The sequence below is a fragment of the Hemicordylus capensis genome, chromosome 3 (assembly GCF_027244095.1).
Source record: "Hemicordylus capensis ecotype Gifberg chromosome 3, rHemCap1.1.pri, whole genome shotgun sequence".
NCBI classification, from domain to species: Eukaryota; Metazoa; Chordata; class Lepidosauria; order Squamata; family Cordylidae; genus Hemicordylus; species Hemicordylus capensis.
This window is the reverse complement of record NC_069659.1, coordinates 135,533,936-135,678,114: the sequence shown is the minus strand read 5'-3', so window position 1 is coordinate 135,678,114 and position 144,179 is coordinate 135,533,936. Positions and strand designations below refer to the sequence as shown.

At 42.9% G+C, this 144,179-nt stretch overlaps 1 long non-coding RNA gene and 1 pseudogene across 1 annotated transcript; one reads left to right on the top strand and one right to left on the bottom strand.

The window, feature by feature from the left end:
• Positions 1 to 31,669: 31,669 nt before the first annotated feature.
• Positions 31,670 to 103,355, bottom strand: LOC128351490 (uncharacterized). Its single transcript, XR_008319799.1, has 3 exons — positions 103,016 to 103,355; positions 36,972 to 37,046; positions 31,670 to 31,786 (listed from the first exon to the last, which is right to left on the bottom strand). It is a non-coding gene; the product is annotated as an uncharacterized LOC128351490 (long non-coding RNA).
• Positions 103,356 to 117,901: 14,546 nt separating this feature from the next.
• Positions 117,902 to 130,108, top strand: LOC128350513 (uncharacterized; annotated as a pseudogene).
• The last annotated feature ends 14,071 nt before the right edge of the window (positions 130,109 to 144,179 follow it).

Sequence of the window (144,179 nt, the reverse complement as noted above, 5' to 3'; positions counted from 1 at the left end):
TTTGGGGGATGGAGGCTAAAGAACTGAGTCAGATAAAAGTGACAAGAGATGATGTTCTAAACTGTCTGGAAAAACTAAAAACTAGCAAATCACCAGGTCTGGATGGCATCCATCCAAGAGTCCTCAAAGAACTCAAATATGGAATTGCCAACCTCCTTGCTAAAACATATAACTTATCCCTCCAATCAGGCTCTGTACCAGAGGACTGGAAAGTAGCAAATGTAACACTGATTTTCAAAAAGGGATCCAGGGGCAATCCCTGAAATTACAGGCCAGTTAGCTTAACGTCCATTCCAGGCAAATTGATAGAAAGCATCCTCAAGGATAAAATTGTAAAGCACATAGAAGAACAGGCCCTGCTGGGAGAGAACCAGCATGGCTTCTGCAAAGGTAAATCTTGCCTCATAAGCCTTTTGGAGTTATTTGAGAGTGTAAACAAGTGTGTGGATCAAGGTGATCCAGTTGTCATAGTATACCTTGACTTCCAAAAAGCTTTCGACAAAGTTCCTCATCAAAGACTCCTGAGAATACTCAATCCATGTGTGGATTGCTAACTGGTTGAAGGACAGGAAACAGAGGTTAGGTATAAATGGAGAGTTTATCCTCTCACATATCACTAGAATCAGGGGTCATCCTATGAAATTGATTGCCAGGAATTTAGGACCAACAACGGAGGTACTTTTTCATACAACGCATAATCAACTTGTGGAATTCTCTGCCACAAGATGTGGTGACAGCAAACAACCTGGATGGCTTGAAGGGGGTTTAGATAACTTCACGGAGAAGAGGTCTATCAATGGCTACTAGTCAGAGGGCTATAGGCCACCTCTAGCCTCAAAGGCAGGATGCCTCTGAGTACCAGTTGCAGGGGAGTAACAGCAGGAGAGAGGGTATGCCCTGAACTCCTGCCTGGAGGCTTCCAGTGGCATCTATTGTGCCACTGTGTGAAACAGGATGCTGGACTAGATGGGCCTTTGGCCTGATCCAGCAGGGCTGTTCTTATGTTCTTATCCCCTCTGGGGGGGTTCACAGAGGTTGAGGGGCGGCCTGCAGAGGTTCCCCTTGCCCCACCAGCCTCAGTTTTTGCAAAAACCACCTGGTTCAGGTGTTCTTTGGCCTGTTCTGAGCCTTTCCCCATTTGCAGTGGCTGTTTTGGAAGCCGCTGCACGCGTGCAGTGGGCCCCTGCATAGCCAGGTCATTACCCAGGCCATGCAAAGGCCTATTGCGCATGCACGGTAGCCTCCAAAATGTCCACCACAAGGTGGGAAGACTTGGAATGGGCGAAGAATGCCAGAACTGGGCAGTTTTTGCCAAAATGGAGGCCGGGGGGGGGGCCTCCGCAGACTCCCCCGTGGCCTTTTAAAAAAGATTAAAAGTCTTTTTAATGTAAAAAGGCTTGCAAACTCCCCCAAACTGAACTGGAGGATTCGATGAGGGAGCAATACTAAACTGGTCCGATTTTGGTCTGGTTCTGACTCGAACCAAACCCGGCCAGCCAGTTTTGTGCACATCCCTAGACAAAAACAATGGGATCTTTTGAAATTCCACGGAAGTTCCCTAGCCAAGAAAGAAGGTTGGTTGGAATGTCCCTTTAGGACATGTTTTGGGCTTTATCTGTCCCTGGATACTTCAGCCACTGTGCTCCCTTTGGTGTCCAGTGCTACTCACTTGGTTACCACCTTGTTGAGTCACCTGTTACTTTGATGCTGCAGCAAACACTTGCTATAGCACTTAGCTGTGTTTTGCTCTAAAGGCCACCTTTGCTTCCTGGCCCCAGGTAAGTTCCCTTGCCAGATCCGATCTGCCCATCCCTCCTCACCAACACCTGGAGCTGGTTTCATGAGAACAGACACCCTTTGGATCCATCCCTGCTGTCTAAATCTTTTGATTCATCGCTGCTTACTGCTCGCCGGTCCACCCCCGAGGAAAGAGGTCCGTTGCTCGCTCACGAGCCATGAGGGTCCATCCATTACTGAAGGAAGAAATGAGGTTTCATGATAACTGCTGCACCCCAATCTGGGCCCTCTCTGTCCCTGTCACTTCTCTCCTAAATCCAAGAGCCTGTTTCTCTGAGTATCCTTTCTCTGACCAGCTCAGAAGCTACTTTAATTTGGACATTAAGCTAAAATTCCTCTTAGCAGCAGTATGGTTAATCTTGTAACATATTTTTGGTTATACTGTTGCTTTTAGTGACTCTCCTATTCCATTGTACCCCTTATCCCCAATAAAATCTTCTCTGTTTTTGAGCATCTCTTTCTCAGCCAGTCATTTTCCTATAATCAACATTTTGCATTAAATTTATTCTGACGTGGAACTGCTCCACTCTGAGCTAATTTCCCCACACAAAGCCCGAATGCAATTTTTGGGGTGTTTACCAATCACCCTGGGACAGTTCCATTAACAATATGCATGTATGTCCCATCCACCAGAGCCATCTGCCACAAACCTTTATGCACCCACAACCTACATGAACTAAACCTTGGTGATATCTATATTATACGTGGAAAGGAATATTTGGAAATTTGAATTTTTCAAATATTCTTCATGTGCAACACAGGAGAGTTGTTAAGAGAATATATCTGTCATTAAGTAATTCTCACCTGTCATATTTTTGGCAGTAAAATTCGAATTTGTATTTCTTCAGGGCACAAAGCTGTTTCTCTGCTGTACCTATAGAACTTTCATTTGCAAATCTAAATGGTTAAAGCTCAATTTGCAAACCAACAGAAGGATAATTAGCAGCTATTAGCACCAGTGAATGACTGGTGCAGCTCACTATCCCCCTAAACCTCATTCCTCACTCACTCCTGTGCATGTTGGTTTCCTCATTCTAATTTCCCCTTATCATTACCCTAAGTGTACCATTTTGTGCACCTATGACAAAAGTAATATTTGATGTATCAAATGGTCTTTACTGTACAACACAATACAAGGTGAATTACATGTAACTAAAATGAAGTAGGAAGATGTTTGGAGAAATTAGATTAATCTATGCACCCAAATTTTGAACAGAAAAACAACAAAAGAAGGTGATTGCAAAAGGACAGGAAATGCAGAAATAAGATAGGAACTATAACTATTCGAATGAATACTGTAGGTGTTATACAAATTTTGATAGTTGGGGGAGGAGTTGGCAAACCTAGGGAGGTTTGGGAAAGTGGGGAAGAACTGCTTGCAGCCCCCCACCCCCACCCCCCATCTGTTACATCAGGGATTCTCAAATTTGGGTCCTCAGATGTTGCTGTGCTACAACTCCCAGCCATGGCAGAAGGCCATTGTGGCAGGGGATTATGGGAATTGTCATCCAGCAACATCTAGAGGCCCAAATTTGAAGACCCCATCCTACATAATACACTCCCGGGGCTAGATTTAGGTTTGTAAATCCAGGTTTGTTAATCACACTAAACAAAAATACAGTGGGACATAATTGGGGATTGCTAAAAAAGTGATGTCTGGATCCCCCCACCGAGAAAAACATAAATACATTTTTAAAAGGAGGATTCTATAAGCAATTAATTTGTTTATCTTCTATGAATGATTTGCCATCCCTGAAAATCAGTGTAGACCTTCTCTTGCATCTCATAGATTAGAAGTTTTAATAAGGATAAATTCTTTCTCTTACTTTTGAATATTGCTAGCTAGTGTATGACTAGAGGAATCAGGAGAGCCTCAGAGACACCTGACTGGTAAACAAGGATAAGCTTTATGTCATATTATTGACCTTTCCATCACAGCAAAATGGTGGATGTGCAATATAGCCTAATACCTGTCTGCTATTGAACTCTGGTCTTTAAAACGATTTCTGGGAGAGCTTTTCTTGCTATTTGTGAAGTTAGAGCAAGCAGCTTCCTCGGGGATGGGGTGTGGGGTGGAATGGAGCTATTTGAAAAAGTTGACAGCCTGGTGTAACACTGTGTCAGGCAAGGCAAAAGGTAGACTATATAGAAGACGACTGAAATGCTGACTGGATGGCACCGGTTGCATCATAAGCAAATAAACCCCTGGACATGATTGATGGCTGGGGAAATGGCTACAACTGCATTAGGCCTCTGTGATATACTCAGGGAAATGCTGCATTTTCTGCAGACATTTTTGGCATTTAGCATGTTTCTGTACTAATGTATATCCTAAATGATTTTACACAGACATCCATTTTAAAAAAAAATCCTAGTCATTAATTCACTGCTTTTTATGCTATGGTTAACTTTGGATTTCAAACATTTTTGTACCTGGGTGGGTCCAGAGACACATCCTGACACAGATGTGGGGCAGAGACTGGTAGACTCTGGTGCAGAGTTTGCTTCTGTGCCTGGTGCTGCAGCTATAAGTTCTAATGTGGGATGAAGGAGTTCCACAGAGAGGTAGCTGTAAGGAGAACCCTCACAACTTACCACATTTCTCTGCCCAATCTACTCTAGCGCGACATTTTAAGCTCACTTGGTACATGCTGCTTACTTCCGTTCAAAAATGGCAGTTTCTTGCAACCTGGTCCAACATCTATCAACAAAAAGTTCTGGCAACTGGTTCAGATGTTTAAAAACATGCCTCCATTTTGCTGGCTGGTTGACATCCCCATTCTACAGATTTCTTTCCCCCAATTATCATCTGATATGCAGATTATTTATTTTGTGTCTTTCAATGAATAGGCTTGAGTTCCCCACACCCAAAAAGGGTTTCAACGTAGATTGTGCAAGCTTTTCAAAACAATCAATTTAATATTCATCCATTCATTTTTAAAATGTTCCTACCCAATGTCCAGCACATTGTTGCTTGAGAGGGCTTCCAATAAAAACAATAAAAAGCAAACAAAAATATAACAAGCCAAGCACAAACATAACAGTCAAAGTGGAGGCTATAATTGGTTACACTGGAAAACTGATTAATGAGTTTAAAATGCCTCTAGGATTTTCAACTCTTTTTAAAATTCATGAGAGTGGGAGGATGGTGAAGTTCTTCTGGGAGGACATTCCGGGGGGGTGGGGGGAAGACTACTGAAATGGATCTGTCAATGGTCCATACCCATTGGATCTGTGTCAGTAGCAGGGCAGAGCACAAGACCTGTGAGGAAAAACAAAGGATCTTGGCAGCTTCACAAGGGTGAATGCCATCTGACAGATACCATGGTCCCAGGCCATGTATGCTTTGAAGGTCAAAACCACCACATTGAATCTGGCCCAGGAACAAACGAAAAACCAATGACGCTGCCAAAGGACAAGTTGTGACCAGCACCTACAAGCATCCTTGTGGAAGTGTTCTGAACCAGTCCACTCACCCATTCACCCCTGCTCCCCTGAAAAGAGTGTTTTGTTGATCACAGAGACTGCTGCAAACAGGTCAATGGTCATGTGATGCTTCCTTCCCCACCCCGCTTTAAGCTGCAATGGAGATGTCTCACTTTGTGGATGGGGAGAGCGAAGGTGCTAGGCTTCTTCAGCTGTAATTGGTCATAGGCAGGCCAGGAAGTGAGGACCTGGCTACTTTTGTTCTGTTTGGTTTCTTCCTAATCACGCCATTTATTCTCCCAGCCTTCCGGAAGGTATTGCATAAGTCATAAAAGGTTGCTTCCCCCCTTCAAATCTGGAGATTACTGGTTAGCTAAAAATATGCCCTAGAAACTTGGGAAGCAGAAGGAGTTACAAAAAGACTAGGAAAAATGTTCTTGGAGTTTTGCTCATCCTTATCTTGTACACACACACACACACACACACACACACACACATACACACACAGCCTGTCTTAGCTGAGCTATGCTGTGGTAGGTGTCACCTGCCACTCATCAACAGAGGCACTCTTACCCTTGGACTTTGGGGCCTAAGTCCAGGGCCTTCACAGCCCCCGGGGGGGCAGATCCTCTTTAGTCTGTCTTGGGTGGTGTGGTCACCTGGACGAGCATGATAACGCTTAATTTGCAGGGGAGGGGGGAAAGGCCTCCAAAGGCCTTTAGGTCCAGGCTCCAAAATTACCTAGGTAATTACTCATCAATGTAGAAGCTCTTGGCGCAGTTGGGAAGGGGCCTAAAATGGCCATGAGGTTTTGCCTAAAATGATATTTTGAGCAAATATAGAGGGCCGTGCTGGTGAAAAACATCAGAGAATTCTCAACGGGGCTCTCTGGACTGTTATTCCCTTTCCTGAGTCTGAGAAATTGATAGATAGGAAGTGTCCAAGGTCCATTTCTTCACAGCCTCTCCAGCTTGTCTGGTACAGAGATTAACCTGGACATCTTGATTATGTTGGAAATGAGGCATTTTTAATACATTGGTAAGTACTTTGTACTTACTTTGTACTTACTCATTTATAATACATTGGTAAGTACTTTGTACTTACTCATTTAATACAAATGAGGCATTTGTACTTACTTTGTACTTACTCATTTTTAATACGTTGGTAAGTACTTTGTACTTACTTTGTGCTTTCTCATTTAATACAAATGAGGCATTTTTAATACATTGGTAAGTACTTTGTATAATATGCAGATTACACTGCCCAGATTTAAAATATGGCAACCCTAGTAGTGGGGTTTCATTTAAAATAAGTTTCATTTAAGCAGCAGGGCACTTCAAACAATATCCCTGCTAAATGCCCCATGTACTTAAAGGCTGGCGGGGGGGAGTGCATGCCAAGAACTCACATTTTTAAAAATAGTATTTGGACTGTCTGGAGAGCACAGTTCAGATCCTCCCCCCACCCCCCAAAAAATAAATTGATAAAAGAACATGCCAGGAGGGTTTCAGGACATCCAGGGGAAAAAACTGTCAGGATGTGAGCACTTCTGGCACGTCCTCCTTTTGATAGCAAGGGCTGGATCGGGTTGCAGGAAATATCATTCAAGCCAGCCCAGAGTTTACCTCTGTGTGTTATTCTAAGGCAGCAGTAGGCAACCTTGGCTGTCCAGCTGTAGTTGAACTACAACTCCCATCATCCCCAGCCACAATGAGGATTATGGGAGTTGTAGTTCAACAGCATCTGGACAGCCAAGGTTGAGAGCCCCTACTCTGAAATGCTTAATCTGTACAACAGACAAACAGGCTGGGGGCGGGGGCAGGGAAATCAGGTTAAATTATGGTATTCTATTTCTAGTTACAGTCAGTCACAAAGGTCCTAGATGCAAGACAAATGACTGCTTTTGGCCCTCATAACTGAAAATGACCAAGGTGATTTGGGCCTGTTGAGATTTATAGAGCATTTGTTTACAGTGTGAGGTTTTATATGCTACAGTTTTAGGCTGGCGTGGTTTTTTATGACTGGTTTTCAAATGGCAGAAAATAGGCTTCTGCAACAGAAGAGCTGCCTGCCTTCTTATCATCATTGTGGTAGCAGGTGCCAGTCTAATAATCCATGCTCCTATAGACGAAATCTACTTTTTATACCCTATAGAAGTGGTAAATAATATTGGGACAAAATGAGTTAGGATACTTAGGATTCACTGTAGCAAAGAGAATCAGAACAACAAAGGCACTCTCACTGATGAAATTGGAAATGTTTTTTTTTAATTAACACTTCTAATTAGAATTTAACATCTCACTAGCTTCGTATGGGATTTTTCGCTTCCTTAACCTCACGGAAACCTATCTATTGGTTCTAAATAGGCAGTCACTTACCATGCACCACTTGAGGATTTCAATTAATCCCAAATCCTCTAACTTTGGTGTTTGAACTTGCATTTGTCTCTGCAGGCCATTCCCCCTCCTCACTCCCCAGTTTCATTCCTTTTAAGATCGGGCTCAAAAAAAGTTTCCTCCCCCCCCCCCTTTTCTTCTCTTTTCTCCCCTTTTTTGAAGAAGGTCTCTATTTTTTTCTCTCTGGGAAAATGGCACAGCAATGCAGCATACACCGTTAAATAATATGTTTTGCTTAATTTATCGCCTGCCAAACCATAGAGTCATTGTACCCAGGTGACCTCAAGTTAAACTAAAGTCTTATCTACAAGCAGGAAATCGTTCTGAGGCAGATTAGCTAGGGGTGGGAGGGTGGGGGGAGAAACAAAATAAGTGCACAGCTTTAAAACAAAATCAGCATGTTTTCTTACATCTGTATTTTATCAATTAAAAAGTGCATTTGGTTGAAGGCTTCTTACATCCAGAAATATCTTAACATATTGCTCTAGCATGGCTGTGTGGGTAAGCATTACCCCACAAGCTAGGTTGCCGGGTTGTACCATGATAATGCACGTCAGAAACAGCACAGAGGCTTAGGCAGGCTATGAAACACTTCACCTAGGCAACAGACTCAGACGCTGCAGCCACTAGCTATACTGGGGCAAACCTAAATGCCTAGTATGTGGTAGTAAGGAGTTCAAATTCAGCTGATTTTTAGCTGAATTCACCCCTGCTAACTGGGCAAAGAGGCAGCTTGGTGATTCTCTTTATTTAGCAGGGGGAGAGTAACTGGCCCTATCCACCCCCAGCACAGTACTTCTAGTGACTGTTGCTGGTGTGTGTCTTATGTTGGGGACAGGGAGCCATCTTATTTATTTGTTATTTCTCTTTGTAAACCGCCCTGAGCTATTTTTGGAAGAGCAGTGTAGAAAAACAAACAAACAAATAATATAGAACAGAAGTGTAGATTACTCCCACTTGTCCTACAAGATGCTACTATAGCTGTAGCAATGGGGAGAATCACACTTAAGTTCCTCTTGTACAAACTTTATGATTGCTACAGCCAATAAATAATGTATTATACATAACTGAATGATACTTGAAAGGTTTTCTTCTAACATAGAATGCCTATGCCCTAGGATTTCACCAGAGACTAAGTTCATTCACACAACAGAGTGGGTGGGTGCTTCACTCACCTTCCCCACAGACGATTGACACAATGTTGCTGGGAGCACTGTCCGCATTCCCACACGATCCATCTCTGGAGTGCTGGAATGACATGTCCCATCCTCCAGGTATCCCACAATGCACCGTGTGCGGAGCGCGATACATTCAGGGATTCCCCCAGGGGACAGGTGCTCTAGGCGCTTGTCTCTGTGCCTTCTCAAGCTGAAAGCAGCTTGAGTAGATGCATGAGCAGGAAGCTTGGGTTCCCTGACAAATATATGGGCTAAAAAGCTGGGCTAGGTGGTAATGCCCTGCCAGGATCAGGCCCAATCCTGGTTTTATTTACAGATAAAGAGCAGGCACAGGACCCCCCATCAGAATCAGATCCCCAGCATGTAGAAAGCAGGGAAGTTTAATCCTTTCTCCACTTACCCATTGTAAATCATGCCCATGAAGATGTTATCAGCCCTGAGAGTAAAGCTTCTATGCGTACATATTAGCTGTTTTAGGAACATGATGATCAGCAGGACCACAGTGCAAAGAGAAAGGCTTAAATACCTCCTGCTCACATGTTGTGGTCATAATTAACTTTTCATTGGGCTTTTCTAATGACTGCTATTTCACATTTTTGAAAAAAACAATAATGCAGCAACATTTGCTGTAATATAAAGATCAATCCTAAGAGGTGTAAAATAGAGTTCTGACTTTACATAACAGAAAGTGAATGCTATAATGTGTTTGATACTTTGCATATTAGGGATGTGCATGGAACAGGATTTGTGTTCCATTCCAAGCTAGGAATGGAAGGCAGATGCCCAGAATGTTCCATTGGAACAATTGTTCCGATGAAATAAGTTAAGAATGTTTCGAGCATTCCGAGCTGTTCCGAGCACCATTTTGGATGTGTTCTTTTTTTCCTGACTCGTTTAGTCACTGGCTTCCAATTGGCTTGAGATCTCCTTGCTTCTTGTTTGGTTTGTTATCATACAAATCAAGCCAATTGGAAGCCAGAGACAAAACCAGTCAACAAAGGAAAAACAGACCTCCAAAATGGCACTCAGAACACTCAAAATGTTTTGACTCAGAACGGAGTTGTTCTGTTCCAAGCTCAAAACAGGCCATTCATTAGAAGGGCATTCTATTTTTTATCTTGAAACACTCAAAACAGCCCTTTAGGGTTGGAACATTTCGAAACATTCTGCACATCCCTATTGCAAATGTTGGTGAAATCTTCAAATAATAATAACTTTTGCTCCATCTAAACAGCAGTGAGTAAATTTTGTTCAGGATTAATTATCATATTTAGAGAAATTTAAATAATTTTCATCAACACTTGACCTTGCAGATTTTTTAAAAAACTAGAAGAATGTGATTTGCATCACTTGCTTTAATCATCTGAAAGTATTAGCTCTGAGGTACTACTACCTGCTGTCTAAGTGTGACACATGGCGGGAGAATGGGGAAACGGGTGTGTTTATCTGGTTAAACTAGATAGCATTTGGGTACTTCCAGCTGGAGATGGGTGAATCCCATCCCCCATTCGTGTCATACATATTTTAAGTAAAATAAATAACTTTATTTATAAATAAATAACTTGAACTTTTGCAACTGGCAACTGAACCTTTGCAATATTTTCAGATGATGCATTACCCTCCCCTCCCCCGCCCCCCCCCCAAAAAAAACTGGGGTGGGGGGAGGACTAAGAGAAATGCAGTACTTGGGATTGTGGACTTTGTATGTTCCATCCAGCATCTGAAGATGGCTTTTTCAGGCTTTTGTCTTGAGGAATAAAAAGGCTATACTTGATAATTTAAAATTAAACTCTTCACAGTTTGCTTGAATAGGTATTGATGAACCATGGGCTTCATCAATGGTTGGTTATAATTCAAATAAAACTGACCTCTGAGTAGTATATTTTTGCAAACATAAGTGGAAAATATTTCCAGTAGATGATCAGCATATGGACTGCCATCCCAATCTTCAAGTTGGAATTTATTTACAAAAATTATTTACAATTCTTGGAAGGTTGAGGCCTATCTAGGCCTATCTAGTCCAGTGTCCTATATCCCACAGTGGCCCACCATATACCTCTGAGAAGCCCACAGGCAAGAGGTGAGGGCACATCCTCTCTCCTGCATCTGCTCCCCTGCAACTGCTATTCAGGGTTCCTTGCCTCTGAGGCTAAGGGTGGCTCATAGCAACCAAACTAGCAAGCACTGATAGACCTGTCACCATGAATTTGTTCAAGCCCTTGTTAAAGCCATCCAAGCTAGTAGGCATCACCACATCTTGTGGCAGAGAATTCCATAGATTAATTATACACTGTATGAACAAGTATTTCCTTTTGTCAGTTCTAAATTTCAGGGCCATTTATGGAAAGGCCCCTTGTTCCAGTGTTGTGGGAGAGGGAGAAAAATCTCTTTGTTCACTCTTTCTACTCCACGCATAATTTTATGCACCTCTATCATGTCCTCCCATAGTTGCCTCTTTTCCAAGAAGCCCTAGATGCTGTAGCCTTGCCTCATAAGGAAGCTGCTCCAGGCCCCTGATGATCATCTCGGTTGTGTGCTTCTCCACCTTTTCCAGTTCTGCAATGTCCTTCTTACGATATGGTGAACAGAACTGTATGCAGTATTCCAAATGTGGCCACACCATAGATTTGTATAACAGTATTATAACATTAGTATTTTTATTTTCAATCCCCTTCCTAATAATCTTTAGTATAGTATTTGCCTTTTTCCCTGCTGCTGTATACTGAGTCAACACTTTCAACTAGCTGTCTACGACGACCCCAAGATCTCTCTCCTGTTCAGTCACCGACAGCTCAGACCCCATCAGTGTAAATATGAAGTTGGGGTTTTATTGTCCCAATATGCATCCCTGTACATTTGCTTACATTGGATGGCATTTGCCATTTGCCACCCACTTTGGAGAGATCCCTTTCACATCACAATCTGTTTTGTATTTCACTCCCCTATATCATTTATTGTCATCTGCACATTTGACCACTTCATTGCTTACCCCAATTTCTAGGTCATTTATGAATAACTGATCCCAATAAAATCCCTGGGGGAACCCCCACTTCTTATTTCCCTCCATTGTGAAAACTGTCCATTTATTCCTACCCTCTGTTTCCTGTCCTTCAACCAGTTACCAATCCACAATTGAACCTGTCCCCTTATCCCATGACTGCTAAGTTTACTCAAGAGCCTTTGAATATAGTTAAATATAGGTCATGGAATATAGTTGTCACAGAATGCATTTGGAAAGGAAAATACACTGCAGATATTTGATATACATGCAATAAAGTCCCTAAATGACATAGACCAGATATTTATGGATATGAATGATATTTCCCCTAAAATACGTAGTCACTGCAGATAGTTTGTGATATGCATTATTCGGCAAAGCTGAAATGCCTAGAAATATTCAAAATACTGCAGGCAGTTTCTGCTGAACACACACATTCACACACTCACAGTGTGGACAACAGACAGGATTTCCAGTGGATCTCTCCTTCCATTGATTCCCTCCCTCATAGCTCATTATCTATTACTGCAAAACTGAATGGTTTGTATAAATAATCTAAATATACACAAGTTTACAAATCCAGGCATTGCATTTTTAGTGAATAATTTGAAGGGGCAACTTTACATACAACATCATCATCACTGTGCTGGAAAAAAGAGCTGGTTCCAGGCATAGAAGGAACTGGCTCCTTTAGGAAGTCCTGGGTAAGGTGCCTTCTGGTGGGCCCCTCTTATATTGCCTTCCCAAAAGAGTGGGCCTTGGAAGGATTAATGAGCAGCAGAGAGCAGCGGCAGGGGCACTCCTTGAAGAACCATGGGTGAGCCCTATCAGGGCCTGCTTAGTGACTTATGGTGTTTGGTGGATTATTCTTGAACACAGTTCAAATAGCAAGAGCTACAATTATACAGCTATGATTTAACAAGATAGGAAAATGTCTCTGGATCCCTGAGGGAGGGTGGCATTGATTGTATGAGAGTTCACTCTTAGTTCTCCCTCTCCCACCTCTCTAACTCACAGGCATCCTGTTATATTGTGATCAGAGGACTCATCTTGGCTTCAAAGGAGACAAGTTGTTTCCAGGAGGGGAAGGGGGGGGAGAAGTGTTAGGCAGCATCCTTCCCTCCTCTGCTCTGCTCCTGACTAGCTGATGCTCGGGCTTAGTCCAACCACAAGGAGTCAGTGGTGCTTCCTGACACACCTCCCGCTCCCCACTTCCCTTCTAATGCTGAGACAGAGCTGAAAAGATCTTCAATTGAAGGCGAACATGGAAAACTGGTGTCTATGTGTGTGTGTGTGTCTGTCTGTCTGTTCACACGCACTCATGCATGCGCACACACATGAGAGAGAAAGAAATACAATGTGAACTGGCAAATAAGAAGAATTGTGGAGGTTGTATGAATATATGAGAGGATTGCAGTAGGTATAAATGTTCTGAGCCAGAGGGATGCACAAGTGTGTGTGTGTGTGTGTGTGTGTGAGAGAGAGAGAGAGAGAGAGAGAGAGAGAGAGAGAGAGAGAGAGAGAGAGAGAGAATGTGAGCATGGGGAGTGTGCAAAAATATTTGCATAGAGGGAGAAAACGGGCGTTCCCAGAATGCTTTGTTTTTCACCATGTTCCCCTGCTAGCTGGGCAAAGAGGCACTTTTTAACATGTTGATTCTCTTTATTTAGCAGGGAGACAATAACTGGCCCTGACAATCCCCAGCACAGCACATCCAGTGACTGTTGCTGGTGTTTGTCTTATGTTTCTTTTTAGATTGTGAGCCCCTTGGGGACAGGGAGCCATCTTATTTATTTATTTATTATTTCTCCATGTAAAGTGCTTTGGAAACTTTTGTTGAAAAGTGGTATATAAATATTTGTTGTTGTTGTTGTCGTCGTCATCCCTATCATTCTTCTGCAGCAAAGACATGGGGATGGTGATAAAGTGGGACTAAGGAGCCATCTTCACTTCTTGTCTCCGGTGAGATTCTAACCTTGCTATGCCTCTGAGGATCTACTTGGGTTAAGACTGGGAATCTGGGAACTTGCATACAGCTGAGCTGCCCCCATTTGTCAGCCAGCTGAACTACCTCAGCTTTGCCAGATTATAGTGCCTGACACCAGATCATTTCAGGATAGAAAAGGTGTAAAGGCTTCCTGTCTGGTCTCAGGTTTTCTGCTTCAGTTTCAAGATCTCCCTGGTCTCAGTGTATAGTGTTTTCTGATCTTGGTTTCTCCTTGTCTTGATCCCTGACTTGGCTCTGACTTTTGGCCTGTCTTCCACTCCTGGTTCCTTTTGTCCCCTTGGTTTTGACCCTTGGCTTTGATAGTGTCTCCCTGATTGTGGTTCTTCATTGACCCCCTTGTTCCAGGTCCTCTGCTGGGCTCTCCTGGTCTCGACCTCAGGCTCCAATCTATCCTCTAGTGGCTACACATAACCCAGTGCTGCTGACATTAAGCACTTTTTAAAAGTATGACCCATCAAAGGAACAGAAGATGTACAAGAAGAATATGTGGTGAAATTAGCCCTAGAGGCCAAAATGGATTAGAATGGGATTCACAAAATTCTTCTGACAAACCAAAAAAGCATCTTTACACACAAAGCATGGTTAGCTTATGGGATTCACTACTCAATATGTGAGGGTTAATAATTTAGATAGCTTTAAAAAATAATTAGACAAATTAATGTAAAATGTACCTGTCAATTACTATTACAATAGTTCCATGTTTTGAACTACGATGATTTGAAGTAATATGCCTCTGAATATGATATACTGGTAATGGATACCAGGAGGAGATATGTGGTGTTCAAGCCCTGCCTGTGGACTCCCAAGAGTCCTGGCCACTTATGGAATCATAATTTGGTCTGCTCTATCAAGGCTCTTAAGCCACCTAATGGTGCAGCAGGGAAATGACTTGCCTAGCAAGCAAGAGGTTGCTGGTTCAAAGCCCCATTGGTATGTTTCCCAGACTATGGGAAACATTTATATTGGGTAACAGTGTCATCTATATCGGGTAGCAGTGATATCTATATTGGGCAGCAGTGATATAGGAAGATGCTGAAAGGCATCATCTCATACTGCACAAGAGATGGCAGTGGTAAACCCCTCCTACCAAAGAAAAACCACAGGGCTCTGTGGTCACCAGGAGTCAACACCGACTTGACGGCACACTTTAAGAGCCTTGATAAAGGTAATCAGTGACTCTGCATTCAGATTAGTGGCATTTATGGGAGGTGACAGAGGTGCTCATTGTGGGGGATCGGAATTTAAGGGATGAGTTAGATCATCCTGTACTGGATGGGGTTACACTCCCCCAGAAGGAACAGTTACGCAGCTTGGGAGTGCTCTTGGATCCAGGCCTCACCCTGGTATCTGAGGTGGAGACTATGGCCAGGAGCGCTTTCTATCAACTTCGGCTGATTCGACAGCTGCATCCATTCCTTGAAGAGAACGATCTCAAAACAGTGGTGCATCAGCTGGTAACCTCCAGGCTTGACTACTGCAATGCGCTCTACGTGGGGCTGCCTTTGTACATAGTCCGGAAACTTCAGTTAGTCCAAAATGCGGCAGCCACATTGGTCTCTGGGGTAACCTAGAGAGACCATATTATGCCTGTCTTAAAACAGCTGCACTGGCTGCCAATATGTTTCCGGGCGAAATACAAAGTGCTGGTTATTACCTTTAAAGCCCTGAATGGCTTGGGTCCAGGTTACCTTAGAGAGCGCCTTCTTCGGTATGATCCCCATCGCTCGTTGAGGTCATCTGGAGAGGTCCGTCTCCAGTTGCCACCAGTACGTCTGGTGGCGACCCAGAACCGGGCCTTTTCTGCAGCTGCTCCTGGTCTATGGAATGCACTCCCTGCAGATATCCGCAGTTTAGGCTCGCTGTCGGCCTTTAAGAGAGCCCTAAAAATTTATTTGTTTGGCCTGGCCTTCCAAGGCTTGTAAAGTGTTGTTTTTTTAAAAGTATTTAAATTGGTTTTAAATAGTTTTAATCATTTTTGGATTGTTTTTATATTGTTTTAGCATTAATTGTGGGTTTTATGTCTTTTTAAAAGTTATTGTACACTCCCCAGAGCCTCTGGATGGGGCGGTTTATAAATGATAATAATAATAATAATAATAATAATAATAATAATAATAATAATAAGAAGAAGAAGAAGAAGAAGAAGAAGAAGAAGAAGAAGAAGAGGCACTAAGAACAAATGCAATAAGAGCAAAAGTCGAAAAATCCACCACAAACAGCAAGTGCCGCCTTGTAAAGAAGCAGATGAAACCGTGGACCACCTAATCAGCTGTTGTAAAAAGATCACACAGACTGACTACAAACAAAGGCATGACAAAGTAGCAGGGATGATACACTGGAACATCTGCAAAAAATACTAGCTACATGTAGCCAAGAATTTGTGGGACCATAAAATTGAAAAAGTTGAAGAGAATGAAGATGTAAAAATATTATGGGACTTCCAACTACAAACAGACAAACATCTGCCACACAATACACCAGATATAACTGTAGTCGAGAAGAAAGGAAAACAAGTCAAAATAATCGACATAGCAATAGGGGATAGCAGAATAGAAGAAAAAGAAATAGAAAAAACCACCAAATACCAAGATCTACAAATTGAAATTGAAAGGCTGTGGCAGAAAAAGACCAAAATAACCCCAGTGGTAATTGGTGCCCTGGGTGCAGTTCCAAAAGACCTTGAAGAGCACCTCAACACCATAGGGGCCACAGAAATCATCATCAGCCAATTACAAAAAGCAACTTTACTGGGAGCAGCCTATATTCTGCGGCGATATCTATAACAATTGGCAATAAAATTCTGGCATCCCAGGTCCTTGGAAAGGACTCGATGTCTGGATAAAACAAACCAGTCAATGACACCTGTCTGACTGTGTAAACAAGAAATTAATAATAATAATAATAATAATAATTATTATTATTATTATTAATTATAATTTTTTCACTGATCATCAGAAATGTTTATTGCTAGTCAAAAACATAGTTGCATTTATATTAGATTAAATCAATTCAGTTGAAACAGCACCAGACTCAGTTGTGTATGGATCACTACCTATATCTCCCTTTTCATCCATGCTATAAAATATAGACAGACATCTATATGCACCAGGTATGTGTCAAAAAGAATGCAAGATCACCTTTTTAATGCTTGCGGAGTGGAGCCAGAATTAGACCTATCTCATGAGGCTCAGTGGTCTAGTTTGCCTGAGGTTGTAACTCTGGAGAAGAACCATTTGCTGCAGTTCTGCTTAACAGGTGATTTACAGAACAGCAGTTTTCTCAATGACTTTACTTAAACACCCAGGGCAAAATAATGTTTATCGCACACAGTGATGCATAATAGCAGAGGTTGACTAAGCTGTAATTGTGTCACAAAAAACTCTCACCAATCTATCAGACCTTAGTGCTGAGACTTGAATGTCCACTGTGCATACTAAAATAATATTTATAGGATACTCTTTAAAAGCTAGCTCAAAGAATGGCTGTGCATGAAGGGGAAAAAACCACCACTGCATTTTGTGTGGCTATTAACTCCTCAACAACAATTTGATTACACTTTTTACTTTGTATGACGGTGGGGAGAGACTGTAAGCAGCTATTGCAACAAGTATGTAGGCAGCAATTCCAAGTCTTTGTGGAAGTCTCTTTTAACCATAGCTAAGTGTAAACTGGGCCCCTTTCACAGGGACTTAGATGTACACAGAGGTTATACAGCTTGTGGGAGAGGCCACATTCATGAGGTGGCTCAGTTTGAAAGCAGCTCTTGAGAAGACAAGGCTCAAGGGGAGGCAGCAAATCTTTGTTTTCTTAAAGAAGTAAGCAAGCAAGCACTATAGCAAGCAAGCAAATAAATAAACAAACAAACAAGAAAACAAGGGGGAAAGGACAAGGTAGGTTTGCTAGGGCTAGTCTTTTCTAGGCTTTAATTTCTGACTGGCCAGGGGTTTGTTTTTGACAGGGCAGTTTCAGTTGTGCATAGAGAGACAGTGGGTGGGGATTAGCTGCTTGTTGGAGGGGCCACATTCCTGCATTGGCTCAGTTTAGAAGCAGCTCTTGAGAAGACAAGGCTCAAGGGGAGGCAGCAAATCTTTGTTTTCTTAAAGAAGTAAGCAAGCAAGCACTATAGCAAGCAAGCAAATAAACAAACAAACAAACAAGAAAACAAGGGGGAAAGGACAAGGTAGGTTTGTTAGGGCTAGTCTTTTCTAGGCTTTAATTTCTGACTGGCCAGGGGTTTGTTTTTGACAGGGCAGTTTCAGTTGTGCATAGAGAGACAGTGGGTGGGGATTAGCTGCTTGTTGGAGGGGCCACATTCCTGCATTGGCTCAGTTTAGAAGCAGCTCTTGAGAAGGCAAGGCTCAGACCAGGGGAACCTTGTACTCAGAGCTTTGCAAACAGGAGTTTGCTAACATATCAAAGGAGTTCTGCATGCAGTTTAGTGAAGAAGTGTGCGGGGAGGCACATAAGCCCTTTTATCACAAAGGAGACACCCAGCATGAGGAGATGGTGAGTACTACCCCACTTTTGTAATTTTCTTGGAGGACAGAGCTTAAAACTTTTAATTAGCTGACAACTGCAGCTAAGATCTAGCTTTCAAGTAAACAAGCTCTATATATTCTAAATAGCCAATCAAACCAGTTATGAAGGTAGAATGCCCGCAGGAGAGGGGGTACTTCCCAGTGTATTGCATGGAATGTTGCATGCATGACTATCTGCCTGAGGGGGCAAAAGTTGTGGGTATGTGCTCAATGAAAATAGCTCCTGGCTCTTCCTTGGGTGATGTGCCGATATCCTCTCTCAGATGATACTCCTCTGGGGGTTGGGGGCCTCCTAGTAGTGAGCGATTTGATCATTAGGGGCATAGAGAGATGGGTTTGTGACCCACATGTAGACTTGTCTGCCTGGTGTGAAGGTTGTGGATGTTGCACAGCATCCAGATAGGCTGTTAGGCAGTTCTGGGGAGGGGTCAGCTGTCGTGGTGCACATCAGTACCAACAATGCTTGGAAATGCAGTTGGGAGGTCCTGGAAGCCATATTTAGGCTGCTAGTAGCATGTTGAAGTCCAGGACCCTCAGGGTAGTGTTCTCTGAAGGGCTACCTTTTCCATGCGCAGGTTCAGTGAGAGAGGCATTGCTGAGGGGTCTCAATGTGTGGATGAGATGGTGGTGCTGGGAGAAGGGGTTTAGATTTGTTAGGCACTGGGAAACATTTTGGGGCAAGAAAAGCCTGCACAAGAGAGATGGGCTCCACTTGAGCCAAGATGGAACAAGAGTACTTGCACTTAAAATAAAAAGGTCACAGTGCAGTTTTTAAAAATGATGCCTGGAGTGATTTCCAATGGGAACTGGGAGGTATCTGGTTCAGCAAGCAAAATCCTCTAACGTGCAAGGAAAGGTACAAACATTTCAGATAAACCAGAAGGGGACAGAGTATAACAAGGATGAGAGCAGATGGAAACACATTACAGCTGGTCAAAAGAGTCAAATGACAGTAAGGGAGATAGCACATGCCAATGCCAAGTAAGAGACCAGGTTTATATACCAATGCCAGAAGCCTCCAAGCTAAGATGGGTGAGCTGGAGTTCTTGGTTACTAATGAAAACATCGATATTGTGGGCATAACAGAAACCTGGTGGAACAGTGAGAACCAGTGGACAGTGTTATTCCTGGATACAAACGCTACAGAAAGGACAGGGAGGGAAGGATTGGGGGTGGAGTAGCTCTTTATATTAAAGAAAGGCTAGATTCCAACAAGCTAGAAAACCTAGGAGGACCAGAGTCCTCCACAGAATCATTATGGGTGAAAATACAAAGACTGGAAGGAAATGTGTTCCTAGGGACATGCTGTCACTCAAAATGCTGAGAGTGACATGGAGTTGGAGAAGCAAATGAGAGAGGCATCAAAGAGAGACAGAGGTGTAATAATGGGTGACTTCAATTGTCCTCACATAGACTGAGCAAACTGATGTTCGGGTACTGACAGGCCAAATTTCTAAACATGCTAAACAACTGCACCTCAGAACAGTTGGTCACAGAACCAAACAGAGAGAAGGCAACCTTGGACTTAATCTTGACTGGTGCCCAGGACCTGGTGTGAGATGTCAGAGTTGGAGAACCATTGGGGAACAGTGACCATAGTGTGATCCACTTCAGCTTATATGTGAATGGAGAATCGCCAAGGAAGCCAATCACAGATGCATTGGACTTCAGAAGGGGAAACGTCTCAAAAATGAGGGGACTGGTATAAAGGAAGCTGAAAGGGATAGTCAGGAGGAACAAATCACTCCAGAAAGCATGGACCTTATTTAAAACCAAAACACTAGAAGTACAGTTGGAATGTATACCAAGAAGGAGGAAAGGTACCACCAAGTTCAGGAGGATGTCAGAATGGCTAACAAGTTGAGTCAGGGAACCTATAAAAGGGGAAAATACTTTCTTCAGAAAATTGAAAGCCTGCCCAAACAAAGAGAACAGAAAGGAACACAAACTCTGGCAAAGGAAATGCCAGGAGACAATGGGATGTAAAAAGAGAGTTTGAGGAGCATATAGCTAGAAGTGTCAAGGGGGATAACAAAAATCTATCTATCTATCTATCTATCTATCTATCTATCTATCTATCTATCTATCTATCTAATTTGTACACCGCCCCAAACTTTCGTCTCTGGGTGGTTAACAATAGCATAAAAACAGTTAAAAACATATACAAAAACATAAAACAATTTAACAATCTAAAAATAAACCAAAGATTAAAACTTAAGCATTTTTAAAAGCTGAGAAAGCTTGGGTAAAGAGGTGGATTTTCAAGTGCTTTTAAAAAAATGTCAAAGATGGGGAGAATCGTATCTCAGTAGGGAGTGTATTCCATAGTCTTGGGGCAGCAACCGAGAAGGCTGTCCCTGTGTGGCCACCAGCCAAGCTGGTGGCAACTGGAGATGGACCTCTCCAGATGACCTCTATGGGTGGTGGGGCTCATAATAAAGAAGACATTCTCTTAAATACCCAGGACCCAAGCTGTTTAGGGCTTTATAAGTTATAACTAGCACTTTATGTTTTGCCCGGAAACCTATTGGCAGCGAGTGTAGCACTATCAGCAAAGGAGTGATATGGTCTCTCCGAGATGACCCAGAGACCAACCTGGCTGCCGCATTCTGTACCAACTGAAGTTTCTGGACTACATACAAAGGCAGCCCCACATAGAACACATTACAAAAGTCAAGTCTGGAGGTTACCAACATATGTACCACTGTTTTGAGGTCGCTCATCTCAAGAAATGGACCAATCTGGCGTATCAGCCAAAGCTAATAGAAAGACCCTCTGGCCACCGCGTCAACCTGAGATACCAGGGAGAGGTGTGGATCCAGAAGTACTCCCAGACTATGAACCTGTTCCTTTTGGGGAAATGTGACCCCATCAGCAGTTCAAAATCATCTCTGGAGTTCTGACCCCGCACAATAAGTACCTCCATCTTATCTGGATACAGTCTCAGTTTATTCTCCCTCATCCAGCCCATTAGTGCTTCCAGGCAGGCATTTTGGGAGGTTATGCCATCTCCTGAAGAAGTTGACATGGAGAAGTAGATCTGGGTGTCATCAGCATACTGATAATACCCCGTGCCAAATCCCCTGATGATCTCTCCCAGTGGTTTCATGTAGATGTTAAAGAGCACTGGAGATAGTATGGAGCCCTGAGGGACACCATACTTAAGCTCAGATTTCAAAGAACAATAATCTTCAATTGACACCATCTGGAATCTGTCTGAAAGGTAGGAGTGGAACCACTGTAGAACAGTTCCTCCCACCCCCAATACTCTCAGTCATTCCAGAAGGTTACTATGGTCGATAGTATCGAAAGCCGCTGAGAGGTCCAAAAGGCCCAATAGAGTCACACTTCCTCTGTCAATTCCCAATTGGAGATCATCCATCAGGCCGACCAAGGCAGTCTCCATCCTGTAACCCATCTGAAAGCCAGTTTGAAATGGTTCTAGATAATGTTTTCCCCAAGACTGCCTGGAGTTGAGAGGCCACCACCCTCTCATTTACCTTGCCCAGCCATGGGAGGTTGGAGACAGGCCTATAGTTGCTCAACTCCGAGGGGTCTAATGCAGGCTTCTTGAGAAGAGGTCTAATAATTGCCTCCTTAAGACAAAGAGGCATCCTGCCCTCCTTCAGAGAAACATTTAATTTATGATTTCTACCAGGCCTCCTACAACAGCCTCCCTGCTAGACAGAACAAGCCATGTTGGACAAGAGAGGAGAGCTGGTCTTGTGGTAGCAAGCATGACTTGTCCCTTTAGCCAAGCTGGGTCTGTCCTGGTTGCATTTGAATGGGAGACTCCATGTGAGCACTATCAGATCTTACCCTTAGGGGATGAAGCCGCTCTGGGAGGAGCAGAAGGTTTCAAATTCCCTCCCTGGCTTCTCCAAGATAGGCCTGAGAGAGTTTCCTGCCTGCAACCTTGGAGAAGCCACTGCCAGTCTGTGAAGACAATACTGAGCTAGATAGACCAATGGTCTGACTCAATATATGGCAGCTTCCTATGTTCCTATGTTCTTATGTTCCTGTGGGTCAAGAGAACAAGTGGTAGGCCTCACTGTTCCAAGAAGCTTGTACACATCCTCAGGAGTCACAAACCGAAACCGATGCAGTAAAACCACATAAGAGGAATTGCTGGGCACCTCCAATTCAGACATAGAATTAATTGTGGAGTCTCCATCTAAGCTGGCCCAAATCCGAGAAATTTTATCTGCAAAAAAATATTTAAACACATCACAGTGGGTAGGTGATGGCTCCAAATTCTGATTCAAGGCAGGGGGCGCATACTAACCCCCTCACAACCCTGAATAACTCTGCTGGACATGAACTCACAGATACAATACGGGCAGAAAAGAACTGCCTCTTTGCCGCACATATTGCCTGAGCATAGATCTTTAAATGTGTTCTATGTCGTAATCTGTCGGATTCAAGTCGAGTCTTTCTCCACTTACGCTCCAGTCGCCTACCTTGCTGATTCTGCAGCCATAGATCTTCCATATACCAAGGGGCCAGTTCTGAAGTGGGTCAGAGGGGACACTTAGGAGCAATTGTGTCTACTGCCCTGGTGAGCATGTTGTTCCAGTTCTCCACCAAGGCATCAACAGGATCACCAGCAAAGCCAACATTAAATCCCTCCAAGGCTTCTTGGAATTCTATAAGGTCTTTGGGCGGACCATTCTAATGGTCCCCCCCACCCCGCCTATTATATATCAGATGCAGAAAACTTGCCAGGGCGCAAGTTAGACCCTTAGATGATAAGAGTGTGAAAGGGATTATTAAGGATGATAAGGAGATTGCAGAGAAGCTGAATGAGTTCTTTGCATCTGTCTGAAAGGCAGAGGATACTAACGATATTTCTGCTCCAGAACTGAACTTCTCAGGCTTGGAGGCTGAAGAACTGGACCATGTGAGACTATAAGAACATAAGAACAGCCCTGCTGGATCAGGCACAAGGCCTATCTATTTCAGCATCCTGTTTCACACAGTGGCTCTCCAGATGCCAGTTTGAGGTGATGAGAGAGGATGTTCTAAACTGTCTTGAAAAACTAAAAATTAACTAATTGTCAGGGCCAGATGGCATCCATCCAAGCATGCTGAAGGAACTCAGATGTGAAATTGCTGATCTCCTAGCAAAAATATGTAACTTGTCCCTACAATCAGGCTCTGTACCAGAAGACTGGAAAGTAGCTAATGTAACTCAGTTTTTCAAAAAGGGATACAGGGGAATCTGGGAAACTTCAGGCTGCTTAGCTTAACATCTGTGCCAGGTAAATTGATGGAAAGCATACATAAGGACAGAATTGTTAAACATATAGAAGAACAGGCCTTGCTGAAGGAGAACCAGCATGGCTTCTGCAAGGGCAAGTTGCCTCACTAACCTTTTGGACTTCTTTGTGTCAACAGGCATGTGGATAAAGGTGATCCAGTTGACAGAGTATACTTGGACTTCTAAAAAGTTGCTGTTGATGACTGAGGGCCTAATCTGGAGGGATTAAATAGTATTACTTGTTATATGCCCTGAACAGCTCGGCTCAGGTGAGGTAAAGAAAGGAAAATTATGCATTTCCCTACCCTGTTAAACTGGCACATTCAGGGAAAGTTAATTTTATTTGTTGTACAACAATTTTATTTGTTGTACCCTTTTGGAGCACCAGTCCTTTAAGGAAAGGAAAGAGACTGTAGTCCTCTTCAGATGTTTTAACTTCCCCCCACTGTAGCTGTGTACAGTGGGGTGAAGGGAGAGGAAGTCCTGCCCCACTGCGTCACTCACATGCATGCCCTGATGTTCATGGTTATGAAGGGGTTTGTCTGAAGAGGACAGAGCCTTTTCTGTGATGGCAAGACAATCGAGCCAGTGTATACCGGTTTCTGCAGGAATGTACATGTTTTTGTGTGAATGACCGTACATGTGTTCATTTTCAAAGTGAATCTGGGTCCAGGCCCTTTCAAATACAGATGGGACTACAGTTAATTCATTTAACATTGCACATAAATAACTGTACATCCATACACACCTGTATGTGCATATACTGTATACAGATTGCACATGTGTTGAACATAACATGTGAATGGGGCTATAGTGAAGGTAAATAACCAGTATAAATACACACATTCTTTCTAGTACCATTTTTGAAAGTTGTTTAAAACAAAACAAAACACCAAAGCTCCAGTTGGTGATTATGAAATCCTACATCTTAATTTGATACAAACTGAATTTGGAGAATGAAGTTTGCCAAACATATCTACATCAATTTCATATACATGCAAACTTCTCACAGTAACCCAGAATTTCAGAAGATTAATTCCACAAATAAAACCAAGCTTAGCAAACACACATATGTGCTAAGAAAACAGAGTCCAGACGCCTTAACACTTGCAATGTTATAACACTTGCAAATACAGAAGACAAAATTGAAATTTCACAACAAAAGCTCACAAGAGCGTTGCTTTTGATACTATAGAAAGATCTGTTGGTCATATGGATACTGTTGAGACAGAATATGAAGTATGGTTCAAATCGATGTTGCAATATGGCCTTTTGTTATATTAGTTCATCAACTGACGTTTACACAATCCACTAGATTTAGCACTTGTAAGTCCCCTGGTTTTCAGTGGAAGATTTAAGCATATGCTTATACTCCATTGAAATAAATGGAGTTCAAAGATGTTCCAGTTTGGCAGAATTCAGTGGGGCTGGATTGGATTGTGCTCATTGTTCTGTTTGTGAGGCCTGTGAGACTTGTGCTCCTAGAAACTGAAAACAATTCACCAGCTACATATGACAGCTTGACAGGTGGTTGGCATGCATACACAAGCTGTCCTTCATTTTTACTCTCTCAGGAGACAGTAAACTGGGTGGGTTTATCACATATCTGATGGGTTAGCATACATGGCCATTGGGTTGCAGTTAGTGTGGTGGGTCTCAAATTGTGTAGACATGCAGGAGACTAAGCACAAAAAAGTGGATTTGAAAGTTGGTCTAGAGAGTTGCCAAATTATATCCAATGGCAGTTTATGAAACCTGGTTAAATACCAAATTTTATCCACTGTGCACAGTATAATGTAGAGCGGAGCTTATGTAGATATCTGGCACGATAACATGGCAGCTATAGAGCTGACAATGCAGTTTTTAAAAGTGGAATTAAAAAGGGATTTTAGGTTCTTCCAATGAGAAACAGGAGAAACCAGAGGAGTTTCTGTAAGCCAAGTGTACATTCTCAGGAGGTTTCTGTGACTGATTTCATCAGGTTTGGCTAAATGAATCAATATGAAGCACTGGGGCTGATCTGCCCTTGCAACAGAATCACGTGAGCAGCTCACATCACTCTTATCTTATTTAAATATTTAGATATGCTTGTTTGTTACACATCTTTATGTGAGTGGCAAGTAGGGGGGGATCCCTTTGAGGTTCCAGCCCCTTATGTCTAATAGAATATACAATAAATTAACATGCACTGTTGAATCACATGGAGATTTGCAGTTTCAGTACCAGTTTGGCTGGAGCTTTTGAGCTGAGTGCCCCGAGGTACTTGATGTCATATGAGCAGTCTGTCCATCTTTAGCAAGACACAACAGTTCGCTGTGTTCTTGGCCAGACCTTTTGAAGCAGAGGCGCCTGTCATCAGTTTTAGACAGTTTATATAGAGTTACAGCTCCTCTTTGGACCATTTCTCCCCATTTGAAAAATTGCCACTGCGATCTCCCCAGCCTGCCAAGTTGGCAGACTCTATTATGAAATCTGGAGATGAGCCAGGAATCACTACAGCATTCCGAACCACTGATCTGAGTCAGCCATCAACTTGATTCAGCACTCACGCTCGTATTGACAGAAAAACTTCCTGCTAATATTTTGGAATTGGGCAAGATTTCTTGGACTTTTTTTTTTTAGGAATTAGATTCTATCAAGCAAGAGAGCATTCTGAAGAACATCAATGTATATATATATATAGTACTATCTAGATTATTCAAAGGAATTGAAAGATATGATTCCACCCCTACTATTGCTGCTTGTAACCTTTTTATCAAATCACAGTTCTTTTCATGGGAAATAACTTTTGTCTTTCCCATGAATGGAAATACGACTTTTGTCTCCAATTTTGACAGTGAGATACATACTATATAATCCTGTCCTTCAGGTCAATAGGAGCTATCTCATAAATTCTGAATCAGAATCAATGAGATAAATGAGTTTGTATGTATGTATGTATCTTTGTTTGTTTGTTTGTTTGTTTATTCGATTTCTAAACTGCCCTTCCAAAAATGGCTCAGGGCAGTTTACACAGAGAAATAATGAATAAATAAAATGGATCCCTGTCCCCAAAGGGCTCACAATCTAAAAGAACCATAAGACAGACACCAGCAACGGTCACTGGAAGGGACTGTGCTGAGGGTGGATAGGGCCAGTTACTCTCTCCCTGCTAAATAAAGCAAATCACCACGTTAAAAGGTGCCTTTTTGCCAAGTTAGCAGGGGTACAGGTTTACTTCCGGTTGGTACTGATTTGACACAGGAGGAAGTGGAAAGTGATACCATGTGGTAGTTCACACATCTCAAGAAAGGGGTGTGCCAGAGCATCATAAGAACATAAAAACATAAGAACAGCCCTGCTGGATCAGGCCCAAAGCCCATCTAGTCCAGCATCCTGTTTTGCACAGTGGCCCACCAGATGCCGCTGGAAGCCACAGACAGGAGTTGAGGACATGCCCTCTCTCCTGCTGTTACTCCCCTGCAACTGGTACTCAGAGGCATTCTGCCTTTGAGGCTGGAGGTGGCCTTTAGCCCTCCAACTAGTAGCCGATGATAGATCTTTCCTCCATGAAGTTATCCAAGTGTCAAGTGTCGAGTCTTGACTGCTGGGCAGGCCCTAGGTAGGTCATCCATCATGGGTCCAGCCCAGAGCTACAATGGGATATGGGTGCCCTAGGGCATTTGGGTATGTTACCAAAAAGAATAATACTGATGCCAACTGTCCCTGCTGGACAACCAGGCAACCATGAAGGAACAAATTAGCACCCCATGCACTGGGCAAGTACTTTCAAACCAAAGGTGCTATTTCAAGGTTCAGTAGGATGAAATATAAATTGTGTCATGGGAGGCACCAAGGTTAAATGGCATTCTCTTAGATATTGTTATGTGCTCCTAGCTTCTCTAAGTGGTGCAAAGTTCCACCCACATTTCTGAGTGCTAAGAGGTTCCAGGTCAGATTTACGTGGGATTGGATGAAAGAGCACTGTAGAGTTGTGCTTAACTTTTATATCTTAAAAAATATTCCAAAACCACAAGTAAGTGGAGATAATCCTAAAAGGTAGCAGGGCTGCTACTCCGTATCTAATCCTCGCAAAGAGCTTCTGCACCCATGACAAGCCTTCAGTGGCTTGAAATTTGTCCAAAGTGGAAATTCTTGATTTCATGGTTCCTCCCAAAGAAAAATATTGGAAGATTTTCTCAGATCAAATATTGGAAGATTTTCTCAGTTTCTCTATATCAGGGCCAAACAACTTCAGCCCTCCAGCTGTTTTTGAATGGTAACTTGCATCATCGCTGATGATTGGCCACCATGGCTGGGGATGATGGCAGGTGTAGTCCAATGACAGCGGGAGGGCCAAAGTTGTGCAGCTCTGCTCTGCATCCTTTAACCAATGCACTGCTCACTCTTGGCCTTTGTGCCAGTTCTTTCCAGAACTGCTGTTCCTTCAAGCACGCATGCACCATAGGATGTGCCATGGGAGCAAGTGGGGACAATTACTCCATGAAACAACTCACTCACTCCCCCAGCCCCCCACCCCCGCTACCTGTGATTGCTGGATTGCTTTCCTTCCTAAACTAAAGGCACTTCTTACATATTTAGAGTGCTATTCTTTGTTCTTATCAATAAATAAATATAATAGGCATCAATATACATGAAGGAGAGTTCCCCCAAAGGATCACTTTTATTTATGTTTAGGATGGGAACATTAATGTGAAATACACTGTTATTTTCCTTTCTGAAATTTGAATGAGGATTGCTCCCTTCCTGCCCCAGAAATATACATTGCTCCTTCTGTACCACTCCAGTATTTTTTCTGGTGCTGCCATCAGCATGTGCACATACACACCCACCCATACATACACACCCACCTCTCTTTTGGACTGGTCAATTTCCCCAAGCTCTGATGTGTAAGTACTTAATTCAAACTCATGGGAGAGAGTCCCAACTAATTCCTTAACATTTGTTCTGATTGAGGATAATTCAAACAAAGCTCTAAATGATCAGGGACTAGTTAGGTGAAGGTTCAACTTTTCCTGTATTAACCTGCCCAGGCTTTTAAGATTGGCTGTAGAGAGGCTGTTCTCTGGCCCATTACGGACACAAATGTTAGTTGCCAGAGAAAAGATGCACAAATCAATTGTTTTTAATATGTGCATAGATTAATATCAACCAACCCCTTCAATCCCATTCGGTATTCAAAGTGTAATTCGACAAGCTGAAAACAGATGCTTGATTTTATCTAATCTAATCTAAATTAATCAAAATTAAACCTGTTGGTTATAACAAGCATTAAACAATGTGTTAAATGCCACACAAGAAACTGTAGGCACAGGTAGCAGCGCCCTATCAGGATATAAGAATTTCTTTCCTTCCCACCCTCCCTCCCTCACACACACTTGTTGGGATGCTTACCTGGTCTCCAAGATATTTCTGTTTTTCTCCAAACACGTCTTTACAGAATCTTTTCATAATCCTTGCCCTATCTATGTCATCTGCTAGTTATATCTAAGAGGGAATATTTCTTGTTCCTAAGCCAATGAATGAGTGTTGGAGTTGTTCAGTTATTTACCAGATTTCCTCCATCATTTCTTTGACATTTCCATCTGCTTTTGGGAGCCATCCCACTGTTCGATGCCAGTAGTGTTCATTGCACAAGGATCTTGGCGCCAGAGTCACTGATGACACATAATAAACTTTGGAGAAGAAATCTTCATTTTTCAGTATGTTTTTCCCTCTTTCCCAAGATTTGGATTTGCTCCCATAACATCATCAATACAGTCTGGGCATGATGAGGGCAAAGAAGACAGGGAATAAAAAGTCAGGCAAAGATATTTTTCAAGGTTCAGAAAGACAAAATGAATAGTAGATGACTTTATTGACATGTGTGAGGTACTGTACAGCTGTGCACCTGTACAGACGCCCTGATAAAAGAGGCAGTGTCAGGAATCGAAGGACACAGGAGGAGAGGCAGAACAGCAGGTGAGACCAACAAGAGATTAGAAAGCACCTTCAAGACCTAGGAAGAGACAGAAAAGTCACCAATTTGCCCCGGAAAAAACTCTGTGTGTGTGTGTGTATATATATATATATATATATATATATATACACTCTCTCTCTCTCTCTCTCTCTCTCTCTCTCTCTCTCTCTCTCTCTCTCTCTCTCTCCCCACCTTCTAGAATGTTTGCTTGAAGGTCTTCAGCCTCACTCCCTTTGATAAGTTGGAGAAAATTTGAAACTGCAGTACAGTAGTCACAAACATTATGAGGAGAGTGCTCAGAGAGTTATAGGGTGATAGTTTGAGTTGGTGGTGCACTAGAAAATTTTCTGTTGTGGCGCAAAAACAATAATTTTGAAATGCTTCACACTTCAGTTCTTCAAACTAGGAACACTGGCGGTCTGAAGATGCATCATTTTCACCATATGAATTTATTCTCATTACTGAAAAACACACCTGAATTTTGCTACTTCTTTGAAGCCATTACATTGCTGTCTTACTTTTATTCCTCACCTATCCAGGCCCTAAATAAAAATAAAAATATGTGTTGTATAATGTTTGAGACCAGTTTTCAAAATTGTTATCTGAAACAGATGAAAGATGCCACGTCAGGTTTCAAAAACAACATCCGCATTTCTGTTTTAAATTGTTTCCCAACATAACAACAAAATGCCACCAACCACAAATGGTGTGATCAGGACCTTGATGGGGAATGGGCCAATTGGGTGTTATCAACCTCCAGCATCTCTCAGTTCCTCTTTGCTTTGGGTTCTTGCTGCCACCATCCCCTTAATACCACCTAAAGACCCTAGTAAGGAAGATTTAGATCTTTCAGAGTTTTGACATTAGGAATCACTGGCCACTGGCCTCTGGCCCTTCCATCTACATAGACAGTATGAGATAGCCAATGTCCCTTTGTATTTGGATTTCAGAGAAAGCTGCACAAGCCAGCCATCCACATGGGAGAGTAAACTCTCTCCAGAGCATTCAAATGCACTACTAACCCCACATGCGGGCGGGAGGAGAGAGTTTTATTACAAGTTTAGGAACAAGGATCAGAAACAGAGGAAAAGACCAGGCATATCAGATAGTGAAAACTTACAAATTTACTTCTAGACCTACAGGTCCAATTATTATTTTATTGTATTTATTATTGTAGTGGATTAAAGCCTTTGTCTCAGAGCAAACTCACAAAATGCAGAATCATCTCTGCTTGAGCTGCCTGGCTAGGCTTCTCCTAAAACTATCCTGTATTATCGGTAGGTTCAAAATGCTGCCGCCACCATCCCTCTTATCGACAGAGCTTGAACCTCCCTGGGCTTGGGATGGAATCCCAGGGAAAACTCTCTTTATTTTGTTTTTGGGTAAGTACAAAAATATTCCACACGCAAGCCTACACATGGTGAGGAAACAGATAGTGCTGAACGTTTGAGGATGTGTTTGCGCCAGAGAACGCCCCCCACCATTCTCCCCCTTTTTCCCTGGAGTTAAAAACCAACTCAGAGAGGCTTGTAAAAATAAAAGAACTAAAAAAAGTTTTATTCAGTTATTACAGACTGCTTCCATCTGAGGCTTTCTCAGCTTTTAAATACAGTTAAAAATACTTAGTAAGTTACAAAAATAGGTTGTCTTAATGCACACTTAAATGTTTATAGAGTATTTTGGACCACCCTAGGTAGGATGGACGTAGGCTAGTGTTTCTTATTTTAATTACATTACAGGTAAACAATAATAGACCAGTATCAGGAATATTCAAAAGCACACACCCCAAATAATTATAAGTTTCTAATGCGCAATCTGACTAACAAACGGTTCCCTATGCTGAATTCTTTTTTCCTTGAACTCACCCAATTCCTAAGGAAAATCAAGCTTCCTTCTATCCTTTCTTTTAAGGATCTACAGAGTTATTCCATGAGAGCTATTCCATGAAAAAAACCTCCATGCTGGCTTCAACCATGAGGGTGCAAACTCCATTGCCCCTTACTAAGCCTTTCCACACACACTTCTCTCCAATAGAGGCTGCCTTTCTTTGTTTCCAGAATTCCCAGCAACTGCTCTCTAGGTCTTACCCACCTGGTGTACTTACTGGCTGCTCTGGAGTTCACCAATTTGTCATTCAAGAAAAGGGTTCACTCCCTGTGAACTCTTTAAAGGGAAGGGAGACTGGCCACCACAATTATATTTGCACACCACTCCAAACTTCCGTCTCTGGGCAGTTTATAGCAACATAAACAAATTAAAACAGAAATTAAAACCTTAAAACAATTTAAAACTACAAGTCTAGTTAAAAAGCTTGAGTGAATAAATGTGTCTTTAGAGACTTTTAAAAAGTTGTCCGAGATGGGAAAGCTCTTATTTCAGCAGGGAGCACATTCCAGAGTCTCAGGACAGAAACAGAGAAGGCCTGTTCCTGCATAGCCACCAGACAAGCTGGTGTCAACTGCAGACAAACCTCTCCAGATGATCTAAATGGATGATTGGGCTCATGGTGAAGAAGACATTGTCTTAAATTTGCAGGAACACTTACAGGTTACAGTCTTTCTAGAACAGCTTAACCAGGGAAGAACAAATAGGGCTGGCTACAGTTCACCAGAAGAAGAGGGAACAATGTGGGAGAGGGAGATTTGACTTCACCAAACCAGGTTGGAGTAATTGAGGTCAAAGTTACTGTTACTTTGGAGCTGGCATCTTTCAGATTCACAGGGCTAGGAACACCATTACCTAGAGGGAATCATCCCCATTGATGACTTAATTGATGGCGCTGGGGTCTGGACAAGGCCCTGGGGTAAGTTTTCTGCTTACGCCACAAACAAAATGGGATGAAAGAAACATCAACCCTTATTGGCTCTGGCTAACTAGAGCTGATCAACAATAAGAAAGAAAAACAAAATGCCTATGCATGTCTTTGTAGACTACACTGTGTAAGTGAGCAGGTAGAGCAGCGTAGCTACCAGCATTGGTAGTGCACAGTAATGAAAAAGTTGAGATTTGTAGCACACATGTGCTACCAGGCACTCCTGTACCTACACCCATGAGTGCTCACTTCCTGAATGAGCATCTCTGGGACTACATCTCCCATGACTTATTTCAGGAAGTAGTTTTCCTCCCTCTGAATTGTGGGTGAACCCCACAATATGGCAAAGGAAAAAAGCAAGGATTTGGTTTGTAGAGGAAAGGATAATTAGTACATGAAAGCATGGAGGTTTGGTAAAAGGAACGAATGTGCTTTGCAGCATCCAAAGCCTAAAGGTACGCACCAGCACTTGGGAACTATGAAGAGGCAGTGACCCCAGCATGGCCATTTCTGCGCAGTACTGTGCAGTCCCAGTGTGGGAGGGGTTCCTTTACAAGAGGCAGAACTCTGTACCAATCTCAGCAATGCAAGGAAAGTGTACAGGGAGAGCTGGGGGAGATGTGCCTAGCAACACTGGGAGGTGTAGTCCTTTCCCATAGAGCTCTACAGAGAAAGTGCTTGAAAGGACTACACCTCCCAGCCTTCCCTGTGCATACCCTCTCTGAATGTCTTCCTAGCTGCTGCTAGGGTAGTATGGGGCTCTGCTTTCCATAAAGGAGTCCCACCCTGCACCAGAAGCACACAGTACTGGGTGGAGAAGGCCACACTGGGAACAGAAGTCCCCCAATAGCCTGGAGCATATTATTTGGCTTTGGGTGTTCTGAAGCACAGCACTATTACTATCACACCTTGTTGTCCAGATAGCTTCAGTGGCTTTTCAGCTTCTGGCACTGTGATATTCAGAGACCCATATAAACAGAAGTTTTATTTATATAGGCTGAAATCTTGCACATGATTAGGTGGGTTAAATCCTGTTGACTTCAGTGAGATTTCATTAGACTAAATGATTCTAGGAGAGCCACTATAAGTTTTCTCTCCTGACACAGAGCTTCATGGTGGTTGCATTAGGGACCCATGTTATTTCTAGGCCATATTTTTAACAGCTGGGTTTTTAACAACAGGTTTTTTGCTCTATAGCAAGCTAGCACTAATGTAAAGAATTACACTCCTGAGCCTTTAGTGTAATTAGGAACCATATAATATTATGAAATGATTGTTTCTCATAATTATGTTTTGAGCACTTTTCAGAGCCCAGAGTGAAGATCTGTGTGCTTTTTTTGAACAATGGCCCTGTTGAGCAGGCTGAGGTCAATCACTTTGTTCAGTGCAATGCAGACATTTCAGATCAGGGCAGGGCTTTAGTTCACTCTCATCCCAATCCAACACTCAGTCAACATGCCACTCTAATTAAAGGTCCATGAGATTTCAAGGGCATTGCCAATAGAGTAATCCACCTTTTCCTCTTTGAGCATGCTGCAAGTTTTGTTACGTTTTTACCAATACTCCTCTTTTGTCCCATCTTTGTTCTCCTGCTACCTCCCACTAAATCCTTGATGAATGATATATGTCATGGATATCCTTATCTATGGACAGGGTGAGGAGTGTATGGAGGAGTCCAGCTCTCCTAGCATTAGCCCCTCCCCCTCCCTCCTCAACCTTGCTTCCCACTTTCCAATTGTCCCCCACCCCACTTGCCTCCAGTGCTTTGCCTTATCCTCCCCACTCCTCTTGAGGCCAGTTCCTGAGTTTGGGGATGGAAATGTTTTTCTCTCCAGCTTCATTCCCCCAAGCTTAAGAACTAGGTTTGGGAGAAGGAGAGCAGCTCCTGGGGATACTGAAGCATTGGGCATCACTCCCCTGACCACCCACCACCCTTATTGCATCTTGAATACATTTGCTTTCCCCTTTCACCCACTCTAATTGCTGCCTTCTTTTGCTTTGAGGTCCAGACTAGGTATGATGGGGCAGCTTATTTTATTCAGGTGCCCAGCCTGTTTATCGGTGGAGATGGACAGAGATTCACAGTAGGGATGTGCAAAATAATTTGTACCCGAATCTGGCTGATTTGGGTGATTTGCAGTTAGAACAAATCACCCCTCTGCTGAATTGCCCAGATTCAGGGCAAATCAGTTAGAACAAATCACCCCAGATTCAGACCCAAAAATTTTGGAGATTTGGACCTCCATTTTGTAGCCAAAGTAGGTTGGCTGTTAGTGCACAATGGGTGGAAGCTACCACCCAAATTTCAAAGAAATTGGGCAAAGGGGTGATTTTGAGAAGATTCACACGTCTTTAAGCTTTTTCCCATAGGGAATAATGGGGATTTCATTAGCCTTAGTTATAACTCCAGGTGGGGGGCATTGCACCCAATGGGTGCAAGTAAGCTACCACCCAGATTTCAAAGAAATTGGGCAAAGGGGTGTTTTAAAAAAATCTTTTGAAGTTGACATGTCTTTGTGGCAGATCCAGGGCAGAAAAATGGGTTTCAGGGGCAGAAGGGTGTGTCAGGTGGTAGTGCCCTAATGGGTGCTTGCTACCACCCAGATTTCAAATAAATTGGTGAAAGGGATGGTTTTTAATTTTTTTCTGAAGTTTGCGTGGCTTTAGGCTTTCCCCCCATAGGGAATAATGGATAATTTCAGCAGCCTCATAACTCCACTTGGGGGGCACCAGGGTGGCCCAGTGTGGGTTGTGTAGTGCACATAGGGTGCCAACCACCCCAAAATGACAAACCCATGGGGCACTGGGTTTTGTTGCTTTAATGTCTGAGGTGTTCTGAGAGTAGATTCTCTGGTAGGAAATGAAAGAATCCACTCAGCTCCTGTTGGCTATTTCCCAGGCATCATTTTAAAAGCTGCTCTGTGACCTTTTTGATTTTAAGTGACAGCAGCCTGGTTCCATTTTGGTTCAAGTGCCCTTTTGAACAGGCCTTGCTTCCCCCAAAATGTATCCCAGTGCCTAACAAATCCAAACCCCTCCTCCCAAGACCAAGGTCTCATCCACACATTGAGACCCCTCAGCTCTGTCTGTCTTGCTGAACCTGCACGTGGAACAGGTAGCATTTCCGAGAATGCTACCTTGCGGGTCCTGAACTTCAATATGCTACCTATCAGCCTAAATTTGGCTTCCAGGACCTACCAACTACATTTCCCCACATCGTTGGTGCCGACGTGCACCACAACATCTGGTTGCTCTCCAGCACTGCCTAACAGTCTATCTAGATGCTGCATGATATCTGCAACCTTCACACCAGGCAAGCAAGTCACCATGTGGTGAACATGCAGGTCACAAACCCATCTCTTTATGCCTCTAGTGATTGAATCACCCACTACAAGGAGACCCCTACCCCCTTGAGGAACATCCCCTGTGCAAGAGGATATGGGCTCATCATCCACGGAAGGGATCCTTTCTAAGGGAGCATGTCCCTCTTCTTCAGATGTCCTCTTTCAGATGCCTTCTTTCCCTAAGACCTTCATTCTCGCTGACAGCAGAGGAGCTATTAGCCTTGGAGAGGGATGCCTCTACCATGTAGGTCTCATCTGCATGCCTCTCTCATCTGCCTGTCTCTCTGTCTCTCTGAGCTTCTCCAGATCCGCCATCTTGGTCTCGAGGGAATGAACTTGTTCCCTGAGAGCCAGGAGCAACTTGCCCTGAACACACACCCATGACTTCTGCCCATGGAGCAAATAGTCATACATGTGACAATCTGTGCACTACATTGGGACGTGCCCCCTCCCCTGTTGGCTTTCTATCTTCATAACTGGTTTTGTTGTCTGTTTACAGTATTTAGAGATTGTTTATTAGAAAGTTAGGTCTTAGCTGTATTGGTTAGCTATTAACTGTTCAAACTTCCTTTCTCAAGAATATGAAGGAGGGAGTAGTAATTAATTTATCTTTCCAGTGGGTTCCTTGTGATCAAGAGAACTCATTTTAGGCTCCCCCTCCCCCAGCCCCACACACTTCCTCGCTAAACTCCATGCTAAACTCCAATGTCTGGTTTGCTAAATGTGTTTGCTAACCTCTGTTCTCTAAGTTCTCGGGCCTTCCCTCCTTATATAGAGAGAGTAGGTTCAAACTGAGACACAGGAATGTGACTCACAGGAATGTGTCCTCTCCCACCAGGTGTGACTCACTATAGCCCTAGTTGACTCCTCCCTCTGTCCCCCTCCAGGCAGGGAGAAACAACAACTAAATGCCACAGAGCCTCCAATGCAAGCCCTGGAAAAATGCTAGCCCTGGCAAGAAACCAACACAGACACATACAGTGGGACTTCTCACTTAAAGGGAAGCCAGCCCCTCAAAATCTCCCCTCCTCCTGTTTGTTTATTTGAAGGGGAAAGGCTTGTTTTGTTTAGAAAAACTTGCTCAGCTCCTGAATCTGCTTCTGCTCTTCTCAGAGTAGGCTTCAAACTGTTTCTGTGAGAACCATTCCCGGAGATGGTGAAACACTGTGCATGAATATTGCCCTCTGTTCATACAGCATCACTTTCTACATCAATCCCTCCATTCCATTTCCACCAATCCATAAATTCCTCTTACCCTTACTATAATGGCTGTCATCATCATCATGTGTTCTCAGGCTCTACTTTGAGTACTGTTTAAGCAGTGAGTGACCTGTAATGTATATAGAAAAAGGTTGATGTTGATTATGAACGAAGGAAAATAAAGAAGCAATACCTGTTAAAAGAAGTATATGCCAGAGACAGCCACTTCATGGGGTACTTGTGGCCTACAAGCACCATTATTCATTTCTAGTCACGGACAGACGTAGATTAGGGATAGTGTGACAAGCAATGTAGCAGGCAATGTAGTGTAGAATGGTATTTGCAAGAGACTAAAGAAGCGGTGATCACATAGTCTATAAACTCAATGCAAAGACTGAATACTGTGCACCATTTTGCTGCAAAACACTTTGAGTTCTTTCACTTTATTAACATACAAATATGCCAGACACCTCGGATAGAGGACGGGGTGACTATAAAGATTATGGTAAATAGTTTGGAAGAGCTGTGGGCATGTTCCCAAGACCTTGTTTTAAAACAAGGTAAAATAAATAAAGCAATACCTTGTTTTAGCGTTATCAGGAGCCCTATTCAGTCATATCCACACCCCACATGCATTCAGTGAACACCTGAGAGGAACAGACAAGTGTGTGCTGGCTATCCACACCTATCCACAAATTCAGCTGAGTGCCTATGCAGAGCTAAAGTGCTCCAGTTTAAGGGTTGTAACCAGAAACACCGTGGTAATGGGTCTTAAGGGCTGTTGTGAAACCAGAACATAGACCCAGATCACTTAATATGTTTAAAATGATTTTAGCTGAAAGGTATGGCATAGTAATAAAATAATATTTAGTTTTATAATGGGGCCATCCACACAACCTACAAGACGGGTGGACAAAGGGAAGGCTTCGCAAACCTTGCCTAGATAATCATTATTTGCTTGGTGGGAGCGCACTCCATGCTCCCAAATGATCCCAGTGCTCTGTGCAGTGCACTGAGGGATTCCCCCAGGGGACAGGTGCTCTAGGCATCCGTCTCTGTTTCAGCATGAGCTGCAAGCAGCTCACACTGACACAAGATCCCGGGAGCCAGGTTAAGGGTGCATTTGTGCCCTTAACCTTGGCTAAGAGCCGGGCTTCAGTGCAGGGTTCGGTGTCGAGACACCGCCGGGATCTGCATGGATCCTGGGAGTTCTCATGGGCAGCCAAGCCCAGGCTTGGCTGCCTAAGCTTGTGCTTGGCTGCTCGTGAGAACAACCTCAGCATTTAAAAGAAAGAAACAATTGCTTGTCACTTGTCCTGGTGCTTTGCATTCATTGGCAGGAACTCTGAAAGGGGAAAGCAACTTCTAATCTGACAGAATACTGCCTGCATGCTGACCCTTATATCTACAAATCACAAATAAGAAAGAAAGTTTTCTTTTAAATTAAAGTTAAACATTAAGGTGGGAGCTGGAACATCTGTGAGGGGGTTGTGTCTATGGTCCCCTCTGGCTTTCTGGATGTCAGTGGTACATTTGTTGGTAACCTCCAGACTGGACTTCTGTAATACATTCTATGTGGGACTGCCTTTGTACGTAGTCCAGAAACTTCAGTTGATTCAGAATGCGGCAGCCAGGTTGGTCTCCGGGTCATCTCGGAGAGACCACATTACTCCCGTGTTGATGGAGCTACACTGGCTGCCAATAGGTTTCTGGGCAAAATACAAAGTGCTAGTTATAACTTATAAAGCCCTAAACGGCTTAGGCCCTGGGTATTTAAGAAAACGTTTTCTTCGCTATGTGCCCTACCGCCCACTGAGGTCACTTGAGGAGGTCCGTCTCCAGTTACCACGAGCTTGTCTGGTGGCCACATGGCCTTCTCAATTGCTTCCCCAGGACTGTGGAATGCACTCCCTGCTGAGATACGATCCTCCCCATCTCTGACTATTTTAAAAAAAACATCTGAAGACCCATCTCTTCACCCAAGCTTTTTCAGCTTTTTAAATTTGTAAGTTTTAATTTTATGCTGTTTCTAAATTGCTAAACTGTTTCAACCTTTTATATTTGTTTTAATCGTTTTTATGTCATTGTTAACCGCCCAGAGACGAAAGTTTAGGTGGTATATAAGCTAAGTAAGTAAGTAAGTAAATAAACAGATAAATGTCACATATGGTCCACACATTGGATGCAGGAGCAGCCCTTCCATGGTACAAGGTGAGGCTGTCAGGGGCAGCCCAAGATGTTTGGGTACCTGAGGCAAAGTGCACAAATGCCACTTGCCCCAGCATGCCTCCAGGTCAGCTCCTCCACCTGCCCCTGCCCGCTTTTCTCCCTCACCTCCCTTTCCTAGGACACACTCTGCCAATCCACTCACTACCACTGCTCCTGCAGTGGTGTCATCTCATCCTAGAAGAGGAAATGGAGAAGACAGGTGCTATGCTGGGGAAAGTTACTGCAGGACCAAGAGCATGACTCCCATAATATATACACTTTCCCCATGGAAGCTACACATGCAAATATTTGATTACCAAACAGGAAACAACCTGTTTGTAGAAGTTTTGGTAGTCCACTTTCCTGTGTAGCTGGGCGATCGAGTGCCTATGGGGCATCAACATGCAACAGACGTCCCCAGGTACAGCCTAATAATACCTGGAGGTTTTACAGACAGGGCTTTATGCTGTGGGGTATCTGAGGAGTGAATCTACTTCGCAGCAGATTCGAGACAGTTTAATCCAGGGAATTGGGTGGAGCATTCACGTAGCCCTCGGCTGCTCCCCTACGCACATCAAAGACAAGCGTCAGAGCTTAGCAGAAACATCGAGGGTTTTTTCAAAAGCCACTGGAAATAGAGGATTATTTTAAGTTGGACATACCTAGGGCTAAACCAGAATTCACAGCCTCCCTTTGGGGGAAAAACAAAGCGCTGTCTGTCCTGGTCCCTGATAGCCTGCAGGGAGGTCAGGTTAAATCCAGTGAATATGTGGACTGGCACACTCCAATCAGGAGTGGATTGGGGGGGAAAGCCCTGTCTGTAAAATCTCCTGGGGACCAACTTTGAGGCTTATAAACTTCAGCTTGACTTTCCCTCAAAGCAGAAACCTCAGTCTCCTACTTTTCAAACTATACTGTATTGATCATACATGGAGAAAATGGAAGGTACATTTCATATATGAGAGAATATGGTGGAAAAAATGTGAGACATTTCAAATCAGCACTATGATTACACTCTATCTTTGGGCGGGTGTGTGTGTGTAAAAACAAACTCCACATGTTTAGTGCATTGATTTGCCTGGGACTTTTAGAAGTATCTTAAACAAATCTGAATGTATAAACACACACATCACTACCTTAAACTTAGCAGAAGGCAGATATCCTAACGGGAAAAACAGCTATCAGAAAAATCCTAACATGAAATATACAAATGTCAGTCTTCTGCCTGACTAAATGGCATCAGGACACTTTTATTGATTTAAAGGAAAGGACTTTATTAGTTGTAGAAGATGTATCAAGGATTTAGCCACATTACTTTTAGCTAATTTTATTTTAGAAAATAAACTTGGTGATTGCAGTCTGGTTTATTTGTGCGCATCTTATTTGTAATGATTTTTGTGCCATGTGATTCAGTTTATTTTGTTAAGTGCAACGAGAATGTTTGTTTGGGCTAATAATCTGCATATACTCCTGAAACAATAAAAAGGAGGTTTCCATGTAATTCTGATTATTTAAGCATTATAACTGTTATTTCCTTTTAAATAAAGTGTAAAGGTACCATGAAGTGTTACAAGCAGGGGCAGTGTTTATTGATTGCTTCTGAGCAAGGGCAAAGTTTATTCGTATTAAGAAACTATGTGATTTGATTTATGTTAATAGAAGACTACTGAATGTAACTTCTCCCTTCATTGACATTGGTTATAAATGCCCTTTGTATCAGAAACTCCTTGCAATAACATTTTAATTCCATGTATTTCAAGAACTATTGATTGGCATGAGCAATCAGCTGGCCAGATAAAACAGCTGGCAATTACAAAACATTACTTTCAAGGGTTCGTAATTCACCTCTACATATTTGAAGATAATAGTCCATCTGTTTTTAAAAGCAAGGGAAATAAAAGGCAATAGAAGAGTGGAAAGACTAGCTAATTCAGAGTTAGATGCTTTTAGTACTCCTGTGATTCAAGATCAGCTGCAGTTACTTGTACAGCTATGTTATGTTTCACAAGAGTATATCTTTGTACAGTCCTACCACTATACAATACAAGTAAAGGTCAATTCACATGATCAAAATTACTCCTATCTGTGTCATGAGTTCAATATGCATTACAGCTGACTGCATAGCCAAGCAACTGTGGTTGCAGAAGACCAGTTTGATTTTCATCCCATTCAGTGAAATATCCATTTTCTTTTTAAAAAATAAGCTGTGATATGCATTGATATCACCATGGACCCAGGGCAGATTTTTGTGGGTTGTGCGAACCATGTCCAAGATTAAATGAAAAATAAGAACCACTTCCCACCCACCCATTTTTTAAGATGTCTACGGAAAAGATGTGGGATAGGTAAAACACATGCCTAAGAAATATCTTTCCCCCAGAAAAGATAAGAGGACTACAGACCCTTTATAGAACTTTTGCCAAATCTGCATTATTTATCTCTGGGAACCAGTGGATTCCCGAATGTTGTTGACTACAACTCCCATAATCCCCAAGCAAAAGCCATTGCACCTGGGGATTCTGGGAGTTGTAGTCAACAACATCAGGAAATCCTTGTTAAAGGGAACTCTGCTGGGAACGATATATATGCATTCATTTACGGTCAGCGGTGTCTTCTAAAACTAATAGAGGAAGCTGGTCTCAGGGCCTTATGTGGACCTTAGGGAAGACATATCAACTGAAATATCCCCACATTTAGTAAAAGCAATTGAGGAGTTTATGATAGCATAGGGTTCCACATTGTCCCGCCACCCCATCGCTCCAGTTAATTGGCTGTTGAATGTCATGCCACATATTTCTTTCAGCAGACATAACAAAATTGTATGGGACAGCTAACTTTACTTGTTAGCCACCCCATAACAAATTGTTCTCTGAGTGGATCATAACAGAAGAGTAAAGCATACAATAAAAACACATAACACATTAAATCATAACAGACAAAAGAAAAGGTAAAAAGAAAATACAAAATACAACACAAAGCGACTTAAAAACTCATTTTAAAATTAGTTAAAATCAGAATAAATCTGAAAACCTAAAAAAAAAACACCTTTAAAAAAACCCGAATGTAAAAGGCCTGAGTGAACAAAAAGCATTTTACCTGGCATCTAAAAGAACAAAGTGATGAAGCCAGGTGAACCTCACTGGGGAGGCTATTCCATAAATGGGGTGCAACCACAGAAAAGGCCCTCTCCCTGGTAACCACCTGGCTCACCTCATTTGGTAGGAGCATCCGGAGGAGGGCCTCTGAAGAAGATCTTAAGATATGAGTAGGACTATATGGGGCAAGGAGCTCTCTCAGGTAACCTGATCCCAAGCCATTTAGGGCTTTAAAGGTTAAAACCAGCATTTTGAATTGGGCCCGGAAACAGACTGGGAGCCAGTACAACTGACAAAGCACTGGCGTAATGTGATCAAAATGTCCAGTCTCAGTTAATTACTAGGGATATAATATGTGAACCAGCAACAGCCACACAGACCCCAGAAGGATATCCAGTTTGCCCCTCAGGTATTATTCAGAGTGAAATGCTGCACAAAGGTAAGCATATTGCAACATGGCACATGTGTTTTAATGTATGTAAGAATACAAACCACGTGAGAAAGAGTAGTAAGGCAAGGGACCATGTTTTACTTCTCCTTCAACAAATAAACTAGTTAAAACTGAAATCCAAACCTTGTATTTTATTTTTTCTCAGAAAAGCATTTTATACTTCATGTAGATTACGAGAGGGACGCGTTCAACTCCAATTGAATGAAATGGGATTCTTCCCATTAATTTTAATGGGTGAGGAATCAGGACCGAACTTTTTTTCCAGCAGTAAAACCTTCAGGGCTATTAAAGGTTATCATAGTAATAATCCTTTCAGAGAGTCCCTCCTCTGTGTATGGCTTTCACAGACTTTGCAGGCCCTAAAAGCTCCAAGAGTTTTTATCATCTTCCCAGCCTCCAACAGAGCTATTAAGTTGTATCAAGTCAAAGAGCTCCTTTGGAAAGTGCTCCTAAATACACAGGTGCATAAAAAATTGACAGTTCCTATCTTGGTTCATTTTCAAAATGCCTAAATACTGTATATATTTAAAAGCTCATGCACCAAAGGAGCCATAAATGTCTATCATCAAGTAAAAAATATAAGCAATTTTGGGTGAACTCACACAGGTCAGGTCCAGGAAAGGAAATTTCATACACAGGAAACTATGCTGAAGGAAATTTAAGAGTTTGACCTTGCATTGCAAATCAAGGGCATTCAGATTTGTTCAACCTGCATTATTTCAGGCGAAATGTCAAAGCATTCCATTGTGATTTAAAACATGTGCCAGAACATCATAATGCTGCTGCTGTAGAACTCATGCTAGAGAAGGACAATGTAGCTAGGGATACAGTAACACATCTAGAACAGGGCCTTAAAATGCCTGTTTATAAAGTATTACAATCCAGCAACTACCCCACCTCTTCTTCATGAAGTGAATCTGTATTTTTCCCCATGATGTCAATTGGTATCTTGATGACATAAGTCAATATTAATCTATTGGAATTAGAATTTCTCTTACAAGCAGACAATGCAATATTTTTAAAATGTTATTTATATATGTATATCCTGCTTTTCCTCCAAGGAGCTAGGTGTGTTGGCACATGAGATTGTTCCCCTCTTCCTTTCTTCCTCTCCTCCTTTTATCCTTATAAGGAGAACTCTTCTGGATCAAACCAAGGGCCCATATAGTCCAGCTTCCAGTCTCCCATAGTGGCCAACCACGTACCTCTGCGGAGCCTACAAGCAGCATATGAAGCCAATAACCCTCCTTCAATGTTACTCCCCAGTAACTGATATTCAGTGGTATGCTGCCTCTGAACAAGTCGATTCCATACAGCTGTCATGGCTAGTACCCATTGATAGGTCTATCCTTCACCCATTTTACCCAGTGGTCGTAGCCTCTTGTAGCAGTGAATGGCAATTATGCATTGTATGAAGAGCCTCACAAAAACCCCATGAGGCAGGCTGGTCTGAGAGATGACAGCTGTCTGGACTCAGGTCATGAAATGACCTTCATGAGTAGGTGAGGATTTGGACCCAAGTGCTCCACACAAGCCCACATGTTCATATGAAGCTGCCTTATACCATGGTCCATCCAGTTCAGTACTATCTACACTGACTGGAAGCAGCTCTCTGCAGATAGCATCCTTCTCTGCCCTACCTAAAGAGTTCAGGATTCAACCTGGACTCTTCTGCATGAAAAGTAATTCCCACCAATCCCCAGAAAAAAAGCAATGGAGCATGGCCAGAGGTAAAGCCCTCTGATTTCAATGGGACTTACCCCCATGTAACTGGGCATATAGCTGCAGCTTTAGGTTCCTTCTCCCTGGCCTTGAAGCCCTCACTTTTTTAAAAAAAGTCTTGATTTTTAAAAATCTTGAATCCTCAATTTTTTTTAAAGTCTTGATTTTTTAAAGTCTTGAATCCTCAAATAAGCATGTATACCACTCTGAGTTCCTTGGAGGAAGAGCGAGATATAAATGAAATAAATAAATAAATAAATAAATAAATAAATAAATAAATAAATAAATAGGGAACCATTTTTTCAACACTGCCAAAAATGTTCAGGGAAAACTGAAGATAGTTTTGCTTCTGTGATACTAAGCAATGGCTGACACCATCCAGATCACTTTCCATCATTTGCTTATATTCAATTTAATCTTCTAATTTAAACCACATTATGGAGGAATATCCACATTGCCTGGCATTCACAACATTGCCAAAGCGCATATTACTCTCACTCCTAAACATCACTGAGTAAATATATTGAAAGGAATGTGTTATATACAATAATGGAGCAAAACTGGTGTGTCCTGCTAGTCCTGTTGCTGCTTTGTTTGCTAATCCTTTTCTTGTGCTCTGTCTTGTACATCTCCTGTACAGCTGAACAGAAAATGTTATCATATAAAGGCAAGCCATTAATCCAACCATGACAAAAATTAAGATATATTTGTCCTTTAAGGCTGACTGCCTCAGTTCTGTTCAGCTATGGAGGTCAATAACCTGTAAGTGTTTAATGAATATTTCTATAATGTTGCTTTCATTATTGAATTAGAAGAGGCTTTGAAGAAGACATAAAATGGCTTGATGTGTTTTGTTTGGTATTTATTAAACATCACAAAACATATATGAATTATTTTCCAGCTAGTTAATATTGTGAAAGAAGCTCAGTATTTGCATAAGATTTACATAAGAAAAAAGCCTATCAAAATTAGTAATAAATAATAATCTTCCAGTTGCTTACATGTATCAATGAAGACATGGTACACTTTTAAAAATTCATAACAAATCTGAAATAGATTTATTACCGTGAGTTATTTCACAGTTCCTGTGGTTTGCTTGTTATAGTGTAATTTCATGTGAATATTATATACATACATTATTTAATGTTTATTATTCCTTTAATACTAAAGGAACACCAGAATCAATTAATAATGAAAAAGGTATAAAATTATCATAGTGTAATAGACATTTTAGAGTTAAATTCTGGAAAAATCACTCAAGTGTTGGAGTAGAATCATATCTTTATAGTAGAAGTGCAACCTATTTTCCATTCAGTTTAACTGTGACAGCTTCAAGCCAAGGAACCCTGAGAACCAAAAAGGGTTGCTGTGAGGATAAACATAACCATGTACACTGCTCTGGGCTCCTTGGAGGAACAGCAGGATAGACTTGTAAAAATGAATGAATGAATGAATGAATGAATGAATGAACTGTAGTTCTGTGGGATGGCTGGGAGAGACATGGTGTGAGAAAGTGGAAAAAGAGGAGTCCCCCCCCCCTTCTCACAACCAGGGGCCATCCAATGAAACTGACTGGCAGGAAATTTAGGATGGAGAAAAGAAAATACTTCTTCACACAGTGCATAATTAATCTGTGGAATATGCTGTCACAAGATGTGGTGAGAACCACTAGGTTAGATGGCTTTACAAGGGGATTAGATAAATAAATGGGGGTCAGTTCTATCAGTGACTACTAGTCTTGATGGCTATATGCTACCTGCAGATTCAAAGGCAGTATGCCCCACTTTCAGTGGGGTGGGGCTTTGACAAGAGTATGCCATCACCTCCTGCGATGGGCTCCCCAGAGGCCATTGGTTGGTCACTGTGGGAAGTGTCTGAGTCTTGGGCTTTCCCCATGCATCAAATTCCTCCTTATGTGGCCTCAGAAAGGGGAAGGGTTTCAACTTCACCTTTTCTCTCTTCCCCATGGGATCTTGCCACTCTGACTTCCCCTCTGGTGCCAAGCGCCATCTGACCAATCTGCCTCCACCAGGGTCGTAGCTATAATTAAACATTGCAGGGCGATGTCACCGGGCCCCTGAGGGAGAGAGAGCCAAAGGAGACCAAGGCTGGTGCTGCTTATATAGCTGGACAGCTAGGAATCCTTTGTTTGTGGCCATCCCATCGATCAGAGCAGGCGAGGTGGGGCTTAGGGAATGGACCAGCACTTTCCTCCCACCCTCTGCTCTAAATCCTAAATTAGGATTTTGACCCAGAAGCCAATCAGTGTTTTTGCCATTTGCCCACCAACCCTCCCTCCCTCAATATTTGCGGCATATGTAGTATCATTTGCTGGGGACAGCGGCAGCCACTGGTTAAGGGGGCTGCAAGGAATTTTACCTGGATAGCTTGATTGACACACATCTCACACCAAATATCTCAACCCACATTGCTTGTTGCTCATTCCTGCTTGCTTGTCACCACTTGGGGAGGCAGGGATTATTATGAAATGCTCCTTTAACAGTAATCCTATTTAAAGGAAAGGGGCTTTACAGTTTGGGTGCATGGGTCCACTTGTGGCAGCTGCCTCACTGGCCTTGCCTCAGACAAGTAGCTTTGAGCTCCAAGCTTGCTGGTTGCACATGTGCAGAATCTACCTGTACATTCCAGGTTGGAGAATAACCTTTTGAGGGAAGCGCTGCTGAGTTCATAGTACAACTGAGCACTGTGAGCTTGGCTGAATGAGGAAATGAACTTTAAAATAAAGGTTAATACCTTGCAGGGTTGTTTTTCTACCTCCTTTTTTCATTCGCCTCCATCTACTAGAGAGTCCTATATCTTCAATAATTGGCTCTTTGAGCTAATTACTCTACCCCATATATCTTCAAACACTTTTAACATGCACTACTGGTTTCCTTTCATCTTCATCTTTTATTTAAATTCCTAACAACTTTTAGAGCTTTCCATACATCTTCTCACCAAATGTATCTGGTGGGGATTTTTTAAAAAAGCACCTGTGGGATTTGCTCATTTAGTTCCCATTGGAAGTCAATAGGACTTCAGTGCCTGACGATTATTACTAGTTTTCCCCCCTCAAACCACTTTCTCTTCTACTACTTTGCCTCTTCCTCTACCAACCAATGGCCTATATTGGGTCTTTCCTGTTTTCACAATCACTTCCATTAGTGTTAACATCCTCAGTAACTGTTCCCCTTAAGCTATGAATAGATTATCCTGGTCTTGATATTTTGGACAAAAGATTATGCTGAGTCCAATCACTCCAAGCAACTGTAGCACATAAATTATATAAAATGTCGAATAGCCCATGAATGAATAGTGGTCATTGTATGGTTCCTCCACTGGAACTTAGTGTTAATAACTATGTTTAGCCCACAAAATGTGAGATAATGGCTGCCTTCGCACATAACACCAAACCAGAGGCAACTGGAAGACTCTGGAAAGCTCTTCCTAATGAAATTAGAGTTTCGCCTTCTAGGATTGTTTTTAAGAAGGACCTGAAAGCATACCTGTTTAGTCAGGCTTTTTAGTTTATAGTTTGAAAGCTTCAGTTTTAGAGTTTTTATTGTATATTAAATTGTTTTAATTATGTTAATGTTTTAATTGGTTTTATACTGTGAACTGCCCAGGGACGTTTTTGTATGGGACAGTATATAAATGTACTAAATAAAATGAATAAATGAACAAACAAACCATGCCAGAGGTTCAAAATTGTGTCATCCGAACGCACGGTTTCATCAATGAACCTTAACTCCATTTTGTGCAGTGTGCACAAATAGGAGGACATATTGGCAGAATTCGGATGACACAATGCCACTTTCAAACCTAAATTTGAACTTTGGTTAATGTTGAGTTTCACCACCAAACCTCAGGTTTGAAGGCGGCATTGTGGCATCCGAATTCTGCCACCATGTCCTCCTATTTGTGCACGCTGCACAAAATGGAGTTAAGGGTGGGAAGCTCCTCCCTCCCTCCTACTTGATTGGCTGCCACCACTTTCCTTCATGTGAAGGAGGAAGCCTGTGCAGCCAGATCCTCTCCCCTTGCAGTCTCCCAGACTGCAGATCAGGATCATCTTGCAGGGGGAATGGAGGCAAACTGCAGGACCATCGGACCCACAGTTTGCTGTTATGTCCTAAGGTGGCCATTATGAAATATTCCAGCCATTCGCTGCAAAATCCCATCCCATTTTCCTTCCTAAACTCCTCAGAATATGTCTCTTGTTGTGCTCCTGCCCGGGAGCTCACAGCATCCTCTGCCAGACCTATCTATATCTTCCTCAGCTCTGGCCCATTATGAGTTAAAGAACTCTCCGCACATATGGCAGTCTTGCTGGGCTCTTATTTATTTATTTATTTAACACATTTTATACCATCTAAAACACAAGTTCTCTGGGCAGTTTACAAGACAATAAAAACAATCAATAAAAAGATTAACAAATGTCAACAATTAAAATTTAAAACATTAAAATTATTAAAAACACAAAACAATATCTAATTAAAAGCCTGTGTGAACAAATGCATCTTGACTGCCTTTTTAAAAGTTGTAAGAGATTGGGAGGCTCTTATTTCAGCAGGAAGTGTGTTCCAAAGCCTCGGGGCAGCAATGAAGAAGGCCCATCCCTGAGTAGCCACCAGACGAGCCGATGGCAACTGCAGACAAACCTCTCCAGATGATCTCAATGGGCAATGTGGTTCATAGCAAAGAAGATTTTCTCTTAAATACCCAGGGCCCAAGCTGTTTAGGGCTTTATAGGTTATAACCAAAACTTTGTACTTTGCCTGGAAACTTATCGGCAGCCACTGTAGATCTTTTAAGATAGGAGTGATATGGTCTCTCCGAGATGACCCGGAGACCAACCTGGCTGCTGCATTCTGGACTAACTGCAGTTTCCAGACTACGTACAAAAGTAGCCCCACATAGAGCGCATTGCAGTAGTCAAGTCTGGAGGTGACCAGCGGATGAACTACTGTTCTGAGGTCATTTATCTCAAGAAAAGTACGCAGCTGGCGTATCAACCAAAGCTGATAAAAGGCACCTCTGATCACTGCCTCAACCTGGGACACCAGGGAGAGTTTTGTGTCCAGAAGCACCCCAGACTGTGTACCTGTTCCTTTTGGGGAAGTGTAACCCCATCCAGAATGGGCAGATCAAAATAATCTCCCGAATTCCGACCCTGCACAATAAGTACCTCCGTCTTATCTGGATTCAGCCTTAGCATGTTACCTCTCATCCAGCCCATCACTGCCTCCAGGCACGCATTTAGGGAGGTTGTGCCTTCTCCTGATGCTGCTGACATGGAGGAAAAGATTTGAGTGTCATCAGCATACTGATAACACCCTGCACCAAATCTTCTGATGATCTCTCCCAGCGGTTTCATGTCGATGTTAAACAACATTCGAGACAATATGGAGCTCTGAGAGACACCCCAGAGAGAATCTATCAATCTGAGAGAAGATAGTATTAGCCATGTAGGGCAAGGGTCAAGAGAACAGGTGGTAGGCTGCATCGCTCCAAGTGGTTTGTCCACATTCTCATGAGCCACAAACTAAAACTGACCCAGCCTGACCACATAAGAGGAGTTGCTGGACACCTCCGATTCAGACACGGCAGTAATTGTGGAGTCTAAATCCAAGTCAGCCTGAATACGAGAAATTTTATCCACAAAAAAATCATTAAACACGTCACAGCAGGTAATACTTGGTTCCAAATTCTGATTCAAGAATTTGAATAAGCTTTTCCTACTGACTCCACCTTCTGGGTGTCACCACCTCACTGTGGCTTTTTCTAGGGGCACTTCGACTCCTCCCTCCTGGGTTACCTCATTGGTCCCAAGTACCAAGGGGCCTCTGTCTATTGGCTGGTATCCCATTTACTCAGGCGGGGCACCAATCCCTAACACAGGTGAAAGGACCAAACATTTGCATTAAGCATGCTTTCAAGTTTTTATGGTGAAAACTAGATAAAGCAAGTGTGATATATGCACGAAATATGGTGGGACAAGCTGATGCAAGGGTTTGTTTGTTTGTTTGTTTGTTTGTTTGTTTGTTTAAGACTTTACCTCATTGACTTTCCAAGGGACTCGAGTTCACAATAATAACTAGCACAATAAAAGTACAATAATATAGACTCAGATAATAAAACAAGAAATGCAACATCAATACAATTTGTTTAAAGCAGGCAGAAAGCAAATCTTCAGGAGCTAGCAGGCCAAATGATCAAAGAAACATCTGCCAAAAAAGAAGCAACTTCAGCTACTGTTTAAAGGAGGTATGGAGGAGAGCATCTAAAGTTCACGGTGGAGGGAGTTCCAGAGGGCAGGGCCTACCTTAGAGAACCAGTTAGGGTGGGTAAATAGAGATGGTAATGGAGAAATGTTTCACTTGTATTGGCCTGGTTTACACAATCATTTGAATCTAGGTTTAAAGCTGGTAACCAAGATTAGCATGATTGTGTGAACCCACTCCAAGTTCACCAATGTCAGTTTGTGTCCTGAGATGAATCTAAGATTCCTGCCTTGGCTTGGGTTCATACAATCACCTTAAATTCAAATGATTTTGTGAGCCAGGCCATTGTTTAGTACAGAAAAATATATGCAACATAATCCTAATTTGTAAACCAATCAGTCAACATTTTCACCAATGCTAGTTTATTTTACAGTCAGAACTACCAATCTTAATTATTGTAAAATATTCATGCTCACTCTGGTTTTTTAGCTTTAATGTGTAAATGAGCCCCTGTGTAAATGAGCCCCTGCTAGCGCTGTGGTAAAACTGCTGCCCTGTAACCAGAAGGTTACAAGTTTGAATCTGACCAGGGGCTCAAGGTTGACTCAGCCTTCCATCCTTCCGAGATCGGTAAAATGAGTACCCAGAATGTTGGGGGCAATATGCTAAAATCATTGTAAACCGCTTAGAGAACTCCGGCTATAGAGCGGTATATAAATGTAAGTGCTATTGCTATTGCTATTGCTAAATAAATACCCCCGCCAAGCCCTATTCCTTTATCATGTGGATATCTTGCCTCTTGTTTTTGGCATACAGATAATCTGAAGAGTCCTGGGAAAGCTCAGCAAATTTACTACTCCATTGCCAATATTTAATCTCCAATCTCACGTTTTATTTCCTTTATTTGTAGCAAATTATATTTATGGCAATATGCCTCCAAAGCAGATTTCACTGGTATGACAATGCACTCTGTTCTGGCGAAAAGAAAAAAGCCTAATCCTTTCTGATAATAATTCCAGGGAAATTTCTGTAACTGACCTGGGATAAAATAATGAGATGGTCTCATATACCAAATCAATGCATAATCAATAGGTTCAGATCTTTTGAGATGATGATGATGATAATAATAATAACAATAACAACAACAACAATAATGACAACAACAATAATACAACAACAACAACAACAATAATAATAACAATAATAATGGGAAGGACTCGATGTCTGGATAAAACAAACCAGTCAATAACACCTGTCTGACTGTGTAAACAAGAAATAATAACAATAATACCTGTCTGACTGTGTAAAGAAATAATAATAATAATAATAATAATAATAATAATAATAATTATTATTATTATTATTATTAACTGGAATAATAGCAGATGAATTAATGAAACACTTATTAACTAACAAACAGCTTCCAGTTGAACAGAAAGGAATGTGTCCGAACACCAGAGGCACAAAATACCAGCTGCTGATTGACAAAATGATTTTAGAAAATTGCAAGAGAAGAAAAACAAATCTAAATGTTGCATGGATTGACTACAAGAAAGCCTTCGATTCATTGCCTCACACATGGATACTAAAATGTTTAGAAACAACTGGTGTCAGCAAAAACATTCAGATATTTATTTTAAAAAGCAATGAGCGTGTGGAGTACACAGTTAACAACCAATGATGAGACACTTGGACAGGTTAGCATTAGCAGAGGCATTTTCCAAGGGGACTCACTATCCCCTCTGTTGTTTATAATCGCCATGACCCCACTTTCACAAATACTAAACAAAACAGGCCTCGGATACCAAACATCTAAAACATCAAGTCAAATCAACCATCTGCTGTACATGGACGATCTGAAGTTGTATGGAAAGTCCCAGTCAGAAATCCAATCACTGCTAAACACTGTCCGTATATTCAGTAGCGATATAGCAATGGAGTTTGGACTAGACAAGTGTGCTGCATTAATAATGAACAGAGGAAAAATAAGAAAAACAGGAGGAATAGAACTGCCCAATGGAAGCAAGATCAAGAACCAGGAAGGGAAAGAACATTACAAATACTTGGGCATTCTCCAGGCTGATAACATAGAAAACACTGAAGTTAAAAGAAAAATGGGAAGTGAATACATCAGGAGAGTTAAAAATATCCTAAACTCCAAACTAAATGGCGGGAACACCATACAAGCCATAAACACCTGGGTTATACCTGTTATCAGATACACTGCAGGAATAATAGACTGAACCCAGGCAGAGCTAGAGACGCTAGATCGTAAGACCAGGAAAATCATGACCATCAATCATGCTCTGCACCCCCGCAGTGATGTAGATAGGCTCTACCTCCCTCGCAGCTCAGGTGGAAGAGGAATGCTGCAAGTCCATCAAACAGTAGAGGAGGAGAAAAGAGGCCTTGAAGAATATGTCAAGGACAGTGAAGAAGATGCACTTCAAATGGTCAAGAACGCAAAACTATTCAACACCAATGAAAGAAAGCAGGCCTACAAGAAAGAACAAGTCAAGAACCAAGCAGAAAAATGGAAAAATAAGCCACTGCATGGTCAATTTTTGCACAATATAAGTGGAAAATCAGACATCACCAAGACCTGGCAATGGCTTAAGAATGGCAACTTGAAGAAAGAAACAGAGGGTTTAATACAGGCTGCACAAGAAAAGGTACTAAGAACAAATGCAATAAGAGCAAAAGTCGAAAAGTCAACAACAAACAGCAAGTGCCGCCTTTGTAAAGAAGCAGATGAAACAGTGGATCACCTAATCAGCAGTTGTAAAAAGATCACACAGACTGACTACAAACAAAGGCATGACAAGGTAGCAGGGATGATACACTGGAACATCTGCAAAAAATACAAGCTACCTGTAGCCAAAAATTAGTGGGACCATAAAATTGAAAAAGTGGTAGAAAATGAAGATGCAAAAATATTATGGGACTTCCAACTACAAACAGAAAAACATCTGCCACACAATACACCAAATATAACTGTAGTTGAGAAGAAAGAAAAACAAGTTAAAATAATCGACACAGCAATACCAGGGGATAGCAGAATAGAAGAAAAAGAAATAGAAAAAATCACCAAATACAAAGATCTACAAATTGAAATTGAAAGGCTGTGGCAGAAAAAGACCAAAATAATCCCAGTGGTAATTGGCACCCTAGGTGCAATTCCAAAACAACTTGAAGAGCACCTCAACACCATAGGGGCCACAGAAATCACCATCAGCCAATTACAAAAAGCAACTTTATTGGGAACAGCCTATATTCTGCGACGATATCTATAATAACCAACAGTATTGATGATAAAATTCAGCCATCCCAGGTCCTTGGGAAGGACTCGATGTCTGGATAAAATAAACCAGCCAATAACACCTGTCTGACTGTGTAAATAAATAAATAATAAGTGGCTGGTTATTGTGGAAAGAACAAGTGAATCAAAAAAGCAGCAGGGAATACAACCTGTTTTATCTAATCTAGATGCATACGAAACCCATAAAATAATTTTGCTAATCTCATCCCTCTCTTTTTGCTTCTCTTGAATACTCCCAGAAGTTTTGTCTAAACAGCACCACCCCCACCTCCCTATATGCACTTTTAATTTAACTTTGGATAGAATGTAGTGGCAACTTAAATGTGTCCCAAATTAAGGAACTTTGTCAGTATCACTATCAAAGACAATTTAATCTCCCTCAGAATTCCTGCAGATGCAGTGCTTCAGCGGGACCATCCAAATTAATTTTGAATTTCTGTCTGGGTTCCGTGGGAAGTTGGTCATGGCAGACCTCAGCAAGCACAGTCCAGAAGATGCTGGACCGGGAAAAAGGGCAGGGTTCAAAAGCAGCCTGGCAGCAAAAAGGGTTTTAGAAGGCTGGAGAAGGAACAAGTTTATAAGGCTGCAACAGAACAGTCTGGAAGTACTGTTGGATCAGCAACAGATGGCTGAAACATTTTAAGCAGAAATCAGGAAGGCCTCCAGCTACCTCCTGGGATTACTCAGCCTCATCTCCCAACCCTTGTATTTGCTCTTATCTCCTCCTTCTGAGGCAATCCCTCTGCCTCACAAGGAGAGCCTTCCTGAGCCAGTCTGTGGACTACCAGTTTTGCATTTTGCTGAAGTTGCAGCAACTGGATCTGGGTTTGATGGCAACAGCGTTCCTGGGTGATGCTGGTGCTTTCCCAGTGGGGACTGAGCCTTGGGTCTCTGTAATGCTATCCTTCCTAGCAGTATTCTCCCCTAGGTGTTCTATAGAGCCATGAGGGTTTGGGCTAAATAGCACAGAGATCTCTTGCTCTGAACTGAGGAGATGGCTGGTCGCAGGCTCCTCCTCTGAGCTCTCCTGGGTCCCAGTTGAGGGGGTCCCTGACAATTTCACTTTTGCAGAAATCTGGTAGCAACTCTTGTTCTCTTCTCCATGGTGGAGGCTTTTATTTGATCGTCTTGATCTGAAACAGTTAATTACTATTGCACCTTTGGATGTCATGCACATTTAGGAAGTCTGGGTGGAAATCAACAGATGAAAATCAGTCCTCCTACAAAGAGCACCAGCACAGGCACTGCTGCTCCTTTCTGGCAGAAGAAGCCAGTTTAGCCCAATAGACTGTTAGGAAGTCACAACAACCCAGATGATTTCCCGTTCTTGCATTGCCTATGGCCAGGATCCAAAGATCTGCTTTAGGCATACCAAAGACCTGAGCATGCCAAACTTTCAGCATTGTTTCTTGAAGCAGCAAATCGTCATGCAGTACCACAAATTTATTTGGAAACCCCCTCTGTTTCAAAAGGAGTTTGCTATGTGGCACAAGGAGAGGTCCTGTCCCAAGACCCGTTGACTGGGCAAAATTAGTAGCATGGCTTTTTGGAACCTGCCCTAAATATTTTAGACAGCACTTAATCTGCACAACATACAAATTAGCTACTCACCAATAACTCCCTAGCAATATTAATAGGATTTAGTTGGCAGTAGAATGCATTTGGCTAATGCCATTGTTTGCAGTAGGAAAGTGAACTTTATTTTTATTAAGTACCATGACATATTAAACACAGATTATTAATAACATTCCTCTTTCTCCTAAAAATGGCACAACAATCTTTATACAGAGGCAACAATATACTTATTAATTTTCTAAATCCTTATGCCTGTTTTTCTGGTAACGTTACCAATGATTGCAATATGTACTTTGCCTTGGAATTTAGCTTGCACAGAATTTCTGCTTCCAATTTAAACACAAATAAAAATCTGAATATGACTGAGTAACAAATAAGAACTCAGAGGTCACAAGGCCAAAGTGACTAATACAAACATTTGTTATCATTTGAAATAATGTTATGCTAGAAAAGACAGAAATACCAAGGAGATTTTCATTTTCAAATGTACTGAGTCCTGAATTTTTACAGGTGCTTGGAACAAGTTTTGTAGTACACATGATTTGTTTTCAGAGGTTTGCCACAGAAAGTCCATAAAGAAACTTATTAAGTCAGTCCAATATCAATTGTGGTCAATATCAATTTGTATTTTTCATATAAATGTGAGGGGAGTCACCGCCTCCTACTCTTAAACTTTTTATTTTGATCTGTTAATGAATCCTAAAGAATTAGATAAGGAATTGGTATACAGTACTGCAAGGAATACATTGTGGAATGTACATTTTTAAAATGTGCTTTATTCTTAATGTAGTATTTGTGTGTGTGTGTGTGTGTGTGCGTATTTTGTATTTTTTTTTTCATATGTTGTTGTACATATTTCCTTGAAACTATTTTTCATTCAAAACCCGCCAGGAATACCAGAGAAAGAGACACACCAATTTTAGCAGCTGTTCTTTTTCTTCTGTGTCACCGTCAGGGTTTGATCCCCCTTTTGTGGATTCTCGGACACTCCTCTATTTGACAAACACCTTGTACCCTAAAAGTGACATTTTTTTTCCAAGTCAGTTTCAGCTCAAATTCCACAAAGCCAAAAAACAGAAAAGCAACTAGAGCCAGCATTGCTTGCATTGAAAAGGAGGAGAGAGAAGCAGCAGCAGCAGCCAGTAACATGCATCCCTGGTGTAGAGAGTTTCTATGCGATGGAGCCAACCTATATGCAACATGATATAAACATTGTGCGTCATCATCAGTATGCAGTTATCACTCATCTCTATCTCACCAGGTCATCTTATCCCAGGGAGTCATTGGATGTTCTCAACAAGGGGCTGGAGACAGTTAATAGGCTGGATGTGAGGGAGCAAACAAACAAGCAAGCTGAGGCTTAATCTAGACAAGAAGGAGGCCCTGGTGGTTATTAGTAGAGCTGATTGGGGAGATGGGGTTCAGTCTGTTCCATTTGGGGTTGCACTTGCTCTGAAGGAAAAGCGCAACAAAGCGGGATGCACGCCTGATAGAAAGTAGAATAGAAAAATACAGTGCAAAGGTAAATAGCTATTAGTAGCGGAGGCACTGCAATTGCTGCAGAAAAGCCAAAATTCAGAGTAAAGGAAGGAAAGCACTACACATGAGTCCGTATGACAAATTGTACTCTAAATAGTGCTGCCCATGAACAGTATTCTGAAACTTCAAATGGCTCAGAATGCAGTTTCCAAATTACTGTTTTACAGTTGTCTATATTCTTGTTAGGTGCCTGCTTCCAAGAGGCCAGTTCTGTGTTATACTAGTCATAGCTGGCTATCCCCAAGTCTCAGAAAAGCACAAATATGCAGTAAAATCAGTTTCTTTACCTTGAATAGTAATGCTGTGTAGAATACAGTCTTGGCTGTCCACTTGTGACAGGCAACTCTAGACTCATTAGAGCATAGCCTCTTCATGTGTCCCTAGTCTGTCCTAACAAGAAGCTTTCCTGTTGTCTCTTGCAGTTTGGCATCACAGGTGGGACTGCATTCCCCAGCCTGCCTGCCTCTGCACCCACCTCTTCAATTCCCTCCTGCCAGGACACTGTTGCCCTTTGGCTTGCTGTCTTCTAGCTCTAAATACGTTCTCTGCCTGCCCACTCTTTGGTATCTCCCTTCCCTGGGTAGGGCTTGTCTTTCTCAGCTCTTATTAGTCAGCAAAGTATTGTTCCAAGGAGCATAGGAGTCCTAGTGCCTTTTACAGCACAAGAACACCACCACCTGAAGGCCAAAATCCTGTACCTTCCTTTCCAGAGCTTCACAGTCAGTTGTGATATATTCATAACTGTGCCTGGCAGTGTCATTCATTTCTACATGGATAAGCAAGCAAGAATAATGATCCATGGACCCGTTTAGGCAACCTGCCCTTCACATCCTGGATCCTTGCACCAGGGAGACAATAAGCTAATGTCTAGATAGCACATGACCACCTACTTATCTCTCAGTAGAGAGACAACCACCACCATCACATCTCTTCTCTCTCTCTCTCTCTCTTTTTTGCAGTGGTTGAGTCACCTTAAATAATTTCATTCCCACCTAGTGCAGCCTGCTACAACTTTCCTCCACTGGGATACTCAGAGCCACTGTCAGTGGAAAAGTACTGAAAAACCAATTTCATTGTTCCAGTAGTTCAGAATGCCTTCACATTTTCCTGCTCCAAACAATCACCCTCTTCCATGCAGTTTCTTCCCCCTCACAGATCTCATCTTCTTCCTTTACAAGTTTCTCCTGCAGTGGCCCATGTCCTCTTGTCATCCTCTCCAATGAGGCAAAATGTAAAAACTCAGTCCTTGTGATCTTCTCTTCCATGTGCTACGAGCTTACGTTTGAGATCTTCTCTTTCATGTGCAACTAGCTTACATTTGCTGCAAGTTTGTGATCTGTGACACTTTCAGGCAAGGAAACAAACATTGAGATGTGCATGAACCATTTGATGTTGAACCGTTCACTTCAAACCGGGCCAGTTCAGCAGCTCGATTGCAAACCGAACCCAGGACGGTTAGGTCCGTGATCAAACCAAACCAAGCCCAGTTCGAGCGGACCAGTTCAACATCAAACAGCGGTGGCAGGGAAGCAGCAAAAAAGGTAATCTAAGGTACTTACTGGCCTAGCCCGGCATGGCTGCTGAGGCCGCCACTCACCCCACTTGCCACACAGCAGTGCAGCCCAATTGCTGCCGGATCGCTCTTTTCCAGGGAGAGTGCCTCCTTCCGCATGATCCCCATCACACATTAGGATCATCAAGAAAGGTCCGTCTCTATATGACACCAGCTCATCTGTTGGTGACTTGGGAGTGGTCCTTCTCGGAAGTTGTTGCTAGGCTGTGGAATGTGCTCCATATAAACACTTGTCATTTAACATCTTTACCAGCTTTCAAAAGAGCCCTTAAGACACATTTTTTTTAGCCAGACTTTTAGCAATTTCTGAGTTTTAAATATTTAATTGCTGTTTAGATTTTTTTAATTGTTGTAATTTCTGAATGTTTTACAATTTTTAATTGTTGTTTGGATTTTTTTATTGTTGTTTTGATAGCTGGTCGTGTTTGTCTGTTTTTGTAAACTGCCTGGAGCTTCTGGAGTCAGGTGGCATATCAGATAGATACATAGATAGATAAATAAGTTAGTAAGTGAGGCGAGTCTCACGATCAGTGGGACTCACCAGGAAGGGGTTTGCATAGCCTGCTCTCCCCACAGACAAGCAGGAAAGCAGCTGGCACATGACTGCTGACTCTGTCACAGAGCCGGCGGGGGCTGTGGGGATCGCAGCCCCCAGAAATTCCAGGATGCCCCGCACAAGCAGAAACCCCCAGGGCCAGGAGACTTGTTTCAGCCTCCCGGCGGGGGTCTCCACTAACCTTGTCTAAGGGGAGGGGGAATAATGAGGGCTTGCTACCGGGAGTCGTGCGGCTCCCATGACAGCAGACAATCAGGCAAAAGTGGACTAGGCTCCTTTAGCCCGCTTTTGCCCGATCATGAGAATCCCCTCATTAAGTAAGTAAGTAAACAGTCCAACCACGCAATGGTAGTGAGGTTCCAGCCTCTGCACATCTGCAGTGGCAGGAACCATGCCACTACCATGTGGGTGGCCTGTTTAAACAGTGATCCGGTGGTGACTGGGCTGCACTGAGAGGCGGCAAGCAGCAAGTGCCAGCAGCTGCACCAGGCCGAGCCAGGCTGGTAAGAACCTTAGACTACCTTTCTTGTACCGCTCCCCCCCCCGACCCTTTGGTGGATTCTTCCACCCTTTTACTTGTAAAAGGGAAGCCTTCCTCACCATATTCCCCTTTACAAGTTTTACCACCTAAACCGCCAAACCAGTTCAGCTAAACGGACTGGACCAGTCAGCCAGTTCAACCGAACTAGTTCTGCAGAATGAGGTTTGGTTCAAATTTGATTCAGATTTGAACCAAACCACAGTTTTGGGTTCAAGCACACTCCTAAATAGCACACACATTATAGGTTACCATCACAGAGCCCTTGCTGTCAATTTTATTACCTCTTGTCAGGCGCCTGTGAATGCGTCTCCGGGAGGTGGGGTGGCGGGAGGTGCTCAGCAGCCCCTGCAGCAGGGAATCACCTCCGCCACTCACCGGACTCTCATGGAGGCGAGCCCCCGCCAGCAGCCAGGGGAGTGGTGCAGGCAATTCCCCTCCACGGGGGTGGCTGGGTGGCACGGAGCACCGGCTCCGTTTACACTTAAACATGCCACCCGCCCCGCCCCCCCGAGGCGCATTCACCGCCCCTGCCTCTTGTATATAACCTATCTTCTGTTTCTTCTAATAGAGCAGTAAAAGTGTCCTTTGCTTCTTCCCTCCTGTTGCAAGTTACCTAAGAATCTGAGATATGGTATTGTTTTGAGATAATTTGGCATGTGACTTTCATCCCACTGGTGGAGAAAGCATGGGGTGGCAAGAAGCCCAAGTCTCAATGAGCTTGCGGCCATTTCCGATGGCTTTAGGTAAGCACCTGCAATCTGCAGCCATTGGTTCCAACGGAAGTATTAAGCATGCTTAACTCTTTCCCTATGAAAACCATGGTTTTTTAATAAACTTAATTTAGTATAGATTATACCTCAGAATTAGATTAGAAGATTCTCAGAAATGTTATGGTAATTAACTGGTGTACAATTCTGGTCACCACATCTAAAAAAGGACATTGTAGAGCTGGAAAAGGTGCAGAAGAGGGCAACCAAGATGATCAGGGGCCTAGAGCACCATTCTTATGAGGCAAGGCTACAGCACCTGGAGCTTTTTAGTTTAGAAAAAAGACAACTGCAGGGAGACATCACAGAGGTCTATAAAATCACGCATGGTGGGAGAAAGTGGACAGAGAGAAATTCTTCTCCCTCTCACATAACACTAGAATCAGGGGTCATCCCATGAAATTGATCGCTGGGAAATTTAGGACCAGCAAACAGAAGTATTTTTTCACACAAAGCATAATCAACTTGTGGAATTCGCTGCCACAGGATGTGGTAACAGCCAACCAGAGGCGTAACTAGGGAAAATAGCGCCTAGGGCAAGCACTGAAATTGCGCCCCTGTCCAAACAGGAATGATTGGACTTGTAGTCAACAATATCTGGAAATCCCTGTTAAAAGGAACACTGTACCATCTAGACATGGTTGTGGATCAAAACCTGAAAACATGAGCCATCTCTGTTAAAGACTTAGAACAACAGTCAGGAGTTATGCGATGATTCCAAGTGTCATTTTCTCTGTCTCATCTCATTCTTTAAAAAACATGACTTTGTCCTAGAGGATCACCTGCCCAAATAGCCACTAGCAAAATAGGGGAAGAAGAAGGTGGGTGTGTGGGTGTCTATAAACCAGTGAATGATTCCTGCCAGCCTTTGTCTTGTGATGACTGTTGGCTCATGATGGGGTATATGTGCATTCACCACACTAGTGCTTACTTTGACACCAAGAGGGAGGAGGATACATTAGTTTGCCACACTAGACAGAGGAATTTGCAACAGGAGCAGACAGCCAAGTTCTGCCAGGGCCAAAACCAGCCCCTGCCATACTAAGAAATCATTGTAATTTGCCCCTTCCTCCCACAAGCAGTCTGCTGTTCTTTTATTATTGACTCTAACTCTCAGATATCCTAGTCATGGTTGGAAAATTCAGGGTCAATTTACAAGAGACACATTTTCTACATGGAAGTTTCTTCTGTGCAGGTGTTGTGCAGAAACCCATGTGAGTGACCGCCAGGGGCATAGCAAGGTTGGAATGGGCCAAGATGAGATTTTAAAATGGGCCCCCAGCCCCTCAAAGTCCAGGGCCTCCACACACCCCAGGCCCCCAAGGATTGAAGTCCGATATTTCAAAATAAGTATGCTGCCTGGAAATACATTTCACTGAATACACACATGCACACTTCACAGTATATAGTGATATACATTTGAGTACTATATATTTGTGCTACTTTTAATGCCTAGAACACACTAGCAACGCTAATTATTAAAATGGCCCCCTCACTGCAGGTTAGCAAAGGAGACTTTCAAACATGCAGGGTGAGTCTATGTTTGTTTTCTCAGAATTCTGAACAAATTCAGTAAAGTTTGATTCCAGGAGGTTTTTCACACGAGGCTTTTAAAGCCCTTTAACACACATCTCCTCTGGAATGGAGGTGCTGCATTCACATGTTGGCCAGATTTACCCTTAAGTCCCTGCAAGTTATTGGGGAGCAGTTCACACACAAGAAAAATAAAATAAAATAAAAGCACAACACATGCTTCACAGTTCTCACTCAGATCTTATGGGTTGCAAAACAACTTGAATATGAGTGCATTTATGAATGAATGAATGAAAATAAATAAAATATACTTGTTCCAGAAGTTTTTGTAATTTTCTGCCCTGAAACAAGCCACTAATAGGCCTTTTTAGATAGTTTTTGTTTTTAAAGCCAGCACATTTTTCAGTCTGTTTTAAATTAAATATTCAGAGACTTCTCAGTCTCACCCCACCCCCCATCAAAGCCCTATGGCAAGCAGATTCCTATAGGGGTGGGGGGACCACAGAAAGGAATTCACAGCCCACCTGGCAAAAGCTGTGCTGGCTGGTCTGGGCAGAAGGTCTGCTGCTGCAGAGAACTCTGCCTGCTTCCTCCTTCCTGGCTTGCTTGGCCTGCCGAGTACAGGCTTCAGGGAGGCCTACTCGGAGGCCTCTTTGGAAGCCCCGCCCACCCGCCAATCAGCTGAGAGGCGGGGAGAGAAGAGCTCTGCAGTTTGCAGGCCTTGCCGATCCTAGGCCTCGCCAATCAGCAGGAGCTGGAGGCAAGTGGCTGAGGGGCCCTGGGGCTGGGCAGGTGGGCAATGGGGTGGGGGTGGCAGGAACTGGCATGGTGCCCCCACCTCAGTGGCACCTAGGGCACGTGCCCTGCCTGCCCCCCCAGTTCTGCCTATGCAGCCAACAACCTGGAAAGCTTTAAGAGGGGTTTGGATAACTTCATGGAGGAGAGGTCTATCAACGGCTCCTAGTCAGAAGGCTATAGGCCACCTCCAGCCTCAAAGGCAGGATGCCTCTGAGTACCGGCTGCAGGGGAGTAACAGCAGGAGAAAGGGCATGCCCTCAACTCCTGACTGTAGGCTCCCAGGGGCATCTGGTGGGCCACTGTGTGAAACAGGATGCTGGACCTGGGCCTTGGGCCTGATCCAGCAGGGCTTTTTCTTATGTTCCAACTTCTGTTGAAATTTTAATACCATATCATATTCTTATGTACTGCATGTCACAGGTAAATATTTATATACAGATTCTACAGATTCTTTAAAAATCAGTGCTAGTTCATGGTAAAATTAAAGGGGAATTACAGAAGAGCAAGAAAAAGATATAGATGCAAGTATATAAAGCAAATTAAAGAAGGAAGAGGAGGAGGACGAGGAGGAGGAAACATATGCTGACCTTAAAAGGCTTTCACAAGGCAGAGAAGAGTGAAGAGTTTTCAGTGACTAATCTCCTGATTGAAAGATGAAAAGAGAGGCAAGAATTCCTCTATAATTTCTGCTACCATTTGTTTGGAAATGGACTGATTCAGTGAATATTCCAGCTAGCAAAATTAATAATTAGAGCATTCATAGGAGAGAGGCCAAAATAGCTTGTGAAAACCCTATTCTTTTATTCAGCTAGATCAACAGAGAAAAAAACTGAGGTCTTCAGTCCCAAATGCCCTGAGTTTAAGTTTAACAACATGGTACTTTGTGGTTTCCCCTGCCAAACAAATAAGTTTGGTATTCCACTGCTCCGTGCATTAATACTGGTATATGCCTCAGTAAGTGACAGTACTAAAATGGTTTCAGAAAGTAAGCTAGCCCTCTAAAAAGTTTGAGCTGCATTTTCATAATTTTTTTTAAAAAATGATGATTTATGGTTATGCAAACTAGGTTTAATATGCATTAGGAATTCAAATGCTGTTGCAATAATTTTTTAGTAAAAGCTGCTTTTTGAACTACCTTTGCACATTTCTCTCCACGAGCCATAATTCTTCATCTATAGAGTAATTTATTTCTTCTGGTTTTAATATGTTACAGATGAATGGTTGTATGTCTTTCCTGTTAGAGCATTACAAGACAGGCCACTTTTGCATTAGGCTGGTACTACAACAGATACCTGTGGTGCTCTTCATGGTTCATGTGGTACTAATTTAAATGGGAAGTTGCACATATTTCATTGAAACACTTGGTAAAGCCAGCTTTCACAGAAGGGTGCAAATGATGGACTGTTCTCTGTGTGCAGCTGAACTGCTCTAAATGTGTCAGTGAGGGTTATGGATCATTTCATTCACCCATCAGCTCTGGTCCGCTGTGTGTACAAATCACAGTCTAGTGTCATCCAACAGAACATTCCTGACAATACTAGAACATTTATAGTACTGCCATTTTAATAGGAGTTCTGCAACCCTGTTTAAACAGCTTTACTTCCTTAACTCTTTGAGTCCCATGTTGAAAGTGGCATGTAGTTTCACTCGTCTATTGTGGAGTGCTTACTCCTTTGTTCCTGGGATGTTTTTTATCAGTAGCACTGCCCTAGTTTAACATGAAGCCTAGGATGGAATTGGCTGTTACCAAAACACAGGCCTGCAGCTGAAAACAGCATCCCCGTGTCTGGTTTCCTTTTCCTTCCTCCATTATATGTAGTCATGAAATGTGTGATGTGATATTGTCAGATTGTGCATTTGCCCCTTTCTCCTGCAGTAATCAATGACGTAGGGCATGGAAGTTTAAGACACAATGCCAAGGAAGAGAATGAGAGCCAGAGGTACCATTTGTGGTGAGGGCCCCTTTTGTGGGTAACGTCTACTCTTCCTCTTGGGGTGGGGGGATGGCTGACATCTTGACTAAATTACTCAACAGAGGTCCCATTGAAATTAATAGTACAAGCTAGCCATGACTAACTTTTATCAATTTAAATGGCACTTCAGTTGATATAGTCAGGACGTCAGTGATTGAAACTTGCATTATTTTTGTTGGGTTCTTTTGATGTTATTTATTTTTTATGATGTTTTGTGTTGCTTTTATATTTTTATATTTTATAAAAGCCAGCTAACGAAGCAAAAAGAGGCACCTTTTAAAGTGGTGACTTTTATATTTGGTGGGGGGCAGCGCAAGTGTCCCTTTTGAACCCCAGCATAGCATCTCTCCAGCGGTTGTTACTGGTATCTAACTTATGTTTCTTTTTAGACTGTGGGCCCATTTGGGACAGTAAAGCATTTTATTTCTTTTTCTATGCAAACTGTTGTGATAACTTTTTTTTTGGCTGAAAAACAATAAATAAATATTCAGAATAATATTTTCTACAGAACGTATACATTCACAACTAGGGAGGTTCATCTGAGGCTGACACAGGCTCATCTGGTGAGGACTCAGAGGCAAGCCTTCTCTGTAGTTGTCCCAGAGCTGTGGAATGCACTTCCTGCTAAGGTTAGAGCTGATACATCTCTTCAGCCCAGACTTTTCGCTATTCAGTGATATTTAGCTATTTTAATTTGAACTTTTATGTGTTTTCAACTGGTTTTTTTAAAAAATTGTTTTTGTTTTAATGTTGTAAACCACCTAGAAATTTCAGTAGCAGGTGGTATACAAATATGCTAAATAAATTTTTAAAAAAGTAGCACCCTTTGCTCTTCTGTGCCAGTATGCTTGGCCCCATAGTCACTTTACATTTACAGAGACCACCCTATTTCCTCCTGTACTTTATTTCAAAGATGGATTAAGTCACTCATAATGAGTGCTTTTCTCTACATCTTATTTCCTCTCATGGGGGAAAAATAGATGACAATTTTAAAATAATATGTTTCTATTTCCTTGAAAACAGCATGAAGCTTTGTCTAAAGAGAAATGAATATTGTTTGTGGTTTCCCACCTTTCCAGTCTAGATTATAAAACTACTATGTGATGAAAGAGTTTGCATTGTTAATCTAGATGTGACTATATTGACCTGCCCTAGCTTTTAAATGTATGCTTTATATTGTAGATTTTAATGTACGCTTTATATCTTAGAATATAATGGTGAGCTCTTGGACAGATTGCACAAGAGTATGCCAAACATATGTCAAATCACTCATAAGTAGAAAGTTGTAAATCAAAGGAGAAACCAGTATGAAATAGATCCTGATCACTGACCAAGGCATTATCATTTACTCATATTCTCAGTTGTTGGTTGCACAAACAATATGAGCAGCCTTTAATTTATAAAATGTGTAGTGTGGTGCTCAAGCCTCTCTGGAATTTGTGATCTAGACTAGTTTCCCACAAATTCCTGCACAAGTTAGTAATGGTCCTAAAGGAACTCCAAAGCCTTGCATTCCCTTCCTCCTTCAAGGGCAAAACTAAACAAAATTGAGTTTACTTCCTGTGAAAAAGCAAGGAGAAAGGAAGCAAATTTCTTTGGTTATTCCTGCCTAAGTGTCAGTACGGACAGGTGAAGCCCCTATTTTTGCTACAGAAGATGATCCATCCCCCGTTGCCTCCTGCCTCACCTCTGGTGAAACAGCACCCAGAAGGGATCAACTAAACCACCTGTTAGCTCTCATCAAATCTAGCACTGATAACAAAAACTGCCTCACCTCGATTAGTTGACAAAGAGAACTCAAACTGGGTGTCATTGACATATTAGTGACACCTCACTCCAAATCCTCAGACAATTTTCTTCAGTGGTTTCATATGGATGTCAAGCAGCATGGGAGTTGATGGATCTTGTGGCACCCCACATATTAACTGCCTTTGGGTGGGAAAAGAAGCCTCCCTGAACCACTCTGTCAGACAGGTGGTCCAGAAGGATACCATGGTCAATGGTATCAAAATATGCCAAGAGGTCTAAGTGTCATTCCAGTCACTCCACCCCATCTGGCATCCCTGTTTCAAGTCCCCCTATCTCTCTATAATGTCTAGTTGAAATTACCCCATGCCCTAATACTCTTATGATGTGCATTTCCCTATCACACAATTGACTGCCACTGACAGTGGCAGAGAAACATACATCCTAATCATGCCAGATCATGAGTAAGTTAAACTAGATGTTATACTGTGAGGGTGGCGCCACACAGGATTGCCATTTCTGGCAGCAGTCCTATGTTCTTGTAACATGCAGTTCCATCCGGAGTGAATAAACACCTTCTGATAGTAATCTATGCTAGTGATCCATAGTTAGGTTTGATTAACAATTCTGCATAACCATATGTGACACAATATTTAATTTTGTCAGGTGAAAATGATGCCAGTAATGCATCTTCAGAACTCAACTTTGGTTTGATTATTAAAATGTACTGATAAAGACTGGAATACAAATTTTGCAGACTCCTGTGTTTTGCTGGTGTTTGCCTTGCAAAGGGTGTTAAAACAAATGTCGCCTTTTCAGAGGGAAATCCAATGCACCCTATTTAACAGTTACTTTGAAAATGCCAAATTGCAGAGCCATTTTAAAGTCCAGGGTGCATTCTGAGCCCCTATACATTGCATGCCCGGTTTCCAAAATGTTATGCAATGTGCAGGCTGGATTTAATGGAATTCCTAAGCAATGAGAAAATCACCAACTCTTTTCCCTCCATTGATATTCTACAATGGAACAAAACTTGGAAACCAATGTGGTTTTTTAGGAGCAACCTGAATAGAGCCCCTTAGTGTGTTCAGTTTTCAGAAGTTGGCATGTTGTTCAGTTTGGTCCAATTATCAATAAATAAGAGGGATTAGCTGTTGGTAATGGTGTGGTGGACAAAAGGTGGAGGTCACATGCAGCGAATTCAGCAAAGTGAGAGTGTACTTAGGAGAAAAAAAGCTTTTCTAAATTAACAATAAAAAGAGATGATTAGGTTAACTGTTTAGTTTCTAAATCCTGCTGATATGAATTTGCAGCTGAATTATACCTAAAGTGCTATGTCAAGGTTCATCTAACTTCCATCTCCTTACTTCAAAATAATAATTTAGCCCTTTGTCAGACTTACTGTGCGGGGGGGGGGGAGTACAAATAGATAAGTATTTGAAAAATAATAGCAAATGACCTTGAGCTATGAAATTCAGGAGAAAGTATTGGTTTTCCTGTTTACCTGAATATTTATATACCACTTTTCAACAAGCTGTTGTCATCACGAGAGAAGTAACAAGGCACCCAGTGTTTAAGGCTCAGATTATACATAAAACAAAGAGCCTCACAATTAATACTATTAAAATAACCATTAACCAATACCATTAAAATAAGTTATTTAAGCTATAGGAGCCTAACGGTATCTACCAATTACAGCAATCAAGTAACCAAACTTAATTAAAAGATGTTGTGTATGCAGTGCTCACAGATGCTAGCATTAATTATGGGTCTGCATGTTTATGATGACCAGCAATTTGAGAAGAATGAGTTAAAACTTGAATCTATGTGGTATGCGGACAGGTCTTGTGGTAGCAAGCGTGAATTGTCCCCTTTGTTAAGTATGGTCCACCCTGGTTTGCATTTGAATGTCAGACATGTGTGAGCACTGTAAGATATTCCCCTTAGGGGATGGGACTGCTCTAGGAAGAACATCTGCATGCTTGCATAAAGAAGGTTCCATGTTCCCTCCCTGGCATCTCCAAGATAGGGCTGAGACTCTTGCCTGCAGCCTTGGAGAAGCCGCTGCCAGTCTGTGTAAATATTGACCTAGATGGACCAATGGTCTGACTCAGTATAAGGCAGCTTCCTATTTTCCTATGATGGTGATATTTAGATATGGGTGATTAAGATCTGAAGCTTACAGATGTCCTTGAGAAAGTTACTGGCTGACATCCAGACCAGCACGGCACATATGGAATGAGCAAATTTATTCTAACCTAAAAAGTTAGCTTTAGGGGTGGGTATGAACAGTTCGGCACTGAATCAGTTCACCTCGAACCAGGCTGGTCCGAAGGTTTGATTGTGGACCAAACCAGGGGCAGTTCAGTCCATGATCGAACTGAACCAGGTCCAGTTTGGGTGGACAGGTTCCACACTGAATGGGCAGTCGGGGGAGGCAGTGAAAAAGGTAGTTCTCACCCTCTTATCTCCGAGCTTGCTGCTCGCGCCATTGCTCCCCCTATCTTCAGGCGCAGCCCATAATGAATGCATGCATGCTTCTGCCTCTTTTACCAAGCCACCCACTTGGTGGTGGCTTGGTTATGGCTTCTGTACATGTACAAACACCACACAAATGGCATCTGTGCATGTACGGAGGCCAGAACCAAGTTGTTGTTGGGCGGGCAGCTTGGTAAAAGAGGAAGGAGCACACACGCTTTCATTATGGTATATGCTGGGGTGTGTGTGAGCAGAGGCGCAGGTAGCAAGCTTGGCAGTAAGAGGGAATTTTACCTATCTCTTTCACCACCCCTACCCCCGCGCCTTCACAGAACCAGGGTCTTCCATCCCTATACTTGTAAAGGGGGATCCTCACCATATTCCCCTTTACAATAATTAACGCCCGAACCATCGAACTAGACTGACCAGTCAGTTTGATCAAACTGGATCAGCACAACATGGTTCAGTTTGAAATGTTTTGAATTCAAACTGAACCACATTTTTTGGTTTGTTAGCTTAGTTGCATTACAAAACGGAGATTTTCATAAGAGTGCTATTGCGCTAATTGCAAAATTTTCAGTTAAAACAAATGAGGCATGCTGCAGTTGTGCAACTGTTAGGGCAAATAGTTGTAGTTTGGGCAAAACAACTGAGGGAATTTGGGGGAAGCCACATGCTGGGTGCTTTCAGACATAGAGTGAAACCACAGGTTGATGAACCCGAGGTTAACTCCTGAACCCGGGTTCATACCACAGACGATCATCCATCTATGGTCCGGCAACCTCCGGTTTCTGGGCAGAGGAGTCCAGGCCTCTTCCTGGTCTGCTGAGACTGAATGGCAGCAAGCTGTAGGCCACTCGCATCACCAGACTGTCCAGATGATGATGATGATGATGATGATTAAGTGATTTGATTTCCATACTGCCCTTCCAAAAAATGGCTCGGGGTGGTTTCCACAGAGAAATAATAAATAAACAAGATGGATCCCTGTCCCCAAAGGGCTCACAATCTAAAAGAAACATAAGATAGGCACCAGCAACAGTCACTGGAGGTACTGTGCTGGGGGTGGATAGGGCCATTTGCTCTCCCCCTGCTAAATAAAGAGAATCACCATGTTAAAGGGTGCCTCTTTACCAAGTTAGCAGGGCTAACCATATGGCTGCAAACACTGGCCACGATTTTCAAGGAGGTATGCTGAGTGCAACCATGCCTTTTTGGCATTGGTTGGCCAACTAGTGCAGAGGGAAACTAGTTTTCTGTTACTCTGGGAAGGCATCATGATGACTTTCTAGGAGGGAATGTGTATATGAGAGCAGGCAAAGGATCTTGAGGTTTGGTATACTATGACAAAGGATGCTCTTAGACTCATGGACCTGGGTCAAGGAGTGAAGGAAGCCCCAACACATTGCTGCCCCCATGTTTGCTTGCTGGCCAGGGATCAGCCCTCTAATGAGAGGGCCAGTCCACTGGGGAGGACCAGAGGCTCCATGAGCTTCAGGTCTCTATCAGACTGTGCTCTCATAAGATAGCCAATCCAACTATAGGGACCCCCCATTGACCTGGTGCCCCCAGTATCTCTGTTTAAGAATAGCAGTCATACTCAGTGCCTTCCCCTCTCCACTCAGTCCTTACAGATTCCCAAGGAGTCTGGGCTGCTCTGTGTGTCTGGGCACTCCCAGCTGGGCAGAGTTGGATAACATTCTAATATACGTTCAGAATCCCCAGGCTGGGACTGGTGTTGCAGAGTGTGCAGCTTGGCCACTATGGAGAAACCTGGGTGGGGGGAGCTGCGTGGCCATGGTGGGTAAAGAAAAATATGGATCTGTGCTGTGGGGTGACCAGACTGCCAGAGGGAGCACTTCAACCCCTGCTGTCTGCCAGTTTCTGGGACAGGGAAACATGAGGTACTCTTCCCTGAGGCTTGTGGGGTTCTAGCAACTGGGCTGGGTGCCAACAGCCCTGCACTCTGCATGTGTGTCTCCATGGCCTTTCACTCTCATGAAAGAGTGGTCTGCTCCGGAGCATTTTCCATCCTCATCACACAGGAAGAATCTCTCCTGTAATTGGATTGAATAGTGCTCCAGATGGATAGTTCTTCTCATGAGTGATGCTGGAGACTGCATTCTTCGACCCAAGGGTATTGCTCCCCCGGCATGTGTGATCTTTGTTTGGGAACAACTGAGCAGCCCGGCTCCTAGTATCACTGGGACTTCATGTGCTTGTGCAAATATTTCTGAAGCCCTTGTTTTGTGGAGACCTCTCCCACTTTGCCAGTGTCGTCATCCTTCTTTGTGCAGATTGGGAAAGGGGGAATATAAGATGCAGTGGAAAGCAGGGGGCCCCAATGTGGGTCTTTCCCTTTACATGCATTGAAGCTTGGGATGTGGCAATGTGGCATCCTTGTTGCTAGGCAACAGCAGGATGAGTGTGGAGACTCTGGAGGGCGGGGCAACTGATCTGAGAGGTGGCCAGTAAAGAGAGCAGCATAGAGCTCACACATTTCTGGTCTTGTCTGAGCTGCCATGGTTTCATGGTTTCTTCATGGTTTCAGGAGCAGACACAGCACAAAACCCAGGTTACAGCAGCAGAATTTGGATGAGATGATGCTGCTCTCATGGGCATGCTATCGGACTCCAAAGATGAGGAGGAGACAGGCAGTGCAACAGCGGAGGAGGGAGTGCAGCAGCTTCAAAGGCAAGAAGTTGCCGAGGCAAGTGGGGCCGATTCATGGGACGTTGAGAGAGAGACGGAGCCTAGTATGACAGCTCCTGTAGAGGAGACGCAGCTGATCTCAGCTGTAGAGAGGCACCAGTCGAAGAGACAGGAGGAGATTAGGAGACGCATGTGCAGAACTATACGGCTGAGAAGGAGAACTGCTGAGTCAGAGACCAATGACTGAAAGCATATGGTTTCCATTTATTTCACACATGTACACAAGATCACACATGCCAGGGGAGCAATACCTGGCATTTGGGTGAAGAGACCGCCACACCACAGTCGCAGTGCTGGAAGCAATGTCATGTTTGTTGTACTACCCAGCTGTGTTCCTGCTTGGTTTGCTCGTGCACTGACCCCGGACCATTTGTATTCTACTTGTGGAACTTGATTTGGACTTGGTTGACTAGCTTAGATATAGTTATGACTGGGACTGGCTCTGCTGTGGGATTGCTTGTACTGCTTTGCCTGATAACCTACTTTGTCTCTCTGTCTACTCTACGCTCCACCGGCTGATAAGCTAAATGCCAGTGCTGGTAGCCTCCTGGGTGTCATATTACCTGAGACTAGCCTGACAAGTTTACGACAGCTGCCTTCAAACCTGAGGTTCAGGCAGCAAAACTCACTTCAAACTAAAGGTTCCAAATGTGGTTTGGAATCACAAACCTTGGGTTGCTTTTGTGATGAAACTGCAGTTTCATGCTTTTAGATGAGCACAGAACCAAACCTCTGGCTCGTTTGCCTCCAGTTTGGTGTTATGTGCGAAGGCTGCCACTGTTTTCAAGAGCCTGGACAGCAGTTATTTGGTTCAAAAGGAAACGAGGTCTCCATAGGCTCAGAGGCACTCTCAATTAGTACTTCACATGTTCTTGGATCAAAAATTGTTCCAAGACAGAGCCTTGTCTCATATTAAGGCCTTGCTGTCTGAGTAAAGAGGCACCCTTTAAAGTGGTGATTCCTTTCAATTTAGCAGGAGGAGAGCAACTGTCTGTATCTACTGTAATGCCAGCAGTGCATCCACCAGTGTCTATTGATGGTATCTACCTTATGTTTGTTTTCTTTTTTATTGCGAGCTTTTGGGGAACAGGGAGCCGTCTTATTTCTATTTCTATGTATTTCTATGTATGATAATTTTTGTGAAAAAGTGGTATAGAAATATTTGCAATTTCAATTGTAGTAATTGGAAGTGGAGGTGTGCTAGCCAGGTTGAAATCAAGCCGGCTCGACCTCAAACCAATTCAGCTTGATGGCTCAACCTTGAGCCAAGCCCAGTTTGGGACCCACTCAAGGATGGCAGGGGGCGGTAAAATTGTTTTTAAAAAATGAATGGCTGATCACTACCAAGAGCTGCAGTGGCCTAGAAGCGTGCTGCAGCGGCCACGGTGGGTGGTTTCTCCGGATACCTCCCCTCCCCCACATCGGCGTCTCACCATTTTGGCCCTCTAGAAAGTAGAGGTGTGACCCTCTACTTGTGAAAGTAGAGGTGTGAAAGCAGAGGTGTGGGTCATGCAAATGGCCAGTGTGCATGTGTGGCAGCTCAGAAAAAGGCTGTCGTGCACACAGAGGGCTGTACTGGCCCTGAAATGGGCTGAACTGACCTGGGGAGACTTGGGGAGGGAGATCAGCAGGAAAAGGGGAGCTGCTGGAGGACCCCCTGAAGCTACCACAACACACTCCCAAGGCTGTAGCAGCCCTCGGCAGCTGTATGTCATTCATTTTAAAAAAAAACAATTTTACTGCCCCCCTTCACCTTTGAGCTGGGCCTAAACTGGTTCAAATTCGAACAGAACTGGGCCTCACTCGAGTGTGCATAAAACTGAACAGGACCTGGTTCAGCTCGAGTCTGGTTTGATTTTAGCTGAACCAGGTTTTCCACTTTTGTGCACACCCCTAATGGAAAGGACTGTAGGTTTAGTGACAATACTTTATATGAAGAGGGTTCCAGGTTCTAATTCCTATCATAGGGCCGGGGAAGACCCCTTACTGAAACCCTGGAGAGCTGCTGACAGTCAATGTAGACAACTGAGCTAGGTGAACCAATGTCCTGACTCGAAATAGGGCAGTTTTGTATCTTCAAGTAATTAAACACCATGTAATACATTCAGAGGAGCTACTACCTTTCCCAGTATTTCCCATGCAAGATTTCCCAAACCTTTATATATGTTTGAGTAAATAATAAGTAAAGGTAAAGTGTGCCATCAAGTCGATTTCATCTCCTGGTAACCACAGAGCCCTGTGGTTTTCTTTTGGTAGAATACAGGGTGGGGGTTACCATGGCCTCCTCCCGTGCAGTATGAGATGATGCCTTTCAGCATTTTCCTATATTGCTGCTGCACTATATAGTACCAGCAGGGATTCGAACCGGCAACCTTCTGCTTGTTAGTCAAGCGTTTCACATAATAGCAAACAAATAAACACAGAGACTTACGATGTCCTGTCCTGCTGCTCCTGCACTTTTGATGTCTTACAGAACTCAACTGAATTATAGAATAGAATAGCAGGTAATTTCTGATGTCTTTCTAGCCATTTTACTAGGCTAGAAAAATCTTTTAGCTGGCTATAATTAGTGCACTGCAAGAAATACTTTTGCAACCTCACCTTTGGATGTTCTATGATGTTCAGTCTGCAAGGAAATGAGTAATCCTCTGCATGATACAGTCTATCACTTATTTAGTTAAATGTTAGTATAAGATTTAGCACCATCTGCTTCTGTGCCTATGCACTATTCAAGAGACAAGCTTCCTTCTTGTATATTGTGGTTAGTCAAGAGATAAAGGTTAGGTTAAAAGAATAGTCACTGGGATCAATTTCTTCAGTCCACGAACCCTTCCCCAGCATCTCAGGTGCACTGGGGCCAGCTGGGTGCCCAAGAAAAGCAAGGAAGCACTGTGCAAACCTTCTGTATTATTCCTTCACTTGTACAAATGTCAGATTCTTGCAGTGAAACAAGATTTAAGGGCTACACCTGGAAGGGGATGGAATTAAAGGTGGAGCATGAAATAGGAAAAAGCAGACAGAGGAGTAGTGTTTGGATTTTCTACTTCAGGTGCAAAAATGTCTAAGGTTGTCTCTGCCTGTTTGGTTATGTAAATACAACTATGGTTTCAATGACAAAATCAGCAGATTTCAGTGGTACAGTGACAATCTCATTTTTCTATCTATCTATCTATCTATCTATCTATCTATCTATCTATCTATCTATCTATCTATTTGCCACCCCTCCTGAAGTGGCTCAGGGTGGTTTATATTACAATCAAAATCACAGAATAAAACTATTAAGATCGAAGAACATTTAGACCAGATTAAATCTCATTAAAATTAAGGTTAAAACTAAAGTCAAGTCAAGTTGTGCCATTGATTAAGTGCCAGGCTGAAGAGATGGGTCTTTAAGGCTCTCCTGAAGGCCTCCAAAGAAGATAACTCTCTTATATCCATGGGGAGAGTGTGTTCCACAACCTAGGGACAGCAACTGAGAAGGCCCGATCCCAGGTCGCCACAAGATGACCTGGTGGTACCCAAAGACGAATCCTTCCTGGCTCATCTTAATGAGTGGTGGGGATCTTGTAGAGAAAAGTGCTCTCTCCAGTAACCCAGACCTAAGCCATTTAGGGCTTTAAAGGGAATAACCAGCACTTTGTACTTTGCCTGGAAACATAGCAGCAGCCAGTGCAACTGTTCAAGAACAGGCATAATGTGGTCTTTCTGGGATACCCCAGAAATAAATCTGGTTGCTGTATTTTGAACTAACTAAAGTTTCCAAACTATGTACAAAGTCAGCCCTACACAGAGAGCATTGCAGTAGTCCAACCTGGAAGTTACTAGGTTGTGCACCACTGTTTTCAGGTCATTCTCCTCAAGGAACGTGCTAAGTTGTCAAATCAAACACAGCTGGTAAAAGGCGCTCCTGGCCACAGCATCTGAGACACCAGGGTGAGACCCGGATCCATGAGCACTCCCAAGCTATGAACCTGTTCTTTTTGAGAGAGTGTGACCATGTCCAGAACAGGAAATTCTAACCCATCTTGCAGGTTATGACCCCCAACAATGCGTACCTCTGCCTTGCTTGGATTCAGCTTCAGTTTATTACCCCTCATCCAGCCCATTACTGCCTGTAGGCAGGCATTTAAGGGGCTAAACCATTTCCTGCTATTGATGACAAGTATAAATAGATTTGGGTGCCATTAGCATATTGATAACATCCATAATACTTCAACTGTCAGCTTGGCATTGGATGTCTAGAAAAGATAAGGGTAGGTTGAGCTATTATTCCTGACGTGGGAATTTCCTACGTGCAGACAGTTTTTCCTTCATGGACATCACCAGCTACAAATGTGCATGCATACACACACACACACACACACACACACACACACACAACCCTACACCTACCTGTTGCCTGAAGTTTGTACAGTCCAGGAAAAGCTTTAGCCCTTGAATCGACTGACTGTGTAAGAGGCAATAAGACTTGCGACCAGGTGGACAGGTGGGCAAGGGGAAGCAGGGTTTAACCTAACTTCTTTCCACGCAACTGTTGACTTGCTTTTTGGTGCGCTGTCACACACCCATGTGATCCATGCTGCACAGAGCAGCATGGATCTATTGATGCCAGGACTCATTGTCCCAGCCTCCAGGTATCCCACAATGCACTGTACGATGAGTGTGGTGCATTAGGGGATTCCCTCAGGAGTTGGACACTCTAGGCTCCCAACTCTGTGTATACTCGGGCATGAGGGGGAGGCAACACCGGGATTGGCCTCGATCCTGGCAGTGCACACAAGCAGCCCAACCCAAGCAGCCAGGTTAGGCTTCTCTAACCTGGGTTGGGCTGCTCATGTGCATAGCCTTAATATGTTGGTACTTATTTCTCACTGGTTCCAGGTCAGGACAAGAACTGATCTCTCAAGCATGTTTCCTGACACCAGGTCTTATGATTAAATACAAGCATATTTGTTTCCTTCCATCCATGCTGGTGACCTTCCATTCATGGGATCAACATCTGAGATCAAATGCCTTATTTGACTCAATCATGTAACACATTTTCATGTTTACCCAGTCAGGGGAATCACCTAGGGAGTGAGCCTGTATCCAGAAACTCCATCACATAAATTGGCACTGAGAAGCCTTTTTATCTATTACCTTGAACCACTTGATATGTCTCTGGATTTCACCCAGAAGGTGTAAAAAGGAAATGACTTAGCTAAGCCAGTTTGTAGATCCCTGCTGTTTTAAAACAGAATTAAAAATAGTATCAGGCTCAGACCTGAACTGGAACAGTTTCTGCTGCAAAAAAGAGTGATAGAGTGATAGCTGCTGTCTAAATATTACAAAAAAACTCCTCAGGAAGGCCTACCATCATGAATGGATGTGCACCTGAGGGAAACATCAAAGTAAGCATGTCCTCCCCTTTGAACTGCATTCTCTTTCAAGCTCAATTTTTCTCTCACTTTCTCTTTTAAAAAGATATTTTCCAGTGCCATTAGTATCCTCCTGATGCATCTCTGCTTGTAAAGTCTGTTGTTCCATATTGCTCTTGAAGGCTGAAACAGGTGGTGCTGTGAGGATAGATTGTGCAATAGATATACAGTCAGAACCTTTTCAACTTCAAAAGGCTCTAGCTGCTCAGATTGGGGGTCTGGTTGTCACAAACTAATCTAAGCATCAGCATAACATCATATCACTGGTCATAGAATTTATCCTACAAGTTCCATGCCTCCCCCTAAAAAAATCTGGGGTAGCAGGTGAACTAACAGAAAGTAGAACATATTAAGGCTATGCACACGCGTGGGCCTGCAGCATGCTGAAGAAGAGCTCGGGAATAATCTGGAGGGAAGGTAAGTCCATCCATCCTTTCCCCTGACCCACCGTTTAGGTTGTGTGAATAGCCTTACTGGGTTAAAGATGTCATAGGAACATAGGAAACTGCCATATACTGAGTCAGACCATTGGTCTATCTAGCTCAGTATTGTCTTCACAGACTGGCAGCGGCTTTTCCAAGGTTGCAGGCAGGAATCTCTCTCAGCCCTATCTTGGAGAAGTTGTTAACCTCATCTAAGGGGAGGGGTATTTATGGAGGCTAGCTGCTGGGAGCCGAGCGGCTCCCATTGGAGCACACGATAGCCCAAAAGCAGGCTAGGCTCCCTTAGCCCACTTTTGGGCAATCATGAGATTAGCCTCAATATCTACATGTGTCATACAGATACCTTTACACACATACATACACACATACACACAGAGCCCCTGGTGGCGCAGTGGTAAAACTGCCGCCCTGTAACCAGAAGGTTGCAAGTTCGATCCTGACCAGGGGCTCAAGGTTGACTCAGCCTTCCATCCTTCCGAGGTCGGTAAAATGAGTACCCAAAATGTTGGGGGGCAATATGCTAAATCATTGTAAACCGCTTAGAAAGCTTCCAGCTATAGAGCGGTATATAAATGTAAGTGCTAATGTAAGTAAGTGCTATACAATGTACTGAACAGAGGGAGTATGACTCTGCTGGTTCTTCTGGATCTCTCGGTGGCGTTCAATATTATCGATCGTGGTATCCTTCTGGATCACCTGGGGGAATTGGGGATAGGGGTCATTGCTTTGCAGTGGTTCCGCTCCTATCTCTTGGGTAGATTCAAGATGGCGGAGCTTGGTGACAGTTCAGCTGTTATATGGAGTCCCTCAGGGCTCCATTCTATCACCAATGCTTTTTAATATTTACATGAAACCTCTCAGTGAGGTCATCAGGAGATTTGGTGCTGGGCGTTATCAGTATGCTGATGACACCCAAATCTACTTCTCCTTTTCATCTTCAGGAAATGGCACTCATTCTCTAAATGCCTGCCTACAGGCAGTAATGGGCTGGATGAGGGAGAACAAATTGATGCTGAATCCAAGCAAGATGGAGATACTCTTTGTGAGGGCTCAGAATCTGAGGGGTGAGTTAGATCTTCCTGTGCTGGGTGGAGTTACATTCTCCCAGAATGAGCAGGTGTGCAGCTTGGGAATACTCCTGGACCCAGGCCTCACCCTGGTATCTCAGCTGGAGGCCATGGCCAGGAGTGCTTTCTATCAGCTGATTCGACAGCTGCACCCATTCCTCAAAGAGGATGACCTCAAAACAGTGGTGCATCAGCTGGTAACCTCCCGGCTTGACTACTACAATGCGCTCTATGTGGGGCTGCCTTTGTACGTAGTCCGAAAACTTCAGTTAGTTCAGAATGCGGCAGCTGGATTGGTCTCTGGGGTAACCCGGAGAGACCATATTATGCCTGTTTTGAAACAGTTACACTGGCTGCCGATATGTTTCCGGACAAAATACAAAGTGCTAGTTATTACCTTTAAAGCCCTGAACGGCTTAGGTCCGAGTTATCTTAGAGAGCACCTTCTTCTATATGATCCACACTGCACGTTAAGTTCATCTGAGGTGGTCCATCTCCAGTTACCACCGGTTCATCTGGTGGCGACTCAGAGGTGGGCCTTCACTGTAGCTGTGCCTGGGCTGTGGAATGCACTCCCGGCAGAAATCTGTAATTTAAGATCATTACTATCCTTCAGGAGAGCCTTTGAAACCTATCTGTTTGGTCTGGCCTTCCAGGGTTTTTAAATGATCGACAAACTGTTTTAAATTGTTTTAAATTGCTGCCCTGATTCTGCAGGGTTTTTTAGCTGTTTGAATTGTTTAATTGGTTTTATTGTGTTGTTACGATTTGATTTTTACTGTTAACTTGTTTTAATTGTTTTTACCTTGTTGTAAACTGCCCTAAGCCATTTTGGAAGGGCGGTATAGAAATCAAATAAATAATTAAATAATCAATAAGTAAGTAAATACGTATTTGAGGAGTTATGCTGAATTTTGCCTGCCAACCTTAATAACTCATATTTTCAATTTTTATCCCACTCCCACAAAAAGTATATTTCCTCTCCTCTCAAAAAACAAGGGAGGAGTTGTTCCTCAAACCTGCCCCTGTCTGCACCCTTGGTCAATGGGCAGATTATTTGGTGGCAGGAAAGCTGGAGCAGTGTATGCAGGAATGTGTGTGGAGGCTGCCACAGGCAACTGGATCAGCTCTTTATTATTTGGGTGTTGCATTGTAAGGTTTACAGCTACTTCCCATATCAGTGTTAATTGGGAATGTCTATTTCTGTGATCTCTTGAACTTCTCTTGCCCTAGCTTCACCCTGCCATTTTCCACCCAGCACATACACACACACTCTCCAAAAATGTATATTTTCTATAGTCTACAAAATACTGCAAACAAACATGATGCCTGCAGTAATATTGCTTGATTAATACCAAGCAGTTCCTTAAAGGGAGCACATGAACTTTAATCTGAAAGGTTGCTTTAAATGGTTAAGGATGGGATCTGCTACTAGGAGAGCTGTCAAACCACTGTGGTAAATTTAATGTGTGATAAGATTATAATAACCTTTTGTCGGCATCAGTACGGAGTGTCTGGATCGTGATCCCAGTAAATAAATCCTCTCTTTCCCTTTGTTATTACCTGCTGCTGTATCCTAAAGCCCTATACCATGTGTAAAGACATTTTTAGCAGAATGCTTTTCATGTAAAGCACACATACTGTTGAGGTCTGACCTCATCGCTGATTGCCTCGGGCTATCTCCTGTACACCTTCTGTATTCTAGATTTTCTCTAGAGGTTGCCATTTTTTTCTAGCATTGGTAAATATTTCAGATACTTGGAGCACAAGTAATCATTTTCAAAAGCCACCTACAGCTATTCGACCTAGGTGCGACAGCATTTAGTCACCATTATTTTCTCTATTACCATTCCCAGTGATTCAAATCCTATAATGCATGATTTACTATAATTTGAAATCACAGTCTATTTACAGCCATTCTAAATAGAACAGCAGAACTGAATCTGGCAAACAAATAAGCATTAGGAGACGTTATGATGAATGGCATTCTTTGCTGTTCGTCAGGCAAGCATATGGATTTTATTCAAGAGTCCATGTGAAAATATTTGTCCCAATGAATGTATAAATGGCAATAGTCACCACTCTCTTATGTTTTCTAATAAATTAAGAAAGAAGTATAATCCAAGCTAGAGGGTGTGCATACTACTCCACCCCATATATATATATATATATACACACACACACTCCATTGTAAATGCTTTTCTCCCTAGAAAATATTTTATGAAAATGAATAGTTCATTAACTCTGTAAATCTATCTCTATAATAAAAAGTTCAGTATAGAATACAGTATTGCAAGACTTTACAAATGTGATTGCTAAAATCTTGTATAAAATAGATTTTTTGAATCACCATCATTATTACTGTCAAAAAAGAATATGTTGAGGAACTCAAACTCAATCCAACCCTTTACATATGAAAAGTAAATAAAGGATTACCTGTTACAAGAAAATTCCACTGAGTTCTTCAGAGGGGTTTATGCCCAAGTAAATGTTATAGGATGGAAGTTTCATAATCTGATCTTTATGTTTGCTCAGAAGCGAGCCGCAATGAATTAAATGGCACTTAACTCCGTAGCAAATGGGAGTGAGCGCTTAAGTTTTCAGACATAGTCCTTTACGCTGTAGGTGTAATGTCAAGTCTACAAGTTAAGCATGGAATCCAGTTGGAATCAGTGGTACTTGCTTCAGAATAAACCCATTTAGGTACACAATGCTAGACAAATGAATTAAATGATTTACATCTGACACTGCTCATGCCTCTCCAGTAATCCACTTCTATAACTATTTCAGTGTGAAATGTTCTCTACCACTAACCATTTGTGAATGGTAGGAATTGCATTTCTAAATAGTTACCCTGCTTCAACTATGAATACATGCAGCTGGCAGGCGAAATGGATATAGCCCTCTCAGAAAACTGGCAACTGGGGCAAAGACAGGGAGAGGGGATTTCAGTCCAGCCCTCCCTGCTTCCTCTCCTGAATTACCTGATTGGCATGGCTGCAGGTTTTCTGCTCGGGACCATACATGCACTGCCCCAGCAGCTGGATCAGGGGAGCACTTGTGTGTGCATGCAGCACCTGTTTGTCCTCATAGTTCCTCATCTGGCTAAGGATACGTACACAGGAAATGGGGGATGGTAGGAGTTGAGAGGGTATATTGTTAAGAAAAAAGAATGAGGGGAAGTATTAACTGCTAATGAACTTCTTGGGCAGTAGACAACCCTGAAGCTAACATAATTTGAATCATGCACCCTGTCATTTAAATGTAACTGCTTTACATTTTAACACTAACACATAATATTTTAAGTTGCCACCAGAGCTGAGCTTGGAGAGAGTTCTTAAAATTCTGCGTAATCTGTGTTCTTTTTCTTAAAATATCTGGTAAAGTGGATCTGCCCCCTTTATATAAATCAAGAAATAGAGGCAATAATTTGTAAAATGACACACACACACAAAGAAATCAAAGTATTTTTTCCCTTTTCAAAATATTTAGTGACTACAATTCATCTGTGAACCGAGTAAATCATGGCTTCGTCAAGTGCAAGGATCGAAACCAATTACCATTAGTGACCATCGGGTGCAGCCGATCCTTTCTGTCCTGTAGCCTGAATCTCAATGATCTCCCAAGTGTGCCCATGCAATTTAACAGAAAGATCAATACGCCACAGCAGTTAGCAGCAGCTCTCTTGAAGTGCCTCGACAAAACATGCTACATTTTCTCTACCGAATAAATGTCAAAACATTCCAACAGCTACAATTCTTGGGAGAAATTGTTCTTGTGAAACATTATTGACATACTTTAACCCACATTTCCCACTGCTCTCTAGCTTCCTGGAGGCCGGTCAATTCTGGTTTGGCAACAGCTACATCGACACATGTCCCCCGCTGACATGCTCTGTAGGCATGAAAGATATCACGGAGTGCGGTGCTGAAGTTCTGGATGTCAGAGGTCAATGGTCCGGCTTTGACCCAAGGTCAAGGTGACAACAACCTCTCTCTGGAGGCCTGTCTTCATCTCTAATATGGCCTTGGAGCCAATCAATACTATTACGGAGCCTGCCCTTCCAACAGACAGTGCCTCCTGATCTAAGCACGCTTAGGCTTTCCCTCTTGAAAGCTTCTCTGCTTTAAAAAAAAATGTCTTCATTTTCTCATTGTGCTGCAAGGGAGTGGTATTGAAGCTGGCATCCCCTTTATCTTGTTTGTCTAATATGGCAAATTAAATTGATTCATTAAAAACACATCTTAATGGCTTGCTTCATCTTAGGTGAGTATCTGTGATTTCCCACATTTTCCTACCACTAGAGCCTAAGAAAGATGCTTCACATTACTTAGCTCTTGTTTCATTGCATCTGCTCTGTGAAGCAGCATAACTTAACTTCCTGGAGGAGTTTCCCCTCCCACTCTTTCTTATTTTCAGGCTGCAACTATTGTCTCTCTTTCTGCTTTCTTATAATCAATGGAGGGAAAGCATTTAGGGAGTGAATGATTACTACTGTCAGACCAAGGATCCAGGTTTATTTTTAAAAAAACAAACAAACTATGAAGTGCAACATTATTCCCAATTTTCTCAAGCCATAGAGGATTAGAACATTGTATGAAGCAATTACACACATGAACAACCTGATAACCATGGAGATAACCAAAGCCTTTATCATCTGTTTACAAACACCACCAAAATTTCCAGTGTGACCTGCTACACAGCATGCAGATAGCTGCATACTGAAATCTGAGCTATACTGATATCCAGTATTTGGTTCATGATAAATTCTGTTAACTTCATCCCACCCACCCACCCCCAAATTCCACACACAAACACACACCCGCCGCCACCTGGTGCAAAGCAGTTTCAACAATCAGTATGTGTAAGGAAATGAGGTATTCATGTTCTCAAATACTATACAAGGAGCTCTGAGATCAGGTTATACAATGTATTGGGGGTATTTAGGAATGCTTTGCTTCTGGGAGATCTTCATATAAAATCCCCACCGTGTTTTGTCATCCAGAGAAATCCATCTCCAGCTGCCACCAGTTTGTCTGGTGGACACTTGGGATCAGGTCTTCTCCACACTGCCATGCCTGAATTGTGGAAATGTGCCCCCCACAGAAATTTGAGACTTCTTCAAGAAAGCCCTAAAGATTAATTATTTTAGTCTTCTCATTAATGGTTCTTAAACTGTTTTAAATTGTTTTAACTTCTTTTAATTGCTTTAATCATTATTTGATTGTTTTTGTGTGTGTGTTTTATTGGTTGTAAACCACCTAGGGCAATTGGACTGGGCAGTAAAGAAATTTAATAAATAATAATTAACCAATGAATAATGAATGGATGAGCAATCACAGTTGTGAGGCCACAGATTTTCATGGCAAAAACGGATCTCTCTGTAGTCGGGATGTGCAAACTGATGCAGGTACAAATTGATTTGTACCTGAATCTAGCTGATTCAGGTGATTTGGAGAAAAAACAAATCACCCCACTGGTCCACTGGCTAGATTCAAATCCAAATCGAATCACGCCTGATTCGATTCAAATCTATTCAAGATTTGGATCCCTCCTATTAATTTCCCCAGGTTCCCAGCTTTCATTTAAAAAGAAAAGGCTAAGCTCTAGCCCTTGTAGAAGTAGAGTTGTGGAGCAAAATGTGTGGTTACTATTTTTCAAGTGTTTGGATTCCTTGGTGTATAATAACTTTCCCTCAGTGAATCCCTATGAAGATACATTACACATCTTCATTTCTTCTGTTCATTTTTACTTTCTTTTGGACAGTGGAACATAGGAAGCTGCCATATAGTAAATCAGACTATTGGTCTATCTAGCTCAGTATTGTCTTCACAGACTGGCAGCAGCTTCTGCAAGGTTGCAGGCAGCAATCTCTCTCAGCCTTATCTTGGAGAAGCCAGGGAGGGAACTTGGAACCTTCTGATGCTCTTCCCAGTGTGGCTCCATCCACTGAGGGGAATATCTCACAGTGCTCACACTTCTAGGCTCCCATTCATTTGTAACCAGGGCAGACCCTGCTTAGCTAAGGGGACAAGTCATGCTTGCTACTACAAGACCAGCTCTCCTCCCATGACAGTGCCAACTGTCAACTGCCATGTGCCAACTACACCCCCCTCCCACCTGCAAGGCAGTGGGGTACTACTCAGTTTATGTTCTAGGATTCTGCCCCCCCTCCAAGTGTTTAGGCTCTTTGGTATCTAATAAACTTTCTTCATCATGAATCCCTGTGAGGATTCGTTACACACCAAAGAGTCTAAACACCTCAAAAATTCCTAAAATATAAACTGAGTACCCAGCGGCTTGTGGGTCAGGGGTAGTTGGAACATGGAATGCCACTAATTCCCCACCCCCACCGGCAAAGCATTGGGGTCGAAATGAACAGAAGAAATGAAGGTGTGTAATGAAGACACAAAAGAATCTAAACACTTCAAAAATACCTAAAAAATAAATTGAGTACTCCAGTGTGTGTGTGTGTGGGGGGTGTAGTTGACTCATAGCAGCTGACAGTTGGCACTGTCCATTGATAGTCAAAATGAACAGAAGAAATGAAGGTGTATAATGAATCCTCATAGGGATTCATTGTGAGGAAAAGTTATTGGACACCAAAGAATCTAAACTTTTCAATATTCCTAAAAATTAAAATGAGTACCCCACTGCCTTGCAGGTGGGGGTGGGTGGGGTGTAGTTGAATCTCCGTTGCATCTGCTCAGTGAGCAGACGGACCTTCCTCCTCACAGTTCTCAAGGGCCACTGGGCCAAACAATCAAGCCTAGTGGCCATTCCTGCTCCGCTTACTGCTGCTGCCACCACCACTGCAGCCATGGGGGTGGGGGAGGCCTGCTCGGCCCCCCACACACACACCCCACACCCTGGCTGCTCACATGGCAGGGCTAGAATGCTTGGAGTTTTTGGCACCATGGGATAGCGGTGGAGTGGGGTGGTGGCAAGAAGCCCCCCTAGGATTTTGGAGAGTCCCCTGGACCTTGAAGACACCATGGTTTTTTTTTAAAAAAATGCAGGTTTAACTTTTTAAAAAAACTTTTTAATCTTAACAGGGGAGGGGGCTCCGAAGCCCTTCAGGTCCGGGCTCCAAAATTACCTAGGTGAGCCCCTGCCACCAACTAACATACTACACTGCTTATGTGACTGGATGTTATCTGATGAGTGTTGAAGTTGTAAATTAGAGGATCTAGGCCTTATGCTGCTCTGAAAGCCACACACCTGGGAGCCAAATCATTATCATATGTTGGAATGTACTATGTGGTTACAACTTAGAGAAAAGAAATTTCTCTTAGAGAAATTTTAAGAGAGAGAAACGCTGCAGAAGTTCAGAGGTACTTTAGAGTTGCTTTGCATCTTATTTATTTATTTCTACCTGCCCCTCCAGCACACTGCTGCTTAGGGAAGCTTACAATAAAAGGCAACAGTCAAATGCAATTTTAAAAAATGCAATTAAAGCAAACCAACACATTTTAAAAGCAACAAAGGCTAAGTGGTTAAAAACAGAAAATGGATTAAAATGCAGATTTAAAATCCCTCCAAACTCTTTCTAAAACTCATCAGGGAGGGAGACTAGCAAAGATTTTCCAGGACATAGCACTAAAACTCATATTAATTGCTGGTTGTGAACTGGCTTTGATTCCTTGGAAATTATCAATAATGATTGCTGTGTACTAGTGGAAACATTTGCTGACATCCAGTGCAGCCTAACACAAGCATTCTGCACATTCTCATGCTTCTGCTCGCTCACTCCAAAGCACAGGCAGCCTTGCACAATAACATAAATACTTTTCAGAGCTCACCTGTATTTTGGAAGTACTTGTTTAGACTGGAAACACATGGCTTGACTGAAGTGTTCCTGGGCCTAAAAGAGCACTTCTGGATCCTGGACAAGTTCTGGAGTGTCTGCACTCTTGTGCAAGAGTATAAGACCTCCTATGCTTCAGGCACAGCAGTGTGGGGATGTTAAGAACACTTGCATCTGGCTGCTCTGGATGTTAGCTAGCTAATATACTTATGATTTGTGTTTCTCCTTCAAAGCGGAGAGATGGCTGTGTGAGTTCTCCGGAGCTCATTCCCAGCCAGTGTTTGCTGGCTGGGTACATTTATTTCCCTTTCTCTCCTTTGCTGGAGAGAGGAAGGGAATAAATGCACCCAACCAGCAAATGCTGTCTGGGAATGAGCTCTGGAGCTCATTCCCTGGGCTGTGGATACACGAAACTGTGAGTACATCATCCGTGGTTTCAGCAAACACTGGCTGGGAATGAACTCCGGAGAGCTCACGTGGCCATTCCTTAGCTCGCGGCTCGCTTCTTTGAACCCATCTGCTCAATAGTGGCTACGCCCCTGCACACTAATTATATAAATGAATCTTAGAAGCAACAAGCAACAAGCAGCCTGTTTCCAGGCTCCAAGAAAACTAGATTTGAATTCTTCCAACCTTAGATCCCCCAGATCACCTTTGACTTTATTTTTCCAGATAATACTTCACTGACCATGTGACTTCATGTCCAGCATAGCAGACTCCGTCGATCCTTCCTCTTAGATGAAATGGCTACTTAAATACCCTGCAGTAGGTCATGTGACCCCTTCCTCTATAGCCTAATGCCTCAAAGGAAATAAGATGCTTGTAGGAATAAGTTCACATAATGTTTTTTGGTGCATCTAAGGAATTCTGACCTATCTTAAAGGGCATGTGCTCCCTCCTCACTGTATTTCGTTTGTTTATTTAGTTTATCAGCTTCTATCCCACATCTCCAAATGACAAACAGCTGACAAACGATGATTGCTATGAGTGCCCCTATAAGATTGCTATGAGGGCCCCTGCTAACTGAGCAGAGAGGCACCTTTTGAAAGTGGTGATTCTTTTTATTTAGCTGGGGGAGAACAACATGCTCTATCCATCCCCAGCACAGCATCCATCCAGTGGCTGTTGCTGGTGTCTATCTTATGTTCCTTTTTTAGAATGTGAGCCCTTTGGGAACACGGTAGCCATTTAATTAATTCATTTATATCTATGTAAACTGCTTTGGGAACTTTTGTTGAAAAGTAGTATATAAATATTCATCGTATTCGTATTCTTCACACAAGCACTTGCCTAGGAATGATGTGGATAGCTTGCTGAAATCAAGAAGTATTTGTGTACCCCAAGACACTAAAAACAATGACTAATTTTGAGTCCTATATAGTTTAACCTGCTGACTAACCTAACCACTTCAGTCACTGCCATATTTCCTCTCTGTAGAAGTCCTTAGCAACTGTTCTGTACAAGCAATTTTCAGTGTTATACAGAGATAGAGAGACTAGAGTGTCCATAATCTCTGTGCCAGATGGTGCTCTGATACAGAAGAGACACTAGAGAAAAGACCCTGGAGCATCAACAAAGTGGCTGAGAACTCATCATAAGATTTTTGAGAAATGTTATGAGCACTGTTAAATTTTTTTTTCCAAATGAAGCAACTTCATTGTTGCTCCATATCATTCTTTTATGCCATCTCTGCTTAGTCACACAGGAAAATAAATGCATAGCAATTTGGCTAGCCATACCCCATTTAAAATTTGCATGTCATTTCACTGCCAGTTATGCTTGTGCTGATTGTGGAATGAGACTGCCTACTTCAGTTCAGAGATATGCTAGCCACTCTATAACTCATACAAAACACAGGGCAACACCTCTTTAAAATACGTTGCTAGGTTTTGACAACTTTAGGAGCCATGTACGCTACATATGGCTTCCTTGCAAGTGGTTTGAAAGTGGCAGCTGGTGCAGAATACATGTAGTTTAGTCATTTAGGCCTGGTCTATACATGCAGCAGAATTAGGTGATATTAAAGGGGTAGAATAGTGGGGCGGTTAATAGAATGTCACACTTCAACCTGCAGTGGGGAATCACAATTCAGAATTCTTCCCTATGTAAAGAGGAATAAAGAAACATGGGGAGGCCTTCTCTATGTTTCCGGGGGAGGGGTGTCTCCTGCAAGAGGAAAACAGGAGAGCAGGCAGGACTAGAGCACTGAGTAGACAAGGCTAGAATAGGGGAGCATTCACGTGACTAAATATAGGGGAGTGGGAGGTGGGAGGGAGGCAGGAACCTACCTACCTTTCCCCAGATGATTGGAGGCTCCTTTTGCCTCTGCCAATCGTGCACCCAGATGACCAGTGTGGCAGTGATCAGCAGTGCTGGGATCAGGAGGAGGAAGACCTTCATTTATACCAGAATGTATTGCACAGGAAGCAGAGCAGCATGAAGGCTCTTCCCCCTGACCCCACAAGCCACAGCACTCTATGGTCGCCAGCCTCAGGTGTTGCAACAGCTGCCGCAGGCACCCACACAACTGAAAACAAAAGTAGGACAGCACATAGTTCTGTCCTACCTAGGTTAAGCACAGGGTAGAAAAGCAGGGTAGCCAGCTTGACAGGCACTGGGGAAGAGAGCATTCCAAAGCTCCAGATGAGCCTCTGTACCCAGGTTAGCTCTCTCATACCCAGAAAAGGCTGGTCATGTGAATGATCCCTAAGTCTTCTGGATATGTTGGTTAACACTGAGCACGCTGGCTAGAACAATTAGGAGGAGAGCTGGTCTTATGGTAGCAAACATGTGTGAGCACATGTATGGCATGTGTGAGCACATCTGTAGATCCACATACCTCCCAACTGGACATCCACAGTCCGCTGTAATTCATTCGTGACTTATTTCTCTGTGTAAACCGCCCTGAGCCATTTTTGGAAGGGTGGTATAGAAATCGAATAAAACAACAACAACAACAACAACAACAACAACAACAATTTGTAAAGAAGCAGATGAAACAGTGGACCACCTAATCAGCTGTTGTAAAAAGATCGCACAGACTGACTACAAACAAAGGCATGGCAAGGTAGCAGGGATGATACACTGGAACATCTGCAAAAAATACAAGCTACCTGTAGCCAAAAATTGGTGGGGACCATAAAATTGAAAAAATGGGAGAAAATGAAGATGCAAAAATATTATGGGACTTCCGACTACAAACAGACAAACATCTGCCACACAATATACCAGATACAACTGTAGTCGAGAAGAAAGAAAAACAAGTATAGCAGAATAAAAGAAGAAAAAGAAATAGAAAAAAAATCACAAAATACAAAGATCTACAAATTGAAATTGAAAGGCTGTGGCAGAAAAAGACCAAAATAATCCCAGTGGTAATTGGCACCCTAGGTGCAATTCCAAAACAACTTGAAGAGCACCTCAACACCATAGGGGCCACAGAAATCACCATCGGCCAATTACAAAAAGCAACTTTACTGGGAACAGCTTATATTCTGCGACAATATCTATAATAACAGCAACAACACTGATAATAAAATTCAGCCATCCCAGTTCCTTAGGAAGGACTTGATGTCTGGATAAACAAACTAGTCAACAACACCTGTCTGACTGTGTAAACAAGAAATAATAATAAAGCAGCCTTGCAGTAGAGGGGCCTCTCTGGATCATTGAAGCCCTGAGTGTCATTTTTCTCTTGGCTCCAGAGAAAAATCTCTTTCCTTTACTCTTTCTCTTTCCTTTTCCAGGAAAAAGCCCTCTCTCTGCTTCTGGTAGGTCACTGAGTCAAGGAGAGGCCCCTTTTCCTTGCTGCAGGAGAGCACATTAAGGCCTTCATCACTTATTTCCTGTCCTCCCTTTGCAGGCAGTGCCAGGAAGGCAGCAAACTCATTTAGTCAGGACAATTGCCTCCTTTCTCCTCTCTCCACCAGCTTTCTGCTCGGTGAGAACAGAGTAGTTGGGTTTGGGGAGCCACATGAGCTATTGTTTGCAAACGTAGAATCAGGAGGCTGTGCAAGCCTTCGTTCTCTCTCTGTTTTAGAAAATATGTGCTCTTCTCTCTTGTGCCTGAAGCATGCAGAATGAAACAGCAGGTTAAGTCTGGGAAGATGAAGAACCAAGGCAGTGACTGGAAGCAGGAATTCTGATGCAGGGTAAAGCCCCCTTGGAGGTAAATGAGCCTCATTCACATCTATACATATGAATTCACATATTCAAATTTTATGTACATTTCTGTCCTCTTTTTCTTCTGTTTTTATCATGAATGTCCTCTATATCATCTTTTTTTTTTTTTTTTGTGATGCATGTCCTCTTTGGGGGTGATCCATATGGGGCCACCCTACTTACTACCCCTTACAACCCCTGCTAACTGGACAAAGGCACCTTTAAAACATGGTGATTCTCTTTATTTAGCATGGGGAGAGTAACTGGCCCTATCCACCCCCAGGACAGTACCTCCAGTGACTGTTGCTGGTGTCTATCTTATGTTTCTTTTTAGCTCGTGAGCCCTTTGGGGACAGGGAACCATCTTATTTATTATTTATCTATGTAAACCACTTTGGAACATTTTGTTGAAAAGCAGTATATAAGTATTTTTGTTGTTGTCGTCGTTACTACAAATTTGCTCTCCCTGCCAAGTCCTACTACTACTATTTACTGTATATACCACTATGTTGAAAAGTTTTCAAAGCCGTTTACACAGGATACTACAATTGCCCCCTGTCCCCAAAGGGCTCACAGTCTAAAGAAGAAACAGAGGGTAAGCACCAGTAACAGTCACTGAAGAATTGCTGAGCTGGGTTTGAATAGGACTGGGAAATAGCTTTCTGAAACTCTAGAGAACCTCTGAGCCCTTCCTCGCAATTGGAAAAAGGCTCGAGGGAGAGTAGGAAGGAAGGCTGCTTGCACTTACCTCCCTGCAGACGATCCCTCTGCTCTCCCTGGGCAGGTGGATTTTCTGCCCAGGTGGATGCCCACAGCTGCCAGCAGAGCAGAAGGACAGGGGCTGGGACATGTCATCCCAGCCCCTGGAACTCCCATAATGCATTGTACAAGTGTGCAGTGCCTTATGGGGATTCACGCAGCATTGACTGGGAGGCTGCTGGTGTGTGGGTGCCGTGCGGTGCCAGGGCTAAGTGTGCCCTTAGCCCTAAGTGTGCCTAAACTGCACCCTTAACCCTGGCTAACCGGGCTCCTTGGCGGGTTTGCTGCCGTGCCACCCCCGGGAGCCTCCCAGCTCCCAGCTCTTCTCACGCGCAAGAAAAATCAGGCTGGGCTACCTTAGAGCGGTCTTGACTGCGGTGAGAACAGCCTCGCTCTCTGTCAGTGTAGACGGTACTGAGCTAGACTGGCCAATGGAATAACTGGATATGAGGCAACCACCTATGTATTCTTATTGCTGAGTTGCATTGGCTGTCAATTAGCTTCTGGGTACAATTCAAAGTGCTCAATATTAGATTTGAAAATCTGAACCAGGTGGAGTAATTTTATCTGCAGTAATTTCTCCCCTCTATGTCTGTTGAGCCCTTCTGAGAAGGCCCTGCAACGTGTTCTGTTTATCCTGCTTGCAGGGGCAGAGCCACCATTGTGCAAATGGATTCAAAGAACCCGGGCTGCCAATGAAAAAGTCTGCCAAAGCCCCTAGGGTGTGTGGCTTGGGCTCTGGAAAAGCCCTAAGTGAACTCGCCCACGCCTGGGCTCCGGAGAGCCCCAAGCAAGCTCTCCCCTATCCTTTTAAGGCAGTGTTTGCTGCCTGACAGCCTTTATTTCCCCTTCTCTCCCTCCAGCGAGGGAGAGAAAAAGAAATAAATGCTGTCAGGCAGCAAGCACTGCCTGAAATGGATGGGGGAGAGCTCTCCCGGCTCTCCCGAGCCCAGGCTACATCCCCTTTGCATGTGACATCACATGCATGGGGGTGTGGCTCAGGCTCCAGAGAGCCCAAGCAAGCTCTCCCCGATCCATTTCAGGCAGCACTTGCCTGACAGCATTTATTTCTCTTTTGTTCGCTCGCTGGAGAGAGAGAGAGAGAGAAAGGGAAATAAAGGCTGTCAGGCAGCAAACATTGCCTGAAAAGGACAAGGGAGAGCTCACTCGGGGCTCTCTGGAGCCCGAGGCATGCCCCTATGCATGTGATGTGACACATACAGGACATCACTAGAGGAGCTGTCTGGCAGGGCCAGGCACAGAGGCGATTCATACAATCAACAAAAAGCAGGTTAAGGGAGCCTAGCCCGCTTTTTGTTGATTGTTTGCTGCCACAGGAGCCGCACGACTCCCGGCAACAAACCCCACTATTTCCCCCTCCCCTTAGCTGAGGTTAGCGGAGCGAGCTCTCCGCTAACCTTTTTTTTAAAATCATGAGTTGCTGCGGTGTGGCTCCACGCCGCAGCCACTCATGAGGAGACCCCCAGCAGGGAGGCTAAATTCAGCCTCCCAGCTCGGGCGTCTCGCCAGAATGCCCTGCGCACTTGAGCAGGGCACACTGGAGCTTCCGGAGGCCACGTGGCCCCCAAACTCCCCAGCCCCCGCCGGCTCCGTAATGGAGCCGGCAGTCATGTGGGTGGCTGCTTCAGCTGCCCGCAACCGACTGATGGTCTGCGAGGAGAGCGAGCTAAGCAATCCTCACAAACCCCCAGCTCACAAACCTGATTGTGGGAACCACCTCACAGGCTACTGTTCACCTGGCTGCGCGCCTGCCTGCTGGTGTCAGGCTACCTATAGTAAGCTTCCTGGTTGCTTCGACAAGCATTTGGAATTCCCTTCTTTAGAAAGTCTGCCAGTCCTCCTCTCTCCTTGGGCTTTGCAGATAAATGAAACATTTCTGGTTTGTTAGGCATTTTTTCTCAGTTAGAGGACCCCAAAAACTGCTAATAGAATGAAAGGTACATTACAGAGCACCAGCAGCAGCAGCAACTGCTGCGTGGGGGCGGGGGGGAGTACAATACTTTTCGCCACAGGATAGCAATTGGGCATATTATAAACCTTTTAATAACATGATGAGCTTTTTGTAGGTCCTCTGTACCTAGAATTGGGTGCATCGTACCATATGGTGAGCAGCCTACATTCCAGCAGAATGATAGTTAGCATATGTGAAAGGAAATGGGTTAAGTAGGGCAAATAAAATAAAATAAAATAAATATTTATGTTCACTTTAGATTTTTTCCCCCATGTGGGTAAAGGAGCTTGTGTGGAGAGATTGTTATATTTCCGCTCCTTTATTTATAATGTCATACATTAAGACATCAAGATCAGGTAGAAGATTTGGAAGACTTCCATCCAGATAACTTCCTTCATGAAAGGACTCTGCTTAGTTAACTTAATTGATCCTAAGTACATTGAGGAACCAAAATGCACTGAAAGACACATGTAAAGAGCCATCAATACAAAGTAAAAAGAGGTAGAAGTGACAGATTTATGCTGGCAGAAAAATCTTAGTCATCAAATAGATTGGTCTATAATGTCAATTCTACATTATGAGAAGGACTTTTTAGAGAGACAGTTTAAGCTATCAGTGAAGAGTCTGAAGACATGAAACCAATTAATTGAGAGCTCTGATTTTTTCCCCATTGACATATGTTAGTGATGGAAGGGACAAGCTGCCTTATATCACAGGCAGGAACAGAATATATACAAAGAGGTGGAAGTTACATTTTTATATTCTCCCATTGACGTCTTCTGCTCACAGCAAGTAAGCCTGAAAATATGCATTCCCCGCCCCCCCCCAAAAAAACCTATGATTTTCAGTACTTGTTCATATTTTTGCTAAAATGTCTCAGCAGATAATGTATTAGTATGACTATCACTTTGAAGAGTTTAGATGTGCTACATGAATGAGTCTTGGAGAATCATGGGCTCATAAACACATACCATACTTACCTGAATCCAAAACAAGTTTTTCCCCAAGTTCTTTGATGTTAGAAATCAAAGGGTTGTCTTAAATTCAGAGAGGCTAGTCACACCATGGGGCGAAATGGGGCTAGTGGAGGCTAGCCCGATATCGCCCCATCGGGTGAACCACTAGGCTCGGCTGTGAGCCCGGTGGTTCCTAGGAGGGTAACCTGCCTGAGTACCCCTCCCCTAAAACTAGGTTTGCGGCGCAAGCGCTCCGCAAACCTGGTTTAAAAGATCGCGAATAGCCGCGGTGCGGCTCCGTGGCACGGTTACTCAAGAGTAGACCCCCGGAGGTGAGGCGAAGAGCTGCCTCCCGGCTCCGGGGGTCTCCCCAGTATGCCCTGTGCACTCGCGCAGGGCATACTGGCGCTTCCAAGGGCTACGCGGCTTCCGAGCTCCCCAGCCCCCGCCGGCTCCGTCACAGAGCCGGCAATCGTGTGGGCGGCTGATCCGGCCACCCAGGGCTCCCTCCCTGCTCGTGAGCGGGTAGAGTGGGCTTAGCCCGCTCTCCCCACTCACCCTTCTATACTGGGTCTCACTGGTCGTGAGACCCGGCTCAGAGTCTTCTTCCTTTCAGGTAAATACAGCAAAATTGGTATTTTAAAGGGAATCTTCTTAAATTCAGTGGCTCTCCTCACAAGCAGCCAAGAGTGGGCTCAGGCAGCCAAGCATGCTCTTGGCTGCTCATGATGAGAAGCAGCAGATGGCAAGCCATTGCTGGTGTGGTGGCAAACTGCCTGCAGAGCCCACAGCTTAAATGGGGTTAAGGAACCAGGGGTTCCTGCAGCAGGGGTCGGTAGAATGCTGGGCTCCTGGCCGGCACTGGGGGATGAACAGCGTTTCCTCCTTCCTTGCTTCACACAACCGAAAATTGGGAGCACACGCAGATCCCAAACCTGGGGAGAACACAGTTTTTGCTTGTATGAAGGACTTCAAAGTCAGGAAATAGTCCAGTTCCCCTGCAGGACAGTAATGTTTGCTGGGAACAGTATTGAAACTCATGGAGGCTATTCTCATGCGCAGCTAAAATCAGGCTAGGGAAGCCCAGCCCGATTTTAGCTGTGTGTGAGAACCAACAGGAGCCATGCAGCTCCCAGTGGCGGCTCAGCAGCAAGCCCTGCTGGGTAGCCCGCCTCTTAACCCGGGTTTCAGGTGTGAGGGTGCCAAAAAGCATGCCTCGCAAGCTCAAGAGTAGCCTCCTAACTGAGAGGCTGCAACAAGCCTCCTGGCATTGGGGGCTCCCCACAAGGCACCATGCATTCGTGTGGTGCCTTACAGAACTTCTGGGGGCCAGGAGGCCCCCGATCACCACTGCCCCAACCAGCTCTGTGATGGGTCAAACATGCTCTCCCTGCTTTGGCTCTACACATGGATCCTTCCTCACACTCAGGACTGCCGCTTGCCCCAGTTTATAGCCACAGGCAAGGAAGCGCTGCAAGCTCACCTGCAGGAAATTCTGGGAATAAGTTGGCTGCAGTAGTAAAGCTTTCAGGCTGCAGGAAGGCTTAGTCCTCCTTCAGCAGTGTTAATTAATCCCTGTCAATACACTGCCCTGAGTAGGGACAAGAAATTTGAATGATACTGACTGTTGCTATAACGTAAAAATAAAGATATTAAACTAAAAAAATTAAATATATTGATTTTACTCTTCTTCTTTTAAAATTCTGTTCTGTATTTATGTTTTGTGGTGGACAAAAGTCTTCATTGGAGGAGAGCTATTGGTAGGACCAGTGGAACGTTTTCAAGCTAAGAAGTATTCAGATTGTTTATGCTCTTTCACTCAAATCCCTTAGTAGCAGCCATAGAAAATTCATTCTTGTGGCAGCACATGGTAAGAAATTCACATGCAAAGAGGGAATAGACTGCACTGCTAAAGGTTACAGGCTGCAGTGTAATTTTAAAAAATGTGGTAGAGCAAGTGTGGTGTAGTGGTTGGAATGCTGGACTAGGACCAGGGAGGTCTGAGTTCAAATACCCATTCAGCCATGAAACTCACTGGGTGACTCTGGGCCCGTCACATATCTCTCAGCCTAACCTTCCTCACAGGGCTGCTGTGAGGATAAACATAACTATATACACCACTCTGGGCTCCTTGGAGGAAGAGCGGGATATACATTTTGGTTTTTTATAAGAAGAGAAATGATCTTCCCTTTTCTCTCTCATGCCTCCCTCTTCTGGATCCAGCTCCCAGTTAGATATTATAGTTTGTATAAAAAGTAGAAACTGTGAGAGCCCCTAATGGATTAGCTAGTGAAATATGATAATCCGCTCCGATATATTATTTTTAATGTTCCTTTTGCTGCAGTCAGATCAAGCAGAAACATTAAGTTTAGCTTTGGGGTTTCCTACTTGTGCTAAGTATTTTATATTATTTCCATTTTTATTATTTTTAAAGCTTTTTATTCTTATTTGTTCCAAACAAATTAATGAGTCCAGAGTGGAGGCAGAATAGAATTCTAAGTATTTGTGAAATAGAAGCAAGGGGTTGGCGTAATGCAGAATAAAAGTAGCATAAGCCACAGTAGAATATAAATCATTTGAAGTTTAGCTGGTGGGCCACAGTTAGTTTGGTAGGTTGTGAGTAATACAGACCTGCTATGTGTGAATCTTCCCCTTCAAGTCTAGATGCTCCACAGATTCTAAAGAAAGCAAACTGCAAATGTGGAAGCAGAAAATCCTACCATAGTGTCAGAACACTCTGTACTTTTAAATATATTCATTTTTTAAAAAAATTGGAAGTCAGTAACTCTACATCTCCATAAAATACAGAAATGTTATATTCTATTGTTCTACTATTCTATCTGTAGGGGCTCTGGTCCTTCCTTGGGGGGAAGGTCCAGAAGGTGGTGCTGGGGGACTACTGCTCGGCCTCGTGGCCATTGGCCTTTGAGGTGCCTAAGAGTTTGGTTTTGTCACCCATGCTGTTTAACATCTACATGAAACTGCTGGGAGAGGTCGTCCGGGGATTTGGACTGAGCTGTCAGCAATATGCAGATAACACTCAGCTCTATCTCTCCTTGTCGCCTGATCCTAGGGAGGCAGTGGATGTCCTGAATCAGGGGCTGGAGGCCATGATGGGTTGGATGTGGGCTAATAAACTGAGATTGAATCCGGACAAGACTGAGGTAATGTTGGTCAGTAGGAGAGCCAATCAGGATGAGGAGATTTTACCGGTTCTGGATGGGGTTGCATGCCCCTTGAAGGAGCAAGTATGCAGCTTGAGGGTATTACTGGACCCGGCTCTGCTTTCAGAAGCTCAGGTGGAGGCGGTGGCTGGGGTACCTTTGCACGGCTTTGGCTAGTTCACCAGCTGCATTCCTTTCTTGAGAAGGCAGATCTGGCCACTGTTACCCATGCCTTAGTCATGTCACGGCTGGATTACTGGAACACGCTTTATGTGGAGCTGCCCTTGAAGAATATCTGGAGACTGCAGCTAGTTCAAAATGCGGCAGCCAGGGTTTTATCTCGCCTGGTGGGAGCACATCACATCCATTTTGAAAGAGCTGCACTGGCTACCAGTTTGTTTCTGGGTCCAATTCAAGGTGCTGGTTTTGACCTTTAAAGCCCTTAATGGTTTGGGCTCGGGATACCTGAGGGACCGCCGGCTCCCAAGGGTTGCTGCCCACTTGACAAGGCCGTCTGAGGGGGCTCTGCTCCGGGTGCCAACAATGAAGGAAGCTCAGTTATTGTGCACGCGGGACAGAGCCTTCTCTGTTGCTGCCCCCAGACTTTGGAATGCTCTCCTAATCGCTCCTCGATCTCCATCATGACTTTTAGAAAAAATGTGAAGACATGGCTTTTTACTCAGGCTTTTATGTGATTGTCTCCATTGCTGCTTCTTTGTATATTGTATGGTTATTTTTATGTATGTATTTTAAATTTTTTAAATTAGATCTGTTTTTATATTTTAGCATAATATTTTAATTGTGTAATTTTTATAGTTTTGTTTTAACTTTTTCTATGTGAACTGCCTTGTGATTGTTTTAATGAACGGAGGTATATGAATTTAACAATCAATCAATCAATCAATCAATCAGAATATTCAAAAACAAAACAAAAGTCCTCCACACTAGCCTAGCCTTTGAAACATCCTGCATTTGCCCTACATGCCAACATTTAAGACCTTACTTCAATCTGAGGGGACATTGTCCTATGATGCCCCAAAATATAACATACACATAGGGCTGACAAATCACTTATAAGTTTGTTTGTTTGTTTGTCATTTATATGCCACTTTTCAGGCGAACCTCCCAAAATGGATTACAAAAAACTTGAATAAATAACAGTATATCAAGCCACACATTTACATCTTTATATGGGCCTTAGTCTCATCTTCTTTCTTCTCCTCAGAGCAAGATGGTCCCTGGTTGCTCTGTGGTGACACACTAGTGGGAGGGAGGGGCCACTTCAGCTGGAACAAAGGAGCTGGATGGTGGCAGCTCCCCAGCCTGTCCCTCTCTTCTCTCCTCCCCTCAGAGCCAGATGGTTGATGGTCGCTTTGAGGTGGCAGAAGCAGCTGCTTCCCCTCCCTCCCTTATGTGGAAAAAAATGTCACTGAAGAATACAGACTAAGGGGCTAGGCCTGTGGCAAGTAAGTAGAGAAGCCACCACTGTGGCAAGTAAATACAATTTGAAATGGGGTTTGAGAATCCAGAAAAACACTCAGGTGGAACAGAGGGTCGTTTTTTTAAAACATTCAGAACATTATGGTTAGCAACTTCCCCCCTTCCCTTCCGCACACTTTGATAACAACTACTCTTTGGTAATTGTCATTCCTCAATCTCCTCTCTTTCAGGTGCACACACAACATCGCAAATGATATAGGATGGCAGTCTTGAGGTTTTCTGTAGCTGCTTACTCCCTTTGTGTATGATAGGCCTTATTCTCCGGCTTGCACCCAACAACTGTTCTCTTCCTTGCTGATCTGCTGGACTCCTGGCCTAGTCTATCAGCTGCAGTGATGGATGATGGTTTGGTTCTAGGAAAAAGGACCTCCTTTGTACTCGAAGGGCTCAACAAAATCCCAGCTCCTCCCACCTAAAATCAATCATCTTCTTTTTCTTCTTCACCCTTTGAACTGTCATCAACTGCCCTCCTTTCAACAGCCCATCTACTTTGGCAACTGTCACCACCTGGACTTTTCCTCCTCCACAACATTTCATTTTTCCGGTTATCTGTTGCCTAGCACCTGTTGTCAATTTTCTCCCCTGGCATCAGCTGCACCACTGCCATTGCCAGGTCCTTTGGTGGCAGCTTCTCCTCCTCATTGCATCCAATGGCAGCATCCTCCATGGCCCTTCATCTTTGCAGGGCCTGGGGAGGTGACCGATGGGAGGTGCCCAGCAGTGAAGGCAATGGCAGCACAATTCTGTTAGCCAACTGACACCTCTGCTGGCACCCTGGCATCTAGGGTTAGCTGGATGGGCATAGGCCCTCTGACCTGCATCCAACCTGGCCAACTTGTGACACTAGCCCTGAATATTCTGATTCTAGAGGTCGATTATTATTGACTTAACATCTGAAATTTTACCTTTATACGAATAATATTAGCCCACAGTTCATTAAGGCTCCTGAGCCGACCTTCACAACTTGCAGCTGAGCCAAATGAAGCTCATTGGCCACACATATCAACCCTCCAAGGGCTTGATAAGCCTCCTGGTTTTGTTTCTTGCCTGGGAGTGCAAAAACAATGCTGTTGCCAAGCAACTAGCACATCACAACACATGGATGAGAACTATAGTTAGCTCTGTGGGCCACAAGCTGTAGATTTCCTCCAGGGCTTTAGCCCTAAACCAAAATTGCTTAAAAATTAGTAAAACTGAACAAAATTTTGAGCAACTCATTGGCTGAAAAATCAGGTTTGTTTCAGTGAGCATTTGGGTTTGCTGTGAAATCCCACTGTATTCTCAGGTAGATATTCTTTGTGTTATTCCACTGAAAAACTGACCCAGGCCAATGCCTGTAAAATCTGTCAAGATCACAGCTAAAGGTTATGTGGCTTCAGGCCATTTGAGCCTAGAAAGTTGTTTGTTCTTTGTCATCTGCTGTAAACACTGACACAACATCCTCCTGCATTTTCTAACAAGATTTTTTTTTAAAAAAAAAAGGATAAAGAACTACATGAGTTTAAAAGACTGAAAGAATGACAATTGAATACACCTGTGAAAGGAATGGACTTATTTTTCAGATCCACCTTTCCATTTCTGTGGCAATGGCACACACTGTAATGATAACGTCTTAAGCCCTGAGGTGAACAAGCCCCTTCCTATTGACAGATATTGACTTGAATGGTGGTTGGAGGGAAATCCTGGTGTTGAAATTATTGAACCTCTGAGGCAAATATTGGCAAAAGTATCTTATTTGCTTTCATATTCTCTGCTGCTGGATATTTGAGAAATTCCAATGTTTTGCTGCATTGCTCTGAACTGTACAGCCACACTGCTTCATCTGCCTGGCAATCCTCATTGAATCTGGCAGCAGTCATGAAATGTGGCCTTCTGCTTTGGATTGCTTGTACCAAGAGAACAGAATCCAAATAGTGTGATTCTTTGTGCACATGTACTTTCCAATAACAAATTTTATTTCCTTAACAAGCCAGAGGAAGCCATTTATTTAATCAGTGTTGACCTTAACATATTTTTAAAAAGGGTTTAGAACGGTGGCTTTCCTGAAACATTTTTTCTTCTGGCAGTTATATGGACAACCATCTTAGCATATATTTTACCACACACCTGCACCTCAAGTGTAGTGAAATCTGACAGGATGATCTAGACCAGGGATTCTCAACATGTGGGTACCCAGATGTAATTGGATTTCAACTCCGATAATTCCCAACCAAAGGCCACTGGGACTGGGGATTATGGGAGTTGAAGTCCAATAACATCTGGGGACCCACACGTTGAGAAACCCTGATCTAGACAACCAGAGTATAAGCAAGACCATTTTAGTCACCTGTATGTTTTCTATCAAGTGATAACATGTACACTACGATAAGTTAACATATGATAAATAAATGTAGCAGTTAAATTGTTGGACTAGGATGGGAGAAACTCAGTTTCAAATCTTTGATCAGCCATGAACCTAACTGGGTGATACTAGGCCAGCTGCTCTCTCTCAGCCTAACTTACCTCACAGGATACAAGTGAATACAAGAGGGCGAAGAAGAACCATGTATGCTGCCCTGAGTTCCGTGGAGGAAAGGCAGAATATAAATGTCTATATTCATCCACAGGATTTTATGGTTGGAATGGGTGCTTTAAGTTGCTGCTCCACATTTCTGCCTATTAAAAGGAGGTTTTGGGGGGATTTCAGTGGCAGCCCAACCCCAAACATTTCTCTTTTCATTTGTTGTGACTGTTTGCAGTCACTGGCTTACATACTGCACAAGGGAATGTGGGTGGCTTGAGCACCACTTGTGCCCTTGCACACGTGCAAACAGCTGTGAGGAAGCTGTGCGGAAGCTGTGCAGCAGTGCCTGACAGAAAGGGATCCATGCATGGAGTTGCACAACATGCCACCCACTGGAAAAATGGATGGCAGGTCATGCAACTCTGTGTACAGAACCCTTACCACTGGATGCTGCTGTTCTGTGACACAGCAAATACAGCCAGCAATGAATACTGTAATCAAGGCAATTGGGAAGATGCTGGTGGAATTGCAGAAGTTAGAAACCTAGAATGCAGCTTTATCCCAAGTCAGACTATTGGTCCATCTAGCTCAATATTGTCTACACTGACTGGCAGCAGCTCTCCAGGTTTCATGCAGGAGTCTCTCCCAGCCCTACCTGGAGATGTCAGGGATTGAACCTGGGACCTTCTGGAGGCAAGGCAGATGCTCTGTCACTGAGCTACAGTCCTAACCCTATAGCTGCCAGTTGGACCTGTCTGTTTACAGTTGTGAGCCAGTTGAGTCTGTGGGGTTTGCACTTATGGTTCTTTGGTCAATCACAGACATAGGCTGTGAAGAGAAATTTCTCCCAAGTGGAAATTCTCTTGAATTTAAGGGATTTCTGGTGTGCTGCCCCCCCACCACGTGAAACTGGGTTTCCCCCAGATTAAATTATCTCTACATTTCAGGGTTCTTCCTAAGGCAATATTTCAGAGAATTTTCTCCGATGATTTCTCCACTAGGTCAAGAGCGCTTTGCATGGAGGAGAAAAGACCTTTGAGACCAGTCCTGAAATGTATACTGAGCACATGCATCCATCACTAGGCAGATTCCTTTTCTTCATATTTGCAGTACTTCAGCATTTTTAATGTTTGCACCAATAGGTATATCATTTTGTTGATTTCTAGAAGCATAAGGGAATGGGAAGGGCACTGAAAAGTAAAACGAGCAGAGCGTAAGCTGCGTCATTTGAAAAAAGGAGAAAGCAGCAATATGCAAGTATCAAAGCATACAAAGCAGCATACATTAGACCCCATAAGACAGAACCTTTAAGATTCTGAATTTATCAAATGACAACATTCATTTTGCACTATGTAGACGACAACAAGAAAGTCAGCAACTTGGTGTGCTGACATTGCAGTAAAACATCATTTTAATTAGCTCACACAGAGGACACATTGAGGAAAAAGTGACATTTCATTGAGGAATATACTATTAAATACAACCCTCCTTGACCTGCCATTTATCAGGGTGAAGACAAAAAAAAAATCACATGACTCACTGTGCCTTTCTTATTGTCCTTTGAACTCTGAAATGCAAGGTTCATTTGCAGAAACCAGGGACTCTCCCAGCATCTTGACATGCATGCTCTTTTCACTTAGTTTTCTGTTCAGTAGCACTGTGTCTCTTCACTGGCTATGCATCTCTTCACCTGAGCAGGAGATACAAATAATTGCTTCAAGTAGTATTCTGAGGACTGGAATAACTTTGAGGATCACAGAATAAAACCTGGAACAGCTCGGTATTTTCGGGTGTTTTCACAGTCAGGCCCAATAGTGCTGCTCATTGCTGTTCTGCTATCATCCGGAAATGGGTTTCCCGCTGTGGTTCCAAACTGCACTTAATATTGCAGTGTTTTCCCCATTATTAACCCACAATGCATAGAAGGGGAACAGCACATTACGGATAGCTATGATATCTCTCTCCCATCCAGCTTTACAAAGACATTCTGTCCTTACATTACACAATGCGAAGGGAATGTAGGGGATATAGTCTTTGCAAGGGTATGTAAGTGAGGGACGAAGGAATGAAGGAAGGGAAGGAAGGGAGGAGAAGATAAGAGCTGCTCTGGAACACTGGTGCCTGCCTCCCTTTCCCCCTCACAAATCCAGTTTTTTTGTGGGAGCTCCTACCACAGAGGTTTTTTTGAGAAGGTAAAAGGACCAGGCTTTTCTCCAAACAGAGATGTAGATGTGGAAGGAAACAAGGTGTTTGTGTGTGTGTGTCCGTCCGGTGTGTGTGTGTGTGTCCGGTGTGTGTGTGTGTGGGGGGGGGAATTCCAAAGTGAGACATCAGTTCTTTTCAATCTACTTATTTATGCATTGCTACACAATTGCAAATGAAAATGAAACACTCAGGAATGGCCCTTTCGCCACTCCTTAGCAATGTGTGAAGGGGAATAGTAGCACTCAACCAGAAGGACCTCTCCACTGAGGAGCTATATCATGCAAAACATAAACACTATTCACACGTTAGGTTTAATGTGCATGCAATCTCTGTACAGTGTTCAATGTATATACAGTAGTACACTTCACATCTGTACCCGGCTTTTGAGTGGGCTTGTACTAAGGTTCATTTTAAAAATAAATACATATATAGCCAGGGTGCTCAGCTTTAGCCAGTGCACCTGGTTTAATAAAAAAGAAAGACAGACAGAAGGAAGGAAGGATTTGTTTTGATTTGCAATCAAACAAATAAATGCTCCAGAGCAAATGGAATGTGCAAGAGGTCAGGAGCCAGTTGAAAGAAGGGAGAAGAGAGGTTGGCAGGAGCTAGAAACCCAATGGTCTCTCTGAGGAGGAGGAGAAATACAAGGAGAATGAAAGAGAAGAGAAGAAAAAAGAAGAGGAGAGATGGAAAAGAAAGAGAAGACAGAAAGAGAAAGACAAGGAGAAAGCAGAAGAAATAACTGAAAGTTAGTGAGACTTTCTTCCTGTCTGTTACTGAGGCCATCTGGGCCCGTAACATAGTATCTTAAAGTACACACTTTTAAAAGAGATAAGAAGAATCATATCATAGTTTGTATTTATAAATATGGAATGCTTATCATTCCCCATTTATTCCAGTTACCGCTCACCTCTCTTTATTATTGACTTATATCTTTCAGTTTAATACAATAATTTGACTAGTAAATCTATTTATTTATGAAAACTTATTTATTTATAGTAAACCAATGTGTTTGTTTATTTATAGATTGAAAGTGCACCTGGATCCTAAACTCTCCCTGGTTTCTCAGGTTGGGGAAGTGGCCAGGAGCGTTTTTTATCAGTTTCATCTGATATGTCAGCTATGGACATTTCTGGAAGTAAATGACCTTAAAACAGTGGTGCCTATGCTGGTAACCTCTAGGATTGACTACTGTAATGCACTTTACATGGGGCTACCTTTGTACATAGTCCAGAAACTACAATTGGTACAGAATGAGGCAGCCAGACTGGTCTCTGGGACAATCCAAAGGGACCATATAACAACTATTTTAAAAGAATTGCACTGGTTGACCATAAGTTTCTAAGCAAAATAAAAAGTGCTGGTTTTTACACCACTGAGCCAGTGTGGTGTAGTGGTTAGAGTGCTGGACTAGGACCGGGGAGACCCGAGTTCAAATCCCCATTCAGCCATGAAACTAGCTGGGTGACTCTGGGCCAATCACTTCTCTCTCAACCTAACCTACTTCACAGGGTTGTTGTGGAAGAGAAACTCAAGTATATAGTACACCACTCTGGGCTCCTTGGAGGAAGAGTGGGATATAAATGTAATAATAATAATAATATATAACAACAACAACAACCCCCACTGAGGCACTACCTTGGCATGGTTGTGGGGCTTGCGTGCTCTGAGGAAGGTGAGAGCTATGCCAGAGGTCCAACCATACTGGACAGGTCTCACCAGAGGAGCCAGACAAAGAGTGCCTCTCCCGTCAACAATAAGGTGAGACGTAACTTTAATAAATCTATAAATTGGTCGTCGCCTGGGTCAACAAGGACCATGCCAGGTGCTATAGTCCCTGGACATCTGGTGGCAAGTGGGCAACAGGACTCAGGATCTTCAGTTGAGCAACCAGGGCTGGAGACTACAAGGTTACTGGAAGAAACGTCGCTTAACTGAAAAAAATATACGAAAAATGCCAACAAGGAAATAATGATCTGCTATTACAAGTCTAGTCCAACTAGAAGAGCTTATTTAAAAAGAATGTACCAAATTTGGAAAGAGAAGCATCCAGATACAGAAATAACAGAACAAAGGCTAGCAGACCAGAGAAGATTCATAATAAGAAATAAAGTATTCACAGGAGTTGAGCTGGAAGAACTGCAAAGAGCAACACAGGCTCAAGATATGGAAGAAGAATTACCACCAACTGAAGAAGTTGCTCAGGTGCAGGTGGAGGAGGAGGTGTTGGAAATAGAGGATGTCACTGTTGCTGAACTGTTTCAAAATCAAAACCAGGCAACCTCCCCTTTGCCTTCCCCTCAAAAACCCAAATGCCGTTTAACAGAAAAGCAACAAGAACTAAAGCAAAAAATAACTGAACACATGAACCAAACAACCACAAGGGTTCGACATCCAGCTCTAAAAACAGTCACCAAAAGACAACTTGCCAAGGCATTGAAAGATGTCAATGCTGCACTTGCAGAAATAACAATCAATACTTTGCAAGAAACAAACCAACTAATGTACAGTGCAGCAACAATAACAACACAAGAGCTCGGATATAAGATCAGTGGACCTGTAGAAAAAGAAAGTAGTACATCACCTAAATGGAAGATTAGATTAGAAAATAAAATCTCCAGGCTTAGATCAGATGCTAGTAAATTGAAAGATATGAAAGACAAGAAGCTGAAGAATGAAAACACCAAACAGTATCTGATCCAAACATACCACCTAGATTCAAGGAAAATTAGAGAAGTCCTGGAAATAATTAAGCAGCAAATAACATCAGTGCCAAAGAAGATTAGCAGAATTACACAATAAACCAGAATTACACAACACAGGCAGAATCTCCAGTTCCAGTCGAATCAGAGACGTTTCTACCAAAGCATAGAAGGAGAAACTGCAAGAAACGTAGAAACACCAAACAAAGAAGAAACAGTGCAATTCTGGGGGAAATTATGGGACAATCCAATAGATTATAATAAAAAAGCAGGCTGGATGAAAGAGGTCGAAAAATGTAACCAACAAATGCAAGATCTAATAATAACACCAGAATTAATAAGTGAAAGAGCAAAGAAAATTAAAAATTGGACTGCACCAGATGACGATGAACTGCATGGCTTTTGGCTTAAACACCTAACAAGCCTTCATAAACAACTATCAAAACAGTTCAATCACATTTTGCAAGGAAGTGATATTGAACAATGGCTAACAACTGGGAAAACTCATCTCATCATGAAAGACCCAGCAAAAGGTGCAGTTCCAAGTAATTATAGACCAATAACCTGCCTGCCAACCATGTTCAAATTATTTACTAGAATAATAGCAGATGAAGGAATGCAACACTTATTAACTAACAAACAGCTTCCAGTTGAACAGAAAGGAAATTGCCCGAACACCAGAGGCACAAAAGACCAGCTGCTGATTGACAAAATGATTTTAGAAAATTGCAAGAGAAGAAAAACAAATCTAAGTGTTGCATGGATTGACTACAAGAAAGCGTTTGACTCATTGCCTCGCACATGGATACTAAAATGTTTAGAAACAACTGGTGTCAGCAAAAACATTCAGATATTTATTAAAAAAGCAATGAGCATGTGGAGTACACAGTTAACAACCAATGATGAGACACTTAGACAGGTTAGCATTAGAAGAGGCATTTTCCAAGGGGACTCACTATCCCCTCTGTTGTTTATAATCGCCATGACTCCACTTTCACAAATACTAAACAAAACAGGCCTCGGATACCAAACATCTAAAACATGTCTGCTGTACATGGACAATCTGAAGTTGTATGGAAAGTCCCAGATTCTGAGACAAGTGAACTCCTCTCTTGCACTAAAGTCTTTCATTCTAGGTCCAAAGTAGTGACCTTTCCACTTATCCAAAAGAAGGCATCCTTCTTTCATTACATGGAGACTGTGGGTTGGTTCAGACGTAACAGTGGCACCTAAGATTGCTGTTGCTCCAGGATTGCACACTCCCCTCATCCCCATGTGTACCTCTACTTCTGTTGTAGGTTCCGATATGTTGTCTGAACTCTGAACCCACCAATCACATCGTATCCTGCCCTATTTCCATCCGGGAACCCTTCTATCACTTGAAATCTCAGTTATAGATGTCAGGTTCCTTGAGGGAAGTATGACTGGATAAGCTGAGATTGATGGGTTTGGACGACACAACCAATCTCAGCATATCAGAAGCTACAACAGAAGTAGAAATTTGTATGGGACTGAAGGAAAGCCGGCCCGCCCACTAGGTGGACCTAGGCAGTTGCCTAAGGCATCAATTCTTGGGTGTGTGGGGGGAGTGCCACCCCCACCCCTTGCAGTGAATAGCTACCCTCTGCACTGAGGTTGGGCCCGGGGCAGTCAAGAAGGCAGTTTATGATCCTGCTTCCTGCCAATGTACATACGTGGCAGCCATTTGAGGGGTCAGCGCAGTAAAAAAACCCTTGATGTACATTACAGAATATAATTTTAATTGCATGTGTGAGAAGTCAGAGTCACCCTTCACTTTTGGCACCAAAACCCCTAGGGCCAGCCCTGGTTGGCAGCAATCTTTTTTTTTTTTTTTTTTTGCTTTTTAAAAATTTTATTGTTTTTCACAATATCTTAACAATCCCTAATTAAGTAAATATTGACTTCCCGCTCACCAATCTGCACGATTCATTAACTATACAAGTCAACCATTGCTATAGTAATTCAAAACATATATCCTACACATTGCAAACTCGATTTTACTCTACCCAACCTGCCATTATTACTAAATTTCAAACCCTGCTGAAAGGTCCATATTAGTAAAATAGTTCTTTAAGTATAGTAAGAATGGTTTCCAATTTTCTTTAAAACATTCCAAGTTTTCATCCCTTATCAGTACTATAAGTTTTGCCATCTCAGCATATTCCAAAATTTTTATCAATCAGTCTTCTTTTGAGGGCATTTCATTGTCCTCCCATTTCTGTGCATATACTATTCTGGCCACCATGGTTGCATACATTTAAAATGTTACATTTCTTCTGGAAAACTCTCCTTACGTTATTCCCAGTAGGAAGGATTCTGGCCTCTTAGGAAATGTCATTTTAAAATTTTTCTTCAACTCATTATATATCATATCCCAAAAGGCCTTTGCCTTCCCGCAAGACCACCACATATGAAAAAAAGTTCCTTCACAGTGTCCACATTTCCAACATTTGTTTGGAAATTTTGGGTGTCAAATACCACCTGTACATCATCTTATAATAATTTTCTTTTAAAGTATAACATGCAGTGAACTTTAAATCAGTTTTCCATAATTTTTCCCAAGCTGCCATATCTATATTATGACCCACATCTTGAGCCCATTTTATCACAGTCGTTTTAACCACTTCATCTCTTGTCTCCTCCAAAAGCAACAGCTTATACATCTTAGAAACTAATTTTTCATCGTTTTCACACAGCTCCTTCTCAAATCTCAACATTTGATCCTCAAATCCAACTTTAAGATCCTTCTTATAGATTTCATTTAACTGCTGGTACTGAAACCAGTTACTAACCAAATTTTGTACTTCGGTTAGGTTTTTTAATTTACAGCCCTTTTCTTGGAAACATAACAAATCCCTATAGGTACCCCATTCAGATTGCATATTTGTCTCTTTACGTGCTAAAGCTTCAATTGGGGACAGTCATAATGGAGTTTTAGATTCCAACTATTTTTTATATTTTACCGACACTCTCATTAGACTCCTGGCTGGCAGCAATCTTGGATGACACTGTTATCTGTGCATTGCTTCCACAAAATCACGTCCAGCTGAGTGGTCTAGGGTTGGCAGGGGGCTACTATGTACCCCGTCCCCCTTGAATTTAAATTTGGAAGCATCAGTCACTCGCTATGACATTTTTAATGACTTTTTTTGAAGATAAAATCTCTCAGAATCAGGCTGAGCTGGGTTTCACAGTTACTATAGAGTCTACTGTGGAAGTGTCCAGAAACTCCTCTTATGGGATTAGATTGGACCATTTTCAGTTTGTTACTCCTGAGGAAGTGGACAAACTGCTTTGTACTGTATGCAGGGGCGTAAATATAATAGGGCAAGGGGATATATAAATATAATAGGGCAAGGGTTGTCTGGGGGCCCACTGCCTGGGGGGGCCCCAGAGGCAAGTCATATGACTGACTCCCGCAGCCGCGCACCTGCCCGGGCTTCCTTCAGTTGTATTCATCCTCCAACTGATGTGAGTATTAAGACCTGGAGGTACCAGAACAGCATGTCTTTGTTTAGTACCATTAAATGACTTGCATCGTCCACAATTCACAAAACCTTAAAAAAAATAATTTAGGATGATGTTCTATTGTGGCACATAGGGGAGATAGATAGATAGATAGATAGATAGCATTTTAAAATCTTGTCTCTGGGCCCACTACAACCTTACTACACCCTTGACTGTACGTCCTACAACCTGTTCTCTTGACCCCCTGCCCAACTTGGCTTATCTCATCTGATATTTATTTATTTATTTATTTATTTATTTATTTATTTATTTCGCATATTCTTATACCACCCAAAATGTACCTCTCTGGGCGTTTTACAACAAAAAATGACAACAGAAAAGTCAAAACACCTGTTAAAACAAATAAATGACAACAGAGAAATTAAAACATTAGTTAAAATAAATGACAGCAAAAAGTTAAAACATTACAATTTCAAATTTTAAAATATTTTTTAAAAATGTTAAAAATATTAAAACAGTATTTAATTAAAAACCTGGGTGAACAGGTGTGTCTTTAAAGATTTTTTTAAAAATTATCACAGATGAGGAGGCTTTTATTTCAGTAGGGAGTGCACTCCAGAGCTTCAGGGTAGCAGCAGAGAAGGCCATTCCCACGTAGCCACCAGATGAGCCGGTGGCAACTGCAGACAGAACTCTCCTGATGATCGCAATGGGTGGTGGGGTTCATGACAAAGAAGACATTGGGGCTATTCTTACGATCACAAAAATTGGGCTAGGAAAATCCTAGCCCAATTTTTGTGATTGTTAGAACCACTGGGCTCGCAGCCGAGCCCGGTGGTTCCGGAGCAGCTAACCCGCTCCTGTAGCCCACCTCTTAGCCCGGGTTTGAGGAGCGAGCGCTCCACAAACCCAGGCTAACTGCTCGTGAGTAGCCATGGTGTGGCTCCATGCCTCGGCTACCCGTGAGTAGACCCCCGGCCAGAGGCTTAAAAGCAGCCTCCCGGCTCGGGGGTCTCCCCAGTATGCCCTGTGCATTCGCGCAGGGCATACTGGGGCCTCCAGGGGCCGCGCAGCCCCCGAGCTCCCCAGCCCCCGCCAGCTCCGTCTCGGGGCCATCCATCGTGTGGGCGGCTAATCCAGCCACCCAGGGCTCCCTGTGCGCTCGTCTGCGGGGAGAGCGGGCTTAGCCTGCTCTCCCCACAGTTTTGACAAAACCGGGTCTCACGGATCGTGAGACCCGGCTCGTTCTCTTAAATACCCAGGGCCCAAGCCATTTATGAGACTGGGTATGGTAAATATTATAAATGCTTCTCTGAGGGAGGGCAGGATGCTTCCTTGTCTTATGGAGGCTATTACTAGAGCACATTGGAAGAAAGCTGCACTGGATCCCTCAGAGTTAGCTAACTACAGACCAGTTTCTAATCTTCTATGGTTGTGTAAGGTGGTTGAGCAGGTGGTGGCCTCTCAGCTCCAGGCAGTTTGGGATGATGCAAATTATCTAGAAGATCCATTTCAAACTGGCTTTCATGTGGGCTATGGGGTTGAGATTGCCTTGGTTGGCCTGATGGATGATCTCCAACTGGCTATCAACAGAGGGTGTGTGACTCTGCTGTCCTTTTGGATCTCTGCAGCTTTTGATACCATCGGCCATGGTATCCTTCTGGACCGCCTGAGGGAGATGGGATGGGGTGGCACTGTTTTACAATGGTTCCGCTCCTACCTCTCTGGCAGATTCCACATGGTGTCACTTGGAGACCGTTGTTCTATTAAGCAAGAACTGAAGTGTGGAGTTCCACAAGGCTCCATATTGAGGCGGGTCTCACAATCAGGCGAAATCGGGCTAAGGGAGCCTAGCCTGATTTCACCCCCGTGTGAGAACCACCAGGCTCGCAGCCGAACCCGGTCTCACCAAAGCAGGTAACCGCTAAAGTTACCCTCACCTAAGGCCAGGTTAGCAGAGTGAGTGCTTCGTTAACCTGGATTTTCGGAACGTGAGTTGTTGCAGCATGGCTCCGTGCTGTGGCAACTCATGAGTAGACCCACGACCGGGCAGCTAAAAAGCAGCCTCCTGGCTCGGGGGTCTCTCCAGCATGCCTTGCACACTCATGCAGGGCATGCTGGAATTTCCGTGGGCCGTGCTGCCCCCAAACTCCCAAGTCCCCACCGGCTCTGTGACTCGGTGACACATGGCTCTGCCCCACCAGCAGTCGTGTGATCTGGCTGCCCAGGGCTCTGCAGGTGCTCATCTGCGGGGAGAGCGGGCTAAGCCCACTCTCCCTGCTTAACCCCATCTGGTGGTTCCCAGTGATCGTGGGAACTGCCTCACTGTCTCCAATTGTCTTTAACATCTACATGAAACCACTGGGAGAGATCATCAGGAGGTTTGGTGCTGGGTGCTGATGCCCAGATCTACTTTTCCATGCTGACCTCATCAGGAAATGGCATATCTTCCCTAATGACTGCCTGGAGGCAGTGATGGGTTGGATGAGGGATAACAAACTGAAGTTGAATCCAAATAAGACAGAAGTACTGATGGTTGCGGGACAGGACCAGGGAGATGGTTTAGATATGCCTGTTCTGGATGGGGTTACACCCCCAGAAAGATCAGATATGTAGCTTGGGAGTGCTCCTGGACCCAAAGCTCTGCCTGGTTTCTCGGGTTGTGGCAGTGGCCAGCAGTGCTTTTTATCTGCTTCAGCTGATATGTCAGCTATGTCCATTTCTAGAGGCTAATGACCTTAAAACAGTGGTACTTATGCTGGTAACCTCCAGGCTTGACTACTGTAATGCACTCTACTTGGGGCTGCCTTTGTACATAATCCAAAAAATAAAATTGGTACAGAATGCAGCAGTCAGTCTGGTCTCTGGGACAACACAAAGGGACCACATAACACCAGTTTTTAAAGAACTGCACTGGTTGCCGATATGTTTCCAGGTGAAATACAAAGTTCTGATTATTACCTATAAAGCCCTTAATGGCTTAGGTCCAGGCTATTTAAGAGAGCGCTTCCTTTGTCATAAACCCTGCTGCCTGTTATGATCTTCTGGAGAGATCTGGTTACAGATGCCACCAGCAGCTTGTTTAGTGACGACTCAGGACCAGGCTTTCTCTGTGGCTGCCCCAGGGCTTTGGAATATGCTTCCTACTGAAATAAGAGCATCTCCTCTGTTTTCAGGAAGACCCTCAAGACTCTCCTGATTTTGCAGGCTTTTAATGAGAGTTAATTTTAATAATTTTAAAACCTTATTTTAATATCTATTTTATTTCTATTGTTTTTATTGTCATGTATTTTAATTTGTAACTTTTAAATATTTTTAATTTTTTACACTGCCTACAGATGTACATATCAGGCGGTATAGAAATTAGATAGATAGATAGATAGATAGATAGATAGATAGATAGATAGATAGATAGATAGATAGGAGAGAGAGAGAGAGAGAGAGAGACAGATAGATAGATATCTGAACCTGTGTATCTTTCCACTGGCATTTTAAAGCATAACTTTAGTCTCCGTATAAGCATGTAAGCAACCCAAAGTAGGAGGGAGGATCTGTGATGCATTAATTTAGTTATGTCTCCCCCTTTTTCTTTGCTTGTTTAATAATGAGGTCATTCTCATGACTCAAATCCCTGGTGGCTAGGGAGGGCTGCGGGGAAGGGGGGCAGGAGTATACGTGAGTCCCCTCACATGGATATAGTGTCTCTAGAGCTCTGCCACGCCACACACCACATGATCAGCACCGCAGAGCTTTCTGCTTTTGGGATCAGTAGGAGCAAGTCCTCCAGTATCTCACAGTGCATTGCATGGGCAGCAGAGAGGCTACCCATGGCAATGCTGTAGCTCCTGGTTTCCTGGCTGCTCTTTAAGCAGCACTCTGTGGTTTTTAGGAAGCCAGGCTGCTGGAAACTGCTGCACACAGCCCTGATTACACACACGATCAGGGCTGCCAAGGTAAGATGGGGTTTTGCCCCTAACCAAGGTAAAAGGTTAGGTTTAGGAACAGGGTAATCCTCCTTTGAAGCATCAGGGTAAGAGTGGGTCCTAAGGCTCCACACAAATCTTGCTACCCAGGCTTTCCCACTCCTACCCTGCTTCAGCTGGTTATGAGAACTACCTTGATATACTGTCGGGGACGTGCCACCACACATCACCCCGCCCCGCCCCCCAGAGCTCCAACAATGCACTGCATGAGTGCAAGCAGCCACGGCTGACACACGAGCAAATAAATGAGGTTAAGGGAGCTCTTTCTCCCTTAACCTCATTTTAAAGGGAGGCAACTTAGGCGGGTTTGAAGCCATGTAGCCACTGGGATCAGGCCTGATCCTGGCGGTTCAGACATGTGTGCAAAACCAGGTTGGGCTCCCTTAGCCTGGTTTTGCACACACATGTGAATAACCTCACTGTATTGCTAAGATGTTGGGGGAGAGAGATCACGGATGGGAGGGTCACATCCTCCTCACTGTGGCTGGAGTTGGCATCCAAGTGTCCCTGGAGTACCTGTTTTCCCTAGTGCCTCCACCACAGCTCTTACCTTTCCCACTGCACTTCAGATGAAGACTCCAAATGTACATAAATACTTAGCACAGTGACACTTATACACACAATACATTACAAATTACTGCCACTTTGCTATCCATGGATCTGCTGTAGCATCAATGCAACTCCTGAAAGAAAGGGGACAATAAAGATCAGTAAAGTTAAAAAATGTGGTGGGAGAAGGCATTCCTAATTTAGGGCCAACTAGACATTAGTCGCATAACTGTCTTTCTGTGTACTAGTTCATATGTCATGCAAAACCAAAGTTGAAGCTTGGTTCCATGCGATGTCTTCAAGCCTCAGAAACACCCCTCCCCTGCCCACATCAGCCTCCATGGAATTCTACTTCTGATTGTTGTCAGAAATAAACTAAGATTAGTTGTGACATCTGAATTCTAACCCTGGTATATTCTAACCAACTTCCCTCAAATAAAGCTTTGAGTTCTTGGGCTCTAGTGCTGAACCCAAGACTCGAAGTGAGTTTCATATTTTGGTTTATTTTAGCAAGGTTGGTCAGAATAAACAAGGATTGGTCAGTTCAGATTTTGGTTTGCTTCTAACCTGTATCAGAAGCAGAATTCCTTGGAGGGTCATGAAGGCTGGGGAAGGGGTGATGCACGTTCTCAAGGTTTGAAGACATCACATAGCACCAAGCTTTAACCATGGTTCCACTTGATGTCTGAACCAGAACAGTGTATGAGCATGTCTGTGTTCTTAAAATATAGATTGACTGTAGAAGGCCCTAAAAGGGACGGTTAGCCCGTTTACCCCATGCTCTGGTCCTGACAAGAATTATCACCATTTGCCCTTGAAGCTTGTTTTACTAACCAGGAAGCCAAGCAAGTAACCTCTGTTCCATGTTCCTATTTAATAATAGGTTCCTCACAATTTATCTCCCACTTATGCTAAACAGCTTGGGTCCAAGGTATTTAAAAGAACACCTACTTCTTCATGCATGCTGCCACCTATGAAGATCATCAGGGGAGGTTCGGTTGTGGTTGCCACTGCCTTTAGTTTGTTTAGTTTATTTAATAATTTTTTAAATAAAATTTATTTATTTGATAAAATAAACTATACTAAAAGTTGCCACCGGCTTGTTGGGTGGTGACCCAAAAAAAGGGTCACCTTTTCTAGGGTTATCAGCTGCAGTGGCGCAGCAGGGAAGCAACTTGCCTAGGGAGCAAGAGGCTGTTATTTCTAATTCCTGCCGATGTGCTTCCCGGACTGTGCCTAGTTAATATATATTTGTAGTCACCTATATTGGGCAGCAGCAATATAAGAAGGTGCTGGAGGCAGATGCTCACTTCAGTGACAACAGCAAAGACATCATCTCATACTGTGTGGGAGAAAAGCAGTGGTAAACCACATGGCTCAGTGGTCTCCAGCAGTCGACACCTACTCAACGGTTTTTCTAAGGTTGCCCCAGAACCTTGGAACACATTCCCAAATGAAATTAGAGCATCCTCATCTCTGCATGTTTTTAAGAAAAATTTGAAAACATACCTGTTTAATCAGGCTTGTAGTCCATAGTTTTAAAGTGTTAAGTTTTAAAGTTATTTTAATCTATATTTGAAACTGTTTTAATTGATTTAATGTTTTAATTCTTGTTTGTGTTTTAAAATCATAAACCACTCAGAGAGTTGTATATAGGGCAGTATAAAATGTGATAGATAGATAGATAGATAGATAGATAGATAGATAGATAGATTTAAAAAATGAATTTGGTTTGGCTGCTGGAGTTTTTAATTTGTTGTTATTGGCTTGTTATTTTTATTGCAATTGTTTTAATTATATTTGATATTCTTCTCTTTTTGTCAACCACTCTTCTTTTCTACATAGATAGAAGGGGTTGCACACACTTCTTTAAATAAATAAAAGAATATGCTGCAAATGAGGCCTGGTACAAAAGCAGGAAGAAGAAGAAAGATTAAATCAACATTATTCATTCATTCATTCATTCAACATATTTTTCTACCGCCCACAACCTGCCTCAACGAATAGCAAATTAAGTCTGGGAGCTAGTAGGGGGGACGAGAAGCAGGGGGGATGAGGGGTAGAAAGCAATACAAACATCCAACACATAGGAATTATGAGGGAATGCAAAAGAGAACATGTTTTGTTAGAGAGTAAAAGCTTTAGCAGCCCATGCTAACAATCTGGAGAGGTGGAAAATGAGCTGCAGCTGCTTCTGTACCGATAGGCACTCTCTTGTTGCCTTCTGGCCTCACCCTGGCTGTAACTGAGGATGGGTCATTCAGGAAATCCACAACCCCGGTCATTTGTCCAATTGGAAATTTCCTTCCCTTATTGGATGAATGATGAGCCCACACAGCTCCATTATACCCAAGGTGGAGCCAGAAGGGAACAAGAGAGTGCCTGACGGTACCAAAGCAGCTACAGCTCATTTCCCACCCCTCCAGTTAATTAGCACAGGCTGCTACTGATAAAAAGTGAAAACTGCCCAAAAATAAAAGTCCAAAGAAAATACTATATATTTGATTAGAAATTATTTTATTTTTCATCTGTGAATAAGTATCTCCATAACCCTCCATAGTGTATCTCAATTATATATGAACAGCAAATAAAGAGCACTTGGTTTCAAAATTAGTTGATTAGCAGTTAAGGCACATTTGTTCATCCAGGCTTTTCATTAGACTTACAGTTTTAACATTGTGTTACGTTTTAAATTATTTTAATGTTTTAATTCTGTTTTAATTTGTACTGATTTATTGTAAACCGCCCAGAGACACAGGTTTTGGGCGGTATATAAATATGTTAATTTAATTTAATTTAATTTAATTTAATTTAATTAGTTGATAGAGCTAAAAGTGTTTAGTACAAGTATATAGAAGTACAAGAACACAATAAATAGTCCATAGCATTTGCCAGCATTCATGATTTGTCTTGCCCTACAGCGTATGATTGAGAAATGCCTATCTTTAAAATTCTGTTTTGAGCTAGGAGCTTCCACTGGAGGCACTGAGATCCTTTTCGTGACTGCTTCTGAGTTCAGAAACAGAGGATTTATTTCTTTTGCGTAACAAATAGACTTAGAAGCACTGAAGCCTAACAAAAAAAAGGTCTCTCATCCCAACCAAAAACTATAATTATCACAGGGGAACAAATTATACAGGAAACCCTGCTAGACGAAAGTTTTCACATACTTAGCATGCAACAGTATTAATAATGTATCACACATTAACAAGAGAACATTTTTGTAGGTTTTGTTTATCAGATAGGAAGGAAAGTTATATAAAATAAATGTTAAGAAGTTTCATATTTTTTCATTTAGAAGATGTAAGCGTTCATAAAAATGCAGAGCAAATGAACTGTGTTCATTGTGCCCAGACCCCCCAAGGAGACACGGAGACATTGCTATGGAAGGAACGGTCGATTTATTGAAGTTTATGGTACAGGCTCAATTGGCTGGGATTGCGTGGACATTCCCCGCGACAGTGCAGTGCCTAATAGGCCGGCCCCACCTAACCGACCATGGCGATAGCACCTTGGCTCCAGGCAGCTCACCCGCTCTCCAGCAGAGGCGCCCTTCTCCGCCGACCTAAGGTCAGGTTTCTGACCTCCCAGCGACAACCCCACCGACGCTGCACAGCCATACGGATGGGATGTTGCCTGAGGAGGGGCAGGAGTGAAGCGTCATCCCTGATCTGTCAAGCCTCAAGGGATCAGCTCCTCCTCCTTGATTTACATCTTACCTAAGGTGCCACAGCCCCTTAATTAGCATTTCCTCACCGCACTGTACCTGCCAACCTGAGGAACATAGCCCTATTTAATCTACCTGGGAGCTCAGATATAGCCTGAGGCAGGCGAAAAAAGGTGCACACCAAAAGCCAAACAGGTGTATACCCCAAAAATTCCTGCCCAGCCCCAAATGGCGACCAGCGAACGCCCAGTCTATATCTAAGGGATGGGTGGGAGGGTCCAAGCTCGGGAGGCAGACTGAGCCCGCGCAGGCGCACTGCGGGGCTCGGCACTTCCGGCACTTCCGGTTTGCACCGGAAGTGCCCCGGGGAGCCAATCAGAGGTGGCTCCCTGTCCCACGTGCTCCCTGGGTAAGGGGGCCGGGACAAAACAGCCGTGCCGCGGAGGTGCGGCCAGCGGCTACCTTGGTCATATTCCTGTTTAAGTCACGTGCATAAAGTATTTGGAACACCTTAATTAGTTCTAGGACTTTTAACCATTTTGCTTTTTTCCAAGACAGCCCAGAAAAATCACCAAAGTATCCTGAATCAAGTCATTTAAAACCAGTAATAGAAAAACAAGAAAATATCCTAAATTTGTGATACATAGAGAAAACAAGTTTGGATGTAATGGCACCTTCGGGAAATGACTTGATTAGCAAGCCAGATGTTGCTGGTTCAAATCCCTGCTGGGATGTTTCCCAGACTAGGGGAAACAGATATATCGAGCAGCAGCGATATAGGGAAGATTCTGAAAGGCATCATCTCATACTGAGTGGGAGATGGCCATAGTAAACCACTCCTGTATTCTACCAAAGACAACCACAGGGCTCTGTGGTCGCCAGGAGTGGACACCGACTTGGCGGCACACTTTACTTTACTTTAGTAGCAGTAGTAGTGATGGGCAAACTCCTTTGACTGCTCTCAGTTCCATTTCCATTTTATGATATTCCCTTGAAAGCATAGAATCTTTGAGTGCTCACAAAAAGTAAGCAGATTAGCCGATCCTTTTCCTCATGGCAGCAGGACAGAGAGAGCAGACCCAGTAACAAGGTCTCCCTCTTTCAATGAGCTTGACTTATGCTACCCATATAAATCCCAAGAGTGATGTACATGATTATTCTGTTTTGGGGGGATGTGCACCAGCGGCTCGGGGCAGCTGGCAGCAGCGTGGGGAGCAGTTCCCTTAAAAAGCAGATAAGGGGCTCCTTACCTGCTTGTCCCCACTCTGCCGTGGTTCTGACAGTAGCACCCACTCTCCAAAATGCAGCACATGGCTGCAGCGCTGTTCCTTGCAGCCTCCGCATGGCATCGGCACACAAATGGCCAGTGTGCATGTGTGCTGGCCATGTGCAAGCTGATGCCATGTGGAGGCTGCAAGGAACAGTGCCACAGCTGCATGCAGTGCTGGGGGGGTGGGCGGTGAGCAGGTAAAGAGCTTCTCACTTGCTTTTTCAGGGACCACTGCCTGCCCTGTTGAGCTGGTTTGAATGTCAGCACCTGAGCCAGTTTGGCACTTCCCAGAGGAGGCTACAAACCAGACCGTGCACATCCCCTACTGCATTCATACAACAATCCTATGAGTAGGTCAGGTTGAGAAACAGTGATTTGCACAAGATCACTCAGTAGTCTTTTCAATTGAGCAGATATCTGAATCTCCCAGTCTGTACTCTAATCATCACATTGCACTGGCTTTCTACTTGTGAGATGAGGAGCACTTGATCATTCGATAAATGATGACTAAGATATGCATTTATTTCCTAGGGAACTGGACTCAAGGAAAGCATGTGACAGGCTGCGCCCTTCCCTGAATCTAAGTCAAGCCCTGCACATGAGAAGTTGGGAGGCAGATGCTGGCTGACTTTGTTCAGCTGATGATCATCACCAAACCCATTTCATGGGCTTCCTTCCAAATCCTAGGGACTAGGAATCCATAATGAACTCAGATTTCCTACAGAATAAGGAGGCAATTATCCTAGTAGCATCTAATTATATTCCACAACCTTGCAATGTTACTTTTGCACATTAACCAAAAGGGGGGGGACTTTTTTTGTGTGTGAGCAACTGAGGAAATACCTGTTTTCACTCTTTTCTGTGAGTTTTATAGGACTGTAAGTTAAATCTTTTTGTGGGGTAGTGTGGCACTACCCCATAAAATGGGGTGTAGTTTACTAATGTAAGCTACAATAATATTTTTCATTTCAGCCACATTTTCCTTGCATTTCTCATGTTTAATTTCCTAAATTTTGCACCCTGCACTGTGTGCCTCTTCTGATGGTTGCTTAAAGAACTGCAGGGAAATCTGAAATAGCATACAGTATAGAATGTTTTCACAACATGTGTCTTTATCTTTTGAACAGTATGCTGAAGCTATTACATGCATTTTCAAGTTAAATGTTAGATACTCCAAGTAAGATCCTTACTAATGGTATTAATAACAACATCTATATAGAGTTTTCTTTTTTGAAAGAAACAAAAACTAGTTTTAAGGCCTGTGTCTGGACTGAAACAAATTAAATAGAAATCCCTGTGCAGAGCAGCTCTCTCCCCTGGTATAACTCTCTAGTCTGAGACTCATGAGAACAATATTCATGCTATTTTCTTTCTCAAGGACTCATCCCTATAGCATTATTGACACTTTCCAATCAATACATTTAAGAGCCCCCCCCCCCCCCACGATCAAATGCAGAAGTGATTTGTATGTTTACCTTGATAATATACACTTGTCTCTTTAAGGTGACAGCAGATGGTCCAATAAGAAGTGGCAGGACTAAGTGCAGAAAATACGGCAGCCCATCTCAAGCTCCCTTAACCGTAAAATCTATGAATTTATGCTCAACTGAGCGATAAGAAATAGTCATGAAATGTCCAAGGGTGAATCAGGTTGGCTGGGGATTTTCCTAGTTCCTCTCCACAGTGAGTGTGAGGTGCATGAGTGACAAATCCTTTGCACATTGTCTACAGACAAGGAAGTAGTTATCAATTCATAATGTTGGATTGAGAGGCTGTTTTATTTATTTTTTCTTTTAATGCTCATTCACATCTCCCTACTCTTGCAACTCTTACTCCTACTGCCTGACACTTTCTCTTATTTTCTCCTTTCAAATGCACCTTAGCTTTTTTCTTGCTTTTCCTCTCTGTGCATTGTTTTATTTATTTTAAGCATACTACTACTATTACTGTTATACTGCTGTTGCCGCTACTACTACTATTTCTCCTAATATTGCGTTGTGAGTTTGTGACAAATCCATTTGTTATCCAGGCCAGTGTAGAATGACCTGGATTAATCACATGATAGTGCATCCATCACACGATAGTCCATCCCAGAACTTAAACTAGGCCAAGGGCAAGGGAAATCCTAGAGAGAAGACGAGCAGGATATCTGTTCACGGTGGCTCAAGCCTGCTGTTCACCTGAGGCCAAGTGCCAAATGCTGCCTCCCTGGAATGCTTCCTCCTCTCTTTCTTCTTTTTAAAAGCAGGGAGCAGAAGAACAGTCTTGCCACCTCACTGGTCCCCTAATAATTTTCTGCCGGAGGCAACCACCTCACCTCACTTCACCTCAAGATACCCTTCTGGAAGGGCTGCCCCCACTGTTTGTTGCTTTATACAGAAAAGGGACTTGAACATGAAACCCTGCATTTGTTAAGCCTAGTCTGCATCCTGGTTCTCATTCTTAACACACTCTGGCCTCTGGCAATGATGACTGTTACTATTACTACTACGACTACGGCTACTACTGCTAATCATCTCAACAACATTCTAACATAACAATTTACACCTCTGAAGAGAGGTAGAGAAACACAAAAAGGGTATGTACTTTAATTAAAGTAGCTGATAGTTCTGTGGCATTCTTAAAATCCAACCTAGAAATATTTACACACAATTTGCTACTGTTTCTTCCCTCTCTACAGAAAGGGGCACAATATCACTTCTTATATGCAAGGATCGTACACTAGAGTGAAAAAACCTCCTTCAATTCTTATGCAATTTTGCAGCGTAACATTACATAATTATAAATCAAATGTGGCACTGTTTACACAGCAAGAAAGGCATGGTGAGCCACAGAGATATAGCACAGGCCATCTTCCACTAAATAATTTTAATTGGACAAGCACTATGATTCTGTACAACTGTAATTCCAGTGAAATTAAACTTCTTTATGATACACTATTTCAATAAGCTAGTGAATATAGGATGTATGTGTGCTGCTACCTCACTAAAATTAGCCAACTAAATATTCCAAGGAAGTTTCTCAGTTTTCTTATTTCCAAACTTTGCAAATGTGTACAGGGTCAGTTCACATGATCAGCTGAGATGGAGTGTATCAAAGTGATAACGTTATCACTGATACACTTGTTGCCATTGATGGATGCTGTATTCATATGATAAGAAAGTGCCGTTTGTGGGAGCTGATCTGTGATGGACATTTGACATAGATAAGCAATGCTAAAGGAGCTGCAGTTATCATGTGGCAAACATGGTTGTGTGAAACTGTCATCAGTTGGTGTTGGTGACCAAAGATGTCTGACTTGGAGCTTTGCTCCTTATCTTCTGATCATGCTGCTGATGTTGAACTAGGGAAGCCATGGGGATGAGGAAGAAATGTTCAAATGTCTTCAAGGAATGTAGTTGTACCTATCTTATGGAACTTTTACTGAATTTGCGGCCCTTGGAAAGCACATCAGAATTCTTTTGATCTGATTCTGTGGCTGTCAGGGCATAATTTGTTGCTATTCTGAGATTTTTAAAGGGTGGCCGGCTGGCAGTAACTCACACACACATCCAGGGAGAGAGCGTTGTTGCAGCATGGTGGTTAAGATACTTGAATTTCACCTCTGCTATGAACTCCCTGGGTGGCCTTAGGCAAACCACTTCCTCTCAGCCTTAGTTCCTCAGCTGTAATATAAGGTTAGTAACACTTGCCTTACAGGATTGTAAGTCCTATACAAATGCTACATATTGTTATTACGGAGAAACATATTACACATCTCTAGGATTCTCTGAATTATCTGGGCCTTCTTTGCTTTCCTCACCATCAGAATAGCCTGCCACTTTGGTAATGCTCTAACTAGGGGTTGCGTGAATGGCTCTCAGCAAACCGGTCTGCCATGAACCAGGCCAGGTCGAGTGGCTTGATTGTGAACTGGACTGACCTTCAGGAAGGCTGGCCAGTCCACAATCAAACTGAGTCCCTTCTGTGGCACACTGGTTTGCCATGGTTCAATGGTTTGATGAGCTATGTTTGAATCATAGGAACATAGGAAGCTGCCATAGATCGAGTCAGACCATTGGTCCATCTAGTTCAGTATTGTCTACCCAGACTGGCAGTGACTTCTCCAAGGCTGCAGGCAGGAGTCTCTCTCAGCCCTATCTTGGAGAAGCCAGGGAGGGAACTTAGAACCTTCTGCATGCAAGCATACATGTGCTCTTCCCAGAGCGACCCCACCCCCTATGGGGAATATCTTACAGTGCTCACATGTAAGCCCCTTTTAAAGGTGCCCTCTTGCCACTGTCCCCTGCCGCCCTTTAGAATCCTTTCAAGGATTCCCCTTTACTCACCAGATCCCCCTTTACAAGCATAGTCCCTCAAACCACTGAACCATTTCGAGCTGGTTCAGTCGAACGGACCAGGCCAGATAGTTGGTTTGACCAAACCAGTTCACAGACCCTCATTTCAGTGCAAATTCAATCTGAATTTGGTCCGAACCACACAAAAAAACCAACACCCCTACTAACAACTATATATTTAAGCCTGTGTTTGCACTACTGTTAAAATGATTATGACCTTGCGTTGTTATGTATGACCATGGGAAGCTTTGGTGGCCTATTCACTTTGGGAGATATTTGGCCCAATTCAACCATCAAAGCTTTGATTTAGATCCAAATAAGGCCACCACTGGATTGCTCCATATCAAAGCAACTGTGGCTGAATCAGGCTGAAGTGCTTTGGAAGCACTTGGTTGTTGCAGCCTCTCCCCTGCTTTGTTACTCTCCCCAATCACAGTGTTAACTTAGGGGCATTGGCAGGAGACAGAGAAGTGGGCCTCATGCTCAGTGATACCCGCCTTGAGAAGGTTAGTGGGGAGAGCGGGCTTAGTTCGCTCTCCCCGCAGACGAGCTGGGAGGCAGCTCTGTCCGTCCAGATTGGTCCCCCACATGACTGCCGGCTCCGTTACGGAGCTGGCGAGGGCTGGGGGGAACGGGGGCCACATGTTCCCCGGAAGCTCCAGTATGCCCTGCGTGAGCATGGAGGGCATCCTGGAGAAACCCCCAAGCCGGGAGGCTGCTTTTAAGCCTCCCGGTCAGGGGTCTCCTCGTGAATTGCCGCAGCACGGAGCCACGCCACAGCAGCACACAATCCATTAACCCTGGTTAGCGGAGTGCTCGCTCTGCTAACCTGGACTAAGGGGAGGACTTCTCAAGTGGGTTAGCTGCTTGTAAACCACCGGGCTTGCGAGCCCAGTGGTTTACATGACCAACAAAAATCAGGCTAGGCTCTCCTACCCCGAATTTTGCTGGTCATGAGAATAGCCTCAGGGTCCCTTTGCACTCCTAGTGGAGAGGGAGCAATGTCTTCTATGCTTTCCAATTTTTAAAAAAACCTACTGGGAGACCTTTAAAAAAACAAACGTCTTCCCCTGTTCTTCAAGGAAAGTCAAGGGCTTTATCTGTTTAAGGTGGAGCAATGGTCAGGCCACAGTCTCAGAAAAGACTACAATTTCAAAGTACTTGCATTCTGAGGTCTGTAGGGGAAGAAGTTTGTTTGTTTGGTTGTTTTAAACACCCTGCCATACGTCATTTTAAAACTGAAGCCATGGAAGACTCTGCTTTCTAGCTGCCAGAAGCAAAGATGAAGTATAGCCTGCTGATCTCCTGCCTCAACCCAGGCAAGTAGTACAGGAGTCAAGGGAAACAGCAAGGAGGGGGAGAAGGAAAAGCTTGAGCTCCAGATCGAAGCAACCACTTTGAGGTGGGCTGAAGTGAAGTGGGAAGCCTCTGAAGCATCAAAGTGAATGTGGGGACTTCTCCAAAGCACCAAGATGGACTCTAAATCAAATAAATGCTGCTTCACACAACCCTGTTATTATGGTTATTGCAATGCACACATGTCTTGATTTTAGAAACTGTAAGCATTTTTCTTATTCCTTCTCATCAGTGGCCTCTCTATGCTTGTTAATAAAAATAAATTCTTGACATGTTCTACATGGAATTATGTGCTGCAAGCACTAAACTGTATATGCCAGAGGCACATTAGAGACATACATGTTGCGAGGGGGTCTCTACTAGAGTGGCAGTTTTTAAGAAGGTGAGGAGATACAGGTGAAACTCGGAAAATCAGAATATCGTGCAAAAGTCCATTAATTTCAGTAATGCAAATTAAAAGGTGAAACTGATATATGAGACAGACGCATTACATGCAAAGCGAGATAAGTCAAGCCTTAATTTGTTATAATTGTGATGATCATGGAGTACAGCTCATGAAAACCCCAAATCCACAATCCCAGAAAATTAGAATATTACATGGAACCAAGAAGACAAGGATTGTAGAATAGAACAATATCGGACCTCTGAAAAGTATACAGTGTACTGTGCTTGATTAGCCAGCAAACTCGCCTGACCTGACCCCATAGAGAATCTATGGGGCATTGCCAAGAGAAGGATGAGAGACATGAGACCAAACAATGCAGAATTGCTGAAGGCCGCTAATGAAGCATCCTGGTCTTCCATAATACCTCATCAGTGCCACAGGCTGATAGCATCCATGCCACGCCGCATTGAGGCAGTAATTGCTGCAAAAGGGGCCCAAACCAAGTACTGAATACATATGCATGCTTATACATTTCAGAGGTCCAAAAAGTATAAGCATGTTTATACAGTTTCACCTTTTAATTTGCATTACTGAAATTAATGGACTTTTGCACGATATTCTAATTTTCCGAGTTTCACCTGTATGGGTTGAACAAGTGTTCTTGGTTTTTTTTAAAAAGGAGGGTGGTCTTTAAAAAAACAAAACAAGGAGGCTGTGCACATGGGCAGTCAAGCCCAGGTTTGAGCAACCCAGCCTGGGCTTGGCTGTCCATGTGAACTGCTAGGATCCAGCCTGCTCCTGGCGCTGTTTTGACCCCAAGCTCAGGAATGTACTCCAGGCTTTAACCTCGGTTTAAGGGTGTGAGCATGCCCTTAACCCCAGGTTTGGGGTTGTATGTGTGCATGGGCTGCAGGCAACCCACACAGCCCTGGCACAGCGCACTGAGGGATACCAGAAGACTTCCTTCTCCGTCTCCCTGCTCTGCTGATTGCTGCAGCATCACTTGTGTGCTGCGGCAAGCAGCAGAGCCTGGATGTGGATGGGGACCATGTGTGGGAAGGCAAGTAGGTGCCTGCCTCCCCACCAGCAAAGATGGTCGAGCACACAACCTAAAAAGTGACTACTAAAAGCAGCCATTGTGGAAGCAAAGTAATTTTCTCAAATGTCCCAATAACTTTACAGTAAGTACATTCAAATCACCAGAGTTGTGGTGATCTTCTATCCTTGTAGATAACAGAGGCAGCTTCATGATTAATTGCATCTTGATTCCATTCAACAGACGATCGTGTCTGGTAAAATAGTTAATGGCTGCTGCCTGGTTTATTGCAATGCTGTTTTTTCAAACCTGATTAGCAACTGAATAACTGAAAACTGATTGATGGATCTACAGTCTCTTTACAGGGCCATTAAAATTATTCCAAAATGGAGTGTACATATTTTATTCTTTTAAAAAACAACAACTCCTTTGTTGCATTGGAAAAAATAATTTAAATGTAAAACTGAAGCAGAAGCAAATTTTGAATTGTAGGAAACCTTTATTCAGAGATGTTATCCCAACCCATTCCTTTATTTTCATTTTTTTTAAAAATGCTTGGGATAAGGAAAGGAGAGTGAGAAGACAACAATAAAATAAAGTATTTGATATAAAAATCTGGGCCTCTAGACAAAATATGTGTAAAGATTACTGGCAAGAACAATCAACTTATCAACCTTTCTCTGAACAGCTGAGGTGGGAAGTAACATGGGGCAATTACCGAAATGTGATTTCAAGAAAATTTCAATAACATTTGGCATTTTCAGATATGAATGTCCATTCTGTAGTCTTGGCCAGAAATTCAGCTGCAGATATGGATCATATCATAAAGACAATAATGCTGATTATTCAACCAGTTGTGTGAGGGATGATCAGAAGAAAAGATACAGGTAGCCAAATCCATATAGCAATAGCAATAGCAATAGCACTTACATTTATATACCGCTCTATAGCCAGAGCTCTCTAAGCGGTTTACAATGATTTAGCATATTGCCCCCAACATTCTGGGTACTCATTTTACCGACCTCGGAAGGATGGAAGGCTGAGTCAACCTTGAGCCCCTGGTCAGGATTGAACTTGTAACCTTCTGGTTACAGGGCGGCAGTTTTACCACTGCGCCACCAGGGGCTCCTTCCTATAAATGAGGAATAGATATTAAGAAGGTAAGACAGGCTGAATATGAGGAAAAACTATTCTGGAAAGTGAAGCAGGATAGTCTAGAATAATTTGTGCAGAGTAGCTATTAGTTCATGACTAGCTGCTCAGGACTGGTTCAGTTGTCCTCCATGTGAGCAACAGAAAAAAGCTGCCCCCTCTGGTGGTGCTCCATGTGAAAGCAATAACTTCTGAAACGTCTTGCATATGAGCTTACCTAATACGTGTAGTGTATACATACCCGTACCAGTGGTGTACAAGGAGGTCTAGTGCTGGTGTGTGTTTTATTCACATGTTTATGAATAAAGTTTATTCTCTGCAGATTACAAACAAATTTTGGACAATAAATCACTGCATATGATAATGATGATTAATGGCATATGGGGAAAGCACGGGTTTGAGAAAGTCACTTTATTCAGAAAGGCACATTATTAAAAGCCAAACATTAAGACACTGATTTACATACCGTACTTAGTAGTGTATTGGTGTGTTTTCCAAATACTTGCATATGATACAGTAAAATCTCACTTTAAAACATCAGTGTGGATATTTCTTATATTCTCAGTTCAAAAAGAATAATGATGTGGACTATTCTTGTCTTGCTCTGCTTCCTCATCTTTGATTTTAGTTAGGACAATGGCCTCAGAATGCTTCTAGTATGACAGATATTGGGGTGAATTTGAGGTTAATGCCAATTAATAGGTTGTGTCATTCTGAAATAACTGGTAATTTGGTCAAGAAAATGAAAGAAGCCATAAGGAGCAAGAAAAGAAAGAAAATAATGGCAATAAACAATTAGAAGTAATTGACTAGAAAGCAATACATAATAAGAGCAGATTCAGATAGATGTGGCAAAAAACCTAAGCACATAAAAGGACTTATCAATATGTGTTTTAAGTTGTCAGCTATAGCATCATTTTCTGTTTTGTCCAGAGCTTATCATTTTCACAGAATTAGGTTTACAGTTAGAATCATGTTTCAAGAAAATTACAATGGCATGATTATTCTGAAGAATCTCACCTGGTTATTCTCCATATTGCCCATGTGTTGTCACAGGCCATGATTCAACTACTATGACTTGGACGGCATTGGTTAAATCCCTATAGTAAGTAGACTATTGAACAGCTACATGGGGGTACCAACAAACAAGAAAAGAAAAACTATTTATTATCAAGGGCTTCATCCTAAAAAGTTAGTAATGACCAAATGCCATTGAAATCAATGAGACAAATCAGTTGTTACTAAATGAAATACCACTAATTTCAGTTGAACTTAGGAATGCTAACTTTCTGTAAATATTGCTTGTGTTTATTAGAACTCCCAAGTGACCTCCAAGCTTAAGAAATGCTTAATCAAGGAAAGTGCATGTTAAAGAGTCTTGAGGACTAAAAAGCACCAGATCTACTAATAAACATCTTTATTATAGACAGACCTGGGAACAATCCATCCATCTATGCACATATGGGAGAGGTTCCCCCTAGGAGCCAATGAAACCTTCCCTCACACCTTCCAAGCTAACCTTCACCAGGGTGCAAGAACACTACAATGCACCAGCCATTGCCAGGTATGTAAGGACCAAACATGCCTTCCATATACAAATGCAGCTAGCCTAGTCCATCTGAGGGACACACAGAGATTATTCATGCTTGTGCATATGGGTCAAAGGATTATTATTAATTAGCAGCAGCCATTTCATTAGCAGCCTTGGTTATTAGCAGACATTTTTTCTTGATGGGGGAAAAATCTACTTTTGTGCCATCTTGGAGCTCATTCTGACCATGATGAGGACAGAAGTGTTAAGAGGGGAGTAATCAGGTTACTGGGAAAACATGGAAAAACAAGGAAAGTTTTCCAAAAGATCTCTGAACTCAGAAGAAGGTTCCAACCTCAAATCGGTATGTTAAAGGATGCCAAAGGACAGATAGTAACTCGTTCAGAGAATATCAAACACGGATGGAAGGAGTATACTCAAAATCTGTACAGCAGGCATGTCAACATCCAAGATACTCTAGAAGATACTTGCAAGAACCTCTAGTATGGGAAGATGAAGTTAGATCATCACTCTGGTCATTACCAAGTCGGAAGGCTACAGGGATTGATGGTATACCTACAGAAACATGGCAGGCAATAGAAGAAGAATCAGTCAAGGCTCTAATCAAACTATGCCAGCAAGTTTGGAGAATGACACAGTGGCCAACAGACTGGAAGAGGTCAGTATACATACCAATACCAAAGAAAGGAAACTTAACTGATTACACAAACCATTACACAATATCCTTAATTTCACATGCTAGAAAAATAATGTTCAGGATCATCCAATGCAGATTTGAACCCTATGTTGAAAGGGAAATGCTGGATGTTCAAGCTAATTTCAGAAAAGGCCAAGGAACAAGAGACATTGCCAATGCACGCTGGATAATTAAGAAAGCCAAAGAATACCAGAAAAAAGTCAATATGTGCTTTATTGACTACAGAAGAGCCTTTGATTGCATTGACCATGTCAAGTTGTGGGATATCCTTAGGAAAATGGGTGTCCCATAACATCTCATTGTTCTCATGAGAAACCTATTCACAAGACAGAAAGTCACAGTCCAGACGGAATATGGTGAAACAGACTGGTTCCAGATCGGCAAAGGAGTAAGACAAGGCTGCATACTTGTTATTTATTCAACTTATATGCTGAACATATATGAGGGAAGCTGGATTGGAAGAAGATGAACATGGTTTTAAATTTGGAGGAAGAAACATCAATAACCTGCACTATGTTGACGACACCACTCTGATAGCTGAGAATGCGGATGATCTGCAAACTTTAGTAGTGAAAGTCAAGGAGCACAGTGAAAAATTGGGACTATAACTAAATGTAAAGAAGACTAAATTAATGACAACAGGTACAGCAACCAGCCTCAGAATTGACAATGAAGACATTGAAGTGGAGGATAGCTTCTGCCTTTTAGGATCAACCATCAACAGCGAAGGATCCAGCAGTCAAGAAATATGCCACAGACTACCACTTCGTAGGGTTGCAATGAAGGCCTTGGAAAGGATATTTAGATGCTGTGACGTGTCTATACCTACAAAGATTAGAAGCGTTCAGATCATGGTTTTCCCCATGATACTCTATGGATGCGAAAGCTGGACTTTGAAAAACCAGACCAGAAAAGGTATTGACACTTTTGAACTTTGGTGCTGGAGAAGACTTTCGAGGATAGCATGGACAGCCAGGAAAATGAACAAATGGATCATAGAACAAATCAATCCAGAATTTTCACTTGAGGCACTAATGGCCAGGCTCAAACTATCATACTTTGGACACATTATGCGAAGACCCAGCTCCCTTGAGAAGTCCATAATGCTGGGTAAAGTTGAAGGAAAAAGAAGAGGATAACCACCACCAGCAAAGTGGATGGACTTGGTTGCGACAGCAATGAATGCACCACTGAGAGAACTTAAAAGCCAAGCTGAAGACAGATCATCCTGTAGAGAATCTATCTATGTGGTCCCTAAGAGTCAACACTGACTTGATGTTACTTAATCAATCAATCAATCAATCAATCAATCAGGTTACTTGAACGTTTGTTAAGGGTGACCATTGCTGGTGAATCCTGTTGAGGAGGAGGAGGTGGAATCCCACATTGGTATCCCGTGATTACTCCAGTGAATTTAAGCTGTATAGATTAATGTGGATTACTTGATTTTCTCTTCACAATTCTGTAGGTGTCAGGCCTTCGTTCAAGGACTCGGAAGAGGAGTGTAAGGCAGTGAATTTACCCAAGGATCCCAAGGGCCAGCTTCGTGATCAGAGTGAGGAGGCACTCGAGGAGGGCTTGGTGCAGGAAGCAGAGCAGAGTGACGAATCCCAGGAGGAACTCTTACTACCGGTGTTATCTCCCAGGGCATGCAGGCATGAGAAGCAGTGTGTTCAAGTCAGAGAGTTGAGACACAGCAGTTGCTTGCAGCGTGCACGAGACTGATTGAAGACGGCTGACTGGGCGGAGCACTGATTGATTCCAGCTGGCAACCTGCTATAAATTCTGCAGCTTCACTCTGCTGCGCTGCTGGAGACAACTCGTCAACAGCCTTGATACCTCCCTCTGAGATGCCTTGGACCCTTGGACTCGGGATCTCTGGAATCTGGTGAGCAGCCTTGGTTGTGGGGGAATACAGTTTGAATTTGGTGCTCGGTAGTGATTTGTTCTCTTGTGCTTTTTACAAATGCTGGATGAAGACCTTGTGCCTGCCTGAAAGAACTGCATAACTGGAGAGATCTCTTCGCCTGGTGCTGCATCGTAAATTATGGATGGCTCATCGAGTGTGGCGGGTTTATGACAGTAAGGTAGATTAGGCTGAGAGAGAGTATTATTAGCTCAAAGCCCCCTAATGAGCTTCACAGCTGAGAGGTAATTTTAACCTAGGGCTCCCTGACCAAAGCCTAGCACTCTAACCACTACACCACATGACTCTTTATCACAAGCTTTGCTACCAAGTACTATTTCAGCTCTGTCCAACTTCAGTCTTGCACTGCCATTCCAGTCTTCCATTCCACTTCCAGACTTCTGTTGCAGCCATATACTGGTTAGCAGCAGACATTCAACCGTGGTAGTGACAGAGGAAGTATCAATAAGGGTGAAACCTCCTCTACTTCTCCTTTGGAGACATTAAGGCATGGAAGATGAAAATGCCTCCTGTGGTGGCATGTATATTCTCCAGTCTATGGAGAGAAGGTACATCTTGCTATAGGAGATGTACATTCTTCAAAACAAGGCTCTTATGTTCTGATTAAAAGAGGATTCAAAAGATTCCGAGAGCATAGGTGGAGACAGGAAGGGGCTGTAGATCAGTGGCAGAACATATGTATTGCGAGCAGAAGGTACCAGGTTCAATCCCTGACATCCCTCCTCCAGTTACAGGGAAGGACTGTAGTTCAATAGAAGAGCATCTGCTCTATCCCATTTTCAATCCCTGGCATCGCCACATAGGGCTGGGGAAGGCCTACATCAGATATCCTGGAGAGCTTCTGCAATCAGTGTAGAAGATACTGAACTAGATGGACCGGGGTCTGGCTTCATATGTTCATATGTAAGCCTGTCACTTACATGTGTTCATAGGTCAGTCTGTTATATGGAATGCCCCAGCTTGTCAGTTGCTGCTGGAAAAGAACAACAGGAGAGGGCTATTTCCTTCAAGCTCTTCTTGTTTCCTGGAGATATCTGGTTGCTCACTGTGGTTCATGTCTTGTATGATGGACTCTTGACCAGATACAGCAGGGCTACAGAGGAAACTGCCTTATACAAAGTTGGACCATTAGTCCATCTAGCTCAGTGGTGTCTACGCTGACTGGCAGCATCTCTACAGGGTTTCAGATGCAGGTCTTTTCCCAGTCCTACCTAGAGATGCCAGCAACTGAACCTGGGACCTTCTGCATTTAAAGCAGAGCATCTTCCACAACAGTTCATCCCCACAGCTATGGCCCACTCTTCTTACATTCTTGAAGGCAATGATGGAGGAGACATGAGCTTCTTCACCATAATGCAGAAAATCTGAAGCCACCCACTGTGAATTCAGGGCTGGATTAAAAGAAAAGCTGCTTACAGAATGGTCTGCATTGCAACTCACATTTCTGCAGTTGTGTCCAGCAAAGTTATAGTATTATGTTCGTTCGTTTGTGTGTTTGTTTATCAAATTGGTATGCCGCCCCAACCTTCCATCTCTGGCTGGCTTACAACAACATAAAACAAGTATAAATACAAAAGTAAAAACCTTAAAACAATTTAAAACCGCAACTAAATTAAAAAGCTTGGGTGAAAAAGTAAGTCTTTAAGGACATTTTTAAAATTGAAAGAGATGGAGAGGCTTTCATCTCAACAGGGAGTGCATTCCAAAGCCTCAGGGCAGCAACAGAGAAGGCCCGTCTCTGTATAGCCACCAGATGAGCTAGTGTCAGCTGCAGACCAACCTCTCCAGATAGTCTGAAGGGACGGGGGGCTCCTAGTGAAGAAGACATTATCTTAAATACCCTGGGCCTAAGCTTTTTAGGGCTTTAAAGGATATAACCAGTACCTTCTATTTTACCCAGAAACTTATCAGTAGTCATTGTAGCTCTTTTAATATAGGAGCAATATGGTCTTTTCTAGAAGACCTGGAGACCAACCTGGCTGCTGCATTCTGTACCAATTCCAGTTTCCAAACTACGTACAAAGGCAGCCCCACATAGAGTGCATTGCAGTAGTCAAGTCTGGAGGTTACCAGCACATGTACCACCATCCGGAGGTCTTTCATCTCAAGAAACTGATGCAGCTGATGTATCAGCCAAAGCTGAGGGAAAGCACCTCTGGCCACCGCCTCAGTGTAGGATACACTGCTTGCGGATGCACCACGGTCAGAAAAGAATTGCTCCTTTGCCACACGTATTGCCAGAGCATAGGTCTTCAAATGTGCTCTATGACTAAATCTGTCGGATTTGAGTTGAGTCTTTCTCCACTTGCTCTCCAGTTGTCTTTCTTGCTGCTTCCGCTCCCATAGATCTTCCATATACCAAGGGGCCAGTTTTGAAGCAGTCAGAGAGGACTCTTAGGAGCAATTGTGTCCACTGCCCTGGTGAGTTGACTTTTCCAATTCTCCACTAGCACATCCAGGGGCGTAGCAAGGCTGGATTGGGCCCAGAGATTAGATTTTAAAATGTCCCCCCTCAAAGTCCAGGGCCGCCGCACACCACAGGCCCCCAAGGATTTAAGTCTGATATTTCAAAATAAGTATGCTGCTTGGAAATACATTTCACTGAATATACACATGCACACTTCACAATATATTTGTGCTACTTTTAATGCCTAGAACACACTAGAAACACTAATTATTAAAATGGGCCCCTCGCTGCAGATTAGCAAAGGAGACTTTCAGCCATGCAGCGTGAGGCTATGTATGTTTTCTTAGAATTCTGAACAAATTCAGTAAAGTTTGATTCCAGGAAGTTTTTCACACGGGGTTTTTAAAGCCCTTTAACACACATCTCCTCTGGAATGGAGGTGCTGCATTCACATGTTGGCCAGATTTACCCTGAAGTCCCTGTGAGTTATTGGGAAGCAGTTCACACGCAATTCAGGTTTTCACTGCTCATTAGAGTGTAGCCTGATTTATATCCGGAGTAAAATAAAAAAATCCACTATTTTGCGTTGGTTCTCTGGGACAACTTCAATTTCTCAGCAAAGCCTTCCAGTAAACTTGCAGTAAAGCCTGCTGTGTGTAAAAGTCCAAGGTAAGTGTGTGGAGAATTGCAGCCTCAGGCAGCAAATCTAACCACATTTAGCTGGAAGTACATTTCACTGAAACCTAAAGGACTTACTAGCAAGGAAAGCATTTCTTAAAAATAAACTCCATTGCATTCAACTGTCCGAGATCCTTCCCTGGTAAGTGCATATAGGATTGCACATGCTCAGGGATGTAAAGCAAACCAAACTAATTTGTGCTCCCTGTGTATTTTGTTCCCTATAGGAGAACAGTAAGTCCCACTGAAGCAAGTAAGATAAATGGGGAGAAATAGAGAAAAGAGCAAGAATTAGTACAATTCCCCAGGAGAAAAAGAGGTTTGGTGTGTATGTGTTAGGGATGTGCAAAAAATTTCGGGCACAGATTGATATGTGCCCGAAACGAGCAATTTCAGGTGATTCGGGTCCGAACCGAATCACCCCCAATGTCCCCCGATATTTTTCGGGGCCGAGCCAAATCACCCCTTATTCGTGCCCGAAAAATTCGGGTGATTCGGGATGACGTCTCTTTGAATTTACCGTCTTGTTGCCTCCATTGATTTGAATGCAAAAAGGTCTAATGTGACGTCAGCTCGAATTTCGGGTCCCAGGGGCAAAATAGTGGGGTGGGGTGGTAGTGCCTAATGGATGGAGGCTACCACCCAAATTTCAGGGGAATTGGGCAAAGGGCTGATTTTGGGGAAAAATTTGAAGTTTTAGTGTCTTTGGGGCAGTTCGGGGGCATAGTGTGGGATCTGGGCAAAAAGAGTGGGGTGGGGTGGTAGTGCCTAATGGGTGTCTTTACGTGTCAATTTACGTGTCTTTAAGGTTTTTCCTTATAAGGTATAATGGAGGTTTCAGCAGCCCCATAACTGCACTTGGGGGGTGCTGGGGTGGCCCAGAGCGAGTGGTGGTGTATTACACATAGGGTGCCAATCACCCCCATGGGTTGCTAACCCATGTTGTACAGGGTTCTGTTGTTTCTGAGGTGTTCTGAGTGTGGATTCTATGATAGCAAATTGGATTTTCAATGAGACACCATGAATCCACTCTCATTTGCTATCATAGACTCTACACTCAGAACACCTCAGAAACAGAGGCGTAACTAGGGAAAATAGCACCTAGGGCAAGCACTAAAATTGCGCCCCTGTCCAAACAGGAATGATGGGACTTGTAGTCAACAATATCTGGAAATCCTTGTTAAAAGGAACACTGTACCATCTAGACATGGTTGTTGATCAAAACCTGAAAACATGAGCCATCTCTGTAAAAGACTTAGAACAACAGTCAGGAATTATGTGAGGATTCCAAGTGTCATTTTCTCTGTCTCATCTCATTCTTTTTTAAAAAACATGACTTTGTCCTAGAGGATCACCTGCCCAAATAGCCACTAGCAAAATAGGGGAAGAAGAAGGTGTGTGTGTGTGTGTGTGTGTGTGTCTATAAACCAGTGAATGATTCCTGCCAGCCTTTGTCTTATGATGACTGTTGGCTCATGATGGGGTATATGTGCATTCACCACACCAGTGCTTACTTTGACACCAAGAGGGAGGAGGATACATTAGTTTGCCACACTAGACAGAGGCAGTTGAAACAGGAGCAAGACAGCCAAGTTCTGCCAGGGCCAAAACCAGCCCCTGCCAGACTAAGAAATCATTGTAATTTGCCCCTTCCTGTCACAAGCAGTGTGCTGTTCTTTTATTATTGACTCTAACTCTCAAATATCCCAGTCATGGATGGAAAATTCAGGGTCAATTTACAAGAGACACATTTTCTACATGGAAGTTTCTTCTGTGCAGGCGTTGTGCAGAAACCCATGTGTAGTGACCGCCAGGGGCATAGCAAGGTTGGAATGGGCCAAGATGAGATTTTAAAATGGGCCCCCAGCCCCTCAAAGTCCAGGGCCTCCACACATCCCAGGCCCCCAAGGATTTAAGTCTGATATTTCAAAATAAGTATGCTGCCTGGAAATACATTTCACTGAATACACACATGCACACTTCACAGTATATAGTGATATACATTGAGTACTATATATTTGTGCTACTTTTAATGCCTAGAACACAGTGTAGCAACGCTAATTATTAAAATGGCCCCCTCGCGGCAGATTAGCAAAGGAGACTTTCAACCATGCAGGGTGAGCCTATGTTTGTTTTCTCAGAATTCTGAACAAATTCAGTAAAGTTTGATTCCAGGAGGTTTTTCACAGGAGGCTTTTAAAGCCCTTTAACACACATCTCCTCTGGAATGGAGGTGCTGCATTCACATGTTGGCCAGATGTACCCTGAACTCCTGTGAGTTATTGGAGAGCAGTTCACACACAAGAAAAATAAAATAAATAAAAGCACAACACATGCTTCACAGTTCTCACTCAGACCTTCTGGGTTGCAAAACAACATGAGCATACGTGAATTTATGAATGAATATAATATAATATAATATAATATAATATAATATAATATAATATAATATAATATAATATAATATAATATTTGTTTGTTCCAGAAGTTTCTGTAATTTTCTGCCATGAAACAAGCCACTTATAGGACTTTTTAGCTAGGTTTTTTTTTAAAGCCAGCAAATTTTCCAATCTGTTTCAAATTAAATATCCAGAGACTTCTCAGTCTCCCCACCACACCATATCAAAGCCCTACAACAAGCAATCAGATCCCTATAGGGGGGGGGGGGGGTTAACCATAAAAAGGAATTCACATTCTACCTCCATTACTGTGGTGGGTAAGGGCAGCCAGCGCGGGCCACTCTGCCTGCCTCCTTCCTTCCTTCTTCCTACCTTCCTTGGGGCCTGCCGGCACTCGAGTTCAGGCTTCAGGGAGGCCTGCATGGAAGCCTCTCTGGAAGCCCTGCCCACCCACTGATCAGCTGAGAGGCGGAGAGAGGCCCCCAGACAATTGTCTCCCCTTGTCTGATCATAGTTCCACCCATGAGCGTATCAACAGGATCACCAGCAGAGCCAATACTAAATCATTCCAAGGCTTCTTGGAATCCTATGGGATCCAATAACCTTCTCGGGCAGACCACCCAAATAAGCCCCTCACCCCTGCAGAGGTGGGGTATGAGTTCAACCTTAACCAGTTGAACACACTAGGTTAATAGGTTGGAAGCCTTTGATATCCCACAGGCGAAGCCCTTGAGGACCCCTCTCAGAAGAGTAGGAGCAGAACTATTCAAGAACTGTCCTCTGCATAAATCTTGGTACAACCTCAAGCAGGGGCGTAGCAAGGTTGGAGTGGGCCCAGAGACAAGATTTTAAAATGGACCCCCGCTCACTGAAGCTCAGCTCATGAAGTAAAGAAAACTTAAATGAGGCTGAATAGTGGTAACAGTTTTGTAAATTGTGGACGATGCAAGTCATGTAATGGTAATAGAGAAAGACATGCTGTTCTGGTAGCTCCAGGTCTTAACACTCACATCAATTTCGGAGGATGAATACAACTGAAGGAAGCCCAAGTGGGTGCGCAGCTGGGGGAGTCAGTCATGTGACTTGCCTCTGGGGGGCCCCCCAAGGCAGTGGGCCCCCAGACAACTGTCTCCCCTTGCCCTATTATAGTTACACCCCTGACCTCAAGCATTCCACTTTAATAATCAGCTGATTTTCACATGATGAGAATCTGAGCCCTTCATTCTTTTTTATTTTATGTATTTATTTATTTTTGCATTTATATACCGCCTTTCGTTAAAAGACAACTCCAAGGCGGTTTACAAAAGTTAAAACATACAATAAAAAGGCAATAAAAACATCAAGCTAAAAAAATATAAAAACAGGCATAAAAACAATACAACAGATAAAAACACACAGAAGCAGCAATAAAAATGATTATGTAAAAGCCTGGGTAAAAAGCCAAGTCTTTACAAGCTTTCTAAAAGCCGTGATGGAGTCCGAGGAACGAACAGCCACTGGGAGAGCATTCCAGAGTCTAGGAGCAGCAACAGAGAAGGCCCTGTCCCGAGTGCACGACAGCCAGGCCTCTCTCATTGTCGGCACCCGGAGTAGGGCCCCCTCAGATGTCCTCGTCAAGTGGGCGTTGTTATGTTGGTACACACTGCATATGGTTTTCATTATGAATCAAGGCAATGTGTATCTAGAAAACTGAGGTGAAAATTGCCAATATTTTTCCTACAAACAAGAAATTAAATATATGTCTCACAAACCAGGAAATATCACAGTCAGCACTTCCTTTGATTAGTGAATAAATTGTTAAGCAAAACAATTTATGCAATTAGTATGCAACTAAGTCACTAGGTTGTTTTTGTTTATATATTGTTAATGTGTTTATAGACATATATACATATACATATATTAAATCTGAGTTAAACTTGAGCATGTGTGGTTAAATACCTAAAATATGTATGTGATTGCCTACCTTATTAGTATGCATTTACTACTACTGAGCACTTAAGCTAAGTAATTAAATATGTAAATGGACATTTGGAAATGTGAATGGAAATTTGTACACAAAATTATAATACCTGTTCTATTTATGCATTGACGGTAATTGTGTGCTCAAATTAGGTCTGAATTAATACATTTCCCAATTCATTTCCTGACTTTTTGCAGTCGTGTATGGTTGGCAGTTTCCCTACGGACCCTGAAGGTCATTCATTATAAGCATTCCGTTTGCCAGTATTACTGTCTGCCCTGTCTTTTCCTTCTTAAGAGGACAGGAAATGTTCCACTGGACAGCACAAAATAGAGCAGGGGTTCCCAACCTTGGGTCCCAGATATTGTTGGACGTCACCTCTCCCATCACCCATCACCTCTAGCCACAATGGTGATTGTGGTTAGGGGTGATGGGTATTGTAGTCCAACAACATCTGGGACCCAAAGTTGAGAACCTCTGAAATAGACAAAGCAACCAAAGCTGCTGGAGTATAGAATGTGAACAAAGCTCACAGCAGATTCACAAAGCATATGCAAGAATGGCTTCCTCTTGACTTCACAGTGGAAATGACAGATGTTCAAACCAGCAAAGTGAATGCTGTTTCAGCCACCAGTCTTGCCCTCCATGAATGGTTCAGGTGGACTCTTTACGTTTATTATGAGAGTATTAAGTACCTCATAAACATTCATACATTTATTGGTTCATTTGTGTCCTTATTAACATTTTTTAAAGGATAAAATAAAAGTGCAAAACTGTCATCCACTGGGGTGGCAGAAGGGGGTGATGATATCACATGGGGCAGCCAATCAGCATTGTGCATAACTGGCTTTTGCTTGAAAATGGAAATGCTATTTTCTCTTTCTTTCTCTCTTTCTTTTATTTCTTTTTTTTTCTTGCAGAGTTTGACCTTGATGAGGAAGAGATACATTTGGATTGAAAGTGGTGATGTTACACGCCTCTAGAGCAGCAAAATGTGATGTGTGCCTTCACCCTTACCCCAGATGTAGTGATTAGTGATGGTAGAAATAGACATTCACATAGCATGTGGATTATTTTAAATTATTACATGTCTTCCTACTTACAATGTAAGTAATTAAATTAGTACAGCTGTGTACAAAGCAAGTCATAAATCTGCATTAGGTTACTGACTCTCTGTTACTGGATATCCTTGGCGTGAGGCTCAGATTAATATTTATAGCTCCACATGAATATCTTGTACTTGGCTTTATGAACGTATCTTGGAGGACGCCAATAACTGTGCTCCGATTTGTAACGCCTTCAGAAAGTGCATGTCAATCCAGCACCAAAATTATTTTCAAATATGATTGTATATTTGTAGTTCTTTCTCCCCCCGCCCACCTCCACAACATGGTTGCAAGGAAAGGAAAATTATGGGGGATTCTTTCAAAAGACAACACAGCATCCACTTTGAGATAGGAATGGAACAGATGAGTGTGTGTGTGTGTGTGTGTGTGTGTGCATTTTCTTTGCTGTTCAAAGAAAAAACTCAAAAAGGCTCCTTGTATTTTTATCTCACAGATGAGAAAATACCTAGGACCAGTTGGGATGATACCTCCCCAGCCTGTGTGATTAAAACAGCGATGTGCGAGACCATGCCTGTTATGATGCCTTATGCAATGTCCCATTGCCCTCCCAATTCATTCCTTTATTGCATGAAGGGACTGTGTTCATCTAGATGGCCATTCTATATGCATTCCAAATACTAATTTAATCTTGTTTTTCAATTGTGTGCAGAGCTGTCATTTGGATGAACACACCCTCTCCTCCAACACACACACACACACACACACACACACACACACACACACACACAGAGTGATCCAGGAGGGGGATGGGACATTGCAAAAGATACCACAATGGGAGCATACTCGGCATATCCCCCATTTAAACATATAGGCTGAGAAGTATTATCCAGACTGTCCCTTTGTCCTATTACATTGAGTTGTTGAGCACACCATTATACAGAATCCAAATGAACACAAATCATCAAATGTGTATATAACAACTCAAAAGCCTTTATACTTTCATTCCAGATTAACATTTACTTCTACAAACATACAAGTTAAAAAAAAAAAAGATGCCTGGGGCCATCTTGTCATTGGTTTCTCCTCTGATACAATAACCTATTCAAATGTTCTGCTTTCTTCCATCACTTACATATTAACAAGAGGTGCTCAGCTTCTGATATTATTTACGCCTCCCTCTCTTTCCCCCCAGTTAAAAATATTAACAAATTGTAACAGTTTTACTTTTACTATCCTGACATGTACTCTGTTCTTCATTCTTGCTGCCTAAGAATTCATCGATTCATTTTTGTTATAGAATTTCTTTAACCATTGATTTGGGTGGGTTCCCCCACCCCTTTTATGACTTGTGGTGTTAGGTTCACAAATCTTGAGCAATTGCTCTGCTGATGTACCTGTTTTCTCCTGCTCCCTTTTGAAGTTAAAGGTAGACTTAGAACAATGGGGCTGATTTGGAAGTGCCTTCACAGCTCTACCTCTTAAAAAAAAAAAAAAGTTATGTGAGTTTGCAGCAGAAACTGACTATGGATGTTTCTGATTTGCTGATGCCTATAATATTACCAAGGAGTTCTCCACACAGCAGGCTTTACCGCGAGTTTACTGCAAGGCTTTACTGTGAACTTGAAGTTGTCCCGAACAACCAATGCAAAAAGTGGATTTTTAAACCCTGGATATATATTGGGCTACACTCTAACATACAATGAAAAACCCAAATTTTGTGTGAAGTGTTCCCTGAGAGCTTGGACCTTGGGGTAAATCTGCCTGATATGTGTATGCACACCTTTCATTCCAGAGGATATGTGAGCTAAAGGGCTAAAAACGCCCAAGAAACAAACACAACTTTCCCTGGAGCGATTTTGCACATCTTTAAAAACACATTTCCAGTTTTCAAAATGAAGCTACTGAACGAACCTCAATTAAATTGATAAATGAATAAATTCACACATTGCACTTTAAAATATGCATATCTAAAACATGAGGGAGAGGCAAGCTTGAAGGGTTAACCAATTTGCTGGTATGGACACCTGTCATTCAAATTGCTGTGCTGGGCATAAAATAACATTAAAAGGCATATAAGACATAAAGGTATAAAAGACATTAAAAGGATAAAAAGGGATAAAAGGCACAAAAAGGTGTAATTACATAAAAGCCTAAATGATAAATACAGTAAGACTATATAACTAAATATAAAGAGCACAAAATAAATATAGCACAAAAGTGTGGGAGGAGCATAAGTCTTTGAGATAGTGTGCTGTGTTGGATGAATGCATTATAGCACACAAGAGCCAGCAAGAGGTCAGACTAGGGCTGATTGGACTTACCAGTGTCCAATGGATTTTGGACACTGCCTTACAGAACCTGGCAACGCTGTAGGTAACAGCAGGCTTAAAGTCAGAAAGCAGCATAGAGACATAGACATGGCTCAAACGTCCTGGGTACTTGCATAGCAATGGATGGACAAAGGAAGAGCGAATATCTCTGTAATACAAACAGTGAAGTAGGACATGCTCAGTTGTTTCAATCTCCCCAGTGTCGCAGGAGCATTGTCGCTCTGCGAGTGGGATCTTTCTGAAACAGCCTTCTAGCATAGCTGAAGGGAGGGCATGGCAACGTGCCAAGGTGAATGCCTTTCTATGTTTTGGGACTTCCAATTGAGTAAGATAAGATGCTGGGGGGAGGATAAATATGTAAGACTTTCACTGATAAAAATTCAGGCTTAAATCAGTTTGGCGTTCTATATCCATTATACGCTGTTTGATAGAAGTTGTGGCCTGATCATAGCCCATATTAAGTAGAATCAAGAGGGAAAGGCCAAAGACACTATTTTTGTCTCAATTGCCATTTCCATTTAGATGGGTAGTTGTCACATAAGGTTAAGTGAGCAAGACCAATGGTGTGAAAGGATAGTCTGAGCCAATAGCTGAGAATGGACACCCACACCCTAGCCTCCACTTTGATCAGGCCTGTCTACAAGCGCAGAGTGGCGTTAGAGACACAACTTGGAATTTGAAGGACTGCCTGCAGGAATTTGGATTGCATGCAATCCAGTGGGGCAACACTATGGAAGGGACCCAATTGTGTGCCATAAAGAAGCTAGGCTAGTGGTTTGGCAACAAACAGGTCTAGGGCTGTGGGTACATAGTTTCCTCCTCTTATATGCAGGAATTTGACGATGGAAGCGGAGCTCCTCTGGGCATTTTGAACCACATGTTCCCATTGGACTTTCCTAGAGCTGCCAGAGTGAAAAACTACCCCCAGATATTTAAAGCATGGGACCTGCTCAATCATATGTCCATCTAGCCAAGAGTGAATTTTGGACCTTTTGGTGAAGACCATGATTTTAGTTTTATGGTAGTTAATTTCCAGGAGGTCTTCCTTACCATACAGTATTGTGTTAGGGCCTCAGTGTTCTTCTAAAGCCAATGGGGATCCTTGAAAGGATTACTGTATCATCTGCATATAGGAGAGTGGCAATGTGTCTCCCAGCAAGTTGGGGGGGGGGGTTTAAAATCCATGATGTTGATCTGGCAAACCATTGTATTCATGTAGAGATTGAATAGGAGTGAGGCCAGTATGCATCACTACTTGATGACCTTCTGGGACCAGTTGTGTTTTCTTTTCATATTGTGCATATCTTCAATCTCAGATGTCACAGGTTCAAACCGGGAGCCAGACACTGGCTTATTTATTATATCCTTGGTTATTGGCAATTTGTAATGTGATTTTTCTGGTTTGTGACTGTAATAAAGATTGGTTGCTTGATATATCCTTGGTCAAATGAGAAAACTGACTTTCAAGATGATAGAAACATCTGGGAAGAACCCTTAAGCTAGAAAATCAGGTGATAAAGAGGAATCAACTAAATGTCAGACTATATAAATTTCAG